This window comes from Pyrgilauda ruficollis, unplaced genomic scaffold (assembly GCF_017590135.1).
Source record: "Pyrgilauda ruficollis isolate IOZ18807 unplaced genomic scaffold, ASM1759013v1 scaffold6, whole genome shotgun sequence".
NCBI classification, from domain to species: Eukaryota; Metazoa; Chordata; class Aves; order Passeriformes; family Passeridae; genus Pyrgilauda; species Pyrgilauda ruficollis.
The window spans coordinates 526,777-670,955 of NW_024527710.1; the positions used below are offsets into that span (position 1 = coordinate 526,777).

General features: G+C 39.6%; 6 protein-coding genes across 27 annotated transcripts in view; 3 read left to right on the top strand and 3 right to left on the bottom strand.

Annotated features, from left to right (window-relative positions):
- Positions 1–9,067: 9,067 nt before the first annotated feature.
- S1PR1 (sphingosine-1-phosphate receptor 1) lies at positions 9,068–13,468 on the bottom strand. The gene is made up of 2 exons (XM_041483340.1): positions 13,312–13,468; positions 9,068–11,877 (listed from the first exon to the last, which is right to left on the bottom strand). Exon 2 carries the CDS (start codon positions 11,743–11,745, stop codon positions 10,606–10,608), a length of 1,140 nt encoding a protein of 379 aa, XP_041339274.1. The 5' UTR covers positions 11,746–11,877; positions 13,312–13,468; the 3' UTR covers positions 9,068–10,605.
- A 4,188-nt stretch (positions 13,469–17,656) lies between these two features.
- Positions 17,657–63,943, bottom strand: LOC121362197 (uncharacterized oxidoreductase ZK1290.5-like). The gene is made up of 8 exons (XM_041483526.1): positions 63,852–63,943; positions 50,610–50,858; positions 43,401–43,502; positions 30,858–30,949; positions 25,638–25,820; positions 25,043–25,102; positions 22,790–22,891; positions 17,657–17,930 (listed from the first exon to the last, which is right to left on the bottom strand). Exons 1-7 carry the CDS (start codon positions 63,934–63,936, stop codon positions 22,796–22,798), a joined length of 867 nt encoding a protein of 288 aa, XP_041339460.1. The 5' UTR covers positions 63,937–63,943; the 3' UTR covers positions 17,657–17,930; positions 22,790–22,795.
- A 254-nt stretch (positions 63,944–64,197) lies between these two features.
- On the top strand, positions 64,198–83,565 carry DPH5 (diphthamide biosynthesis 5). The gene is made up of 7 exons (XM_041483525.1): positions 64,198–64,332; positions 67,381–67,505; positions 70,762–70,870; positions 80,192–80,312; positions 81,223–81,262; positions 82,331–82,434; positions 83,318–83,565. The coding sequence occupies exons 1-7, from the start codon at positions 64,198–64,200 to the stop codon at positions 83,539–83,541; spliced, it is 858 nt and encodes a 285-aa protein (XP_041339459.1). The 3' UTR covers positions 83,542–83,565.
- A 4,724-nt stretch (positions 83,566–88,289) lies between these two features.
- On the bottom strand, positions 88,290–111,375 carry SLC30A7 (solute carrier family 30 member 7). 4 transcript variants are annotated; one of them, XM_041483504.1, is made up of 11 exons: positions 111,216–111,375; positions 110,947–111,048; positions 106,758–106,866; positions 105,255–105,342; positions 103,475–103,601; positions 102,354–102,503; positions 100,766–100,816; positions 98,773–98,908; positions 91,194–91,284; positions 90,090–90,239; positions 88,290–89,315 (listed from the first exon to the last, which is right to left on the bottom strand). In XM_041483504.1, the coding sequence occupies exons 1-11, from the start codon at positions 111,268–111,270 to the stop codon at positions 89,268–89,270; spliced, it is 1,107 nt and encodes a 368-aa protein (XP_041339438.1). In that variant the 5' UTR covers positions 111,271–111,375; the 3' UTR covers positions 88,290–89,267. The 4 variants fall into 4 exon arrangements, with proteins under 4 accessions (XP_041339438.1, XP_041339437.1, XP_041339440.1 ...); XM_041483503.1 differs by having other exon boundaries at positions 106,758–106,871; positions 111,216–111,295; XM_041483506.1 differs by lacking the exons at positions 110,947–111,048; positions 111,216–111,375 and adding an exon at positions 110,326–110,902 and having other exon boundaries at positions 106,758–106,871.
- A 36-nt stretch (positions 111,376–111,411) lies between these two features.
- EXTL2 (exostosin like glycosyltransferase 2) lies at positions 111,412–120,467 on the top strand. Of its 17 annotated transcripts, XR_005956463.1 has the most exons (7): positions 111,412–112,086; positions 113,491–113,559; positions 115,109–115,192; positions 115,505–115,932; positions 116,477–116,577; positions 117,257–117,327; positions 117,925–117,987. XR_005956463.1 is itself a non-coding variant. In XM_041483509.1 (6 exons), the coding sequence occupies exons 3-6, from the start codon at positions 115,128–115,130 to the stop codon at positions 118,414–118,416; spliced, it is 1,056 nt and encodes a 351-aa protein (XP_041339443.1). In that variant the 5' UTR covers positions 111,423–112,086; positions 113,488–113,559; positions 115,109–115,127; the 3' UTR covers positions 118,417–120,467. The 17 variants fall into 17 exon arrangements, 16 of the variants coding, with proteins under 16 accessions (XP_041339443.1, XP_041339442.1, XP_041339441.1 ...); XM_041483509.1 differs by lacking the exon at positions 116,477–116,577 and having other exon boundaries at positions 111,423–112,086; positions 113,488–113,559; positions 117,925–120,467; XM_041483508.1 differs by lacking the exon at positions 116,477–116,577 and having other exon boundaries at positions 111,423–112,086; positions 115,069–115,192; positions 117,925–120,467.
- Positions 120,468–123,089: 2,622 nt separating this feature from the next.
- CDC14A (cell division cycle 14A) overlaps positions 123,090–144,179 on the top strand; it is a 52,504-nt gene continuing 31,414 nt past the window's right edge. For all 3 annotated transcript variants that reach the window (XM_041483044.1, XM_041483045.1, XM_041483046.1), the window contains exons 1-5: positions 123,090–123,589; positions 124,049–124,139; positions 134,659–134,734; positions 141,647–141,739; positions 144,027–144,106. In XM_041483044.1, the coding sequence (XP_041338978.1) occupies positions 123,484–123,589; positions 124,049–124,139; positions 134,659–134,734; positions 141,647–141,739; positions 144,027–144,106 (446 nt within the window). In that variant the 5' untranslated portion in view covers positions 123,090–123,483. The remainder of the gene's footprint in view (positions 123,590–124,048; positions 124,140–134,658; positions 134,735–141,646; positions 141,740–144,026; positions 144,107–144,179) is intronic.

Below are 144,179 nucleotides of genomic sequence, written 5' to 3' on the forward strand. Positions count from 1 at the left end.
GACGTGTCTGCACTTGACATACCTTCCATGTGAAAGGTAAATTAAATTCAAACACAAACCTCCAGAAACATGTAGCTACAAATGGAAAGAAGAAGGGCAGCCTGTTCTTCTGGTCTTCTTTTGCTTTTCATCTAACTTACTCTTCAAACATCACCTTTGCAAGCTAATAAATTCACCAGATACTGCAGCAGCATTTTAGAGATTCCTGGGACCAAGGCAGACAAAAGTCCAAGCCTCTTTCCTAAATCACTCTCCAGATCAAGCTCGTTTAACCGAAATGCAAAGACACACACAGCCACTCAGAACGAGGAGTCAAAGGCAAATGACAGTGTTTACACTCTCCTCTCATATATCATCAGCGACAGAAACTGCTGTACCTCAACCACAACTAGTCAAACAGGCCAGACATTTCTTTGTAATGGACACAGCAGTAAAACACAGTCTGTGTGAGAGTGGCTGCACCCCTGAGTATCATCCTGACAGCATGGGAATTCTGCTCATGAGCCCCTTATGAATTATGTTTGTGACCATCTCTGTTAGACCAAAATTTCATTTAATTTGCAGGACTTATTTATCCTCCATGACCTCCTCTTTTTTCTAAAATTCCAAGTCTAACAGCAGGGCTAATGGCAGAGAAAAAACAACCCCTAGAGGTAGTCAATTTACATAGTATTTCCAGGCCAGCATGCCATCAGCCAAAGAGGCTCACAATCAGAACCAAAGATAGCTCAACAGCCAGCCACACTAGAAGAGAACTGAGCAGAAACCTCGGACATGTTTGCTTCTCTCTTCATGTAAAACGTTCATTTTTTGACATCCTTTCCACACCTATAACTCAACAAAATGTAAGGATTACAGTGTTGCCTGAATGTGCAAGTTTTTCAAGCTTTAAAGGCCATAAAGACTCACAACGTCAAAGTCATAATTGTAATACTTCCAAAACCCTGGCACACATGGACCTGCTTGATGTACCCAAGCAATGCTCACAGGGGACAAGCTTTTTTCAGTTTCCTGACTCCGAACAGGAGGTCTCATGCATGCAATTATATCAGTGAAAATCCTACTTCTGATTTGTGGGAGCTCTTCCACTTTCAGTTTCATTAAATTATTGCCATATTCTGATCACAATGAGGAAACACAGTTAAGGCATTCCAGCTGATTGATGGAAGGAGGGGGAACTCATGCTGGTGAGTTCTGACTGCCATTATTTTGAAGTTAATATTGTTTCTTTCCTGACTCATTGTATTATAACAATGACATTCACTTAGAAGGGAAGGAGCAGTTTTATTATGTATTTCCCATAACAGAACGAGAGTAGAGGCCACACAAAAGGCTGAAGCTGCAAGAGGCACATATCAAAATGCCTTTAAATAAAGCTAAAAATCCTTTGCTATTTGTTCAACTTCGCTCTGAAGGCAAGTGTAGATCAGAGCCATATTAGCCTCATTTCATGCAGGGACACAGTCAAACAGGACAGAAAGCATGACCTCTAGGAATACTTACATTTTCTCCAGTGTACCTGCGTGACTCTGTGTTTGAAGGCCTTTCTATCCCTACAAATAAATGCTTTGATTAAAGGAACTAGTCCCAAGGAAACTTCTTCAAGAAAGAAGATCAAAACAATGGTTGTTTTATCAACAATCTGCATAAATGCACACAAGATCAACAAAGGTTAGTGTGAAGGTTGCTTGATAACCTGCGTGAGAAAGCTGGGTGCTCTCCCCGAGCAAGCATTAATTTGTATCATAATTCCCAAGGTGTCAGGCTGGGGTGGTACCAGCCTGTTCCGTGTCTTGTGTCTTCAGTAACCTGTTCCCAGAAGGCTGCCCACAGGTGGATTAGAGATAACACTCAGATAAGTTTGAAGGGCCGCAGTAAAGGCAAGACTGAAATAAACACTTTGTCTATGAACTGTGCCTCAGCTTTCGCACGTGTGCTCAATGAATTTTGTAATTAAACTCCAGCTACCACGACTTCATTACTCTGGGCTTTAATTTCAAACAGCAGCATCTACTCTGCCTGCACTTCAGCAGGGGCATTGTCTTGTAGCCACAAATACTTACACGACACACAAATACTTACACAAACACACCACTACTGCTGTAAATCTACACCGTTCCCATGCAAACACCACAGCCCCCATCGTAGTGTGAGGGGACAAATCAAGCTAGACCAGAGGTCTTCCTTCCTCTTGGGCACAACGCCCGAGAGACCCTTCCCTGCCTCACCCGGGCTCCCTGCGCTGGGCCCCAGCCCCAGCCGGGCCCGGCCCGCGGCTTTCCCGGCTGCCCCGCCGGGGGAGGGAGCAGCGCCCACGCTGAGCTGCACCCGAGCTGCCGGGCCGCGGCCTCCCGGGCACGGCCTCGACCCTGCCACCTCCCACAGCGGCTGAGCTGGGGCTGCTGCAGCCGAGTGAAAATAAAAATCGAGCTTTCAACAACCAGTCCTAGACCTGCAGTGCACTTAGGGGTGGGGGGTGGGGGAGAAAAATAAAAAGAAAAAGAGAAAAAAAATAAAAAGAGACGAGACTTCTGGTTGTTCTCGCCCTGGCCCAAAGCTGCCCCTCGCCGGCAGGAGAGGCGCCCGTGTCCGGGCCAGGGGCTGCCTCGCTGCGCCTGAGGCCCGGCCGCTCACCGCGCCTCAAAGGCTGCTCTGAAGGGGGTGATTTGGTGCTCTTGTGAAACACTCTGCAGTAAATAGACTTCTTTAAGTGCTTAAGCACCAAGGAAAACACAGTCTCTGTGAAAGCCTGGCCAGCTGTGCAGCTGCCCCTCTTGGCTTCTCACCTTTTGGGCTCGGGCTTAGCACCCGCTGCCCGCGCCGGGCCTGGCGGAGCCGGGCGGCGTTTCACGCTCCCTGAGAGCCGAGAGCCCGCGGGGGCTGCGAGGCGCGGGGGCTGCAGCTGCGGCAGCGCCCGCAGCCCGGCGCTGCATTCAACTCCTGCCAGCGCCTTTGAACTTTCCCCGTCACAGCACACGCTTTTTGTTCGTGCGCTTATCACCAAGAGAAAAGCTATTTTCAGTGCTTTTTCTGTCAGTTCGGGTTGGTTTGTGCTGCCGGCTCGGGGGTGGCTGCAGCTCTGCCGCCGTGGCTCGGGGCTCCCCGCGGCCGCGGCCCCAGACAGCGCCGGGAAGCGCCGGGAAGGGAAGGGAAGGGAAGCGCGGCGCAGGAAGCGCCGGGCCGGGCCGGCAGGAAAACCGTGGGGAGCGCAGGAACAGCACGCAGGAAAGGGGCCCGGGGCCGGGGCAGCGGGAGCCGTCTCGATGGCCTGGAAAAGGCTCGGAGAGGAAGGGAAGGTCGTGTTCACCTCCGAAGGTGCCCCTCGAGCCGCTGCTGGCCTTTCTGAGGGCTGGGAGCCGCCGTTCGGAGCTGGGGGCCCGCGGGCTGTGACTGCGGGTGCCGCAGGGAAGAGCCCGTGCTCGAGTGCAGGAGTCGAGCTTCTTAAAAGAAATAAAATAACAATAAAAACCAACCACGCTTAATTATATTCTGAAATACTAAGGTACTTTGAATCTTCAAACATCAAAATACTTTGAAAATACTCTGAAATACTTTACATGTTTTAACTGGTTCTGGTTTCTATAGACAGACTCTGCCTTTTGTCTGGAGCTTTAAAACGTTTTCTTTCTGTACCACCCAGCATACTTCCATAGCGTAGCTCCTGGGCTGAGTATTGTGTTTCCCCATTCTCGCCGATGTGGTGGGAAAAGGCTTTGCTCACTGAGCCTTTTATGTTAGTTCATCCTATTAAAGTGCCTTGCTTTGTTGTCCTCTGAACCCTCTTTAATGCCTCTGCATTTTTCAGCAAGTTTGGTGAAAAGAAAAACTTCACCCTGTATCACTAGAGTCCTGACTAGAGCCACATTCATGATGAACTATTTCAAGTTGAAAGATTCACTATTCCTTCACTATCACCTTAGTTGTGCAGAGAAGTTCTCTCCCTCACACCGACGTTATTTATTAGAAGAATAAAATTCAAATATTTTTGTTTGGGAAATGGACAGTGTCTGAGATGAAGGTTAATCTGGAAGATTTCCTCAAACAACATTTGCGATATGACATATAAAAACAGTAAGAGAGCTGATAAAATGCAAAATGTATTGAATTTCTGAGAACGGCAAGAAAAAAGTTGTTACACTTTTTGGAATAGAATGCTTTGAAGTACTGTCTCTGTGCCAGCATAGAGGATTTGTTCAAAAGGTGCATGGATCATATAATGCAGATGAGAGAGAAATACACACTAGCTGCAGGCAATTTCTTATCTTGTGCCTAAACCAGCAGCAGAAGTGGGAGTTGTGAAGGAAATAAAAAACACGTAGAAGTGCCTGTTGTTTGGGAAATGCCTCACATGGATTCTTTGTGCAACAGGCATCGAAGTGGTCACCAGATTAGCAGAAATCGTTAGACCATAGTTGTGTCTTGCCTGAGAGCAAGAAAGATAACAATGCAGACTGTGGTGAGTTGTTTTTCAGCACTTCATCAGAACGTGTTTTCCAGCTAACATCTTGATCCTTCTTCCAAACATGAGGATAGGGTTGCACATGTTGGTAGAATTTTATTTTCCTTCCACCTTAGAGTAACTGATACAGCAGCATCCAGCTCATCAAAGCACAAGGCAATACTGCAAGTAGCTGGGTAATAATCGACCTGGCAGACTCTCCCCCTTATTCAAAATGACACAGATACCAGCTCTTTGAATAGTACCACAAAATTCAAAGTATTCACTTGTAAACATCCCTGTGTGTTTATTACACATATCTCTGTGTGGGAGGGTTCATGAGACCTTGCCCAGAGTTGCTCAGGAAAGAATTACAGATCTAAGGATAGAGTTCACAAGTGAAAATTCTCAAAATCCTCAGCTTTGTGTCTGCATTACCACAGAGGATTCCTTCACTTCAAGTAGAAAATATCATGGTGTAGTCCAACTCCCTCCCCCAGCAATCCAAAATTATCCCTGAAACCTGTTCTCCCATATACTCTCAATCACAATCTTGTGCCAAATACAATTTTTTACATAATGAAAATTGTTATTTCACATGCTGTGTCACCATATAAATTTTCTATTTCTATTGCTTAAAGTAATTCACACCCTCACCTTCACATTATTCAGCCCTGGCTGCTCAGTATGGGCAAGAATCTGTCTGAGACAGTATTCCAGCAATTTACACCACTATCCTGCTAAATCAAGAAGTCTTGGCTTATGCCAAGTGTTCCTGTGTTTAAGAGAGCAAAACTACCTTTAGCAGACATCTCAGGTCAGGACCTGTAAATGTCAGCTGTCAGCTGTGGTTCACACCAGATTTTCCCCAGGTAGTGAAACAGTTTTCATCCATGATTTCACAAAGCCCAGCAGATAATTTTAGCCCAGTATTTATTTGGTGATTTCCCTCTAGCCTGCGTTTTCCAAATGTCCATTTGTTTTCAAAGCTGTGCATTTGGTATTTTAATCCCCCTTTTAGCTGAGTAGAGTGATTCTGAATAAACACTGCACTTGCTACAGACACATCTTAATATTTAAGGGGGTTTGGGTCACACACGTTTCTGACGGGCTGTTTTTATGTACCGTGCACCTAAAAATGGGTCTTCTCCAAGCAATCATTCACAAAAGCTCAAAATAAATATTGCCCTTTGTGTCAGGTTTCCATGATGCGGCTGTACCCCAGGCTCAGCGGAAGGTTCACAGAGGGTTGACAGAGCTTTGTGAGCTCTGCTTTATTAGGACTTTTCCGAGCCGGAGCATTCCTGGGTGTGGCTGATGGGATTTCCTGCCTTTTTGTCTTGTGGAGGTAGCACGGAAGCTCCAAGTGCAAGGAAACACTTCCCGCTCAGCTGCCGTGCGGGGTTGTTGGGCAGAGGAAGGGCTCGGGCAGCCCCGAGCGGGCTCGGGGAGCTCCCGTACAATGTCGCATTGTGTATGCACAATATCTGCTGCTGCTGCCGCTTTGACACAAGGTTTCAAACCGTGACACACAAGGATTGAGTCATCCTGCTGCCGCAGGGCACACGGTCCTTAACATTGTCATTCTCTTCAGTGGATCACCGAAGTCTACACTAATTATGTCCCAAACTTACAAAAAAACTCCAACCAAACGAAACCAACCAAACAAACAAACTAACAAAACCCCCCAACACACCCGAACAATCTTTTGGATAATACTGTAATTTATACTGGCTGCTTGGCTTCCAGATTTCTCTAAATTCTTATTTAATCAGAAAACTTGTACAAGTTACTGTGCCACATGCTCTTATAGCTCATGTGTGCAGAGTGGATTTAATTACTGTTAATTACCACGGGAAATCCTCTGCATTGAGTAACAGTTGAAGGGAGATTTCGTGACCCTATGCAATTCTTGCTGACTGTGTAAAATGAAATAAGGTTCTATCAGAATAAATCAGATGATAGCTACTAAGCAAACTCTTTCCATCTGTAAATAGAAAGAGACTGAATTAGAAAAGTGTGAAAGTAAATTATAGGAACTTAAATTAGGTGGATTTTGTTTAGGGTTTCTTTGTTTCTTAAATCTTGACACTTTTTTTTCTATTGATTTAATCTCATTTTCAAAAGAAAAAAAAACCAAACAACTAAACATATGGGGAATTATTGAAATACAAGAGAGGTTTTCTGGCAAACTTTAGAAGCCTGGGGAATTTCCAGCATTTCAGAGCTGAGCCGGTTACGTAGCTCTAGTTTATGTACCCACATTTTTGAATGCTTTGTCAGTTCGACCCTTTTTACAATATCTGATAATGCCTCATCCCATACAAAACGCAATCAGTATTGAGATCTTCTGGGCCAGATTAGGAATTAAGGAATGTTACAGTTGGGCAATCCCTGTAATTCTTAGGTGACCGGATAAAATAAGGATGGATAACAGTATTTTTACACATTTCTGTTCCCTGTTTTAGTCTTGGCAGCCTGTGGTGTACAGCAAGCCCAAGGTTAGTTCCTGCTGAGTGGTTCATGGGGCATTCCAGCTGCAGCTCCTCTCTTGCTCAATATGCACCCTGCTATACCTGGCTCTTACACAGGAATACCTGGGCAGGGAGTTACCAGGGAAGTAATAGACAGATTTTATGATAATTTTCTATCCCTGTTCTGTTCCTTGCACTGGAAGAACAGCTAGGAAAAAGAATAAACATCAAAGGACTAGGTTGCTCTGAATAATGCAGGCTATTCTATTTCACGTAGACGTTCAGTATAATACACCTTTTCAGTTCTCAGTTCATTTTCTCTGCCTGTTTGTCACATGGCCATCACCAGGACAAAGCTGCATGCCCTTTCCAGTCACACAGAAGGCAGCCCAGGGCTCAGAAGGGTGCTTTCTACACTGCAGCCTCAAAACTGTGTGGTACATCTGGCCTAATCTGCTAGTGTATGGGAATGCACGGCCATGGCTGAGGAGCTGCAGGAGAAAAAATGGCCTTTTCATTTTTTTCGCCTTACTGTTATTAATGCTATTATTTTATTACAGCTATTATTGCCTGTCTGAATCTTGTGTACTTGCATGTGGAGCGTCTATGGAGGAAGCAGATTTCAGTCACCAAGACCAGGACTGTAGGAAATGCTTCCCATGGCCCAGTGCCACACTCTAGGGTGTGCACATCTTTTACTGCGTGAATTACATTTACGTAGGGCTTTGAGTTCCCTCCCAGAACTGGGCTCCCATCACACAGTCACCTCCATAGCGGAAACTGTCATTTTCCACAAAGGCCCACGGTGCTTAGATGAGATAAGCAAGGGATACAGAAACACCAGCAAAGGGAAGGGAAATGACTCACCTGTGGGCTATCAGCTCCTAGTACAGAAATGGGGTGGTACTCATAAGGGGTTAGTGGCACTGTGCTGCAATGACACAGCTCAGCCCTTGTCACAGGATCTCAGATGTGTGGGACAAACAACCTTAATGCCTGTAAGGCTTCAGGAGCAGAAGGGTCCCAGTCTCTCAGATAAAAACACCCCTACAAATTGAGATGTCCCTGTGCATTGCCTCATCCCTGTACATTGCATTTATTTACTCATTGGTAGCACAAGGGTTTAACTTGAACTTCCATAGTTTTCACATTTTTGGTGCCCTGCACAGAAGTGACTTTATCCCTGGGACAAAGTAGTGCTGTCCCTCATGACTGTCAGCAGCCAGGGTAAACCATCCCTGCCCAAATGAAGGCCTGAGCCAAGAGACACTTTATCTTGTGCACAAATACAGATTTGACGCTTTTTTCAGCCCTGCTCAGGTCACTATTTAAAAGGCTAGGAAGTGAGCACACATGAAATCATTCCTTCCATACAGGCAGACAGATGGAGAGAAATTCCAGCCTGCTTCCACTCTTTTGTCTTCAGGGCATTTTTGGAATTTCCTTCAGGAAGTGAGGTTATGACCCAGAGCCTTCCTCGGTGAGTAGGCTCTCATTTCCCACAGTAAACCCTGCACTGCGATGACATACAGTACGAGAAGGTGAGGTTTATCTTCACTCTCCAACTGCATCCGGTATGGGCTCCATGGAACTTAAAAGTAATTCTGAGAGGGAACGGCCACGAGAAAGGAAATGGAAGTCAAACCTTTGGGAGAAGTAACGCAGTATCTGTTCCACTACACTGCCACACTCTTCGCTGGCAGACCCAGTGGAGCGCAGCGCTCGCCCAGCTGAGGCCATCAGCCTGTGTTTCATAAATTTCCTTGATGTTTGCAATAAGAGTTGAACTTATGAATTATACTGGTGATACAAGTGAATTACTTCACTTTTCTACTCTAGGCGGTCATGGTAAAACTAGCAATCATCTGGTTTTCCTTCTGTTGGTACTTCACTGGCTGTCAGAGAAGAATTGCTCTTGTAGAGGTTCTTCTAGTGGCATTTCAACTATACAGCACATGCTGACAAGAAAGTTATAGTTTAAAATTCATTTTGTATTTTACATGATCCTGTGACATTACACGTTATGTCCCCACAGAATGGACTTAATCCCAGCATGTACTAAAATCAAGGAATTCTTTCACTGACTTCTGTGGAAACCATACATGGCATGAAACCACCACAATAGTATAAAACTGCTAGTAATCTGATAATAGACTCATTTAAAAAATCAGTTTATTAATGTTTAGAAGTCAATAAAGCTATGTGCAAATTGAACAATAAAAGTCAGAAACATTTTAAATACTATTTTTTAAACCAGAAAAAAAAAAAAACCCCAACAGTTTAATTGCACTGGAAATTTTACTACAAAGGCAATACATTTTCTTTACAAAATACCGACTGGTAAGTCCTAGGAGTTGCTGATGACTGTAGATAAGTCAATTGCTCTCAGCTATCCCAGATATACCACATTTGTTATAGTAACACTCTAGGCGCATGAAGACTCCTGTATCTTATTTACATTGTACACATTCAACCCCATTAGCACAGGTTAGAAAAATAGAGAAGTAAAAATGATGCTGTAAAACAAATACATTCAATTTAACAACAGGTACTTCTTCCATGATAAAATACAGACATCTTTGCTGAAATTATAAACATTAATAAAATGTGCCAAAATGTATTGCATTTTGTTATGGAAGTGCATTTATCTATAGTCATTTCACTTCAACTTTCTTTTTATTTTTTCTGAAACCCAACGTACTCTTTCCTGATTTTCCAACTGGTCCTTACTTTTGGAAAGACTGTGAACCTGACACTGAAATACCCCTTCAGTTTTTAGCTCTTCTTACTTAGGCAAAAATCCCACTGTTGTCAATAGTATTTTTTACTATTTTGTAGCCTTTCAAGTCATCTTGAAGAGAAATGATATTTAGTTCTTCCTTGCATTTTTCATGATAATGCAGTTTATTTAATGCTATAGAATAAAAAGGCAATCAAAATATGGGGCGAAATGCCCCTCTGAGCTACTCCATTAAATCTGACGCGGCCAATGGAATTGTACAGGCGAAAGTAAGTGCAGAATCTAGCTCATGGTCTTCAAATGTAATACAGACTGACAGCAAAAATTCACAGCTATGATCTTGCTAAGTAAAACCCCAAGAGCTTTGGACTCTGCAAACAAAACCTTATGACTTAACTAAAAGCTCTGCAAAATTATGCCAATTATGGCTGTATGTGGTCTAAGTTATATTTGTGTGATCTCCTTCCATGTTATGTACTAAACAAACACACTTCTTACCAACGATACCAGAGCCACCACTAAATTCAGTACAGAAAGATCTTTGTGTCAGCGGTTTGCTGTGAAGAGAAAAAACTTCACATTCTTCTCACAGGGAAAAAAAAAAAAGATTCATTCTCCATTTCCCTCCTCCCCCTCTCTTTCTCTCACACACACCAGGCATCATTTCACCAAGGCATCAGTCTTTCAGAGTTACTAAGGAGATTTCAGGATATGAATGCGCCTGACAATCCTGAGCTGCCTCAGCGCAAAGACAAAACATGCTCCAGGGAAAAAGATTTTCAAGCCAGAACAGTGTGTCCCATTTCTTGAACTCCAGCCTCGCAAGTGCACCGTTTGCCTCATTAGAACTAATGCTACTTGCTCACTCAGCCCAACACTGCTGCTGTGAGCAGGAGGCGTCCCAGCTCCCTGATTTCAGAGGAAGACTCTGAAATACACCCCCATGGTTACTCCTAAGAAGATGAGGTAACATTGCCCGAAGACATGATGGTTTCAGGATGGTCACCGTCCTCCTTCTGTGGGTGTGAGGAGTTGTCAGACTTACTCCGGCTGAACTCCATTCCCCCAATGATTGGCCGTTTGAATTTGGTCCCAGAATCTGCTGGGGGACATGTGCAGCAGCACAAAATCTTGATGAAAGCCCTCCGCATCTCTTTGTTTGTCAAGGTGTAGATGATAGGGTTCGTGGCTGAATTGAGCACGGCCAGTACTAAGAAATACTCTGCTTTATAGAGGATTGGGCAGGCCTTCACTTTGCACCCCACATCCAGTAAAAGGAGGATGAACAGAGGAGCCCAGCAGGCAATGAAGACACTCAGGACTATGATCACTGTCTTGAGCAAGGCTAGTGACTTTTCTGAGCTCCTGGTAGCTTTGGTAATGTTTTTCCGAAATGTCAGCCTGCGGCTCCTAGTCCTCACCATGGAGTAGATCCTGCAGTAGAGGACCACAATAGATAACAAAAGGCCAGTGAAAACGGTTGTGCAAAAGAGAATATAGTGCTTGTGGTAGAGAGGCAGCATGGTGGAGCAGTTGGACAAGAGGTTCTTGCAGTTCCAGCCCATGATCGGGAGCCCCCCAAGGATGGCGGAGATGACCCAGCACGCACTGATCAGCAAGAAGGAGCGGAAGCTGTTGCTGCCATTGTGGAGTTTCATCTTCAGCATGGTGATGTATCTCTCAATGGCAATGGCCAGCAAGCTGAACACAGAAGCTGACAAGGCAACAAACATGCTGCCTTCTCTTACAAACCACTGGTTGGGGGTCAGGCTGTAGGTTTTGTGTCCAGATAGCAGGAGGTTGGCAGTGTAAGCCACACCAGCCAGCAAGTCTGAAAGAGCCAAGTTCCCAATGAAATAGTACATGGGTCTGTGAAACTTCTTGGTTTTCCAGATGGTAAGCAAGACAAAAATGTTCTCTAAGATTATAAAGCAGCAAATGATGATAAAAACCACCGACGTCACTTTAATTCCAGTGTCCACACTCTCATTTAGTTTTCCCGTGTAATTATAATGCTCTTTGATGACATAGTTGACATCGGTGTTGGTGGGGTTGCTGGTGACCTTCTGCGGAGCAGTGGTGCCGGAGTTCATGGTGCCGGGCTGGGGACTGCTCCCCCAGCGGCCACCGGATGGTGACGCCGACCGCAAACCCGGTGGCTGCCCCGCAACTCCTTGGCTCCACAGCCTGCCCGGCACTGCTGCACAGCCTCACAAACTGCAGCCCTGAGAACAAGAGGCACAAAACCCAGACTTAAAAGAAAGAAGACAAAAAGTGTAGCAAATACTAAAGGGTTTAAGATAATCTGCTGTTTTAACTGTGCATCAGAATTATAAATATATTCACACATGAATCACTTTCATTCAGCTGGTAAAACACATTTAAAAGGTGGCTAGGCATATTCAATAGGTAAAGCTAATAAGACAAAATAAGTTCTGTCATGCAGAACTGAACAAGTTGGAGTCAGCAAGGACTGTATTACTGGACTTCTTCCAGCACAAAAGATCTCAAAGCTCCCCAGCAGTAAGTTCTAGTCTTTTTTCTTCAGTGGGAAATACAACAGCAGAGATTAAAAAAGGGAAAGGACTCACTTGATTAGCTTTAACTCTAAATGTATGAAAGTCTGCACAGAAATTACTTGACAGGAGACCCGTATTCTCCTCCATTAATAAAGTCTGAATCCACTTTGGAAGGGGGTAGTTATGCAATTTACTGATGCCATCTCAAACAGTGGTAAATTCACTGATGTAAATATAAACAAGAGATCATCTCAAAGCTGTAAACAGGTAAGGGGTGCCCTTGCTAAATACAAGAATATGCTTTACAAAGCCCAAAGCAGTAAAAAGTTCAGAAAAACAAGAAAAACATGGAATTAAGCTACAGAGCAAGCCCATTCCATGGGTCTGAAACAAAGGGACACCCCCGCCCGCCGCCCCGGCCCTGCCCCGGCCCTGCCCCGTCCCGCCCGCCGGGGCGTGAGCAGCCGCGGGCGCTGCCGTGCCCGGCTGGCGCAGACCCCGCGGGGCTGCAGCGGGCGGCACAGGAAGGCGTGAGGCGAAGAACTCCCCCGCAAAAAAAAAAAAAAAAAACAAAAAAAACCCCTTGCATTTAAATAACTAGTATTGCAAGCTTTTGAAATTGGCATAATTAAGGAATACGCATATAGAGGAAACCCCCTTTCCTGTGCTGAGAACCCCAGAGCTGGACGTATAAAGGTTTTGTAGTGGACATTTAAAAAGAATTAAACACATAATATCATGCAAGGAAAGAAGAACAAGCAGATTTGCTAAATTACAGCCTAAGCAGGGCAAGGCAGTGGATTCGGCTCTCTGTACTATTCCCGGGCTCCAGTCCGCATCGCTCCCGGGCAAAAACTCCCATGGCTCCTGTCCCACACCGCCCGTGTCCCGCACGGCTCCGGAGCTCAGACGCGCACCGCTCCGGCTCCGCTTCGTTCTCTACCGAGCGTGGCTCCCGTCCCGCACCGCCTCCGCTGGACGCGGCACGCAGCCGGGCACCGGCGTCCAGGTAGCCTCCTCCCCACCCCTTCTGTTTTGTTTCGCGGCCCCGGGGGTCGCGGCGATCGGGGACCGCAGCGCTGGGACTTGAGGCGTCCCCGCGGTGCGGGCAGTGCGCGGCCGCGGCTCCCCGAGCCTTACCTCGCTCAAGCGCGGCGCGGAGCCCAGACCGGCCCCGCACATCTTGCGTGCCCGCGGAGCAACTCCGGTGGGCGGGCTGGGGGGCTCGTTGGTTTTAATGTTTCTGCAGCAGCTGCTCTCCACCCCGTTTCCGATTCCCTGTCTCCTCGTGCACGCCCAGCCCGGCCCAGCCGGCCCACCGCCGGCGGGACACCCCCGCCCGCCGCCCCGGCCCTGCCCCGGCCCTGCCCCGTCCCGCCCGCCGGGGCGTGAGCAGCCGCGGGCGCTGCCGTGCCCGGCTGGCGCAGACCCCGCGGGGCTGCAGCGGGCGGCACAGGAAGGCGTGAGGCGAAGAACTCCCCCGCGGGACCCCCTCGCCGTGCCGGCCGGGGACGCGGGGAGGGGACGCCGCGGCCGGGCTCCAGCCGTCCCTGACCTGGGAGCCGCCGCCTCCCGCCACCGGGCGCACCCGGCATTCCGGGGAAGGAGGTGCTGGCACGGCCCGGCCGGCTCCGAGCACGGCTCCTGCGCCTCGCGGGGTGCCGGGGGCAGCTTCCCGCCCGCCCGGCTTTCTTGCCCCCCGAGTAGGCACAGAAAGGCTATGGCCAAAGGCAGCTACCTCCGTTCTTCCTCTTAGAGGACAGTGTAAGTCATGTCTAAGGAAACACCTGGAAGAAGCTCTTCCATTTTCTCACTGCAGCCAAGGTGTGTTTTTGCCGTGGCAGGCCCGGTGGCTGTCACCCGCACTCAGGCTGCAGAGTGACTCACCAGCGGCTCCCCCCGGGGGGCAGCAGCCCGACAGGGCGAGGATGGTGCCAGGCTGCGCTCTGCGGGGCAGCAGCCAGAACGGGCCCATGGGGGACAAACTCAGTTCATGCTACTGTCAAACAGCACCAGGTGCTGGTGTTTCCACATGAAAAAAAAAACCAACCAAACAAACAAACAACAAACAAACAAAACCAAAACCCCAAACATCCCCCCCAAAAACTAAAAACCCCCAAAAAGTAACCTCTGCGTGTTCAGAGGATGCTGTAAAACAACTATGTTTCAAAGTATGAAGAAAAGTTTTTAATGCATTTTTTCAGAAACAAAGTGGGCAATGGCAACTACTTAACATTGTTACCACTGTATTATATTTTATATTCTTTTAAAAAGAAAAACCACATTTGGCATATGTGAAATGCCAGCTCTGGTGTATTCTACTGTTGCACTTACTGCAGAAATTTTCCTCTTCCTTCCTTGCTCTGCTCTTGTTAACTCCAAATTGAAATGTAAAAGAATATCACAATAGGCCAAAGCAAAATATATTGGGTCTTTCAGTTTAAAGCATTTTGCCTTTCAATTGGCTGTAGCAGTTGTTATGGGGAAGCAACTTACCCCTGAAAGACAGTACAAGTATTCTACCCTCAGGAAGAGGGTCTCTCTCTTATTTATGCTAATAGTCATGCTTCAGCTGCTCCACACCTCTCCCAGAATGACTCAGATAAATTACACTGGCAAACAGACATTTACTCTTCTACCACAAAGCTAGAAACTTGAAAAGATATTTAGCCTCCTGAGAGCCTGGAGGAAAAGGCAGCCGTTAAGTCACAACTGTCAGAAAAGGCACATGAGATAAATCATGCTTGAGGCTGACATATGTATCCCCTGCAACTGCCCAACATACCCCAGATATTTCAAGCTTTCCCCCTTATTTATCTAATATATAGAAAATACTAAATACAAGTGCATTCATCAGGCATTTTCTTCTAGAAAATAATTCTCACATAATTTTAAGCAAGAGGAACATATTAAAGGAGCATGCTTTAATTAAAGGATAGAATGATTCAGGGTTTCATTAGTCAGATGTGCAGGCTTTCATGTCCAGGCTATTGGTTACCAGCTGACAGGATACCAGCTCAGAGATGTGACATCCAACAAATTAATTGTCAGAGGCTGTGTAAAATCACAGAACCATAGAATGGTTTGGATTGGAATGGACTTTAAAGATCACGCATTTCCTATTCCATTACCATGGGCAGGGGCACCTCCCACTAGGCCAGGATGCTCAAAGCCCCATCCAACCTAGCCTTGAACACTTCCAGTGATGGGCACATTCATCCTTTATTTGGGCAACCTGTTCCAGGGCCTCACCACCCTCACAGCAAAGAAATTCTTATCAATATTGAAACTAAGCCCAGTCTCTTTCAGTTTGAAACCATTCTCTTGTCCTGACACTACATGCTCTTGTAAAAAGTCCCTTTCCAGCTTTCCTGTAGGGCCCCCTATATATACTTAAGCACCACAAGAAAGTAACCCCAGAGCCTTCTCTTCTCCAGACTGAACAAACCCAGCTCTCTCAGCCTTTCCTCATAAGAGGTGCTCCAGCCCTGTGATCATTATTTGCATCTTTCCTCCAGACCTGCTCTGATCATGTCTGGTCCATATCTTTCCTGTGCTGAGAACCCCAGAGCTGGACACAGCACTGCAGGTGGGGTCTGGCCAGAGCGGAGCAGGGGGACAGAATCCCCTCCCTTGACCTGCTGCCCACACTCCTTAAGGTGCAGCCCAGCATACAATTGTCTTTCTGGGCTGCAAGCTCACACTGCAGGGTCATGTCCAGCCTCTTATCCACCAGCACCCCCAAGTACTTCACCTCTGCCTCTCTCAGCCTGTAGTGATACAAGGAGTTGCCCCAACCCAGGTGCAGCACTGGGCAAAATATGCAGGTAATTTCAGTTCCATTCCAAAATGTGGGTACTTGTATCACAAAAAGCATCATTAAACTTAGATGACCACACACATTTACAGCCTTCTTGACATCTTGGCAGTGAGGAAACTGAAATATAGCTTCATTCTTCACAGGCAAATGGAGGCAGATCAGCTGGATTTGCACCGAAGGCTGTCTAAACCCTCAGAGAAGATAGGTTAACATAGTTCAACTGCGCAGGTTCTAACCTGCTTACAAGGGCTGAAAAAAAAAACCACAGGACTCAGGTTGGTTCAGCCAAGTCTCCCAAAACTGTAGTTGCTGGTGTTTAGCAAGGGGGTTTACACCAGGGTTATACTCCAGCCTCACCCTGAGAACAAGCCACCAACAGAATGAGAACTCTTTCTCAGTACCTCTCCAACTGCCTTGTCCATTGATAAGGAAGCTTGCACTTCTACTACAGAAATCCAGTGTATACATGGCTCCTTTGAGAACTTGATTCTGGAATTGCCTATGGTCAGAATAAGGAGAAAGAACAACACAATGTTATTCATGCATTTCAGAAATAACCAGAACGCAGGTCTCCGTCAAATGCCAGCAGGAAGGCTGCACACATCAGGACACCAAACTGACATATAACAGACACCTCACCTGGCTAAACTGGTTAAAAAAAAATGTTCTGCACCGTGTCTACTAGCATAAAGAGACAGACACATTTTTCACAGGGATCCTGATATGCTCTCAGGTAGTTTTCACGATGAGCAGAAACTCATATTCTATGGAATGTCATGAACAACAACAAACTAATACTGACTCTGTGTGACAGCCAAAGTTCTTGTGGAACTTCCAGTGAGAGCTTAGTGTGGTAGGGATTGCAGAAACCTGGCTAGTCACAGAGCAATTTCCTTGCAGGGAAATCCTTTGATCTTGTCAGAAAAGAAGCTCTAAGCTGGGGTCCACCCAATGCCTGCATTTCAAAAGACTGGTGGCCTCTGACACCACCAGACCCAACTCTCCCAGTGCAGCTGGACAACTCACAATTGCATCAGAGGAGTGTCTGAACACTATCCATCTTGAAAAGATAGTGACAATCCCTGCAAGAGAGACTAGCAAAGGATTTTTCTCCAACACGTCATTCTTCTGCACTTTTCCAAAGTTTTTGTCCATATAAGTAAAAACTACTTTTATTCATCCTGATGCAACTTAGGGAAGTCACAAAGGGAGCCATTCCTCTCTGAAGTGCTGGGTCATGACAGATCTGTGAAACAGTACCAGAGTGCAGGTTTGATCACCAAGAAAATATCAAGAATGGCCTGCAGAATCCCCCAAAATTCTCATGACTAGAAGAAATAAAAAAGTTGGATTCATTGTTTTGCTGCAATCCCTGAACAAATATTCCGTATTTTGAATCGTTTGTCAAGATTTACATGCATTGTAGCATCCTCTTATGTGCCTTCAAGTAATTGATACTTTTCAAAATCTGTAAGGAAAAAAATATGCCTAACTAATGTGTTCAAATGGGTTCAAATGACACCTTAAATGAAGTACATGCAGGCAGAAGAAAATAATAAAATTGTGAGACAAATCAACCCATACTGGGAGACTATACCAGAAAGTTCTAAGAGAGCAAAGAAGACACTGAAAGTATTTCTGTATCTGTAAGAAAGTTACAAAGAGTAAATTAAATTATTTTATTAATTTGTTAACATAAGAGTAACTACAAACCATTTATACTGATTCTTGAGTATACTGAGTACCTAAGAAAACAATTCAGATTTATTGTTCAGTTTAAAATTAATTAATGTTTCAGTTACATCACTTTTCCAGTTTAGAATAATCTGGTTTTAAATTATTCTTTCCACAGGGAATAGGTTCGATTAATTAATTTTCTGTTGATATTCACAGTGTTCCAAAATTCCGTATCTTCTTTCCTCAGATTAGAATCAAAAACCTGGTTTGGAGAGAAAAAAAAAAAAAAGTCACGAGAATATTGCAAAGATTAAAGAACACATATTTTTTCAGTATTAGTATTATATAACTTAGATGGTCTGGTTTTAAGTTACTGATATTGATAAATAATATTAATTAAATGGCCTTTGTTGTTTAAAAAGGCAGTTGTAAAAAGTTTACTATACTCATTTTTGTGAGAATCTGCACTTTATTTTTAGTTCACTAAGCTGAATATATTATTAGGAAAAGCTCAAGTCTGAAGGGAAAGAATTGAAGTAGTTGAGAAAGTGACATGCAATAGTTTGCATGGATATCATTGTACCCAAAAGTCTAACACACTTTAATATATGGAGCAATCATTAACAGGATGATAAAACTGCTAATATACTCTTGAACTTCCTACTAGTATTTCAGCTACAGAACGCTTCTCAAAGGGCAGTCAGTGGCTGGCCAGGCCGCTGTCAGGATGACACACACTCCACCTGGGCACAGAGAGCTCTGCTGCAGCCGGTCCCTGCCGGGCTCCTTGGAGCAGCCATCCACAGCTCCGGCCTCACCTACAGCGCCCTGCAGAGGGATACACGGTACAGCGCCGGGACACAGGCCAGGCACTCAACACCTTCTTTCCAGTGTGTACATATCTTACTGGAGGCTGCAAAAAGTTAAAAAACTAGGTACAGAAAAAGTCTCCCAACACAGCAACACAAAAAAATATCATAAGGTTGGCTCACCTGTTATTTTTACCCAATGCCCAATAGGGAGAGGTGAGCTTCAAAGCTTTGGGTGGGGTGTGGCAATGTGGAAAGAGTTAACTGCCTTGGATTCAATCAGTAGCAGCAAGAGCTACACCACCTTTACCCCCATTTTCAAACCAAGGGTTAACCACAGAGGTGTGAATATTATACAGTCGGTTTGGCCCGGTAGATTTGTGAACTTACCAGTATTACACATGCTACTCAGAAAATAATGCCTTGGAAGTCACGTTGGGGGGACAGGTGTGATAGGAACACTTCTGCAGCCTGATTTTAAAAAATTGCTGAATATTCAGTTTAAAATCCCATTTCCATTATTTTCCTATGAAACATTCTTAGGTGCCTTCATCTCCAGTCATATAAGAGATGAAAACCAGAAAACCAGAAAGAAGCAAGAAAAATAGGAGAGGGAGTTACTCAGAGTCAGGCAGGAAGCTACTTGGCTGCACAGAAAATGGCCTCACCCTTTCCACTGACTTTTAGTTTATATTTTTCTTTTCCTTATTTGTTTCAAGAGTTTCCTTCCATTAGGAGTCACAGAGCTCTTGCAAAGGCAGCTGACTGCATTTAGGTAGATAGCACTGATAAATTGCATCTTATTTTAAGTAATGGTTTATCTCAACTGAAAAGGAGTGTCCCAATCAGTCACTGCCATAAATGACATAATGATAGGGAAGAAAAAGTGCCTTCAGTTTTCTGGTGTATTCCCGGATCCTATTGGCAAGGTGATGGGTTACAAAGATTAAATGGATGCATTGATGCATCCTGAAAAGGGTCACTGTAGAAAGGTGAACACATTTTCTCTCTAGGGGAAGTTTGTTTTACAGAAATAAGAACAAGAGGAAGAATTTCAACCCTAGGGAAGAATATGCATATAATTCCAAGAACTCACTTGAGGGATAAATTCTGAGTTTAAAACAAAGCAAAATCTTAAAAAAATGAGCACCTCTAGGCTAACTAACCAAAGAATAAATAAAAAACATGGGTTTTTTATTTAAATAAATAAAAAAATGCTGGGTTTGTATGTCCAGCATTTCATACCCTTTTGGTCTTCTGTGTTCTGTGTCTCTTACCATAAATTACTCCTCCCTGCTATTCCTAAATCTCATTAGTGTTCACTTGTCAATTTCTTATTAGTTGTCTTCTTTGACCAGTGTTGGGAGTACTTTAGAAAGGTTCATTTAGAAGAGGTGATGTGGACTTACTCTTCAGCAGCCTTTGCTTAAGAAGAAAATTATTACTGCCAGAGTAATGCCAATGTAGTTGTACATAGGGGCATAAAATATGAATCCACCAAGTCTGTCTTTCCTTCTACAACCTCACTAAAAGCAAAAGAGGAGTTGCTCAATGATTCTAAATTAATAAACATGATGTAAAACTTGTGAATACCACAGTCAAAGGAAGAGGCTTCAGTGATCTATCCCAAGGCCACAGGAGATAACAGGGTTTCAGTCTCTTGGGCAATTATAGCTTCTAACAGAAAACAATGGCTATTAGTGAGGCATAATGTGCAAAACTGCTCATCACACCTGGGAGAAAGATAGCTTGGGTCAGCTGAGTCCCAGCACTTAAAATCTTGTGTCATCTCAAATTACACCTCACTTAGTACACAGCTAAATTAAACTCCTCTGTAGTTCTAAAGGCACTAATTGGCAGCAATGGAAATTCTAGGAAAGATTACAAAATAATAACGAAAAAACCCCACCAGAGAAAAAAGTCCTGAACCAACAACAATTCATCCTGAATGTAATCAGAAAAGTATCAGATTAAAACGGTAACTTGCCACAGCTACTCCTTAAGAAGAATGCTTTTTTAGTAATACTATTCCTGATAATTCCTTTCATTACTCACTGAACTGCTAGGATACCATGACCTAGCCTGAGAAAATGGTGGCTTGCCCTCTTCACAAATGCAGGTGCAGACACCAAAAACATTGTAAAATCTCTGACAAAAGGAGCACTGAAATATATTACTAACTCACAGCCATTCTCACACATTCTCCTATGGGGGGCATTGGCAAGAAAATCTGGTTTAATTCCAATTAGCTCAGAACAGGGAGGTGATCAGTCAGAATCAAGTGTAAAAACCCAAAAGTGTTCTAACAAGCATAGAGCTCTAGCCATGTAATCCTAAGTAACACTGTCCTGGTAACCCTGGAGCTAGAATTTGCTAGCCTACATAAAGATTTGGTTCCTTTGACACATCATTATGTTTGAAGCAGTATGTTGATGTGATGTCTGTTTCTTTAGAGAGAACTAGAGGTGAAACTCCAACCTGTGTTTTGTAAATTCTTAGAAAGTCATCACTGCCAAAAGCCGTATTTAGGAAATATCAGGCACATGACTCACTTCTAGTCCTTGTTTCACTAATTCAGATACACTGTGAAGGAAGGAGTCCCTCAACAGCACAGTTCAAATTTTTTTTCATACTGCTTCATTGTTCTTTTCAAAAGCAGTATTAGCTGAGAACCGCTGGTAGAAAGGTTTATTTCTGGACAATCTTTCCAACTTTCACTTAATCATTGCCACAGTTTTATGCAAAAGCTAAAAGAAATGCCTAAAAATTACATTAGTTTTATAAATGAGCCTTACTGTCTGGAACTACTGAACCCCTCATCACACAGCAGAGCCAGGTACAGAGCAGTTCTTTTGACACCTACAGTGGCATTCCCAGGTACTGGAGCCCCCCAGACTGCAGGCCATGCTTGAAACTAGAAAATAACCTTGCTCTGGAGAGTGTGTATATTTTTCAGAACACCACACTGTGCAGGTATTAGTGAGCAGCACTTCATAAAATACCTCGCTTTTCATGGAAATTATTCTAAAGGCAAATCTAGACAAATTTTTGTGGACAAGTTTACCAGAAAAAACTAGACAATACTTCTGAGGAGTTGTTATCTAAAAGGTAAATTTGTCTGGATTTTAGCCAAGCTGTATAGAAGCTCTACACTTTGAGGACAAACAATGCAGGCTAGAATATGTGATTGCTGTAAGCCACTTCTTGATAAAAAGCTAAGGAGCTTTGTTTCACAATATGACTAAAGCAGAACGGCACTGGGAAAACTGCCTCAGGAAGTCCACACACAATATAAATCATAATCAGATTTTCCATACCTTTCTAGACACAGGAACTCCTAAAATATCAAGCCAATGCGACTACAAGTTGAACACTAAGCCAATAGATTCTGCAGGCATATTTCTCAAAACAGATCTGTGAGCTACATTTATCCACATTCATCTCTCTATAGAGATACCTATTTTATAAGGAAATCTGACAAACTGTATAGTCTCTTAATGGGATTTCCTGAACAAACCCAAAATGAAATCTAAACTAATTCTCACAAAAAGCTACAAAAAACTCACTGCAATTTCCAATAAGTAATAACAAAGATGTCTTTTTGGCTCATGGAACTTTCTGCTCATCTCTCAGCCCTGGAAATAGTTTATTTGTACCTGGACTTGTCTGGAAAGATTTCTACTTTGGTTTATCTACAGGCTAGTAACTAATATACATAGAACTCTCTGAGTCAATGCCATACTAATGCTATGATATGCATAAAACTTTTTTGGTGATGCTCAGATATTGTGTATTAAAATGAGATTGTATTTTTGATGGAGATTTGCAATATATTCACAACATAAATACTGTTATGATAATGGCATTAATTTTTTTTTTAAATCTAGCCTTTTCTTCTTCATAAATTGTGTCTCTCTAACAAAGTACTTGAAAAATTATTTCATACCCAACACCTATATTGCACACTAACACTTTTATCCTATATTTTTCAGGGAGTATCTCCTCATTTGAATTAAACAGTCTGATCTGTTTAATATATAAAGGGTCCATGGTATAAATAGGAGTCTTTGCATGGACTTCAATGGACTGAGGAACAGCATTTGAGCTGGAAATCTAAAATCTCTTTGAGGGTTGTACAAAAGTGCTACCCTCAAAAATATCTTTTGTCTGTTGCCAATGTTAAGGATTTCAAATCAGTGATCATTATTAGCAGACATCACTATCTTGATTAGATTCTTACTGCAACCTTCTCTGAATTAAAATGACATGGTGTGACTCACTGATCCCCTAGAAAGCAAAGAAAAGCTCAAACCTTGATTCACACAATAAAACTTGGATCCCAGGAAACATGTCTCCCATCATGCATTCCATTCAGAATTTCAACATCATCTTCTGCTATTGTAAAATCAAACACCTGTGGGAATGCATATATAGTTAACATCATGAACACAGAGAGAATCAATAACCTCAGATATATTCTAGTATTTAACTGACCAAGATTCATTTAAACGTGAGGCCCAATTTTTATATATTTTTCCTTCGGAAAATTCTTACATTTTGTCATAGAAAAATACTCCATCAAGCTGACAGGCTCCATGCCATTGGGTCTTTTGCTCTTTAGTGACTCATGTTTATTTGCAGACTATGTTAAGATGGTTTTGTAGCACTCTGGCCTCAGGCAAGGATCCAAGACAGCACTCTCTATTGTCACTGCCAGAGGTAGGTATAGGAATATCCTGACAACCATCTCTTTGGAAGAATGAGATCAGTATTTCACTTACATCCCAATGTTCAGTTTAGAGTGTTACAGTTCTCTTTCTCAGAACTTTAATAGACAAAGAGAAATTTTAGAAAGTATCAGGATATTCACAAAGCTAACAAGCCAAAGGCTGTGTCTGTCTTTTCTATGACTCTGACAAAATTCTCACAAACCAGCTAAATACAGAAAAAGTGCTACAGTGCCTCAGTACTAACTCAAACTTGAAAGCAATCACCTGTCTTCAAACACAGGTTCTTAGAGCCACTGCCTTCTCCTGTGGCCATACCTGCAGTGTGAACGATGGTGTCAGTGCTTTCTTAGCAGGTGTCCTACTGAGACATTATCATCAGGAAGTTGCTTCTGTTCTCTTTGTCAGAGCTCCTCTGTGCTCAATAAAAAGATTCTGTGGAGCCTGAACTGTAGCCAAATGAGCTCCTCCCATCCTGCATTATCCAGCAACCACTGTTTTCTGGAATGATCCTTGTAGTCAAATCTCAGTGCTCTTTCAAGCCTTTTAAGCTTAAACCAGGGACCAGTCCCAGAACTAGAAACCCTGTGTATTATATACTGAGGGTTTAATGAGGACCAACTTGACCAGAAGTGGTAGAGACTCAGGCCAACACAGAAACACAAGGGAAAGAAAAAGAAGGGAGGTGTGATAAACAGTACTCAAGGACTGAGCCAGTTCTTTCCTCTCTCCATCTTAAGTGTTTTAAGTTTGGATTGTAACACATTCCCTGAGTTGTGTGAAACGAATTGGTGGTGCCATAGAGTAAACTCTGTAAAAAATGAAATTAATCTGGATTTCAAGTATTATTGAGAAAAATAAAAGTATAAGGAAGGATTTTCTAACTGGTTTTGTTCTCTGATCTGGTTCCCAATACAGTACCACAAGCAGATGTGCTTGTACCACAGAAGGCAGTGTGAATGTCAGAATAAACAGTTAAGGCAGGAGCTGTATAAACAAGCATTGCCACCAGCAGAAATTCTCATTACAGGTATACTGATTCACACCTCCACACACACACACAGAAGGATAGAAACAGCAGATGGAAGATTCCTGTCTCCTTGCAAAGTTTCTTCCAGATTTGCCACAGCAGTTCATACCCCTATGACATTTTTGGAAATAAGTTGTGCTTTTGCCTACCCTAAAGAAAGAACACTTTCAGATTAGAGAAATAGAGACACAAAACAAGTAATGAATTAAAACTATTTGGCATGAAAAGAAAATTTAAAAAAGGTACGGGGGAGGAATCATACTGCCAAATCTCATTAATTTCCACTTTTCTTTGTCCAGACTCTTCATGCTGGGACGTTTTCTGCACATTGAGTAGAAGGAGAAGGTAGGGGAAGAGTCAGGACAGGCAGGACTGTGATATCCTTGGAAGGTCTTTATGTTGGAGCTATCCCCAAGCAAGTTTTAAAGCTTTCATAAACTGTTATGCATAGCATCCAAACTCCTTCCATTTGACCTACGTGCCCATCACAAAAAGAATGTAACCATAACCAGATTAGGATTCTACAACCAGACAGACAATAACTAGAAATATTAATTACAAAAATCAACTACAAAAGGTCTTCTATGGATTTTGCTTTACACACAGTGATTAGCTCTCCAGGTCTTTTCTGATATTTGTGAGTTATAGTTTTTTTCATACATTGTGGTCATTTCATGGTACCATCATTTGCCAATTTTGACTGAGTTACCCCAGTAAAAAACTGGGAAGGAAAATGGGAAGGAAACCTAAAATATTAAAAACTCTTACTTGGATGTTAGCCAGGCTTGAGTGCACAACCAAATCTTACCTTGCAGTTTTCCTCTATCCGTTCTGCCTTTGTTGACTTTGGAATAGTGACAATCCCATTCTGAAAAGAATTATGCTTCTCATCAATAAAATTTGCAGATTTTAAGAAAATTATCTATTTTCAAGCCATTACAATAAATTCCTCACATCTTCTGAGGTTCTAATTTCATTTTCTGGGGGACACTGACATTTTTCCATGTAATTTGCAACTGCAGTTATATACACTGTGCGGATTTCTCACACACTACATGGCTTATATCAACTTAATACATTATTTCATTGCTTAGTACTTTATATTCAGTGACAGAAGTGGAATTATGAGCAATAATGCTTGTAACATTTACTCTGGAGTAATTTCTTAGTAGTGGTTCTTATTCTCTACAACCAGATTATTTATAATAATTAATATTTTAAATACTGGCATGATTTGTGTACTACATTCTAAATTTCCAGTACAGCCACCAGTTCACACAATATCAACATGCTGAAAGCAAAAATACCTTCTGTATAAATTTTGGTTTGATGCACAAACCCCAAACCATTTGCATTTTTTTTCCTGAGAAAGGAGACACATTTTTATTACCACCCTCCATTACCTGTATGCTCCAGCGTATGCAAATCTGTGCTGGAGTTCTGCCATACTTCTTTGCCAGCTGAATGACAGTGGGATGGGTGAGTGCTTCACCTTTGGCTAAAGGACAGTAGCCTTCAAAAACAATATCTCTGCTCCTACAATAATCAACCAGCTCCTGAGGTCTTTGGAAAGGGTGGTATTCAACCTTAGATCAACAGAAATAAACTTTTAGTAAAAACCCTGAAAATAAATTTAATAGAAAACATCAATGAAAATTAAAATAATTTCCCTCCTGTTTTAAAAATAGAACATGAGTGAGGTCATTGCTTCTGGGCAGTAGATGTAAGGTATTAGTTTTAGAAGATACATGAAGGGTATTAATCACATATTTTACCATTAATTGGCACAAAAGTTAACTGTATTCTATGTTTCCCTCAGAAACAAGGTGCAGTTGTCTGCCTGACTGCAGCTGGACTTTCACTACTGCTCTATTTTTAAGAAATATATACAAATGCACAGTGGAAGCCAGCATCAAGTCATTTTTACTGGTACTTTGAGACTACTTTCTCTTCCTCAAATCTATGTCCTTTCCTGCTTCTTTACTAATTATTCTTTCTAATGATCTTTGAGTTGCCCAGGCAAGGGGAGGGGGCTGAGCAGGGGCTGGATTTGCGAGCGACCAACCAGAACAATTTACTTCGGGTGAGGACATGACCTTGGAAGCAAAGCCTGTTGGCATGGATTGCACATGGCAAATCCTGTATTCTGTGTGGTGTCACCATCAGCTTGTGCAGGGAAGCAATCACACTGTGGAATTGATGTGAGAAGGAGATCCTTTGGAGGAAGGAAGATCACAAATGGCCAAGAACCAGTTAAAAAAGGAAAAGTAACAAGCTACAGAGACACAGTTGTTGGGAGCAAAAGGAAAAAAGTTTTTGGACAGTAATAATCTCAGAGGAGAGACATATTCTGGCACATAGCTAAAACCAGAGAAGAAACTCTGTGATGTTCCTTAATAACTTATTTAAATAAGTATTTCACAGTCTATTCATTGTAAGAAGCATACATTACTCTGCATTTAGATGAAAGTGGGTAGTATTTTCTTTAACAAAATACAAAATCATGTGATGCATTTTTGTGACTGGTCATCAGCATTGTTCCAGGGATTGAACTCTTACGCATTTTGAAGAAAAATACTCTTCTGAGCAATTACCTCAATACATGGAATCTGGAAAATTTCTTCTGCTACTAAGAGGACAAATGAATATTTCCTGTTTCTCATCTTTAGTACATGTTGTCTTTTCAGACAACAATAGTCAGGAACAATAGGCTGGCAGTCATTCAATATGAGCTAAGAAAAAACTGTGCCCCTGGAAGGCTGGGCTGAGTCAGCCTAAAGCTGCTATGATCTAAATTACTAGGTGGACTCGGGAACAAGGTTCAAGCAGCAGACATCCATGTCTTCAACCTTTGATGTTTCTTGACCTTTGAGTACCCTTTGTATTTCATGTTTGTATGTGTAAGAGCAGTGCTTAGGTCATACAGTTATTCACTTGTTTGCACCTGAGTTGGATACGAAATATTCTCATTGTATCTAAGCAAAACTACAAGGGGAGAAGTGAAAGAGCAAGCCAGGTGTATTACTGGATTATTAAAAGAGTAATAAGCAATTTTAGCAGATATTCTTTACAGTAAGTAGAGCAAAAATGTAGCTCAGAAAATATGAAATAAAAAATTATGTATTTAGGACCAAATGCTGAAACGTCTGCAGTACTTCATAGAAATCATGTGACTTATTCAGCATTTATTACTAATTAAACTGCAAGTAGAATTTGCCTGCTGGTCTAGTAAGACTCCAGGCATGTTGAGATATCACCTGCATGCTTCACAAGCAGAATACATAGCAACAACTACTTCCCACCTGAAAATATCATACTTTGTGCCTTTCACTGAATCCAGAGACTCCCAAATTTTGTGAACTGAATTTTTGCCATTTTGACACATGCAGTTTTGTGTCGGTAGAAGCATGTATTTTTCTTCTTAAATATATTACTAAAACAATCAAACACATCAAATAAAATAAGTATTTTTGAATTTATTTTTTTAAATAAAAACATTCTGGAAGGTTCTAGCAGCATCTGCAAGGCACTAGGATCCTGAGCTACAAGAGGCATAAGGTGAGTGGTCAACACATGCTTCCCCTCACAATAACAATTCTTGCTTCCCGTCTTGCCCCACCCTTGCTATTTTTGTCACCAGACATTTTGCAGGCGAGGCCTGTCTGTCACATGATGGCAGAGGAAGATCTTGATCTTTTCTGGCACCCTACCCTGATTGACTGGCATGTAAAAACTGGCATCTGTTTAATAGAACAGTTTGCAGTTCACATTACAGAACTTCACAGCTGCTACATGTCCAGCCACAGGGACCTCCAACTAAAGCACTGGATTTTTACAACAGTCAAAGCAAATGGGGAAGAGCTGAGCCTAATAACAACCCTGACACACAGCCCTAGAAAGTCATACCTCAGATGATGATGCACAGAGGCCTTATTTTTTCCACCCTGCTGTGGTCCTTTTCACGTGATAAAGTTTCTGCACATCTGGAATTCAGTAATTTTCTCAATGGGAATGCTGTCTTATAATTTTTTTCTCTTTATGAAACTGAAATACAAGCCTATAAGTATCTTCTATATAGAAGAACAGTTTAGGTGAGTTTATGTAAAAGGGGTTGTTTTCTAATGTCTCATATGCATTCCACCTTGTACAAATTTACACAATAGAGCTCAATATTAATGGCAGTAACAACAATGCAACCAAGTCTCTCTGAGGTCATTACATAGTAATTCACACTTCTCCAGGACTGGAAAAATATTGATGAACATTCCTACACGGAATTCACAGAGGAACAGCTTATACTTAGGTTCAGTGCATCACTTTAGTACATGAAACGTATATATTTATTAAGTACTTAGAAAATATATTTTTCCTGTAATGAGTGAAAGGGCAATGAGCCTTCAGAGAGACTTCAAAGATTTCTTTGAGCACAAATCCAAACTTCCTACTGCCAAGTCAATTACAAAACTCTGGCACACAAACCTGAACTTCTAGGTTTTAAGTTTCACTCTAGATGATGCTAGAATAAAGTACCATCATTTTACAGCGTTTACCAGTACTTTTAATAGCATACTGAAATTTTAAAAGGTGCTTGCTTATTAATAAATAACTTAGCAATACCATATTCTTGAAAAAACAGGTCTTGCCTGCTTCTTTAAAAGACATGACAATCCTGGATTTTCCCCAGGAATGGACAAGAAAGGCAGTATTTAAAACTTGGTTTGTAAAGCAGAAGTATTGCTTATTTCTTCTGCCTTCCTACTTTCTCCCCTTCACAGAAAAAAAAAAAAAACAACCAACTTTCAATTTTAACATAATAAGGGGACTGTTGTAATTGTAAGAACACCCTGAAGTCTAAAATGGAAGTATTTTTCCTCCACTTGTTTCTTCAATATTTAGACTTTGTATCTAATGACTATTTGCAAATGTTTTATATTTAGTAAGTCCATTGAAACTGTACACTATTTTATGCATAAATATAGTGAAAAAAACCCTGTATTATAAATTGTGGACAGTGACATAAGAACTCAGTACAGCGTTCTCATTTTGAATTTCGAAATTATTTATTTGATGGTACTTAAGTAATCTTACCATCAGACTCAGTAACTCTCCAACATGAAGCAAGAAACAGAATATATACTTTTTTGAGAATAAGCTGAAGTATGGTTTATAAAATTACTTTAACTCTAAAAAAATATAAATTAACGCTATAACAAAACTGCTTTAGGTGAAGCACTTGGCAATGGCATGGGTAATTCATTGTTGGTTTTTGCTTGCAATTCAGAACTGCTGTGTAGCATCTCAAAGAAATTACTAGCAGGGGCCTCTCCCACCCCTCAGTATCACCACCACCTTAACTTTTTGTCTCCTCTTTTTAGCCTCAGAAAAAGAGTTTTGTCAAATAGCCCCAAGAAACAGCTTGTCTCCATGAACACCACTGAAAAAGTAAGACTGGTAACATTTTGACACAGTGGGTAAGAGAAAATTTCAAAACAAAAATCACTATGTTTTCCTTGCAGTGATTTAGTAGAAAACTGAAAAGCTACTGTTATTTAACAGGCAATAACAATTCATGCCAAACTCTAGTAAGTCTTTTTAGATGTGTATTTCTTGAACCTTAGTATTCACCAGTTATTCAACAGTCATCAACCTGCCCACCTTAACATATATTTCAACGGTTTATTTTAAATAACTGGATTTAAATAACTTATATGGGTTTATGCTTATTTAACATTAATTAATTGCCCTGTTGTAACCTTTAGTATAGTGGACAGCCAAAATCAAAGTTGTTTGGTTCTGACGGTCACACTCCGAGCAACACTTTTATGGCTGTTAATGACATTAAAGCATAAACAGCTACCAGAAATCCTGACCACCTGTACAAAGGGGAAAAACATGTGCCTGCACTCCATCCATTCCAGTTCCCACATCCATGTCAGCATACATACACTATCTGGCAGGAGGTGGAAGGAATGGGGGCATGAACTTCCAGCACAGCTGTAGGCAGAAACCTGCAACAAGGGAACATTTGTCGAGTGTCCTGGCAGCCTGCCGGTACGTAGGTGGCCATCCCAGATCTGCCTAGGGCAGCAAAAAAATTCTGCCAGGGCTGTCACAGCACCTGCCTAAACCAGGAGTTGAGTGAATTTATGTGAACTAGGAAATGAGGGGGGAGCAAGGGAAGGGCACCCTTACATGGGTATGTAATTAACTGACTCTTTCAGTGTTGCTTACAGGAAGCACAAAAGTATTCGAAGGCAGGCTTTCCAAAAACTGCTTCACTCTGAAGAAGCGAAATGTTCTGTGATTCTTGAATTTTATTTCTAAACTGTTTTTTCACCAAAAACTGTCACAGGGACCATTTGTTCGTGTCTGTGTACCCAGACATAAAGAAGTAGCCTGGGAGAAACTGTGTGGGGGAAATATGAGGAAGGACTTCCCTACCCTTTGGGTCATCTTCCTGAATGGTTTTCAATACGCAAATACAAGAGAAAAAAGAAATTTTATGACTAAGGCAATAGTTTGGGTGTAGCCTTTCATGGATAGGAGTGGGGAAGAGGTTGCTAACTAAAAAAACCAAAGTAAAAACTCAAACCCAGACACTTTAAATACATGTATCCAATCACCTGATTAACATGCGGAGTAATCACACAGTCCTCCTTTAGTTGCTCAAGATGGCTGATAAGAAAATTGCTTACGCCAATTGATTTACACAAACCTAAAGAAAACAGAACAAGAAAAAGTTTTAGGACAATCCTAACTACTCGGATGGATGATTTGAAAAATATCACTTTTAAGAGACAAAATTATTTTTTTACATCATTTCTATAGAGCAAAATACCACAAAGGAACACAGAAAAATGCACTGAAATCTAGTTTGATAGTGTTATCTGAAAACATGGTTCTGTCACAGTCACATTAGGAAATCATTTTATAATCTAAATACACTGGAAACTCCCCAGTGTATAAAAACTCCAGGCTAAATTCTGGGAAAGGCTAATGTAGTATAAGCAAAGAACAATTGGACTCCACCAGAATGAAAAGAAGGAAATGGTGTTCCAAGCAGCTTGCCAAAACTAAAGGAAAGTGGAACATTTGCTGAAGACTAATAAGGTGTGAGCAATACAACCCAAGGACATGCAGCCCAAATGAACCATGTCACACTGCCTATTTTCTATTAGATCATTACAAGAGGTTACGTAAAACTCTGTGTAAAATCTTCAAGTTAATAAGCAGTGCCTGGCAAGAACCATGAAGGTTAAAAATGTAGCTAGATTTCTCAGCTCCTGTTGACAAGCAAATGAAGTCAAATGGGACCTAGGTGATATGAAGGCTATTTTTTAAACAAACCTCAAGTGCGCATGTGTGTGTGCAAATTAAGAGCTGACAGGCCAGAAATCAGATGTCTTCCTTCAAACCTCAGATATGATAAAAGCCAACTCCCAGTCCTGGCCTGCCACCACCCCTCAGCCCTGACCCATCTGGGATAGTTTGGTCCTTTTGCTTTGCTAAGCACAGGTGGCAAGGAAGGCAGGTGGGGCTAGGCTAGCAGGGGTCTCCTTAGGCTGTGCACTCTGTGGACCATGGCTCAGGCTAATTTCTTCAGTATTTGAACTTTGTCTGCATTGACTTGAGCTACATTTCAGTTTGTAATGCTGCAGATGCAAAGTCTGTCTCTGTGTGTGAACAAAGAAGTCTGATCACTGTTGTTAATCCAGTATTTATTTGAGCAGACCAATTGTATAAAATGCATAGACATGCCTGTATCTATATACAAAAAAAAAGAAATCATATTTTTCTAGTCCTCTGTGAAATTCTGTAAGTGAAGTTACAGCTTACTGCTAAATTGTATAAACAGATTGTTAGAGTTCTAAAAAAAAAAAATCAGCTTTCACATATTTTTGCAGCATAAGCTAAAGCATAAGCTGTAGCAAAAAAAACCTGCACACATTCAATCACTTCTCAATGTGCTTCTTTCGTGGAATACCAAAAGAAGAAAAAATATATTAACAACTAAAATTCCAGATGCCTTTCCCTTGCAGAAAATACCATTGTTCATGATGTATAACATAATTAGGTTAAAAACCAGCATTATAGTGATTTACATAATTTGTATGTAATCTGCCAGAAGGAGCAAAAGCTGAGCTTTTGACAAACAACCCTAGAGTGTCAACACTAATAAATCATTATGCCACAGCAGTCAGAAAAACACAGTTTTAACACAATGGTGAACCAAAATATTATACACTATTGTTGAAAGCTAAGGAGTTACAAAAACATGCCATTATTGCCCTTGAAGAATAAAGCTTTCATTTCAAGTTGAAATAAAACAAAATTAAGGCACAGACATGAAATAGTGCATTTCCACAAAAACCCTCCATTTTTTTCCCCTACAGTGTACTCGAAGATGTTTTGCTTCTAGCATATTTCTCACAGGAGACTTTGAAGTCTGTTCCATCATGTTATATTAACCATCAAGAAATTTCAGGTTATTTATGTTTTGCATTAAAAGTCGTCTGAGTCATTCCTACTAAAATGATTTCTAAAATCAGTATTATAGCATTCATGTGTTCAGAGCGATGTCCCACAGAAAGCTTAATTCAAAACTGCCAAGAAAGTAAACATTCTCCCAGAAAACAGAGAAATAATTAGAATTTCAATGGTTTTATAAAACCAGTATTTTCTTAAGGGAAATTTTTTTTAAGGGAATACACTTAAAATATTTCAGTTTCATTAAATACAGACACTTGCTTGGGTGAATTTAGAACCCTTCATTTAAAATCCACTGGTTTGGTGTTAGTTACAGTTCACTATATGACAGTTAAAGTGTTTTGACTTTTGCATTAAATTGCAATATAAAATACAAATAGTAATTAAACAATTGCTCAGTCTAACTGTATTAAAAAAATCTTATTTCAATGCATGATGGAAACATGAATTCAAAACACTGGAAAATAGAGCTTAAATTTGAACAATCAGTCAATGGATTCTGCTCAAGAGAATTGCTTCCATTTGCCTGATGGAAGATTAACACAGTTGCTCTGCATTGTCCAAATCTCAGAAAGACTTCCTTTAAGAAGAGGATTATACAGAATTATTTCCATATTTACATCTTCTGGATTAATTCAGAAGAATGAAGATTTAACAAAAGACGGATAAGAAACAGAAGGTCTGGTTAGCTCCTGGGCCTTATATGACAGATTGACACTTGTGACTATGTGACTATGTCTATCACACAAGATCCATGGAATTATATCAACAGTAGAAATAAAAAACATGCATATTGAGAAACTTGTGAAAAAATCGTCCTGACTCATTGCCTTGAAACAACCTGGGAGATGCAGGGGACACATTTCCTTATATTTCCTCTCTCATGGGGCACCAACAGAGGTAAGCTCCCCAGAGCTCCTGCCATGGGTCTCCTCAAAAACACCAGAATGCTCTGGAAAATGGGGGCAGGCTTTTTTTTTTTTTTTTTTTGCCTTTTTTCCCCCCCAATTTATTGCCTGTTTTGAATGCTTTAAAAATCTCATTTCAGACAATTCAGGCAAAATACACGTTGCTATAACTGTTGTGATTGCAGGTGGTTTTGAAGTCCATGCTTCTTTTTAACTTAACCATTTTAACTAGTCCTGAAGTTCAGGCTGCCTGAGGTAAAAGTTTGCAATATATTAGCTATAATGTCTCTAGAAAGTACTCTTAAAATATACATTTGTACTGTCTTATTTACAAACCTAGAGAGCTTTGACTCAGGGAGAGAAAGCACCCTCCTTATCTGCTTAAGTAAATGATTGGTCTGGCCCTTATGAAGCACATTTTGAGAAAGTGCCAGGTGCAATAAACAAAGAGTTTGTAATTCCCCATTAGCTCCCAAAGGCTCCTGTTATATCTTCTGAGGCTTTGTTCTATTCCTTGCGACTCTGACTTCACAGGCTCAAAGAAAAATGTAGGAACACTGGTTCCTTTATGCATGCTAAAAACTGACTGACCACAATGCTGGAACAGAAAATTTCATCCAGCTTTGAAAGCCTATCATGAAACTCTGCAAGACACATCAGAAAACATATGGGCAAAATAACAGTTGATTATAATGGGGAAAAAAGTAAGGATCTTTTTTATTCTCCACAAAAAAATCTTGGCCCCCACCACATTGGTAATTTCACCACACTGTATTTCTCCCAGCTACTGTGAAACACTATATCATGTTAATGGACTGGTTTGCAATATAGTTGAGTATTAAGCTTAAAGTATTTTGTATTGCAACTTAGAGAACGAGTGGGTATTTTTATCTTTACTCTGCATAATACCAAATTATACAAAGTTTGATGGGCACTGTTAGTCCTGCAACAGAAAAGCATAAATATACTGTCTTGGCACCACAACCCTGTTTTAGTACAATAGTGAGCCTTATCTTTCTCCAGCACTACCACAGACTTTTATCAAACTTCCAAATACCCTCTGGAATATTAAATGTACAAAGTTCAGATCAAAAAGATTTTGTAAATTATAAAACTGGATACCAGGTTTTTGGAGCCCATTTTCCTCCCCCTCCCTGCTGCTCTACATGAGTCAGAGCAAGGGAGAATTCCCACGTCAAGTGAACAGTGCCCATTCTGTTATATCTTCTATTCAGGCCACAGAATAAAAACACAAATGGATCTACTTTTCACAAGAGGTCAACTGCAGTCACTGTATCTTTATTAACAAGGTTGCACAGGTTGGAAAGGTCCACATTCTCTCTGATACGCACACTGGGTGTAAATTGCACTACTCATAGAAACCCTACAAGATTTCATTTCAGCATAACTTGTTAAATCAAAGCTGTAGGCTTAGTGTGCCCAACATGCAGACTAAAAGCCAAAGCCTTGATAAATAAAACAGACTACTCTTAGACAGAATCAATGAGGAATTAACTTCTAAATCTGTGAAATAACACGTGTTCCCACAGCACAGGCTAAAGCACACAGACACTAGAAGGCTACGTGCCCCTCTCTGAGACACACAGGAAGACTGTGGCAAAACTGCAAATACAGACATTGTACTTTCTCTTCCAAACTTTAATTTCTTTTTAGCCTATTCACTGCCACAGTACAGGTGTTTGTCTGCAATTCTGTGACCATCGCTCCTGCTACACGTGACGTGAACCGTGATAAACTATGAGGACAACAAGAGAACAGGCATGAGCAGAAGTCCAATTGTTAACTTCCTGACTGGAAACTCATTACACGCAGTCAGCTTCCACAACCCTTAAAGGGCTAACCAAACAGCATAATGCAGCATAGTACTGGCTTAATACACACTGTCTCTGACCCTGGTTGCTCATTCTAACTACTTCAATGCAATGTTATTTTAGTTATGTTGACATGTTTTTATCCTTACAGTTGACATTACAAACCAGACCAGATAAAAAAACCCAATCCCCTACATGGGACAAAATCAACCCCACCATACCTTATTCAATAATGCTACCAAACACTGTGACTTGAAAATGTGATCAAAATTATCAGCAACTCACCTATGTAATAGAATAGAATATGTACCCCTAAAAGTAGCACTTTGGAGGTATTACAGACAGCACATAGGTAAGATATATTAGAATATATATACATTCTAAATAGTTTGTTCCCCCTATAAATATGATGGCATGGTTTCCTGAACTGGAATACTTTTTGGACTTCTGTATCAGAGAGGATAATGATTCCCAAGTGGTATGAATAACAGCAACCTAATTGATGTTAATAAATCAATACTGATTTAAAATAGTTAAAAATCTAAGGCTTTGCTTCATCATATGCAAAATAGATAAATTATGCCTTTTCCACAATCATGTACATTATTTATTGAGAAAAAAAAAAGTTATTTTGCTCAAGGACTTTCCTTTGAAAGATATTTCAACATTGCCTTCTTTACAAGAATTCTTGTCCTCACGCTGGGACCTCTTGGCACATCTGTATGGGAACACAACTCTGAATATTTGCTTTAAATCTTTTTGCTTAGCTTGCTTATTTACAGTTGTGACAAAAAAGATTCACTTGCTAGCAGAAAAGGCATAAACCATACACTACAATAAGTCAAGAAACAAAAGTAATCTGAAGGTTTATTTTTACTCTTAGAATTACCCACTGACATTAAGAAAGAAAAATGAGCCAAACATGAGCACAGATATTAATGTAATTTTAGATTAATTCTCAATTTTCCATCTGCACCAAAAAAAATTTTCTATGGTAATTTCTTATTTTTAAATAAGATACTAAAATTATGAAGGTTTCTTTATGATCTTTAACATAAATATGTATAATATTTTTTTCCTGTGTCTTTATTGCTGTCTTATCTGATGAGAAGGGTGTGGTACAAAACCAAAATCCTCACCCCTCTGCAACCACCTCCCCATGAAAACTCATTTCTGAACTGTGCTTCTCACAATAACAACCCACAAGACATCCTCATGTAGCATACAGAATATCAACGTGAAAAAGAACTGTTTCTAGGCAAGTAAGTTGCTTATTAAAACATCAGTGCAACTTCTGAGCAGACATTCACATATAAATTCTACCACCATAAACACACTTGAGGCAAACATTTTGTGGAGCGGTAACACAACAGTTTGAATTTTCAGGTGTTCATCACACAGACTTAAATCAGAATATGTCACCTAGCAAAGGATGTGCTAGAAATTTGTACCATCTGCATAAAAGCTGTATTTGGTTCACTGAACCTTTTTCCCTCCTACTTTTAAGAACAGATAGAAAATGGAGGAAGAAAATATGACGACTGAACTGGTCTACACCCAGCAATGAAGATGGTAAGAATACTAAGGTTGACTAGATATCTCCTCTCACTTGGAATTTTAAAAAAAAACAACTTTTTTCCAAGAACAAAGTTACATGGCTAAACAATTTCTCTTACTTATGAGACTCTCTTCAAATCACAAATATAATCATAACAAAAACATATGTCAAGACACATCAAGGAATTTCTGATGCAAGGAAGAGTATTTCATGTCAGCAGAAGCTGCACTGCTACACATTAAAAACATAAGCAAACCATTTTAGTAAAATGGCAGTGAGTTCCAGTGGGATCTGAACAACAACCACCACAGTACTACTCTTGCCAACTTCAAGCAAAAGCCCTGGCTGGAAGCCCTCGTTCTTCCCAGCAGTTTTAGACAGAGGGACGAGTAATGATGCGCGTGTGTGTATGAAAAGCTTGCTGAGATGATGGGCTAGCCACAATGCCAAAATCAAGGTCATCAGAGACACTGCTTATGGAAAGGGTCACTTTGCTAGGAACAGCCCAATTACCAGGGAGCACATGCAGTGACTATTCCCCATGTCAGAGCAGTTTGCCATCCTGCTTTCATCTGCCAGCCGACAAATGCCTACACAGGAATGTTGCAGCTGTCAAGGGAATATATGACTCAATGTATGTATCTTGGAATGGATTCTGTAGGCAGTCTGGCTTCTGTTCTGAGGTACTGGAGAAGATAATTCCACAAAAGGACAATTTCGAGACCACAAAAATTTAAACCATAGCCTTGATATTACAAGCACTCTAGTTGATTTCAGCTGTTACAACAGAAATAACCAGTTATTATGCGCAAATGTCTCACGGACCAAGTTTTAGTATATTTTTCCTCCCTTTTACCTCAGCAGTGTTTATCCCATAACTATTTAAAGGAAAACACAAATGCAGGCTATTGAACAAAGGTCTGGAATTCTCTGCCTCTCAGCACTGCAGCACAGATAGAGTCTTCTCCACTCTGTGACCTGAGTCATCTGGCTCTGTGAAACAGCTCCAGTCAAACTGCAGCAGATTAACAAGTCAGAGAAGATAACAATAATAATAAAAAAAGAATTTAACAGCATTTAAATAAACTAATTATTAAAACTATGTTTTCCTGAGCGAGTAGAAGCCAGTTTAGCAACAAGATCTTTTCTGCTACAAATAGAGAGCTATCAGTTTGGTCTATCAGAAGTCACACAGGATTTTTAATGGCAGTTTTTAGTGCAGGTAAACACTATTCTAAATTTCATTCCAAATTCATTATTTTATATTTTTAGGTACCTACAAAAATTCTAAAACCAGTAAAGAAAATAATTCTCCTTTGCCCTTTGTTCTTAACTCTCAACATTAAGAAGTTGCAATAGCTTATCAACAGAAGCTCCTCAGGAGGTTGTTCATTAAAAAAAATTTCTGATCACTGGGGATGAATACCAAGACCAGGTGCAGAATTCTGATCCCCAAGCTACAAAGCTACTGTAAGAGTTGGCACAATTCCCTCTGGAAGCAAGGTCAAGCCTAAGTGCATGCAAATCCCAGGTCTGAAGACATGGAAGACACAGACTGCAAGAGAAAACAGAAATCTCTGAACTGAATTCTTCCTTCATCAGCACATGAAGGTCTCATGAATAAAGCAGTGTTGTAATTCACCACTATGAGAAGGAAGCATTCTAACACTTTCTGTATGATTTGGGGAAATGTAGATAAAATCTGTCTGATTCACAGTATGGAATGATACAACTGCCTTGGATATCACCATAAATATCTACCTACCTTTGCTGACCAGGACTCTATCACATTTTTCCCTGGAAAGATATTAATGAAAACCAGCAACTTTAATGACTTGGCTCTGTCTGTACAATAGGAATACTACAAAAACAAACTAAAAGTATAATCTTGCCTTTGTAGCAAGAGAAGATGGAGGGTGTGAATATACAAATTTCAGGTTAAAGAGGGAAAGATGCAAGTTGAACATTCAATGGGCTCTAAAAATTTACTGAAGGATTTAGCCAGGAGAAAAAGATAAGCATATTTAGCCAAAGACTCTCTAGCTCAAGGGCAAACAAGAAAGACACAGGACCATGTTCCTGATGCAATTCAGAGGGATTAAAACACCTGAAGAAGGTATAACTTCCAGGGTGTGTTATTTTAACACAGATAATTAATGTAGTATGTCATACTGTTACAGTAAAAGACAACAATGGCTTTAGAATCCCTAGGAGTATTTTTGGGCATGGTCTCATATCTCTCGTGGTACCCCTCAGGATTCTGGGAAATTGTTTTTAACCTGAAGTGTGATCTTGAGATAGCTGCTCAGTCACCTGAGGCAGTTGAACAGTGGATCCAAGCACAGGGAAGAGTGCTAAAACATGAAACCTTCTTTCAAGTGCTCCTGAGTCTCCAGCCTTGGGGCAGTAACCACATTCCCTTCAGCTCCCAAAGCACGTTGGATCCAAGCAGTGTAGTCCAAAACTTCAGTATGGTGAACAGTCAACTGGAGAGGGTAACCAGATCCCAAACAAACACGACTCAGATTCTCATTTTAAATCGTTCATAATTCCAGTTCACATCATATCAGGACAAAAGAGTCTTTCACAAAATGCTAACCTCAAATCCCCTTTGACGAAATACAAAAACAGTGGTAAACCAGAGAGGGTGATAGCAAAGGATCTCTCTCATCACTTGAAAGTACTACTTTCTATTTATGATGATATTCTGATGTTACAGCTCAACTCCAAACCTGCATTAGCAGTACATAAAAGAAGCATTACTAAGCAGCTACAGATTAAGAAACAGTAAACAAGGATGCCCACACATCTCAGTGAAAGCACATCTACCAATTCCACACCAAGTTCACTGGCACCTGCAGCCTTCAAATAGCAATAAACCTGCAACAATAAATCCTCTACAGCCAGAGGTACTTGGGAGTTTATGAAAATCAGACTCAGTATAGTATAAAGTTTTGTTTAATTCTTTATGAAAGACTTCTGCTTCCTAAAATATTTATTTTAATAATTCTGACAAATATTCAAATTTTTTTAAAATTTGTTACACAAAGTTTATATTATCTGAGGACATGGTCTTTTAAATTAGTGCACACTGACCTAGACTGGGCACAGACCCAGAAGCTCTGTCTCTCCTCAGGTAGCTGGGTGGGAAGACACTTGAGGCCAGAGCCTTGCAAGTCGTGTTACAGCAGCCCTGTGTCCCAGCAGCTCTGTGTGGGCTCTCAGATGAACCTGAATGAATCTTTGTAGACATAACTTAAAAAAAATCTCTCAGAGCTATGAATATAGATAGAGTTGGTATTTTGCTTGTGTCAACTTTTGACCAATGTGACCGATCTAAAAGTTAATATAGTATTAAAAAAAAATCTCCACTACAGACTTTTTCAGTCTGGAGTGCTAATAGTTTATTTACTCTCCTTCTAGTGTAATTGATAATAATAATACATAATTAATAATTTACATTACTTTAAAATACTGTTTCCTGTCCCAGGTAGGTGAAATTTTGCAGAATAAATACTAACCTGAATTTAAATTGAAGAATGAGATTTACAAATACCTGCATTCAAACTATCTGTGAATACAGAGAAATTATTAAAGAAATTCTTGGTAACTTCTGCTAGATCAAAGACTTAGGCCAATACTGACAACTTTTAACCATCTTGCATGACTCCTGCAGACAGTTCCACAACACCAATTTGTTTTTCACAGAGGACAGTTATATTGCCTCTCCACTTTCAGATGCTCTTCGGGATGGACACAGCTAGCTACTAAACCCACTACCAAATTGAACAATTTTAGTATTACCTTTGTGAATTGACTGCAGAAGTAAATTATTTGTTTAAAATGTCAACCTTTGAATGTGAAGCATTTTGTTTATAGTTTTTTTTCCAGAATAAACATTTAAAAAAAAAGTAGCAAAACTCCAAACACAAACCAATGACTACCTGGACTAATGTCAAGTTCAGAGAAGACAAAGAACTCCCTTGTTCATAGAACTTTTAAATTCTTCCCCTAATCAATGAAGATTTTATTCTTTTCCACCAGTTAGGATTTTGACCAAATCCTACATTCAATTTAAACCATGTTGCTCACGTAACACATACCAAGTCACAAAGATATGCAGCAAGTGTTTAATCTTCAGTGGAAAATCTAGTGGTTAACCATGCAAACAAATTATTTAACATTTTGCTCTGGAATCATTGCATTTCCAACTCCAGAGTGGTTAACATCTGTGTGTCATTTCAGGAACACATAGTTATGGTCAGGAGATCCAGAGTCTGTATCCCCTAAAGCAAAAGTGTGGAAGTTGAGGTTCTAAGGCACTTGACTCAACCAGGCCATTAAATTTTCCTTCCCCTGTAAATGATCTGAGGTAATTTAGGTAATTTCAACAACCAGAGCTGGAAAATTTTCCTCAGCTAAATGATTCATGAGTCTACAATGCTTAAATTCAGAAAAAGACTTAAAGTAGCAACATAGAAATTGAAAAAAAATTGAAGAAATGCAACCACAGGGAAAAAAAAATCTAGTATGAGCTGTCTTTGAAGAGGTATCATGCATAGGGACAAAGACAAAAAGCAATTTTCCCCTCTGTTTGTGAAATGAGCAATAGTATTTCCAGTGACTTGTAGCTATGATATTTTATAAAAAATCCTTTCCTAGGATTTTTCCCCTCCTGAGGAGCCAAGGGCCTCAGGAGAGAAATGTAAACAATAACTATCTGCTGCTGTGGAATGCAACAGGTGCATCTTCCATTGGTCCATGTGGATTGTTTTCCATTGATGACCAATCGCAGCCACCTGTACCAAGGCTGTGAGCAGTCACAAGATTTTGTTATGCATTCTATTCTATTCTTGTTCTTTGTAACCTTCTGATCTCTCTGTTCTCTGTTCTTTTAGTATAGTTTTAATGTAATATTTTAGTATAATATTTAACATAATAAATCAGCCTTCTGAAATGGAGTCAAGCCTTGTGTCTCCACACACAGAGTTCGTCACAACAGTGACTTTTATTAAAAGATCACTGAATTGCTCATAGTCTTTTCCATTAGGAAGATACAGACAAAGAAAGATCCTCTAAGACAGAAGAGATCATAAAGATGCATGTAAAAGCAGAATAAATCCCATAGGATAGGAATAATAATAGAATGTGGAAAATACAACCTGTTTGCAGCAAATTAGGATGGCATATCTAGGCACAAATGGCATGCAGTAACTTAAATACTCATCAGAAAAAACCTTCACAGTGGAAAAGGTGAAATGCATTGTGGAATGATCCATCTTTGGATGTAAGTGTTATTCATGTTTTGAAATACTATGTCAGTGAAGCACTTCTTTAAAAACTGAATATTGTAATGTCTTACATGGCAGAAAATAATTTTAGCAACTTCCCTTATGCTCTAATACAAAAAGAACAAAAGAGATATCAAAGATCATTTACTTCTGTGTTTGCAGAGGGCCAGCAAAAGTGAAAGAAGAATTGAAGTGTAAGAGGCTCTAGTAAAGCTGGTAGTGACAGACAGCCTGTAACTGCCTTTGTACAACTCCCCTGCTGCAATCACTGGTTCAGTAGCTCTGGGTCAGTGGATGGATTACGTTACCCAAGAAGTCTTCTCCCCTCCTGTGGAACTTCTCTGAAGCTGTACACAGTGTGGTCCACATGGCCCAAGAATGGCATGACAGGATCTTCTCTCACATAATTTCTAATAATTCTGCATACTTCAGGAGCAAAATTCTCCTCTTAAATCTACAGCCTAGTCTTCCTATAGCTATGATCATAAACTGAAGTTTGCTGTGCACTGAATATCAAAGTGAATTATCCAAACCTGAGTAGCTCCATTCTTTGAAAATTCTTTCCAAAAGTAAGTACCAAAGAATCTGCAGTTGAGTATTTGTTCCTCATCTAGACACTTTATTTTGTTAACTTTCAAAACACAAATGCAGTTATAAAATACTACAACATCAGATAAACTGGAAAATGGCATCATACAGTTATATATTAAAAAAAACTAAAGGAGACAAAACTTGGCATGATTTATACTTAAAAAGGAGGTTACTACAAAGACATTCTGTAGTGTTCAATGGTGTTCTGTGGTGGCATAGAGATTTCAATGAAGCAGTAGGTTTCCTCAAAAAAGTAAGCACACCATTATTAATCTCATGGACACAATCTGACAACATATTATGTACAAGCAGGACCAAATTGCTAATTGCAAATTGCAATTCTCAAAGACATTTTTGAAACTTGCACACCCAAATTCCACCGAAATATGAGCATGTAGTATGCTCAACTTAAGTTTTTGAACATCTCTCACTATGAGTTTCCCAATCCCAAAGCACACTGTAATCCCTTTTTCTAAGGTAGGCTTTATTATTAGATTACCTTTCTCATAGAGCTCTTCCATCGCTCTCCAGGTTTCAGCTCGGACCTCTTGATTACTTTTACCTGGAACTTGTGCATCAGGCCAGTGAATCAAATAAAGATCTAAAAAAGAAACAGAACCAGACTGCTTATTAAAGTGTCCAAAAATAAATAATCAAACCACATGAGACAGCATTTTCCCCCCAGTGGCCCCTAACACATTATCATGATAATAGTTCCAATCACTACTCAGTGACCATTAGTGGATGTATCCAGTTAGTTGTAATAAATGAATTCTATAACATCACATTAACAGCTAAGGGTAGCAGAACTTGCACATGTTCCACATGCTTGGGTCACTGTAATCAGAATTTCATGGTCACATACGCACTTAATAAACTTTCCACACATAACAAGCCCTATTTAAATCAAAAGGATTTTGGTCACTGGAATTATGAGTGGACTACTACTTACTAAGTGCTGCAAGTCTTCCATTTCACAGAAGATAAATATATTTGACAGTTCTGCAGATATTTTATACAACCTCAGCAGTGGGCCTGTCTTTTTCCTTTCAAAAGAATACTTCCACTTATGAATTTCTGTTGGAAACTACAGCACATTCTTTATGCAGATTTTTTGTCTAAATTTTCTTGTCTATGTTTCATGTCAGCCTTTGTGATTTTTTTAAAAGAAAATTTAAAAAATAATACTTTAAGGGAACAAAATTATGCTTTATTACTTTTTTTTGGAATATTAGCACAATTTCAAACACAATTAAGATTTACTGCTGATGAAATTTTCATAGAATCATAGAACCTTTTCCTAACATCCAACCTAAACCTTCCCTGACACTGCTCCATGCCATCTCTTGGGTCACCAGTCACCAGAGAGAAGGGACCAGAGCTGTCCCTCCACTGCCCCTCGTGAGGAGGCTCTTTGTGTGCTGTCTTCCTGCAAGACAAGACTGTGCTTCAATTGAAAAGGAAGCACTTCCAACATACATTGAGAAATGTACATGTACCGGACTCAGTTCCAAATCAGATTTAAATTTAAAAAATCACAGAGCTGTAACTCCTTTACAAGTTTGTAGACACTGCTAGACATTCTGAAGGAGAAATGTAGAGATACTTGGAAAACAATTGCATTTCTATTCAAATTCCAACTGCAGATTAAACAGGTAACTGCAGGTATCCCAGTCAAACAGGTTTTGGCCTTTGCTGCATATATTAGTCTGATGAAAAACAGGAAAAGAAAATAAATAGATGACTGAGATGTGTACCATTTTCTTTGTGCTTTGTAATATTCCATTTCTGGCAGTTCAAATAGAGTTAAGAAATAAAAAACTCTGACTTGTTTTCAATTAGAAGAGTGTTTTGTTCTTTGGATACATCAATCCGTTCATTTACAGCACTTTTGGTGAAAGTACAGATCCTCTGTTTTGGGAATCGTGATAAAAGGGGGAAAAATAAAATAAAAACCCTTTTATCACAATTTAAGGACTACAATAACAATTACTGTGTCAGTGGGGTGGTATATTAGCTTTCCCCCTCTAAAAATACAAATTCAACCTTGATTTAAGATGAAAATGTACCATGAAACTCCTTATAATACACCAGCTCCAATTTTGGTACATCATTGCAACAAGCAAATGCTTTACTTACCTTAAAAATCTAATCAGAACAGGACAGAATTATGTACAGTAAAATACATTAGAGATGTAGCAAGGAAAACATTCTTTTGGATGTGTCGCAAAATCCACAAGCTACATTTGCACTTCCTGGTATCAATATTCCATTTAAATACAATTTTAAACTCTTAGACTTTTTAAATACAATAGCTCAGACAAGCCAATAATAACTCATATATAATCATATGCAGCATCTGGTTTTGTATCACATTTAAGGAGAAAGTTGCTTGCTCTTTGCCCTTTTATCCATAAAATCCACTTGCAAATCCACATGCAGTCTTATTGATCACAAATCTATCAATAATTACTTCTCTACTAATTTCTTTGAAAAAAGAAGTTGTATTTCTTAAAAGTAAATACCAATACATGGTATTGGAATAAATATCAATTCTGTGACTATTAACTGAAAACTTGTATTGGGATATTGATTAAAGCATTTGGTTAGGTTACATGCAAAACTCAGGACTACTCACATTCTGTTGCCAATAAAATTTCCAATTATTTGTATTAGACATAAACCCAAAGGATTAGCATTAGGAATTGCTAATATCAAGTGTTCATTTTGATCCAAAATTATATATGCTACTGGGGCTACTTGCTGCACAGAGACTGACATGTTTGTATTTAAACTTTTTTTCTTATATAAAGCAAGTGTCATATGTAAGTAGGTGTAAGTTACTGGGATCTGATGCCTATCTCCCAGGAAAATGGAAGAATAACATATTTTTAATTGCTCCTTGCTATGTTCTCCAAACCAGACCAATAAGAACTGCTTAACTATGCAAAAAAAAGTCATTTAGCAAAAATAATCAAACTTCAGCAGAATTTCACCACCAGTCACTTCTCCAAAAGCCTGACTGTTCAGTTAGACACCACAGTTTGGAAATGCTCACAGAAACAGTTACATCATGGATTTCCACAGACACAGATGCATTGTACTGCTCAGGAAACTGAAACATTCTCCAAAAAAAGACTTTTAAGAGATATGATAACTGAAAGATCTCTGGCCTTGGACATCCAAAAAAATGCAACACATCCCCCTTCTCTGTAGTAGTGTCTGAGGCCTCTGATGCAAACAAGATTAGCTGTTGGTCCTTTATTTTAGAAAGGTTTTGTTACCAGATACACCATGGCCATATAATCCCATTATGTTTCCTTCAATTTAGGCTTTTTCATTGAAATAAAAATTACTACAAATTCCAAAATATTTGCATTTAGAGCTAGAAAGCATCTACTGGATCACCAAGCACGATCTTCCTGACTGCAAGAAGTGTTCATGAAATATGTGGGGCAGAGGTGCCTTATCTCACAGACAAAGAGTAGACTAGTCCTTCTGCCAGCCATGTGTGAAGCACCCGGGCACAGCCAGGACCTTACTTCTACTGCAGCTGTTAGAAAACCTTCCAGCACACCTGCAGGCCAATAACAACAACGAGCACCTCACAAACCGAGGCCTGTGATTTCATCTTTATTTGTACACACATTCACACCCTACACCCACACACACATTTTCTTTTACTTAAAATATTTTCCCTCCTGGCGTACTGTGAGAACACAAACACTCTCAAATTCCTTTTGGAGGCAAGAAATTACCTTTAAATCATTGATTGAAATAGCTTAAAGTTCTAGTAATCAAGAAATACATAACTTTATCTCTGGAGGTTTTTAAGTACAGACTACATTTTCATTGAGAACACAAGGTTATGCCTTGTAGCATGGGAAAGACTAATCAATATCTTGAGATGCCTTCCAACAATGTATTTTTTAAAAATAATATTAAATCAAAAATCCACCTTGATTGACAGTATCAGGACGCACTTGAGAAAGAAGGAAGAAAACCTCCAAACATTCACAATCTGTATCATATTTAACAGCTTTTTAAAACATCCTTTGCACACAGTCAGGTTGTAATGGTGCAGCAGTGAGCGGAGGCCTGAAGGTCATTAAATGTCAATGCACAGTGGTACAGGAAAACTAAAACTAACACTTGAGTTGCTTTCACACAGACACTTAAAATATAATGGTTATTGCTTCTTAGTGGTTGCAGCACCTACAATCAACACACTTCCTCTTAACTGAAAAGTACAGGGCCATTTTACACATTTAAAAGCCAACATTATGTTTTTGTAGAAATAAAAGTTCGCAATTCTATGCAAAATCCTGAATACAATATTTTTAAAAATGTTATATTTGACTAAAACCAACCTAGTATGAAAACAGTAGTATGAAAAACAGGCCAGGCCTTCTATTAAGCCTAAAAGCAGAAGTATATATTGCAATGTTTCCCAGCTGTCTTAATGCTGGGAATCATATTTCCTTGCTTTTCTCAACAGTCACCTAATATTGATATGATGTATTTTTCTTTCTCACTCGATCCTTTTTGTTTTGCTTTGTGTTTCCTTCTATTGAACAAGGATCAGTGTGAAACAACCTACAAAGTGTTTTGAAGCAGTACAGAGTCTGAATTATGATAATACACTAATTCCATGTGGTTCATCTATTACAGTGAAGCTGCTGATAGAGCATTTGTCCAGCTCCAGCTGGGGATTTGTGACAGGCCAGATTTGACTGAATGGGACAAACTCGGAACGGTCAAAAGGAAAATAAAATTGTTTATGAATTCGGTAACCCACAAATCAGCATTCAAGAAGTTACTTTAGAGGTTGGATCTAAATCCCTAGGAATGTATTCTGCTACTGCCAAACCTGTAAAATTTGCCGCCATTCCATATTGGTTTACTGTTACTGCTAGTTGAGGATCACATTTAGAAAATGCAAGGAGGAGAAGATCTGTTACAACCACTGCCCACAAATAATACAAATTTCCATCATGTCATGGATATATAATCTACCAGCTCAAAAAAAAAAAAAAAAAAATCCTGGAACGCTACTCTCCTAGTACCACTTGTCTGAAAAGTGTTCACTGAAAAGGCTTCATAACAAGTATTTTACACGGAGTATTTCACATTTTCTCTTAAAAAGCCATGACTGCTTTCAACAGCTCACATTCCATATGCTGATAATGCAAAGACTTATTAACTCCTGTTAGATTATTTCTCAGGTTTTTATTTCAGTCTTTATGGATGGACTGGGTAACTCCTAAGGACCCTCCAAAAAATTAACAGGAACAAAGACCTTAGCTGCACATTTAGCTGCCAGAGCTCCTCTAGCTTTTTCTTTTTGCACTTCTGAATTACTAACTTTCCCTCCGACATAAAGATCTAACGTCATATATATATTATTTAGTACCTTTCAGTTTTCTTTATAAACTATGTATCTTTATAGAACATGTGAACCCCCACATACTTGGTTAATACCATAGAATGAAATCAGGGAATTCTGATTTATTCTGATCACCATTGATTTAGGTCACCATGGCAGACTAAGTGGTTCAGGAACAGCTTTATGAGTTTTTGAGACATCTCCACATCATTGGAAGAAAGGTGAAAAAGGAGGGAAGATAGCTGAGAGCATTAAAGAACCAAAACAAAAATAGAAAAAATGAGGAAAAATGTATGGAGACTAGAATGGAGACTATTGTGCAGGCAGCTGTAACATTCCTAAATTGTAAACTTAGTAATAAGTGCACAAGAAGTCTCAGCTCTGAACACATGTGAGAAACAAGTTCTGTTTATGCCATTCCAAAGATTCACTCACATAGTGACAGCATTAGTACATTTCTTGCTCTCAGACATTTTCTTCTTCTTTTAGACCTTTCTGCTTAGCAGAAACTCAGTATTTGTGTGAGCACCTACTCTAATCTACTACCTGAGAGAAAAAGAACAACTTACAGTACTAGAAGGAATCACTGCAAATGACTTCTTGGAAGTGAGTCAAGTTTTCCTCTCATCAACATTCAGCACCAGTGCCAGAGCAAGCAGAAGAAAAAAAAAGGAAACAAAATATAACAAGCAGAAAACAGAGAGCAGGAATAATGTTATTTCTCAGTTTAAAGGAGAAAGTCAGGGCTTGAAACTCTGTTTATTAAAGTCTCATTGCAGCGACCTGCATTTGCACAGGACAAACAAAAGGCATTAAAGAACCAAAACAAAAATAGAAAAAATGAGGAAAAATGTATGGAGACTAGAATGGAGACTATTGTGCAGGCAGCTGTAACATTCCTAAATTGTAAACTTAGTAATAAGTGCACAAGAAGTCTCAGCTCTGAACACATGTGAGAAACAAGTTCTGTTTATGCCATTCCAAAGATTCACTCACATAGTGACAGCATTAGTACATTTCTTGCTCTCAGACATTTTCTTCTTCTTTTAGACCTTTCTGCTTAGCAGAAACTCAGTATTTGTGTGAGCACCTACTCTAATCTACTACCTGAGAGAAAAAGAACAACTTACAGTACTAGAAGGAATCACTGCAAATGACTTCTTGGAAGTGAGTCAAGTTTTCCTCTCATCAACATTCAGCACCAGTGCCAGAGCAAGCAGAAGAAAAAAAAAGGAAACAAAATATAACAAGCAGAAAACAGAGAGCAGGAATAATGTTATTTCTCAGTTTAAAGGAGAAAGTCAGGGCTTGAAACTCTGTTTATTATGTCTCATTGCAGTGACCTGCATTTGAACACAACAAACAAAAGAGAATTTTCATTCTTTTTGTATTATTCTGTACCTGTGGAGAAGTTAAGGGATGCATTTCCAGAATGAATGGAGCCAAAGATGTGCATTTAAGTATCTTGGTCTTTAACAGATACAGGTTTTTCCCAGTTCACCTTGTAAAACACTCAGGCAAAAAACGGCAGTGAATACAGCACACAGCTGCCATTAATATTATACATTATTAATTCACCAAAATTCACTTCCTCACTGAAGTCTGTTTATTGCTAAAATATGCAAATATCATGTTTATTTACAGGTGCCTCCACTCCTATGACCTGTTGCAAAGAACTAATTTGCATCATTATTGCAATTCTGCCTGTCTAGTATGGGAGTAACAACATCACATCTTTGACAAGTAGTTTATGATAAGGGCAAATTCACAAATGCAGTGTTAGTTAAGCTTTAATTTTAGTTTTCTAAATTCTTTTAACATTTCTAACATTTTCTGCAAAAAATATTCCATCAAACAGACCAAACCAAAGGCAGTATTCAAAATGTTAAGAAGTTAAAAGGCCTACAAGGTAATTTTTAGAAAGGACCCCCATTCCTTGAGAAAAAGAAAACAGATCACAGAAGAAACCAGGCATCTTTGTCACCTTGTTGCCAATATATTACTGTAAAGTTTATGAATCCTTGTTTTGTAGGTTTTGGGTGATTTTAGCAAAATATAAAAAACTGATGTAGTTTTTCCTCAAATAATTTAACAATTCTAAATATCTTTGCAAAACATTTGCAACAAGAAAAAGCTCCGTACTCGTAATTGTACACACGTGAACTTCCTAGAGAACAATCAGAACAAGAAACCTGCAAATAAAGGCAGACTTTGGTTTCTGTGACCCATCTATACTACACAATTTTTTTTTCAGAATTCATTCATCTTTGCAAATACTCCCACGGAAAGCACAACAAATGATGTATATGTAAAGATTCATACCAAGATATTCAACACCAAGTCTTTCACATGACTCCAAGCAGGCCTTTTTTGTGTTTTCATAGCCATAATCACTGTGCCACAGTTTGGTGGTTATCCAGAGGTCCTCTCGCTTCACACCACTGTCTCTGATGGCCCTTTGGAGGAGGGATTCACAGCCATACCTCTTTGCTGTGTCAATGTGACGAATGCCACATTTCTGCAGGGCATGGACCACTGCGGCATGGGAATAGCCACCCTGGTGGGAAGTACCTAAACACACAAAAGCAGAAGTGAATTGTCAGCAGTGAATTATGAGGGGCATATTTCATCCTTGTTTTCAATTTTTCCTTTTTTTTTTTAATATATATTATCACAAAAACTTATTTAATTTTCATTTCCTCATAGTAAAGAAATGGGAACTGACTGATCTTTAGGCTTGGAAAATACATGAAATAGGAGAAGTTGGTGCTGATCAGAAGCAACTCCATGAAAATCAAATATCAACAGCATTTAATGTAAAGAAGTGATTCAAGGTGCTAGGCTGAAAATCATCAAAGAGAAAACACATATTTTATGGGAAATTAGTATATGTTTCTTAATTTTCATACAGAAGCATAACATTTACAAATTAGAATATTTAAAAAAACCCAAAAACCTGAACAACTTTCAAAACCATCTCCTTCTCAAAAAGCATATCCTGAAACCTTTACTCTGTTGAACTCCTGGGGAGCTTGAAATCATTATTGCATTGTACAATCCCAGGCTGGGCCACAGTGCAGGTGCCAGTCACATAATGTCACATTCAGCAGTAACCAAAACAATGGAATCCTACAAAAGAGTTACAGAATGGGCATGCAGGGAGTTTCAGTAACAAAATCCTGTTACTGTCATTGTGCAGGGATTCACTGGATCTGTATTTTGCATGTCAGGGGGTCGGAAGAAGGAGGAGACTCAGCAGGAAAAGCAACCACCAGGAGGACTTCAGATAAAGAACTGGTTGAGAGCAAGGAGGATGATGTTTCTACTTACCCTTTCCTGTTAGTTACTTTTCCTGCCATGAGCCCCTCACCCATTCACCCTGACTCCGCACACTTCCCACAAACAGTATTTTCTACAGTTTGTTGGAGGAAATGCTCAGCCAGTTCCAGTCAGTTCCCAAAGTCACCTCCTTCCAAGCTGATGATTAGTTCTTAAAGGCCCTCGTGCTGCAAACAAGAGGCAGCACAAAACGGCTCCGTCACCAACTTGAGACACAGCCCCGCACAGTCCTGAACAGCAGCAGGGCTTCAGCCACTGCTCAATGGAAATAAACTAACAAAGGACTCCAGGTTAAAGAATTATTTAAAGTGAAATTTGTACCTGCTCTTACCCTTCTCTTTCCAGCCCAAACACTACCTGCACGTTATGGAAGTGCCCCTGCAAATGGCCCCCCAGGCTGGCAGGAGGAGGCCACCACTGAAAGCACCACAGGTGCTGCTCCGCAGAGCCCCCGGCCCAGCCGGCAGCAACGCCCAGAGGAGGCTGCAGGACGTTCTCACACGCTTTTAACAACCAGCAGCAATGAGGAGGGCTCAGAAAAGCCCGACTTGTATGGAAGGCAAACCAGGTTTTCCTAAATGCTTATCATTTGTGCTCGTTCCTGATCTTAGAAGGAAAGCCAGTGAGTCTTGTTCAACACTCAAAGTCATTTAAACGAAGATAAAATACAGCCTGATCTCCCACCCATACACATCAAGATCATGACATCCTGCTAAACACAAAAGGACAATTTCCACTTTACATTTGAGGCCAACAAAATGCAGAGTCAAGAATAAAACTCTTGACTTCATGGATTTTAAAGTGATGAAACTATAATACTACATTCCCACGATTTTGACATACATTCATAAATAATCTACTTTCCAAACATAAACAGAGTTTCTGATCTAAAAGACAAAACTTTAAATATTATTTTTCATAGCCACTAATTATGATTACTAATTGGCTTAATTTCTGAGCCAACTAGAAATAAATGTCTCTACAACTTCTTTTACATCAAAATAAGCTAAGTCAAGCTACATTCAGCTAAGTCAAGTTGGTTTTCAAAACAGCTATTTCAAAATCCTCATGAATCTTTAAGAATTTTAGATGACTGCAACGCTACTACATTATACTTATGGGCAAAGAATATATATGCAATTTTACAACATCGAAAACCTAAAGGAATTTTATTACAAAATTATATAACTAGCACAGAAAAATTACTATACTTCTTCACAACAATCCCTTCACTTTTAATATGCTGGTACTGGTGCAAAATAAATGAGGTTGTAACTATTGTGTCTGTTTCTGGCTGAATGGACATTTCTAAGCACAGAATGAATGGAGTTCATTTAGAGGTCTTGCAAATGGACTCAGACTCTTTTCATGCATAATGGATTTCAGTAAGAACATTTAGGACAAACAACTTTTTTTAAAAAAATCTTAACCCTTTAAGTTCAAGGGAGAGAGTGGTTAAGAAAGAAAAAACAGAATAATTTTGGTATTGTTCCCCATTCAGTGATAGCATGCACACTCATTACACAAGAAATAAAGACAGCAACATCAATCTGGAGGAAATTATCTCAATTTCTATGCCTAAAAATGAACTACAACAGTCCTGGTGCATTACACAGTAATCAAAAAGAAATCAACACTTAATATCACCACTATGCAAGCCAACTTAATCATGAACAATAGGTTGATAAGTTAATTATGCCACTAATATAACACTTCTAGACTTTAGAAACCAGTTTTCTTGTGTTTACACAAGTGATTAAAGAAGTTACAAGTCACAGATGCAGAAGGATAACAAAAGAGAAGGGACTGAACTTTCTAATTCTTTTTCCACTAGAAATTTAAACAATGCTATTTGAACACATTAACATTCTCACATGTTTGGGATTCCCCTTTGCTCACAGAGATGTAATTCACACTGTACATATATATTTAAAGACAGAACCCAATGATGCATTTAAAACTAATATGAACCTGCACCCTTTCCATCCCCTTCCAGTTTCTAAAATATTTAGTAATTTTTTTCCGTAGAATTTGCTGATAAGAAATAGGAGCTCCTTTCAAGAAACTGTGTCAAATATCAGCAAGTTTGGAAAAGCTTCCTATTTTTTAGCTAATATTTTAACTTCTTTCCTGGAAAATAGCACTGTTACCTCACTGACTGAACTAAGCCAAATTTGACAGATTGCAAGACATGTAAGACAATTACATTCCTACAGATTTTGTGAAAACCTGGTGGTTGTAAGGGACAAGGATACTGCAGTGAAAATACAGATAGGTCAGAGGACACAAATCCATGGAAAGTAGGCTTAACTGGTTACATTGTTATTTTGTCACAGTTGCTCATCACTTTCTTGGTACTCTGAAGAACACTGCCATCAAAACTGGAGTGAGAAAATGCTCTAACAACCCATAAAATGATACAAAGATTATTAGAAAGGCAGACTGCTGCTCACAATGTTACAGGGGAAAAAGCCCCAACATGCCAATCAGCAACACCACCCCAACTCCTCAAAACCAGAAAATCAGCAACATCTCCACCCCTGACCCCATCAAATATGTAAAACAAGTAACAAACCACCCGCTATCCCCCCTCCCAGATTTATGCACAATCTCAGCTCTCAGCCTCATTAAACTTTCTGTTCTCCCTCACAAAGCTGTACAGAGAGAGATCCAAAGCACCAACAGCTTTTCAAAACAGAACCAGGATCTGCTTTCTCTCCCTGCTTTCTCCCTCCCTTTGTGGCAAAGTGTCATGTTCTTTGTGAAATGTGAAACGATTGTTCATTTGAATATATAAAAATGACCAGTGATATGAATAACTTTGGCTACTTGGATTCAATGGAATAATATTAGGAAAGTTCCTGCTGGCAAAACCCCAGCCAGAATATTTAGAGATCACATCAGAGACAATGATCTTCTGAAATCAGTACTAAATTTAAAGAGTTGACAAAGAAAACATCTGTAAAAATACCATTCCTTGCTGATTTTTTTGTCTCCAAGTAATCACTTAAAAACTCTCAAAAGCAAAAGCTCAAACATTCTTTTCTCAATTTTTAGACTCATTGTGTATTTATGGTATTTTATACCATACCAGGCTTAAAATACCTGATTCTATTAGTTTTAGTTCTACTATTTCAATATTACATCAATATAACACATCTTATGAATATATTAATTTTTTAGTGTTCATACAGTTTGATTTCCTTAGGTAATTACCTTATGAGTAAATGTGATGCTAAAACATGAAATGGCCATACATAATGCAAAATGAACATATAACATGTTTCCAGGTTAATTGCTCATGCATTCACAAAAACACAGGCCTCTTCTATGGAAAGGCTCAAGGACAGACAATCCTTACTGTCTTATATCCTCCTTCTGATTCTGTATTCATATGATCCTCTGACAAGCTGACTCAGACTGTTAAATGGCAAAAAAAAAAAAAGAAAGTACAGTTTCAGAATTATTCATGAACCTGAATGATTCCTCAGAGAGGAAAACCCACTAAATTTCATGCAAGGGATGGAGCAAAATAAGTTCCCCCTTTAGCAGCAGCAGGTAAATAATTTGATTTAATAAATGCTTTTATTTAAATTATAAAAATAAAAGCACAGTTGTGTCCTAGCCAATCAACAAAAGATCAGAACAACCTTTTCCATGAACTTTTCTCCTGGAGACCTTTTTTCTATTATATTCCCCAACACCATCCCTACAGGTGCTCTCAGACAAGCCAGTAATGTCACAATAACTTTCTACTCTCACAGCACTAGAACCCAAGTAAACTTCCCTAGTAAACTATTTGGCATAGTTTTATCTTAACAGTGTCAGTTACTCTGAAAATCCTGTGCAGCATGTGATGACAAAATATTCATGGATCCTCTCCCTAGATTTCTAGAGTGTAGGGTTTCCTTCTGCAGCAGGTGAAACCAAAGTCAACCTTGCTATGAGTTACTGCACTCTACAATTTTCATGAGACAACTAGAGACTATTTCAAGGTAAGAGATCCAAATTTAATAACAATTACTTTTACAAAATAACTTGAATATTTTATTCAGAGTACAAGACTGGCACACAATGTGTATATAAAATAGGGCATAAAATACTCCTGAGGGAATGGAGCCTGTGGAGACAATGGGTTTCTGGAAAAACTGGTAGGACACCATCAACAATAACTGAAAGACACTGAGCAGACTCCCATTATACAATCAATGGTTTATAATTGGTCAGAACAGAAGCAGCACACAGGTTTATCTAAAACTCAGTCATTTAAGGCAAGTTTTTCTTGCCTCTGTAAAAGTTATTTGGATTATGAATGGTTTAAGTTTTTTAGTATGTAAGTTTTACTTTGCTAATGCTTCTCATTCTTTTGTTTGCTTGTTTGTCTGCTAAATATGATCCGTTGCTTAATGGGGGACTGTTTTTTCCCCTGTGCAAACTCAGAACACACTAACAGAATTCAGTAACATGAGCAAAAAAAGTAAGCAAGCATGATTTTAAACTCTGCAATTCTACTCAGGCAAGCCTACACAGGCAACAAGAAATAAAATGCAGGAATACAGCCTCGCCTCAAGGCAAGAGGGTAGGAGAGAGCCATTACATGTTTATTATGTATCCAGGGAAAGGGAAGCCAGAATTGCTGGTTTTCTCTCTTCCTGAGAGGAAGGAAGAAATGGCAATGAGCCATTGTTGACAGAAGCACTCTATTCCCTCCATCCCAAAGAGGCTCTGACTGTAGAGGATATTCAGATCATCTACTGTAAAATGACCACATTTCTGTTCACTGACCCACCATTTATCTCCTCAGAACCTTAGACAGAGAGTAGGTGCAAGAGTAATGTCCAAAAATGTGTCTCATGGCAATCCCAGGAAGTCTGCAAGTGGCATCTGGTATCAGTGGGATGCTATTGCTCTGATACAGCACCAATTCACTAATGGATTTCTGGCAGCAGAAATAACTATCACCCCAAAAATGCCAATTTTTCTTTCAGCAATAGTAAAGAGATTTCCACTGGAAAAGTGCCAGCTATTTACATTATTCATCTGCAGTAGTCAAATACTTTAATCAAGCAGAATCTATCAATAAAATCTGGAAACAGACCTGTACATTTGGAAGGCAATTATGAATGTGTAATTCATGTAGCAATTTCATAAGCAGAGCAGCAGCACACATTTATTTAAATGCCTTTACAGACAGACTGCCAAATCTTAAAGCCTTTCTTTCACTCCACACTTTCCCACCACCGTGAGAACTATTTCTCATTAACAGCCAAATTGGTTTCAGATGCTCTGCTATAAGATGTTACCTTAGAAACCATTTGGTAAAAGACTGTGGCTTCCTTCCATAGAAATCTCAAGCAGTGAAAAGGCAGATTTTCTGGCATAAATCAAATCCAATTTCTAGGGTTCACTAAACCTTTTCTCCTCAGAATAATGTTTTGTGACTAGATCTTAGCAGTTAATAGTGCACGAAGAATTGCTGGTGTGAACCAGTTTTAAATTATTTTCATTCTATTCCCTTCTTAACTCAATTGAAAATACTTTCAATACTTACCATACCTTGATAGAACATTTAACTTCATAACTCTAAGGATATTTACTGTGTGCAGCAAATAAACAGACTGAACAAAAATATTATTTTCCTTCCTTTTTAAAACATGTCCTTAGACTACTCTATCTGACAAGGATGACATAATTAATTAACATTAGACATTTGGAGATACTTTACAAATGAGACAAATACTACAAATGACACAAACCCGCGACAAATTTTTTCACCTTTATAAAATTTCCACAAAAAACAATGATAAAAAGAAAATAAAATATTAAGCCCGTATTCTGCACTTAATTAGAACATTATCAAAATAATTTCTGCTGTGAAAGGTTGACTTAAAAATAAATTATATAAATAATTTATGATAACGCATAGCCAACATCCAATTATGTAGAGGGACAGCAAATTTAAGATGTAGTTGAACGTGAGACCAATAAGTCAAAGCCACTTAAAATACTGTAAAGATAACATCATAGGAAAAATTATAAGGAGAACTGTGATTTGTAGTGACTCATAGCTTTACACAATGAAAAGCTATGTACAATAATTACCATTGTGACATCCTAATTCAAGCTGATGGGTAATTTCTGACATCATACCAGTGCTCTTTACTTGCAAAGTGCAATTGTGAGTGATGACAGATCCTCCCCCTGCACCAGCTCGCGACACTATGAGGGCTGAGACTCGCGTGTCCCACTGGTAACTAATTGTGTTCATCAGCTCCAAGGACAGCAACAACCCAGCTCCCCTTGGTGCAAACTAAACTGAACAACAAACAACACTTCTGATTAAATGCTTCTTTTCCCCCACATCATCTTAACAATTTAAAATGCATTTTCTGAAAGTTTCTGAGACAAATAACATTTCCTCTAGCCCCTCCTCTCACACTGCATATTCAGCCTTAGAACTTCACGCATTAGAATGCAAAGCACCTCCATTCAGGCACTAAGAATGACACACAGACCTTCAAGTTATGAAACTGCTGCAAAGCCACAGAGCTTTCCCCTTTCTCTCCCTCCTTCCCCTTTAACAAGGATTTTGTATCACTCTCTGTGCTGTACTTTGCATAAACATTAGAACTGAAGAGAGGTCAGGAATTAGTACCTCCCTTCTCATCTGGTAGCATGAGGAACTACTGCAATTCAGGTTACAGCAGCATGTGACATCACCATGCAATGCTGCCAAACCTATGCTAGCAAGCTCTGGCAAACAAAAAAGGTATGATGACTAAAATCTGCTGCATGAAGGTTGAAAGATAAAGCTTAGCTTTCTTTTTCCCCACCCCCTCACAAAGTTTGGTATATTTTTTTACACTAAAGAAACATGCTGAAATACAAAAATTATATATACTGGAGCTTGCTTCTCTCTTAGTTTCAAGCTGCTTAAAAATAATTTCTTCTTCTCTTGGGCAATTAGGCTTGTAACATTTAAAAGTCTTAATGACAAAGAAAAGTTAAAGGCATACACGTGAGGTGCCTCTGCTTACACTGGTAGAAGTTTTAAACAGTGGAAGAAATCTAAATTGATTTATTACTTAAAGTTAGTGAAGGCTATCTAAAATTCATCTGTATCACCAAAAAGAATCCAGTGTGAGAAAGGAAGCTATTTTTCTGCTATTAAATCACAGATCATATGCCACAATATAAGGTCAAATCCCCAGCAAACATATAAAAAGCTGACCTCACAGCTTGGTAGGTGTACAAGAGAGCAGAGACAAAGCAGCAACTCCCCTCAGAAAAAAAGGAGAATATTTCTGTACTGTGTAGCCTCTGATGTAAGTAAAAGTTGGCCCAGCATTTTGCCCCAGATGCATTTATTAGTACCCCTTATAACAACCCTTGTATAGTAGTCAGTCCTTTCTAAGGAGTAAAACAGCAGCAGGCTGGAAGGAGGTGAAGCTGGAAGAAAGCAAGGAAGGCAGGAGCTCACGAGGTTCAGCCAGGCTGGGAGAGGACACTGCTCTGTTCCACTGCCAGAGCACCCAGCTGCCTGGGATATGGCCACAGTCCTGACAGGAGAGAAGTTAAATATCTGGAGGCCCTCAAAGATCAAGTACAACTTCTCTAGGTCAGATCTACTGAAACAGTGGATGAATTGAGACAGAAAGATTTATAGAGGTGGCATTTTGTTCATCACAAGAGGCTTTTAAGGCAACTTGGTAACCATGGGTGAGAAGCAGAGCCTCAAGAGAATAAAAAAAAATGGTTGAGACATAAAAAAAGGGAAGAAATAAACAGCCAATTCTTATTACAGGGTAAGATTAATAGCAGGGAGTGCCATAGGTCTTGGTACGAGGACTACTGTTCCATGAATTTCCTTAAGAACCAAAGCCATGAAGAAACAGGAGCCACGAATTTTTTAAAAAAGGCAGCAACAGTAGTAAATGAAGAAAAGTGAAGGCTTGACTCTACTGCCACTGAATTGAAAAGCAAACCTCATTTTATTCCAGTCCAGTAGGACTGGGTCTTTTTTTGACCACAGCTAAATTTAAGATGAGAATAAGCAACTCTAGGATTTATAATTAAGAAGCAAGTAACTGGATTATTAATACATAATGGAATGTTCAAATACTTCCATTCAGCATTAAGATTTAAATTTATGTAGCATTTTGATGAAAACACCCCAACACAACCTGATGCAATGAAAGTGGAGCAATCTGATTCTGTGCTTTTTGCCAGGAGGTCTATTTGTTGTGAAAAGAACTGGGAACAATACAAGAAGTCCTGAGTGGTTGCAATGCAAATGATGCAATGTCTTAATGCAATCAGTAAAAATCAGTCAAAACCTACTTTTATGATTTATTTACTTAGACAAGGGTACAGCAGAGTATCAGGAATGTTATCTGTGAAAGACCCTGAAATGAGGACAGAGATATGTTAGTGGTTTCCCTTGAGTCTGGAAGGATTGTGTGTGTATTACTTTCCTGCAGGCTTTGGCTGTTTGAGCAGAAGCTGCTCAGAGCAGTACCTGACTGCTTTCCCAGCTACAGTAATGATGCTGGGCAGTCTTGAATGACCTTCTTTACAGAACATTATTACTACTGATAAAATACTCACTCTGCATGACCTCAGTAAGGCACAATTAGTATAAAGACTTTATTTTGTTTAGTAATTGTGTGTCTTGATGCCCCTTCCCAAACAAGTATGAAATTAACTTTATTCTTTAATAAGAGGGTATCATTAGAGACTTTTTTATCTCATCGAGTTGTTATTGACTCTAGCTGCCCCAAAGATTGCATAGAAAACAACATTGCACAAAAAGATTCTATGTATTTTTGGTATCACCAGCACACCTTTTCAAGAAATCACTGGCTATTTGACCAAGCCACCAGAATTTAATTATTATCATCCCTAAAAAAACCCCAAACAAAACAACAAACACAAATTAACTAAGAAAAACACACACAAAACCCTGTTCTAATGGGAATATAACTACCATATAAAGGGGATGAAGAGAGTTTCAATAGAAAGGACCAAAACAATCCTGAAGAGATGTCAACCATTCAGCACATGACCTTGACAAAAGTCCCAATATTTCAGTTACAGGAAAAAAAGCCCTTGTGCTACTGAATTATAATCAAATGCTACAGAGTGGCATTTTCAGTCCTCAGACTTAAAAAAAAGGAAGTGACAACTGTCTAAGTGAGAGCTTCCTACTGAACAGAAGTAAGCATGAACAGTTCAAATTGTACATTTTCCTTCCAAAACCTGACAACGATGATCCTGTGTATGCCATTTTGACAAGTGATAGTTTTTTGAGGATGATGCTTTAGGTAAGCACCAAGTATTCTGTAGTTAAGAAACTGTAAGAACATAATTTTCTGTCATCGTACAAAGTCTCACCAACAGATTCTCAGACACATGTAGCTCCTATGGAAAAGTGTGGCTACATCTGTAACTTCTAAACAGTGTCAGGTTTTATATCAGTTATTTGCCATGCAACTCTAAAACACTAATCTTATGAGCAAGATAGTGCATGTATCCTTTTTCTAATGCAATCTACAGCCACTGTGAGGTAATGTATTCTCTGGGGCACAGATTTACCCTTGAGACAAGTATTAGGGCCAAAATGCCAATTCATTTTAGACTTAAGCCCACTCCAGTAGAAAGCAGCCTTTGTAATGAACTTGACCATAAACACGCCTGACCCTCTGCACGTGAATAATGCTGGCTAACACAACAGTTAGCATTAAACCATATCAAACATAAAGTTACCAGCAGTTTTCACAGTAGTACAATAAACAAGGCACAGATTATTTTAACCTGTTAATTAAAACTTTAGCCATACAACATATTTCTAACATAAAGGTGAGCTGCCTTATAATTGCTTGGCGTCTCAGGCAAGTCAGCTTGTTTTACCATTGCCAGTAGACTGGTCTTCTTGCCAGACACGACACTAAGAATATGCATCTAAGTAGATAGGAAATTTTGGATGTACACAATTTGGCATGTTATTCCAAGTAACCATTCAGACTGAACCAAATTTTGCATACTTTTGCATACTGGCCTTCTCTGGTGCAAAAATTCGTCTTTCCCCCTAGAGATTTTAATAGAAATGGATCCTTCTCACCAAGAACAGTTTACACAAGAGTACAAAGCCCCAGAAAGTGAATGGCAACCTAACGAAGGACTTAACCTCCTTCCCCAGATCTTCCCTTTTGCATCAAACCTTGACCAACTTACTGAACTTCTATACAAATTACAAATAAGCTGTGGCACGGAAACCCATTAAAAAAGATGAAATCATACCGAAAAACCACCGTCACAAATACCTTTTGATAACTGAAGCTTGAATAGGAAGAAGAGATAACTTGGACAGAATGCTATTCCAGGGTGTGGTGGCACTCTCTTGAGTCACATGTTCTGGACAAGAAACACATTACCATTCTCCTAATTCAACTCTCAAATAATACAAAAGGGGTTTCATCACCTCAAAATAACTTGCAAAGCTATCTGAGCTGCCTTCCAGGTGGCACAACTGGACAGTTGAAACCATCTTTATGCATACTTAGCATATTTATCTCTCTGAAGCTTTTAGAAAGATTATCTAGCAACAGATGCAACATCTGCATCTATTAAAGTTGTCTTTGAGGCACCAGACAACCATTAGGTCTGCATGTTTAGAGGGATGAGAACTGACAAACAAATCTTAAATCCTGCAAAAAATGGCCTTGCAGAAAATGTGTTCTCATTTAAGACAGTTTACCTCTACTTCATATCCAAGTAAAATTTTTGCTCTGCAGATATTAGTTAATACAGTAAAACTGTAACAAAAATAAGCCATTAATGTGGAAAAGAGAAGTTATGTGAGAACAGCTACCATAAAGATCCCGTTGTGTTGGGCTGCATATTGTGGTATTTATAGCAGGACTACAAATGCAAGCGTTGCAAGTCTTCACCTTTTTTTTCCTCCCTTCTTTTCTTAAATTCTCAGCATTTTTCACCATATATCAAGGATTTCTTAAAATACTTGACTATTTTCCTATCTATTACACAATCCTCAAAGATCTGCAGACTGTATAAAGCAATATGTAAAGTGTTACTCTGGCAAGACAAGTAAGTGAAATCAAAGAACCAAATCCTGCCCAAGACAACACCACTACTCTAAGTCAAGAGAAGTTCCTTGAAAGTCAAGAGAAGCTCCTGGAAAGCCATACCTGGCAGAAGTTACTGGGCCAGAAAATTTCAAACTTGATTTTCTTGTATGCCACTATCCATTTCCTGTGGTATGAGTTCAGGCATAACGATAAACTACTCAGAACTTTCCAACACAGCAAAAGGACACGGAAGAACTATTGGGTGGAGAGTACAAAGGAGTCTTTCTGCATGTCTACTTTCTAGTCAGTTTATTCTACCCAAGAAATGTATTACAACCTCCAATACAAAAGGTGGTTCTGTAGACAGTCTGACGCACAGTTCAGCATATACTGAAACAATGGATATAAGACAATCAAGTCCATTCTCTAAAAAAACTATTTACGTTATTTTTTCCTTAATTTTATAAAAATATCTCCAAGAAAAGTAAATTGGCAGTAAGTGTTACAGGTTAAAATAATCAACCAAAAAACAGAAAAAGAAAAAGTTAGTAATTTTTGATCAACATAAGCCATTTTGCTTACTACATAGTGACTGTAAGAGATAGCTGCATCAAATATTCATCATTATCATCAACCACCATTCCCTTGTGCCTCACAGATGCTGAGATTCCCACCCAGGATCTCAGTTCAACAGGTGCGGTAAGGTTAATTCTATCATGAGAGTCTGCTCTAAAGAAAAGTCTGCTCGCACGTCTCCTAAGAAGACACACCCAAGCCACCAAGAGACCGCACATGGCCCCGGCTCGGGCGGGAGGGGAGCGGTGCTGCTGTGCTGCGAGCCCAGCGCTGCCCAGCAGCCTCAGCTGCTCGCTTTTGGCAGGAGCACGAAGCTTCACCCGGCAGCACCGGGGCTCTCGGAGGGACACCGGGGCTCTCGGAGGGACACCGGGGCTGGCCGGCTGAGCGCGGGCAGCTCGGCAGGAGGCTCCGCTCCGGGCTGTCCTGAGGCGAGTCCGCCTGCGGGACAAGGGCAGCGCCGAACCTGCCCAGCCGGCCAGGCCGGCCCTGGCGTGACCCCCGCCCTCTCACAACGCCTCTGGCAGGCAGGCGGGCTCTGGGCGGTCCTGCCGCCACTTACCGAGCCCCAGCACCGGGATGCTGTGGCCGCTGGCGACCCGCACCGCGGGAATACCGCCCGGACCGGGCCTGCCCGCCGCTGCCATAACCCAGCTGCGGCCGGGGACTACAACTCCCGGCGGCCCCTGCGCCCCAACGGCGCCGCGGGCAGCCGGGAGCCGGGCGAGAGGAGCCGGGAAACGGGGAGCTTGGAGCCGGGAAACGAGCGGCCGGGAAACGGGGAGCCGGGAGCCAGGCTGTCCCCGGACCTGGGGCCGGGTCCCGGCGAGCTGTGTGGCGTGCGGCGCCCCGGCTGAGCCCGCTTCCGTTTCCCTCGTGAGGCAGGTGGCGGCCGGGCGCTCCCGAGCATGCTGTACCTGGTGGGGCTGGGCCTGGGGGATGCCAAGGACATCACGGTGAAGGGGCTGGAGGCCGTGCGGCGCTGCCGCAGGGTGTACCTGGAGGCCTACACGTCCGTGCTCACCGTGGGCAAGGAAGCGCTGGTAGGTCCGGCCGCAGGGCCCGGGGCCTGTCGTGCCAGGGAGCCGCGGGCGTGCTGGGGCTGGGGGGGCCGTGGGAGAAATGAGCGGTGCCCGCTCTCGGGAGAACCATGTTCGTCACCTTCACATACCGCGTTTTCTAGGAGAAATTGTTTTGCTACCTTGCAAGAAGACTGCGGCAAAAATAAAATGTTCCTTCCTACAGCTGTTGGCACTAGTTTTCATCTCAAAACCTACCAATATGTGCAAAACTTGAGTTACTGGAGGACTTGGTTAGAAAGCGTCTAATCTGTCTAAAAACAAAAAACAAAAAAAAAAAAAAAAAGAAAAAAAACCAACCAAAAAAACCAAACCAAAAAAAAAAAAAAAAAAAAAAACCCCAAAAGTAACACAAAAAAAACGTAGAAAAACAGATGTTTTGCAACCCTGCACCTCTGTATCAGCCTGAGGTGTTATGGCATGCCTGCTGGGAATAGCAGTTTCATTGTGTCACATTTCCACGTGAGCCAAGCTGCCTCACCACGTGAGGATTCCCAGAACAGGCACACTTCAGTCAGAGATGGGCTGTTGGACAACATGGAGATAAAGTTTTGGTTAGTAAACACACCTCATGGAAGACAAGGGTAGTAAAATTGTGAAAATTGTAACTCTGAGGAGTTCATAGATGGTCACAGAAAGATGAAGTTTAATGCTGAAATAATACCAAAAAATAGCATAGCTGCCCACAGACCAGAGATCTTGCCTCTGCATAAGCTGGTGCTGTCTGGGCCTTGCTGCTATATGGCCGTAATGTACCTGTATGCAGAGCTGCAGATGCATAGAGCATGTGGGACCTATAGCTTGTAATCAGCATTACATGGTTTCCATATATCCATACCAAGGTAGGCTAGAATATTTGGAGCATCTCTGGTTTATCTGCCGTGTGAAGATGTGCTCTGTGGTTTATGTTTCTTTTCAGTACACTGAGGCAGTCTAAATTGTAGTCAGTCCATTCAAAACAAAATGTTCTTCTTTGTGGTTTTTTGATAGTTGGAAAACTGCTAAATGGAAAGGATTACTTGGAGATTTTTACTTTTCAAAATGAGCGTTTGCTATGAATAGAAAAATGAAGGGATTCCTATCCATCTGAAAATAAAACACTGAATAATAGGACAATGCTGACAGCTTTTGATCTGGTTATTTTGGGTTTTTTGTCCTATATGTCTTACTGTTTTAAGTCTTTTACAAACCTTGAAATGCCAAAGATGAGATAAAAAGATAAATAAAAACAAAGTAAAAATGTTGTCTTACCTAAAACACCTAAGAGGGAATATAGGAGTAAATAACCAAGTGTTTATAATACAGCCTGGATTCCATACAAGTGTCAATGCTGAATAGTTTATTTACTAATCTGAAGGTCATTCTCTCCTAAGCACCATGAAAAGTTAGAGGAAAACTCTCAAGAAGTCAAGAGCAGATGCTTGCAGAGACTTCCCAGAAATCCTTCTCTGTTGATGGTATTAAAATCAGGTCATAAAATTCAAATGACAAGACTTGCTTGTTTATTGGGATGGCCTAAAATGTATATTAAAAGTCATTTGATGTTGGCCATCCAAATTGGCCCTGAGTTTGGGGAAAGAACTGTTTGGACCCAGTGACCTCCCAGTGAGTCTACATTTTACTTTATATATATTCTCTACTTAGCACGCTTTGATTAGCATTGTGGAGCAGTCTCAAGGCATGCAAATAGATTCCGTTGGATGAAGCCAAAGTGAAAGATGTGTTCCTGGGGCTGCACCCAATCTGTTCTGGAGTGTGCATTTGCTCACAGTGTTGGGCCCAAGCCAGCCTGGTGCAGTGGCAGCCCACGGGAGGGATGTGTGGTGCTGTGGAGTGCTCTGCTCTACAGTCCAGCTGCCCTCCTGCTGATGTCTGTTTCACGAGGAAAAGATTTTATACAGTTAGGAAAACCTACTCAAAAATAGGCAGGAACTCCTAGTCAGGGAAGGGCATGTAGTCTGGTAACAGAGATCCCATACCTATTACTCTCACTATGGATTTTTTTATGGAAGCACCACTCTGCTTCTGTACAGGTCTTACAGTTCTCTTGTCAATTCACTGTTCTGTGTGGGCAAAGAAGTCACAGAAGTCAGAGGAAAACCTTTCTGGGTGATAACTGACTTCAGTGGCTTTATCTATTTATTAATATTCATAATACCACACAAATTTGCTTAGAACTTCTACTACTTAGAACAAAACCACCTTTCTTGGTCTTTGCCCAGGAAAAAAACTTTAATCATGTAAAGAGCATGTAAAACTCATTGTGACACAACATGGCAGATGTTTTCAGCATGATCAGAAAACATGTTCTAGAACTAACTGAAGTTTCATTTACATGTGTGAAGTTGAATCTGGAAATAAAGGCATTTAAAATGTACAAAGAGACACAATGATTACTGAGCTGCTGAAGAAAAATTAAGGACAGGATCAAATACGTGTTTACCTGTATACTTGGTAAAGTACTTCTTAAAGAGAACTCAAGACGAAGGATTAATATGAAGTCATTCCTTAGATGTGGTTAGCTAAAATGTACTAAGGAAAAATCTGAGAGAACAGGTTGTGGTGCAGCTAGTGTGGTATTTGTACCTGGTTTGGTGCCAGTATTGTAAGCAGCCTGAGAGCTAGGCTCAGGCTGGAAGAGGGGATGCCCTACAGCAGCAAGTTAAATTAATTCTGCCCGGAGTCCACCCAGGGACCCTCAGTGCAGGTGGGACTGAGCTGCTTTAGGTGCAGCTCCTCAACTGACACAAAAGGCATGGAACTCCAAGTCAGTATCAGGATAAAGTTCACATTCACTAATTTTTGTCAGCTCAGGAGCTGCTCTATGGAAAGGTCAGGTGTTCTTGCAAGCAGAAGTGAGGTTCTCCAAGACATGGGGCAGGCTGCTGGGGAGAATAATGAAGTTACCTATTCCAGTGTCCATTGGCTGTGCTCCTGAGTGAGCACCCAGAGACATACAAAAACATTCCTGAGTGTCTTATTTTAATGTTTATTATTAATTTCAATTTCTAGGAAGAGTTTTATGGAAAAGAATTGATTTTGGCTGACCGAGAAATGGTGGAACAAGAAGCAGATAGCCTTTTAAAAGAAGCTGATGTTTGTGATGTCGCATTTCTTGTGGTTGGTGATCCTTTTGGGTAAGACAGAGCAACATTTTAATTATAGCTTCATCACTCTTTTTTCAATAGGAAGAAGCCAACTGTGTAACTGTAGTTATTTTTGAGGGAACTGATTTTCAGAACAGAAACACTTTTTATGTCTGTATATTCATTATTGTATTAAAAGTATAGATACAGTTGTCTACACTTTATCTTGCTTTGCAGTTTCCTTGCCCAGATGTCCATTATAGATAGGAATGTGGACCCTCCAGGATGTATGAATTTTTCCTTCAGCAGATATTTATAATTTAATTCGTTATCATTTTATTCTCTGTGCTACCTTTTATAACGAATGCTTTGCCTCCTGATTTGTCTGCTAACAGAAGAAATTCTAGGTTATCACATAAATAAGAAATGTGCTATTTTGGGGAGAGAATTCTTTTAGTTGCTATTTACACTTACAAACTGCAGCTTTCATACTCAGTTGTTTTAGAATCAATCCAGATTATTGGTTGTATAATCTGCTTTAATATGTGCTAGTTTGTAAAATCACTTATATCATTATAAATGTCATGTCCTGTTGGTTTATTATGCCTTTTGTTTCCGCTTTTTTTCCTGCTGGAAAGTATAGGTTTTTTCTATGAACAGAAGGATCTCCTTCTGTCTCTTTGGTCAGGCATCATCAATCTGTAATGTCAAGCCATGCAGAAGAGCTTTTCATCTCCAGCTGGGGATGTAAGATTTATACCACAGTGTTAAGGGGCACAAGAAAAATGAAATCTGAGAACTTTATTTGTGAGGGAAAAAATGGAGTTTATGATAAAAGGAGCAATGTGCACATCTGTCAAAAGCTGATAATTTATGTAAATACAGGTTGAAGACAATTGGCAATAGACTATTATATTAAACTAATTATGGGCAGATGACCCTGTATTTCAGAAATATTGATTATACTTGCAGTCACATTTACATTCAAACTAGGATTTGTGCAGAGTGTAGAGCCATGTTACCTGTACCCTTGTGCTCTGATCCAGTGACTGATACAAGTACACAAGATGAAGAAAAAAAACTACATGGTTTGAAATGTAGCTGCTACTTGTAAGCAGTATTCTGATCTGCCTCAGTTATAATTAGTTTCAATGTCAAAATACTTCAGTTCTGGTTAACATACTACGTTATTGTTAAAAACTCCCCTTTTTGAATGAGTTGCTTCTCTCTAAATGTTTATGTTCTTAGCTCTCAGTATTGCAGCTAGAACTGCTCCTAGGCTCACAAAGAACCATAAGGATTTAGGGGCTTGTGAGGTTACTAGGACAGAGTACTCAATGTTTCTGTCCTAAGAGAGGCCAGAGCGGAGGACAGAAGCCACTTGCAGCTGATCACAGATTGTCAAGTATATTTGCAGGTGAGCAGAGTAACTGGCAGCCACAGAAGATGCCATGTGTTGGTGGTTAATGGTTAAAGTGATAAAGCAAACTGTGCCATGTCATCCTCACTGCAAGTTTTTATCTGTGTGTGGTTACACCCATGGATGGATGTGCTACAAGAACCTGACAACTTCAGTAGTACAATGGAAAGTCCAACACTCTAGGCTGGTGTTAACATTCATATTACTACCCATAAAACTTAACCTCTGTATCAGTGACAGAAAATACTGCTGTAGTTTTGGCTGTGGAGGGATGACTCCATGAGACTTTCCCTGGTATTAGCTGAGTGCCGATGAGGGCACTTCTGCCTTTAGCTACAGTCATTATAGACAGATCTACTGGGAGAAAAAAAATACTGGCTGGAGCAAATTTCAGTGAATAAAGCCAGCTGATCCCTTGGTCGGTATTAGCATAACCACAAAATCCTCCAGTGCTCCTTGTCCTTTGTATATGCAGGGAATAATAACACAAGGCTGTAAAACCAGTCTCCTCTTCTCTTAGAGCAAACATTCTTGAATCACCTTTGCTTCTGGAAGTCAGGAGCAATGTTAGCATAGTAACTAAAGTATTGGTTCAGATCATTTTACTGCCTTCTCCTAGGTCTGGGAGCCTGTTTGTATAAGGGTGTCAGATTTCCCAGATTCACGTTCCTCATTTTTTTTTTCTTCCACTGAAATTGATTTTTTAATAAAATATTGATCTTTACAGCCTTGCCAGCTGCTGTCACATTTGTGTTCCAGTCTAAAGCACCTGATCTGCTGATTGGGTGCTGGTCAGACACACAGCACCAAAATTATCAGGCTAGAACCAGGGGAATTCTGTTAGAGTAACTGAACAAGGCCAGGGTGAAAACAATTTTCCTAGTTCACTGTTCTGATGGCCATATGTTATTTCTTTCCTTCCTTGTTTGCAATGGCTACACAGAAATGTGTGGTCTCATCTTGGGAATGAAATGTCTAAGGTCATTGATCAGGTGAGATGAATTTAGGCAAGGGGTAGGTGCATTTTCATATTTCACATACATATAAGCATACATACAAGCAAAATACATATGTAAACATTGTTGCAGTTCAAAGATTTGCTTAATCTATATGTACTAACCATTTTAGAAAGGCTCTGATCTCAACTGCTTAACTGCAAACTAGTATTCTTGCAAGCTGTCAATCACTGCAATGCGTTTATTGAGCCTTAGACCTGGAGCTGAACTTAACTCTGTTTGAAGCTTCAATATTCTTAACTCTTTCAGAATAAGCTTTATCACTCAGATTTAGGCATTGTTAATTTGAGTAACCTGGATTAAACAGTAGAAAAATTGATTCAGTCTAAGGATGTGTTTTCTAAGTAAATGTGCAGTTCACCTCTGTCTGTTCAGAGTTCTTGTCTGAGTGTGGGGCTTTCCTGGCACACACTGGTGCTGATGGGAGAGGGCCTGGCTGTGCAGCCAGTAACGAAATCCTGGAGTTTTGTGGAAGTTTGTGTAAAACAGAGTTGGCCTTTACAGTTCAATGCATATTCAACAGACACCTGCAGAAGACAAAGGATACATGGAACTTCCCTTTTCAAATACTTGCCAAGGGTACTTTATAAAGTAACATTGTAATAGTGTTACAGTTCTAATGATGACAGAAAACTGCAAAGAGCTGTACCATACTGAGGATGCCTGGCATTTCAGCTGAGGAAGATGACATATGGAAGCCTTACTGGAGTGTTTATTTTCCTGTAACCACTAGGATATTGTTGCCATTTTTCCACCTCTGCATTGTCCTTGTTGTGAAGGATTTAATTTTATTTCAAAACAAACTATAGTGATAGTAACACTTGGTAACAGCATGTTTTCATTGTTTAATTCCTTCCTTTTCTTACCACAGGGCCACAACACACAGTGATTTAGTGCTACGTGCAGTAAAACTGGGGATTCCTTACAAGGTCATTCATAATGCTTCAATAATGAATGCAGTGGGCTGCAGTGGTTTACAGGTAATAGTTTTGGATATGCATATATGTTGTTTCCCAACTGCTAAGCTTAGAATTAGTGAGCTCTTCTACTGCTGTGGCAGTGCATGTTGCAATCCCAGCTTTGAAGATCTGTACCAACTGTACACATAATGTTAGAATTTGTTAATTCTTCCTTTTAGCATGCCACATGTCAGCAAAAGCCCTTTTTGATGAGCTCACATGAAAATGAATAGTAACACTTCTGTTCTTTTCTGTTTTCTAACTTCCTTCTGCCCCAGGAGCCTTTGGTATTTAAAGTTATTTTACAGATAAAGCTTTGCTTATGTTGGCTTCCTTCTACTACTGATGGTAAAATCAGGTATCAGGTAATACCTGATAAGTTTATTCTTAAATAGGGTTGTTATCATGTAGAGAACTATGCTGATCTTGTCATATAAGAAATACATGCACAAGCCTATATATATATATCTTCAACTCAGATCATAATTCCAAAGTCTTGAATAGGAGGCACTCTTTTTCTAATAAATTTGATCTGTCTCTACTTTCTGCCCATCTGATTAGGGAGGAGGGATTTGCATAGCCAAGGACTAGTAAAACAAATGATAGTTTTTGTGCATCTTGAATGGGTAAAGTAAAAAAGGTCTAGTGTTCCCCAGGAAAATACTTCCTTTTACGCAAGGTAATACGCGTAAAAAAGTAATACGCCTATTACTTTTACTGTATGAAAGATATTGTGGCAGTGTATAAATCATAACTAATCACATATAAATTAGATGAAGCTTCCCCCTCTTGTTTTCATTCAACTCTTTAACATAGAACCTGCCCTCTCAAGGTTCAGAATGGTTCCCTGTGCATGGGACCCCAAAACCAAGTTCCCACTTTACAAATGCCAAAAGCAAGCACAGGAGTGTAAATGTACTACAGACAAGTTGGGGGTTTAAACAATAACTTTCCATCACTGAAGAAGGAATTCCTTCCTAGCAGTACACAGAAGAACACAATTTATTTTAATTTCGGCAAACACCTGGTACATTCAAATTTCCACTGACTAACTCCAGTACTCCAAACTCCATTCAAATAGTAATGCTGGCCAACAGCAGGAAATCTGTGTCAATGAGTTTGGGTATTGTCTTTGGCTTTGATTAGAAATCTGAGCACCTTGTCTGACCTGGCTCTAGACCAATGCAGTGACACCTCTCCTGTTAGCTAATGCTAAAGGGAATGCTGCACAGCATTCACACTCTTTATAATTCTTCTTGTGAGCACCTTCTTAATGACACCTGCCTATTGCTGCAAGACTTGGGCAAAATTATGTTTCAGAAAGGAAATAGGCTTCTTGGTGTCTAAAATCTGCATGTATAGACATAGCAGACAGCAGCTGTTGCATGACTGCACTTACAGGGGTGGGTAAAACAAGACTTGTGGTTGGGGCTCACCCTTCCCCTTTTGCCTTGATGGTGGTGCAAAGTTTGCTTCTGCTGTCACACTGTTGACAAGTAGTTTCTACTACTTGCTCTCTTTTTTACTATTCTCTTACATTCTTACATAGGAAGGAAGATGCAAGGCCCAAAGAGATTTTTAAGTTTTCCGAAAGTTTGCTTCCCCCACAGTTCAGCCAGGCATAGGAAGGAGCAGTGTACAGCTTTTAGGTTAATTGAAAAAAAGACCAGAAACCTAACGTGACTATAAACAGTGCATAAGGTTATTCACATATGCAGAGTTTTGGAGATTAGATTGCTATTTCCTTATCCCTTGCTGAAGGGAGCAGACCATAAAGGAAATGTGATGTTATTCAGTCTGGCATTAGTCCCCTTTTCCATTCTGGCTTGGGAGGGACAGCCTTCTCCTAAGTCCACATTCCTGTTGTCATATAAGGCGTTTTAGGAAATAGTAATTGCATTACCAGGCAGAATATAACCAGTTGGATATTTAAGTCTTGATTGCTCCTTACTGGCATAAACAGCAAGTGAGGTGTATCTTACAAAAAAGCAGCCTTTGATTAACTAGAGTTGTGTTGGAAGTTTATAATTTCTTTCAAAACCTTTACATTCCATGGCTGTCTCCTGCTATCAATTTAATTTTGGAGTTATTGTGTCTCAAATTGTAAAGTTCCTGTCAAGTATAGGAGGGATTCCTCTTTTGCTTCACCACAGAAAAGGCTTTGCTTTTTTTCTTGTTTTAATCTGATTGTGATACAAACCCTCTCTTTCTTAGTAGAGAAAAACAGGAAACACCTTTATACGCCGTTCAGAGAGCCATGTGCATAGCGAGCTGTAACTGCTGATTAGGCCATCTGAAATGCAGCTACAGCACAGTCTGGTCACAAAAGAACATCTCTGGTCATCAGAGCAATGTTTCTGTGCAGCCAACAACATTCTGGTACTGTGCAGTTTTCCTGTACAGTGATTTATTGAAGTTGGTACAGCATCAGTGATGGTTTGTTACCTTCATTCCATAGTTGTAGATCTTGCCAAATAATGAAGAGGGGTTCATATCTATTTTCAAATCCTTTTTTTTAACTGTCCTCCTCATTTAACAGAATTAGTGAAGCTGTTTTGGAATACTGAAAAAAAGAGTGGGGTTTTAATTTTGAAAATTAAACTTCTTGGAAGCTCTCACAGTGTGATAAACTGTGCGGGGATAGTATAACTTAGCAAAGTGGTAGTCTGATTGGGCATAAGGCTCTGTGATGTGCTGTGCTTCTCTCTTTTACACTGTTTTTGCTGTACTTCACTGTAACAGATACTTTCTTTCCAAGGCTGAAGAAGCTGTTTTCCCTTAAAAACAAATGAATGGAAGAGAAGCCAAGAATTGTGCTCCTATGTCAGTGCCTCTTAGCATGTTCTCTGCAGGTTCACCTCCCTTGTATGGAGTCTGCCACATGGGTGTGTTTGTCACTCTGACTCCTGTTGTAGTGGGGAGCAACCACCAGTGAGGACAGTCAGGCACTTTGGTATCTGCTGACACTGCCAAGGAAGCACAGGCTGTACCTGTGCTCACTCTCAGTTTTTCAGAATAGGGCTGATTGCTAAGGCTTTTAGCACTAGAATAAAGAGGCAGGAAAATGAGGATCTCTAATTTCCGTATTTCTCCTTCATTTCTAATATGCATGACATCTGGGTTGGTTTGGGAAGGTCACTGGTCAGAGTGGTGCTCTCAGGACAGAATTCTCTCTGACCCAGTGCTGGTAATGTGTGCTTGAGGTAGAACTGCTGGTGGTCAAACACAGATTCTGCATCACGCTGACCTGTGGTGCGTGTGAAGGAATGATGCAACTTCAAATGGCTTGAGATCATGGCATTAACATAAAGAAAGAGGATTGAGAACTGAAGTGCAAAGCTGGAGGCGAGTCACAGGATGAGATAAAAGGCTAAAAGGAGATGCTCATTTCTCAATGGTGTTGCTCGTTTTGAAAGCATTTGGTTGGGTAGCTAGGAAAAAAACATGTTACAGCAAAGAGCTGCCTTTCTTTTGAGATGTACCCACTTTCCAGCTGAATAGCTTCAGAACAAACATCTGCATGTGCCCTTGTTTCTTTCAGTGACGCATCTCGGGTTTTTTGTTTGCAGTCCTCTTAATTCTTGTAAGACAATTACAGTTATAAAATAGAAAATAGCCTTTTTGCTAGCAGCTGGTCACTTACATGCAAAAGCAATGCTTACTGTGTTATTTTTGAGTTTTTGCTGAACAGGTGAGTACATTTCCAGTGTTCTTAAAGATAAAGAAGCTGAATGATGCTATCATTAATTTCTGTGCTCATAGTCAAATAGAAACCCTGTAGTAGCTGCAGGAGTGGAGCCTCTGAGTCCCACCCTCTCTGTGTGCACTAATCTTCAAAAACACTCTGCTCTAATAGGGGGGACTTTACACAAAATTACTGACTGTTAAACTGTTTTCCATCACTGATTGTTTTTTCAGTTACTAACAGCTTCTGAGCCTTTAAGAAGTTGGCATTTGTTTTTCAAGCCAATTAAAAGTTAAATCAGTGCTGTTCACACTATTTCATTACTCAAAATTGCTGTCCAACTTAGCGCCATTTGTCACCAGCAAACATGAACCAGAAACATCTATTTAATCAGGTTTGGGGTTTTTTTTATTTGAGATTTCTTCGTTTCATATTAGTAACCCAAGTCACCTTCAGGGCAGGAAGGAAACATTTCTTGATATTGGCAGAAAGAATCTTAGAAGGTTTTTAAAGATAAGGTGACATTACCTTGGGGGCAAATCCTCTCCTATGCAAGTTTGCTTTCTCAGTATTTTGATAGCTGAATTTTGTTCTGCTTGTGGAGTGGCTATTTCCTAAGCAGATCCAAGAGGCAGCCAAAGCAAAATGTGCTCATCCCTTCAACTGATTTTATGAATTTTGTCACAGCTGCCTTCTGAAGACTGCAATTATGTGGAGTGGGTTTTCATCAACCAAATGTGTTTTCTTCACAGTTCCTTTCTGTCTGGCATGTACTAAGGGGACTGGAAGTTTTTGTGACAGCTAGGACGATCTCTTAGCTTGCAGTACAAAAAGGAGTCAAAGCCACATATATGTGAATGGTAAAACATTTCAGTTTCATGTGGAGGTTCTCATGAGTGGCATTTGAAGTTGCTCAAGGTCTGTGGTACTAAATAAGGTAGTGTAAAGGGCTAGAGCTAGGTTTGTGGTTGTTTCATATGACCAATTCCAAGCAAAAACAAAGATTGAGTGATTCTTACTCCTCTTTGTTGATGATCACACTACTTCTTCAGCTGCTATCAAGCAACAAAATATAATACAAAGAACAGCAGGAGCCCTTTAATTTGATGTATGTGGTCTGGAGGGTTGTTAACAGGTTAGGGAGAATAAAGGGAAAAACCTGACTCAGGTTCCTTATCTTTGAGGATGAACATTGCATAGCATCATGTCAGAACCCCTATGACAAAGACAAAGAAAATATGTCTTAGCTTTTCTGGGTATGCCCATTGGGATCTGTCTGGAAGTAACCTGGGATAATGCAAGGCACTCTGCAGTCTCTAAATCCATTGAGGAATAGTCTTAGGAGAAAAAGCCTCTTAGTTCCTACCAGTGGGTTGTGATTAGGCTGAGAAGAGTCTGAATTTCCATAATTCACCTGTGCTGTGAGAACTGTCTGCAGTAACCTGTGACCAGAATATGGCTCTGTAGCATTTCACCACTATGGAGTCTCAGGTATTTGGTTGTGTATGGTGGCAGGTCTGAAGAATGCAGTAACTCTTTTTTTTGGGAAGTACCAGACATATGACTAGTTCTGAAGCTGTTTGAAATGTTAGGAAGGGAGATAGGTTCAGAAGTGGAAAATTGCTGTGTCACCATTGAAGCTGATACAGCAATAATTCTGGGAAAGATGCTGTAAAAATAGATGTCTGTGTTTTGAAATGTTTACTTCTTGGTTTCTCTGCAGCTGTTGGCCAACTGACCTTTATATTATTTTTCATCTTCTCTCCTGCTTGCTTTAGAACTTTTTGGAGGGGATGGTGGATCTTCCTTTTTTAATTTCCCTATTCAGTTTCAGCTTGTTCCGTCTTTTATGCCCTAAATTTTTGTGGTTATTGACCACACCACGATTTCAAGTGAGAACAATTGATCAGGACAGTTTCAAGTTATCTGATATCATTCAGACTGGTCTTTAACAAAGTAGCTCAGCAGCTGCATTGAAATTCCACTTGCACCTTCCAAGGTGAGATCATGGTACTTTTTCTCACAGTTCATTCTGGCCTCTTAATTTGCAATCAATTCTGCTTGTATAAAGAAGTAAAATAAGAAATAGCATTAATATAAAGGTTAAAATACTGACAGAAAAGAAGCACCAAAAGTTGTCAATCATTCTTTCATATCATGTGTGTAAATAAGATAGGAAGTTATATCTTGTTCTGAGGTGATGTAACCGTGAGTTGAAGAACAGCTTTCTGCAGTATTCTGTGAGGCAGAAAACTCTAGCAGCAGGGCATTGCCTCAGAATAGAGTGCTGGCTTCCTTTGCTGACCTGAGCTGTTGCATTGCAAAATTTCAGTGCACAGAGTTTTTCTTAAGCCAGTTAGTACTTGGGGGGGAGGGTGCAGAGAAAGGGCTATTTCCAAAGACAGAGGTCTTTCAAAATGTCCTTTTGAAACTTTTCTGTGATGTTTTTGAGCATTGAGGAGAAGGTAAGAGTTTGGTTTCCAAGCTGAAAACACGAAATATCTGTCCAACCATTTCACTGCACCCCTTTGAAATTCTGGCACTTTTGTGAATGAGCAGAATGCAGGCACTCTAACAAACCTGCTCATCAGTGTAAGTGTGATGCCTGAGATGTTTGGGCTTGTACAGACCACACATTGCCCACTCCTAAAACCCCACATGCTTCATGCAGAGCGCAGCACACACAAGTTGGCTGTGAAATTTCATTTGCTGTTGCCTCCCTTTAGAGCTGTGCCAGCCACTGTACAGCTGATCCCTGATCTCTGCAAATCCACACAGCTCATCATCTTATTGAACTCCTGAACAGTCTCAAAGCATGGCAGTAATCCGTGGCTGTGTTGTAACACTCCTTGGTTAACAAACATGTCAGACAGTTCTGTTTCAGTGAGAAGCATGATTCCTGGAATTTTGGGACCCTCTGCAGCCTCTTATGATTGGTGGAAAGAAAGCATTTTAATTTCAGTGGGTTTTGTCTTTAGTGGACCTGCTGTCTTCTGTAATTCTTGAATCCTTAGGATAGTAGTGCAATTTTTGGCATTTATTGCTCTCTCTGCTGCAAGGCTTTTCTTGAGAGTCAGATACTTCATGCACAAGTTCAAAAGGTGGAAATTAGAGCACAGCAGAGGAAACTAAATTGGGAACAAATGGAATTCTGCATGAAGTACAGGGAGAGCATTTAAAATATAAGATCTGATACAGTCATGCCCTTCTTAATGCAGGTTTGCCCTGGTGAAGAGCAGTTCCTATGTTTGCTTAAATGTCACACGTCTGCAGAGACCAATACTGGATGAGAAAGAAATATTGGTTTGTGTCAGTGGAAGTGTTTGTAAGGTAATTGGTTATAAGTATTCAAGCACAATAGAGGTATCCCACTTACTACTTCAGTTCCTCAGCATTCAGGCTGATGGTGTACCAGGGACTTTGCAAAGCAGTATTCCTCCCTCTGTAATTTAAAGTATGTGCACATTAATCCTAGGAAATCTGTTCTTCACAAGTTTAGTTAGTAGAGGGGTATAAACTGCAAAAGCATTTCTAGGAGGTTAATATAATATGTCCTACTCTATCTTATTGGTGTAGAAACTACTTCTGTACTTTCCAGATGCTGAGAAAAGAGGTGTATTTATTTTGAGACGAAGTACAGTTTTCTGTGGTATCAATTCTTCATGAAGGTGTTCTGAAGGTTTTTCTACTGAATAGACAGGCAATTTCTGACAAAAATATTTTACTCTTTTTTGACACCCAGGCTTCAGTATTAATGCAAAACCCAGTAAACAAATGACAGATTAGTGAATGATTGGCAGGGCTTTTATGAAAAAGGATAGCTTGCTTACCTTCTTGTTGGCAAAGAGGATGGAGAATCTTTGTAGTGAGTAATGGAAAAGAGAATTATAACAATCAGAATTAGCACTGTATGGTATAAAGTTGAATGTCCAACTCATTCTTAACATGTAGCAGAGTGGTTTAGGAGTTCTGATTCCCAACAAAATACCTCTTAGATAATAACATTTTTCCCATTTCTGCATATCCTTTCCTTTCCTAAAGGGCAGAGGTAAAAGTTTTTCTTCCTTGGTTTATCAAAATGCCAAAGGGCCAAGGTAAGATTTAAGGTTAATTGAGGCCACTTTCTGTCCTGAACAAGGACTGCTGCTTTAGGGACGTGGTTGCAGTGGTTTCAGGTGCTGATGGGGAGCACTTAGGTAGGTATCAGACTTTGCAGCACTTCTGGAAGACTGCAGGAATGCTACCAAGGAGATTAAAGGTATTTTGCTCCCAGATACTCTAACAGTGAAGGGGAGAAAGAGAAACTTCTTGTACTAATAGTTTTTCTACAGATTTAGTACAAAATGGGAATGAGTTCTAGATAGCCACATGAAAAATAGGCAAAGCATAGTTTGATTTTTCTTTTCATTTTCTAGAACACAGCCTTGAAATAGCTAACATCAGGAAAGTTACATCAGGAGCAACTTATTTGGTTCAACCTGTATTTACTTTACTGGAAGAACCTTTAGGTTGTGAAATGTACCCGGTATGTTCTTGTCCTTGTGCTAGAATGAAATACTTAAAAGAGGAAATGTTTTCAGTTACCTTACAGGAATCTTTGAATAAATTTTATCAGCATGAATAGTTAAAATTTGAGCTTTTGAAAATAAACATGTTTCTGCTGTCATTCAAGTTCTGCTCTACCAGCATAAAGGAGTTAAAGCCACAGCCTAATGCCACAATAACAGAAGTATGTATAGGGGAATCCCCACATGGCACAGGGCTGCCAGAGTTGCTTCTATACAGGGTGCTCTGCCAAAGCACACACAGTGCCTTTGTCTCCTTTTGTGGGCTTGGAAAGCAGCTTTTCCTTCCAGGACCACAGAGAAAGTGAGAAGGATAGTCCATGTGGCTGTTGTTTCTCTGGTGGGCTTAAGCAGACAGCATATTGGCAAAAATCCATCTGGGGTGGCCCCAGTCCAGAGCTAAACAGACCAAAACTGATGCATGGTATTCCCCTATTTCAGGGTAAAAACTATTTCCAAGCCAAATACTGCCTTAAGTTACATATGACTTTCACTTTGCATCACCAAAGATGACTGGCAGGACTATTGCTTCAAATGTCTTCACCAAGGTGAGGGACTTACAGTAATAAATGTGTTAAGGCTGAGAATAGAATCAGTGAGTATGCTTGACATTGAATCTGCTAGCAATATTCTTTCCATATGTGCATAAACCATGTTGTACCTCTCTGCTTCCTGCACAATCTGTCTTCAGATCTTCATATCCACTATCTCCTTAGACTGTAACTTCTTTTGCGTGCTAGAGCTTCCATCTGCAGCAAAATGCCATTTAAATCAGCAGAATCAAAACATTAAATTATAGCATTATTCCAAGCTGTCTAACCCTAACCAAAGTAAGAGATAAAAAACCCTTAGCCAAAGTAAGAAATAATAAATAATAATTTTGGCACCAATCTTACAAAGTTTTTGCCTTTAAAAGGATTTCAGAATTGAGTATCAATAGAAAGTAGAAATAGAAAGTTACTAATTCTGCCTTGGAAAGGTGAATCCAGTAAAAACTTTACAGGTAGTTCATTACATGGCCTTTAACATTATTGCATGCTCTTATTTTTTCTTATTGCTCATGTGTGTTATTGCATTTGCTCTGTTTTACAGTTGTACAATTTTGGAGAAACCGTTTCCATAGTGTTCTGGACAGATACATGGAAGCCAGAGAGCTTCTTTGACAAGATTGAGAAGAACAGGCAGAATGGAATGCACACCCTGTGCTTACTTGGTGAGCAGCAGCCACTCTCCTGCCTTTTAGTCTATATATTGAGTGTTTACCCAACTGAATAGATCACCAGATAAGCAAATGTGGCATTAAAAAGGTTAGTGCTGATAAACTTTTGAACTGAAAGTGACTTCATGGATGTAGAAGCAGTGTGGTAAACTGGACACTTACAGTCTTGGGGTTTTGCATTTTAACCCCTTTCATCTGAGTCACTTTGGTTTAGAAGTTGATTATGTAACAAGGAATACTTATTCAAGGTTCAAAAGGTATCCAGCTTTCTCTGTGACAGTTTTGGGGGAGGAGGGGTGTTTGAGTACAGGTAATCCAGCTGGATTCCTCTTGGAAAGATTATGGTCAATTTGTTTCATAAAATTGCAGCTGTGCAGAGTCTTACCTACCTGACCCCTTCTCTATTTCAGTTTTGCCCAAATCTTTTTATTTTCCCATAACAGAAGCTTGTTCTAAATTTTGATTGGGACAGGAAGGAAGTGCTAATGAAAGTCAGGTTCCTGCATGGCAGTGATGTAATCACTGTCGAGCAGTCAGACTGCTTTACATTCTGTGACATAATGTGCTCATAGTTGAAGAGTAGTCCCAATGAACTGGTGTGCTCAAATGTGCTAGTACTTAACTATCTTATGGTAAATATGCCTATTCGTATATTTACCAGGATTTTTATTTAGCTCTGAAATCTGTGAAATTTCCCTGTTGTTGGGTAAAATCACATGCATAAAGTCACAGGATTTTGACATTAACTAACAGATGAAACAGCACAGTGTGATCCATATTCTAATAGCTAAATATAATATTATAATATTAATAATAGCTAAAATGTTGTTAAAGCTTCACCTACATAGAAAACTAAGTGGGAAGTTTGTAGGAAAGCTGTGTTTTAATGTGTTTTGTTCTACAGATATTAAAGTGAAGGAGCAGTCTCTGGAGAATCTCATTAAGTGAGTCACCATTTTGATAATACATAGAAACACACACTGCCCCTACAAAGGTTTTTTTATACAAGGAACAAAGGTTCTTTACCCATAGTCTAATACTGAACTTACCTGCCTTCTCTCATGCTTCTTGGTGGCCACTGTCTTTTGTTTCTTACAAGAAGTGAAACTCTTTTGTTCCTTGCAATAGGGCCTGGCTTTTTTTACAGTAACTGAATGGAGTTGCAGCAGAACATGATCTTTTTTGTAACTGTTCCTGTGAGAAGCACTAAGTCAGAAAGGGATAGGCTTTCCTCTTGGTGAATGAAGTGTTATTTCTCTACTGTTCTGTCACCTCCTGAAACAGATTAATATCTTAAACAGTGTTCTAATTTCATTCTTTGTACACTGGTTGGTACAGTGCAAAGTGCAGAATACATAACACCCTTCTTAAAGAGTTAAATAAGCAATATACAGAAAATGCTCTTGTGCTCGTTTAACTGTATTCAAAAAGCTTTTGCCACATCTTACTCATCTCTGCAATCTGTATGTTTTCACAGTGGTGAATATAAATGGCTCCTCTGTACACATGCTGTAACTGGTCTAAATTAACATTTGTGAAGTCTCACAGTATCATTGAGGTTTGTTTATTCTGGAGTTTCAAAATAAAATCTGTTTGACTGAATCCACAGTTGGCAAAGAAAGCAGCATTTCATTTAAGGATATATTTCTAGTCTGTAATCATCTGTCTACAGGGCATTTAACAGAAAAACAGTTGTATGTCCTTGGATTTAAGTCTAATGCATCCTTCAAGAGTAGCTGCAAAAACCTGCATCTTGCTTCTAGCAGCTGAATTTGCTTTTAGGATCTAAATGATCTGGCAGCTGGAGCCCAGCTGTTTCACAGGTGTGGTGAGAGCACAACAGATTTCTGTATTCTCTAAAAATTTCACTCTTGTCTAAAAGACCCAGCATGAGAGCCTGGGCCTGTTTAAGTTCAACCTGCTGGTCTAGAGGTCTTAAAATAAGCTGTAAGATTGCTGGAGATAACAAAATGGGTTATATGTGAAATTTCTCTGCTTTTCCTTCCCTGCAGAGGAAGAAAGATTTATGAGCCACCACGTTACATGAGTGTGAATCAAGCTGCAGAACAGCTTCTTGCCATTATTCAAAACAGAAGGCTCCAGGGAGAAAACCCAGGTATGATTGGACTGCTTCTGTCTGCTACCACCCTCTCCAGTCAGACCTTTTGATGAGCCTCTGAACTCCCCTCCCCTGACTCCCAGAATTCTGCTCTGCAGTGGATTTGGGCTGCCTTAAATCCTAGTCATGAGATGGATTTAGCCAAGATTGAGCCCAGCACAGTTCAGTGAGCATCACTGAAGGTGCACTGGTGGCTCCTGGAGCTACAGTCAAAGCCTCAGTCTGGAAACCCTGCACTGTTTCTATCCATGTGGAACTATGAGCTCTTTGAGCCATTAGAGTTGCAGGAAGCAGAAGGATTCTGAGCATTTTAGATCAGTCAAGATCAGTCAAGCTGCAAAAAAATCTCAGCTGTTTTACTTAGACTGGTCACACCCTGCTCTGTGTGAACACTAGGAGGAATCTAGGTTAACCCAAAGATGCAAAGCTGTGATTTTCACCTTGAATTCTTAACACTAGTCAGGAGCAAACTGTGAAATGTTTATTGAGACCAAGGGTAAAAGCATAGCAGTTAATAAAGATGATGCAGTTGTGTCACAGATTTTTTTTCTAACAAATTCACCTAGGTCTACTCCTCATTTAAAAAGTTTATTCCTTCAATACTGTTAAAATGAAAATCCCTTAATTATATCCTTTACATAGAATGAATCAGAAGCAGCAGTTCCCTCAAAGTGAACACAATTCCTAAACGAATTCTTCCTTATCAACATCCTTAAGTTTTATTTTCTTTGAAGAGCAAGTTTCTTTCTAGGCCACTCCAATAATTTAATAATTGGAGGTTTAAGAAAGCAGTGTTAAGGTTTAAGCATTTTGAGTACTTTTTCCCCTTATGATAGGATCATTAGTTAATAAATTAAACATTTCATCTTCTTTCCTACAGAAATTACCGAAAACACAATTTGTGTTGGCCTTGCTCGTGTTGGTGCTCTGGATGAGAAGATTGCTTCAGGCACTCTACAGCAGATGTCCACTGTGGAATTGGGTGCTCCACTACATTCCTTAATTGTTACAGGCACTATGCATCCTCTGGAATTGGAAATGCTTAAACTGTTCTCTGTAGATAGTTCCACTTTTGAAAATAATGCATGTCAAAGGACTACTTAAATAAAAATGAGGCATTTACATTTTTATTCCATCTTCAATTGCATAACAGCATGAAATATTGCTGCGACTATTTAAGACTTGTCTAACTGTAGTTAGACTTTATATTGCTTCAGAGGACAACACTGCAGGAACACAGACCTGCTTTTACCTGAGGCTGCAAACTGCACCTGCTGGTATCAGACTCTACCCTGCAGACACTTCCAGAAACTTCTAAACCCTTGATTCAGATCACTGACATCCACACCAGTCTTGGGCTGCTGACTAGGATAAGAAGAGTACCAGGTATCTGTGTGGCATCACTTGCTGTAGTGCATTAACCAAATCTACTGCATGCATTGTTTAAGTGCATTAGATGTTAAATTGTGCAGAAACTTAGGAGTTCTCTTACCAACAGAAAACATTAGTGTGCAAAACCTGTTAGGTCTGTGTCCATCTTTGCCTTGGGAGAGTAAATACAGGCAGGTGAGAATGCTCTAAACCAAAGAAAACCAAGAACTTTCCCTTTGGACAGCTGGTGAAAGGGGGAGAAGCTGCACAGAATTTCTTAGTTCAGAAGACTGCAACTTAAAGTAGAACTGGATTTCTTCATATGTTAATGCTAGCATTTATGAAGGGCTAGACGCAACTTCAGCAACCACAATTAACCTCCAGCCAAGTCTCAGCAAACAGACTGCAAGAATTCTCTTTAAAATCAGTTTGTAGATGATGATGGTTGCTATTTCAACTATTCTTCACAGTATGGTGAAAACAAAGCAGACCTGTATGCATTATTCTTTTAAACTGAAGATTTATTGGAAAGAAATTTGATCCCATATCTTTTCAGCAATATAGGATATTTAACATTTTATATAGACTGTATTCAAGTAGAAAAGATTACATAAAAAATTTCTTAATATTGCACTTGGGACAAGCCGTGGCTAAGCTACTAACATTAGCATTCCAGAACAAAATCATACATCATCTTCAGAATTTTAGTGAGCTGCCTTGTGTTACCTGCCAGATCCCTTCACAGGTACTTTGACACACTTTGCTACTGAACTGAAGCTCACTGCTAAGAATATTTCCTGTAATGTAAAGGTAAAGGCAAGCAATATGCTGTATGCTACCAGGGATGATTTTGGCAATTGCTTCATTCACATTATTTCACACTTCAGCCAAGATACTGTAGTGATTCACTTAACTCTTGTACAAGATCCCAGCATACATGTGAGAGGCTCCAATGCACATGGGAAGTGAAATACCCAGCTCTTTTTACACATTATTTCAGCCAAATTACCACATAGGCAGGAACCTTTTGTGGCTCACTGAAACAGATAAGTAGGTTGAGCAGTATTTGCACACAGCAAGACTCAGTCTTCGCATGCCAGGCCCAGCATGGCTGGCATCGCTTCACATTATAGCAGAGTCTGGCCAAGGAAGTGCCCACAGGCATGGGCAGTGCAACAAAGCCTGAACGGGGGACAAATCCCAAAAGGAACCTCAGCAACCTCCAGATAAGGATTTTCACGGAAGTGTAAAGGAGGAATTAGCTACTGAGTCAGTATTGAGGATCAGAGAGATTATATAAAAAAAATCCTGCTTAAAGTAGTGGGATAATCAAGAATCATAGCAATCTAATGGCTGCTGGAGAAAACAGGACAGGGTTTAATTATTAACTAAAATTGTTGCTCTGAACTGGTATTTAAAGACTTTGTGTCATGAAGAAAGATAAGGGTTTGCATTTTATAAAAGCATGCAACTGAAAATCTGCACTGTGCAACTGCAGTCTGCACTGCGAAAGAAAAGCCATGGACTTTACAACTTGTTTGCATGCTATGTGCAGATGATGGAAAACTGCAGTTCAGCAGCAGATTCTCTCCTCTTGTATCTTGTTTACATTCCCAGAACAGGTTCACTTCAAACACTTCAAAAAAAGAGAAACCATTAATTTTCCTTCACCTTTAAACCCAGCTTTACATCTCTAAGAAAAAGTAAATTAAGAATGTTAAGTCACTAAGGTCCATTTTAGTAGTAGTAGCAGCTTCAATTTTTGTGTAAAAATAGTGTCAGCAGTTTTTACTAATGATGCAACTGAACTTTTGCTTTAGTAGGGATTATTACATAAAAAGCGAAGTCGTTTATTTACTTTTCATCTTAGCTTAGCAAATCACACGAGTAACTCTGCTCTCTGTAGGGCCCCCCCGATGAAAGGAGCCAGTCTATCCAGAGCTGTGTACTTACCAGATTAGCCTATAAAGGACCAGTCCTTACTGTGCATATTCATAAGAGAAGTTACTGTTATTTAGCCCAAAAAACACTGAGGCATTTTTATACAGACACTCTGTAACATTTGTTTTATCTTATTTTTTTGCAGGTGTGGTAAAAATCATGCAGTTTGCAGGCTTGGTCTTTGAACAATAGGGTTTTAAGTTACTGGTTTCAATCACTGAAAAAAATAACCCACAAAGACAGACCAGTAACCCCACAGTAAATATCAGCTACATGAAAACATGAGAAAACCACACTTTGAAAACTTGATTCCAAATTCAGAAGTGGATACCAGGAAGCTGAGTTTCAGCACATGATCTGTAGCCATTCACCCATCTCTGGATGCCAGTCATTCACACAAGTCTTTGTTTAAATCCTGCCTTGCATCTCCAATAAAGTGTCAATAGCAAAGTGTTACATAAGCAGCCAGTGTTAAGTAATCAGCAAAACACAAATAATGGTGCTTTGGCTCTCAGGGTAAGGAAAGTTGCGCTTTTGCTTTCAACTGCATGATTTGTACTCTTCTAAAACCTGAGCAAGTATCCCCTTAGGTGAAAAAAATATCAGATGTCCCTTGTTTACTGACGTACTACATGTGACTGCAGTTACTGACTGAACATGTCATACACTGTGTTTGTAGAATTTTGTGATGCTTACCCTTTTTCAGAAAGCCTAAAAAGGCTAGTCTGTTTTGAATCTGACTTCCCTACACTATCCCCAATTATATTTGACAAACAAATGATATATTTCTTACTGTAAATGTTTAAACATAATGAATTGCTATCTTGCTTGGCTAGAAAACTCAGAGTTGAACATATGCGTCCAACAATCAGCTAAATCATAATAAGCAGAAACAATTATCAAAAGTTATTAAAATTGTTGTGTAATTTTAACAGGCTTATAGGCTTTTTCACTCCATTTTCCATACTAAAAATTTCGTAAATGTGCATTTAAAAGAACACCATCACCACCATCAAACAAACAGCCACTCTGCCAGGTTCTCACTTGGAAACAAATAGTAGCAGTTGTCTTTTCATTAAGAAGCTAAAATAGAGGCCAAGCTCAGCAACTTGGGCAGCACTACAGCATTTCAACAAGTCCAGGAACAGTCAGTCCTGAAACGTGCTGGTGTAAAGATCACTTAAACCAAAGCTTACTCTTGGATCATGACACAATTGCAATGAATCTGTCTGGTGCTTGCCTATAAAGTGATATCAGTTGATCTTCTCCAGCCTCAAATAGCCGTAATAGTAACTCTTAAAAAATGAGGAAGTCCTGCTGGCAGCCAGCAAGCAGCAGTCTCTATGCATCACACTACAAAACAGCACCTCCACCCTATAATCACAAGCGGGTTTTCATCACCTTCTCTGAACATACATGCACAGAGTATCTTAAACTGCAGCACTCCAATCTGCTCAACAGATTCCTGCACCCCACCCTGTGCCGTGTAACTTCCATCTTGCAGTCAGGAACTCTGGGCCTGGCACTGCCAGGTGGGGCAGGGAGAGAGCCTGACAAAGTGCCAGGCAGGAGGCCAGGAAAGAGACGTGGGACATGCAGCCGGCTGGGAGGGCGCTCTGCGCCTGTGTTCCCAGGGAAAGCAAACAGCATCGGAAATGGCAATGGAAGGATCTGAAGACTGGAAGAGACAGCAAAGATTAAAACCAGTATTATAGGTGCCTTTGTACTGCCATTTTTTTTACACCCAGTTTCCAGTTCTAAGCACAAGAGTACACCCCAAGATCTGGACAAAAACAACATTCATGTTTCAATGTCTCAACTGGAAAATTCAGGAACCACCATCAAATTTGGCAAGTGTTGTTGTTTTCACATAAAAAGCAATCAGGTGTTAGATAGGAACAACAGAATGAATGCAAGAAACTCCCTATCTGTGATGGATTCAACAGTATCAGTGGCAAACAAACCATTTCTGCAAATCAATCTTCAATAATTTCATAGTGCCTAGCACTTACTACATGGACATTGTAAGCTTCTCAGGGCCTTGATTTTAGTATTACCTCTGACCAAAATAAACATAAAATCCATATCAATCAGTGGCAGCTAAGACTTCTCAGAAAAATGCCTGTATTGCTTTTTACTTCACCATGTTCTTCTGTTTGTAAAATGTCCTCTTAAAAAGTCTTCCATTACTAAGTGAACTACTACAGCACAGTGGAACTATCACAAACACAGCAAATTGCTTTTGAAAGTGACACTCAGATATCTGAGTAAAATGATTACAAATGCTAGAAAATACATGACAGAAGAATGTTTCTGGAAAAAAAAAAAAAACTAAACAAAAACAACAATCTAACAACCCTTACTGCACTGAGAATTTTCTCCCCAATGAAAACATACAAGGCTGCAGTAAAATTGTCAAAGATATAAGATTTGTCAGCCTAGGAAAAGCATAAGCTAAAACAGCATGAGAAGTGGCCCTTATTTCCATTTCGGGTGTAACTGCCAGAAACAACTATTTTCAATATTTGGAAAGGCAAAACTTGAACTTGAGGACTTTAATAAAAATTATAACAACCTATTAAAATCAAGGAGACTTAACCTTTCACAATTTCAAGAGTTAGTTTTTTTCCACGACAATTTGGAAAATAAAAAACTTCAAGCGTTGCTTCCATCACCAGCATCTACATTCAACTGCCCATTGTTTAAGTGACTGAACATGAGCAACATCATGTAATGTCTTATTCCTCTCAACAGTATGAAGAGACTAAGAATTGGAGTTAAATCTAATATTTGGACTAAAATAATTTTCACAATACGTGCAACAAAATACCAGCTTGTCTCAGAAGCAAGTCTCTTCAAAACAGCTTTGTCTTTTACATTTAGAATTTTTCTGTCTGGTAAGATGCAAGTATAATGGAAGTCTAACATCTACAGTTATGTAAGTACACACCCCCCCGCATACATCACTAGTAAATAATCAGACTGCATACAAGATTATTTGTAAAAGTAGTAAAACCCTTTGATGCTCCATATTTATGCTGGCAAATAGCTCTCCTGATATAAAAGGCACTTTGAAAACCCAATATGGTTTGGTTCATTAAGTTTGCAAAGTACAAACAATTGTACAAACATACAATTATATTGAAGCATGTCAACTGTTGTGACATTGTCTACAAAACAAGTTTCCAATTGCCGATAACACTGGTTTTATGGGAATGAGCAGTGGTTTCAGCAGCTTTACTGAAGACATGACAGGGTTTCCAGTACCACAACCTTATTAAGTAAAAAAACCCTCAAAAACTTACAAGTTTAGGGGCCCCAGAAAAAACAAGACCCAAAGTCCATAACATTCATTCAATATTTACTCCTTAGAAGCGAACTTCCTCTGTAGCCCGAGGGCAGAGATCTATTCAGTCAATTCCAGACGTGGTGGAGGCAGGCTCTGTCTCAAGAACTGTTGCTACACCAGTACAGTACTGAAGAAAACTTTGGTCCAACAGCACCATTCCAGAAACTGACTACATGGCTGCAACATCAATCTGTATGTAAAGCTGCCTTACTCCCGCCTGTGGAAAAGGGAAGGAGGGTTAAAACTGCTGTCAAGCCAAAGCAGTTTCCTGTCCTGAACATCAGCCCACAACAGTAAGTGACCTAGCAAAAAACCTAAACAACTTATTTTTCTGTAATTCATCTCCACATTTAGCACATCACTCAGAGAACACCAGGTGAGTAAGGAGTTCTTCCCCAAGTCAAGTGCACACACATAATGATGTATTAACATTAGCTTTGCTGCATTACCTCTTCTGATTCATCCTAAATAACTGCCACACGTGAAGCTGCACAAAAGCAATTTTTACTTTCTTTTGTGCCAGTTTAACTTCCTGAAAAGCAAGGTGCTTGAAGAACTGTCAGTTTAAAATGGAGCTAAGCACAAGAGCGTGACATGGGACTTGTTCAAACCAGTTCTACATTATGAACCTATCCAGAAAGCCACCACATGGGCAAGCTGCCAATGCAGCGAAAAGCCTGAGTAGGTCCAGTCTGTGGTGAGAAACTCTATCGGAAGAGAAGCCTCATCTGTTTTCTTAGTTGCTTATAGGTCAACATAGATCAACCCCATTTGATACATGCCATAAAGTGGCATGAAAAAGTAATGCAGAGAGGTACAGTAATTCCATCTACACAACTGAGTATTTTGAAATTGTTCTATGCAGCTGGAGCAGGGAAGCTTTTCAAAACAGATATCAAACTCAGAAATATTTAAACTTTCTTGATAAGAATTACAATGTCACATCAAGCAATTTACACTTTGAGATGTGATTTCCACTGACAAGACATACCTGAGTAAAAATATTGTGAGTCTGGCTTAGAATCCACCTCCCATCAGCATCAGGAGCTACTAGTAACTTCAAAGTCCCTATGTAAACATCAGTACAGAGGGTCCAGAAATGTGGATCGTGTAAACTGTAGACTCCTTGCAACTGCTGCACCTAAAAATAGAGGCAAATTTTAGAAAGTGTATTTCAGAAAATATTTTTCTGTACTATGGTTTTTTACAGTATTATAAAAGCCAATGCATTCTTTTACTTCAAGTTCACTGTGCATTTTGTCATCTTTCACCAAAATTTTTTATTACTATCTCAGTTATTGTAAGGAAGATGAAGACATATGGATTTGTGTCCATGTCATGATTTTCTGTATGTGTTGTGATTTTGTACCCTGCTGCATTTACATTCTACATATATTTTACTGAAACCAATTCTGAAAATAGAGGTGTTCATGAGAGAAATTCAGTTACTGGATTTGAGATGGCATGCAGTTAAAACTGCCCTTTTTGCAAATGTGCGAATTCTGCCACGAAACAATTTGTGAGATTCTAACTTTAACAGAAATATATTCATATATTATTTACAATTTTGTGAGGGCTTAGATGTGTCCTGCCAATCCCTTTGTTTTTTCCTCTTTCCACTTTCAGCAAACCCTCCATGAGATGATTATAACCTGTAACTCCCAAGGAAAGGCAGCACTCATTCAAGTGCTTTATATTAACTTTGCAAAGGCACTTCATGGCATACTAATAGAAAAGTTAAGTAGGAGAATAGGTCAAATCCAGAGTAATTTTGTATTCTTATAAATACACTTCCAATGTTATGTATAAGCATGAAGTACTTTGGGAGGAATAGCTTCAGGATCTATTTTTCTAAACTAACATAGGAAATTTTTAAAACACAAACTGAGGTGAAGCTACATGCAATTTAGGACTCTGGGAAACAATTAAACTGGTACCTCCATTTGTGTATTCTAGGGTACCTTTGACTGGCAAAACATCATAAAATCATTCCTTTTACTGGAAAAACATCATAAAATATCCTCATACACACAGCTGAGACTCAGTCAAGTCAGCAGCTTGATCAGTCAGAGCAAAAACAGCTTAAAGAGCTCACCCTCTGGTAGCACTGAGGCAGGGCATTTTCCAGGGAAGGAGGAGTTCGCTGCATCAAAATCCCAATGGACTCTTTTAGAAGTGGAACAATACTAGAAAGAAAAAAAGGAAATTAGCTGTTATTACATTTTCAAAAGGTGCAAGGAACAACCTAAGATTCCTTAATGCTGAGAAATTTTTCTCTAGTTCTTCCGTCAGAAGCTGAGAAAGCCACCGTGAAAACCCAGTATAGAAAATAAAAGGATTGACAAAATTGCTATGATGTCCTATCAAAGGCAAGATTATTTCTCCCCCATGGTTTCCAGAATCAACTGGTGGTCAGTCACAAAAGATTAATGGTTTAATCACGGGACTGGAGATGAAATCTCTTGGTATCTTGGAAGTTATACAACAAAGCAGCGGTATAGCTCAAAACCAACTTCAGTGGCAAATCATTCACAAGCAACCATAAAAATACTCAACTGAAATTGGGTTTGCTTTTGTGTTTGGTTTAAGGCATATTTTTCTTATGAACTAAGATAATAATGGGGTAATCATAAAACAAAATTAGTGTGGAACAGACCAGCTACAACAGTTATTTTGTCAGAAACAGACAACTTGGCATATTCTTGAAGTGAACTAAGTGTAGGGTCTCATCCAAGCTCAAGGGTTAAACATTTGGAAGCAATTAGAGGTTCCCTCCTGGCCAAATGGTCTTGTTTAATCAGCAAACTAAGAAGACATTTAATACCCTTTTTTATTATTATTACTTTTTGTTTTTTAATAAAACCAGGAGAGCAGTAAGCCTATACCCTGAAGCTACCACTAACAGGTCATACTCTTACTAAGTATTCAGCATGATGATATTTTTTGTTTAGGAGTAGTGCATCATGTCTGGTTCAGTCGAGCATTCTAAAATTTTCAAGTGGATGACAAATATCTATAGCCCAACAGTAAAGCTGAAATAGCAATTTAATTTCAAGAACATGCAAGTCACCTAACATTCTGGACTGAAAGTGATTATATATTGCAGAAACTGCAAGCTTCATTTCAGAGTTCAGCACTGGCATCACAGCTGCAGTACATGGAGTTATGGGATTAAAAGCACACCTGAAACATTTGTAAGAGATTAACTGGACCAGTTGTTAAAGGACACTGCAGAACCTTTGATTATAATCTCATGAAGTGATGTGGAATGCATGGCACAGAGCAGCTGTGTATTTGCAGATGTGAACAGATGACCTAATAATTTTTTTAAAAGTTTCCATTTGAACATGGGGCAGTGCTGGCTGATGGACTGCTCAGCTCACTCCCTGGCTACACCTTGGCCAGGGTGGGAGGGAGCGAGAGGCTGCGTGACTCTTGTCTAATGAACCCCTGGAAAAAACACCACCCTAAAATTGAGCCTTCTTGCAGACACAATGGTTGTTCCAGCCAAATTCACTGCCTGGTACCCTCCAGCACATGGCCTCCCACGTTTGCACTGCCACCAAGGCATCGGCTCAGAAATAGGAAGAAGCAATTAGGGGCAAGCAGGAGCTGCCTAAACTAGACCTGTCACCAAGACAAACATTTAGCAATGCAATAACTGTCAATCTGTCTAAAGAAAGCTTAATTGGAGTGTCACATTCTACAGTGGATTACAGAAGTTTAGGGAAAAAGGGTTCTCTTATTAATGGACCCATCTCACTAAATAATGTCCATGTCACAAGCATTACATCAAAGGGAGCTGGAGCTGCCAACACACTCCACTGATGAATTGATTTCAGTTTAACTTCCTATTTAAAATGCAGGTTTGTTTCTTAAAAAAAAAAAACAAACCTTGAAATACACAAGTTCAGGATGCAAAGTGAATGCAAGAATTTTGAACACTATTCCATTCCCATAAATTTAACAAGGCCTGTCTAGCATATGCACCCAAAGGTTTCAAAAACCATACAGGCTGCATTTTTTTTCCCAGGGAAACAACTAAAGGAATAGAGAATGTAGTAGTCTGCCTTTTAATTGAAACATACCACTAAGAGTGAGAATAGCCATGAAAGAAAGCTAACAAAAATGTCTAATTTGTACAACTTATTTACACTAATAACACTGATGTACCTTATCAGATGGAAGAGAAATTAATTGTAAAGTAGATTTGAAGAGATGGGCTATGAAACGAGAATATCTTAAAAGTCCAAAGAATAGAGGTAAATCAGGATGTGGCTTGATACTGTTGGTGAAAGTTGAAGCATATCCCAGGTCACACCTTCTTCCTGTATCTTAAGAGCCAGTGTTGAGATACAAAGTTTATCTTTTGCAAGGCTGAAAAGCCAAAAGCCAGCTGCAGTGATGTGACAGGCCCTCACAAAAGCTGCTCAGAGCACAGGCAGCCATGGATGCCCCTCTGCATCCAAAGGGATATACTAGCTCACATGGTACCTTTGTAAGCCCAACTAACAGACAACAAACAACAGAATCCAGTTTTACGATGCCTGATGTTTTCCATTGTTTCATGCATACTACTGAAGTACAAAACCTTTAATTTAAAAACCAAAACTCCACAGAGTATGCTCTTTTTCAAACATTAAGTAAAACCAGTATTACCTCATCACTAGCAGGCCCTAGAAATATCAGTTCCACTTCATGTGACTGAAGAAAGCATAAGGGAAGATGACAAAACCAAGCTGGCTGAAAATACAGTTAGAGATTTTGACCAAGCTTTCTCTTTTCTTTGGCTTAGTCATTAGTGAAAAAAAAAAAAAGTGGCCGCCTGCACAGCAACTATTGCACTGGTGCTTCCCCCCTTGCTTGTTTTAATTTAAAAGACTATTGAGGAAAACAAATAATGCTGAATTCTCATCAACTGGAAAGCTTCTCATGCATTAGCAGTCACTAAGCTCTGCTATTAAAGTAGACACAATTCCATTGCTTTCTGATTACCAAGCCTTAAAGTAAAATATCACACTCTTTTACAAGACAAATAAATAAAATTTGAAAGAGGAACTAACCCATAGCAAGATTTGGATAAAAACATATCCTCTACAAAAGCCAGAAAAGCAAAGGCAGCTATTGTTACAGCACATCACATCTACACATGCACTGGTGCACAAGTGAAAGGTGCTCAAACAAATCAAAATGAACTAACTACTGACATAAATCTGATAAATCCAGCCTGCCACTACTACACCTGGATTGATTAAAAATTAAGAGTGAAAGCATCAAACTCTTATTTAACCTGAATCACATTCAGATAACTCATGCCCATTCCAGTGCCATCCTGTTTATGCCACTGTTTCTGTAGGCACAGCCAGCAAGACCCCAGCATTGTCAGGACCTTGGACTGCAAAGCTGAAAATAATTCCAGTGAAAGAACCCTTCAGACACACATGGACCTCAGAGTGCAGCAGGAAATTCATTCAGGGCTCTCAGCAGTAAGAAAATAGGGGGTATTTGTGACAGGTCGTGTGGAAGGTAAGCAAACATTGCTGTAGTACCTACAATGTAGTACCTTGACTCTCAAGCAAGGCTGGCAGGTACCATTACCCTGTAAATAAAGGTAGTGCTTGACATTTAGCAATAATGGCTTAAAATAACACCAACAACAAACACGCTAGTTTGGAGGAGTTTTGCTATAGAAAATTCCTTCTGAATCTTAAGGAATGAAGCACTTAATTTAAAAAAGTAATTTTTTTAATACTGCTATGCCCCAAACATGAAAGGCTTCAAATGATACTGGCACACCCTCTCCCAAAGCTCTTTCATATTATATCATGTTCAAGCAGCTCAAGATTTTATGCAAAAAATTATGTAACCCATGGAAACAACTTCACTAAATGACTGAAGTAAATTGCCTCATTTCTTTGACCACTTAATATACAGTCTGCATGCTCTGTGCAATCTAGTATCAGATTGAGTCTACTGTGCCTTTCTAGAAACATGTGGGTCTAATAGTGGTTTAGGACAAACTTGATTTATACCAGAGTTGTGGCTTTTGTGTGGCGACTAGTTTCACATAGCTGACTAAAATACTAAAATTGCTTCAACATTTCAGAATAAGGCTTAGAATACTAATGTTAAAAGCTAAATGAGTAATGTTAAAAACTAATGAGTATTAAAAACAGTTCAGAGACTTGGGAAATTGTTTATTGATTCAAGGCACATATAATTATGCAGACAACACTTTGGAAAAAACTTAAACAGTGTCAGTCTAAACTACAATGAAATATTTAAGCTTTTGTTAAAAAAATTAAAATGCTGGTAAAACAGACTTCTCTATTTTAAGCATGTCCCATTTATGCTTTACTTGCATGAGATAGTACAGAGTAATCGAAGAAAGAGTCATCAGATATTAGTGGTTGCATCCAGGAAAATTCAGATCCCACACAGGATTTTCACTGTGCAGTCAGAATGTTCTGTGCTAACACATGAGGAGTTAGGCAGAGAATGTCATCCTAGAGCACCCTTAGCAAAGGATCACAGGAGCAACACAGCAACTGTGTCAGCAGCTGACAATTTGCACTAATTAGAGATGTTGTCTGCAAGAAGGCTCAACCATTTGATTTAAAAGCACTGCCTGACTTCTCTGAAGAAGCATTGCTTAACCCCTCTGCACATACACAAGGCAAAACAGGTTATCAAGTGGAGTCTGTACAGCTTTACCCTGCACCAGTGAGATTTTCAGTCATCTTATGCAGGTATTTTTATGATTTCTTCAGCAAGTGTGGCCATCATTTCAGAAACCTGAACAGAGAAGACTCACTAATAGCAGCAGGCAAGGCTTGAATAAACCAGAGAGAGCTGCCCAGCACTGAAGCAAGCAAACCCTCAATATAAAACCCATGAACAGTTATTTCACATAGACACAAGCAATCCTGGATTAAGAGCAATGATCTTCCTCTGCATTCTCATGCAATAGCTTTGATATTCTACTGGTTCACAAGACATAGTTCCACAAAAGGCCAACAAGGATTTCTGCTCTGCCTTTATTCCTTCCTTGTATACAAAAGTATACAAAGGATACAGATTAAAAAATGAAAACAAAACCTAAAGAGAACCAAACTAAAAAAAACCCACAGCAACAAAACACCCTAACAAAACAACAGAGAAACAGAAGTCCTGGACCTAACCTACCCCCTACTCATACCCTGCAGACTCTCTAAGTCAGACCATTAAGCAGTAACTTGGAGGATACAGTTCCAATTAGGGCAAAGTCTCTAAAAACTTTTGAATGACTTTCAAAAACTTCCAGACTGGCTGTTGCATCTCTGGCTCAAAACTATGCTTCTTTTATTACAGCCACAAAGATCCTGATTACAGAACAGATACTGATTTTTAAACACACATGAATGGGGTCTGCTTGTTGGGGCACACACTCACTCTTACTCCACTCTACCTTATCAAAGTTGGTTTAACAGTAAAAGGGACACAAACAAAATCTGTTTAAAATGAATATTTGTCAAAGACAATTATCTAATCTGAAGCCAAATTTACCCCAAAAATTACTTAAGGTTTCAAATGGGCACACAGAAATTGACAGCAGCTCCTGTACTATAAATTGAACATCCCAGTCCTTCCCACCTCAAACCCACAAGTATCCCATGAGGAGACAGACAATTAAAAAACCCCAAACAAATAAACCTCAATACCCTAATATCCCTCCCCCAACTAGACACACCTCTAGCCATTAGCAATTTCAAGTATTTTTGCAATGTTATTCCCCTCAAATTTTGAATTTCACAGAACTTCAGTAGTTTTTTCCCTCTGTGTTAGATTTAGATGACTTTAAAAGATTAACTAAAAGACTATTACATATCCCAGCAAGAATCACCTGGGCTCCCATATTACTGTTACAGAAGACCACCTTGTGGGAAAATCTGAAAATCCTTTTGCACTAACTCTTAAAGGACACTTCAAACACAGCATTGTGAAGAATAAGGCAAAATTAACAGTGCTTTTATGTCCAGAGGTGTAAATGAAGATTACTAAAATCAAACACCACAGAAAGGGACTCAAGTTCTCAACCGCCATCTGAAACTGCCAGTAATGTTTATGATCCTAAAGTGCATTTCAAGCAAAACCATCAATAGTTCAGTCTGTTGGGCTGTTTAGAAGACAAATAAAATACCAACACAAAACCAGCCAACCCTGCAATTAATGCTGGCTCCACTGATGTGCCAGGATGTGTCAGATGGCAAGAAATGCAGGCTCGCTTCTATCAACTATGATGCAGTGACTGCACTGATAGCAAAATCATTCTACTGATCATTTATAACACTGTGGACCCACAAAATAATGTTATAGGCTGAAGTGTGGCCTAAGATCAAAAGACACATCAAACAGTGAACTTTTCCAGCATTTTCAGCATAACACATGGGTCTCAAATGTTCCTTCTATCTGTGCTAGAAAACCTATAAACAGCATTATTATGACACCTCTATTATGGAATTCAGTGTAATTTTAACTACTGTAAGAACAGAAAAAAAAAATTGAATTGTCATTCATGGGATATCTTCTTCTGTACACAAAGCTGGACCCTTAAAATACAAAGTGTATGGAAACCTTTTACTCAGCTATTATCTGTACCTCAGCAATAGTTTCTTCCCCCTTGGAAACTTGCACATTTTCTTTCCCATTTTTTGAGATTTCAGTACTAGAAGTAGTTTGTAATAATTTGTCATTTATGAAATTACAGAATGTTGAAGTCAAAATCTCTGAAGTTCAAATTAAAGTGTTGATTTAATAGTGATTTCTAGCACAAACATTTCTGTGGGCGTTGTGTCTGAAGCCTGCTGCCCTACTTTGACGAGCAGGGAGATTCACATCAATAATCCTGTGAATGCTGCCATGCACAAGCCATAAACAAGCCATACATGGTATGAGCAGAAGTAGCTGCAGTTCATCAGATGACACTCACCACTGCTGAACAGACAAAGATATTGAGTTATTAGGTTGTAACTGGAGTTGTGGCACACTGCCCTATGGCACCATTGAAACTGCTGCCAAAAAAGTCTCGTAACATCACTCAATGAAATATTTGCTTGACCAGTCTAATCCAAGTAGCTTCACATTCACAGTGATCTTGGCAAGAAACAACTGTGAAATCCAGAAGTACGTGAAGCATTTCCATCAGATCTTAAAAGGAATAAAGGTATCTCAGAGTGCAAATGCAAAGTAAAAGACAGTTCTTGTTGATATAAGAAAACAAAATCAAAACCTAGCAGCCTTGATTTATGAAGGAAAAGGGCACATCCTGTGCCAGCAGTTGCCCTGAAACCATTCTGCTCCATTTACTGGAGTACATTGGTTTATATAAGCATGTACTAAATACAGAGATGAAGCTTTCTACAGTTTGAACCTGAAAGACATTTTTGTAGTACTATGCAAAGAAGGACAAAACGCAGATTTAAGAAGGAAAGTTGTAGCTGTAGAAAAAGGAAAAGATAGTTCATGTAAGAGCTCACCAGAATGACTGTACAGAACAGAGGTAACACACCACTCTTGGAAGAAAAGCAAATGTTGGAAGTCATTAGCATAACAAAAGCCTTTTTTCTTCTGAGCTGCAATTTCTGCTGTAACTAACATCAAAAATCCTACCAAATAGCAGTGACAGCAACACTTACCTTACACCTATAAGTAGTGCTATCAGCATTGAACAAATAGGATCTGCTATCATTAGACCATAGTTCTGCATCAGTATAGCAGATATGATTACACCAATACTTCCCAGTGTGTCTGCCACAATGTGCAGAAATACACCTGTAAGAGATCAAGTGACACCATTACAACTTGCTGTTCTTAAAGCTAATGGAGCATTTCAGAGATGTTGTACAAAAAGAAGTCTCAAGAACTACATAATATGATCTATACTTTTTAAATTTGTGGTCAGTTTTGGGTCAAACAAATATTTTGAGGTATTTGTAGAATATGTGCCATCTGAAGAATTTACATTTTGTTATGCACTTAGCAGTATTGGGCATTTTATAGCAAGGCTATTAACTTGAACAGTGATTAACAGCTGCAGCCAGACTTGCTTCATCCAATGTTCACCCTTATTATAGTATGGAAACTCATATTTCCTGATGCCTGCAGCAGTGAGGTCTGTAGAAGATGTATAGAGTGTTAACAGAAACAGCTCTGCAAAGCTTCGACATGTGCTAATTGACAACACCTTCTAGAGTTATTTGGCAAAGAAATCCAAGACAAATAGTTTTTAGAATTAAACAATACATGAGAAGCCTTACTCTTATTCTGAAGAATAACACTTCCTTCAAGTACAAAGAAACACATACTAGTCAAAGTTTAGCCTTTGGAGCTCTCTGCTGGCAGTGACTGGAAGTCATTCAGAAACAGCTTTTTGAAAGCAATTCTCCAAACAGGTAATCCCCTCTTCTAAAAACAACACACCACTATAAACCAGCTCTTTAGGGATTTCTCCAAGTGTGCATTTGTACTGGGTCTGGCTGGGACAGAGCTGCGTTTCTCCACAGCAGCCTGCATCAGGGCCTTCTGTTTCTCATGACCCCACAGCAGGAAGGCTGGGGTGAGCAAGATGCTGGGAGGGCACACAGCCAGGCCAGCTGATCCAGATGGACCAGAGGGGCATTTCATACCATCCAACACCATGCTCCCCAATAACACTAGTGTTGTCTTTCTGCTGCTCAGACTTCCCTAGGCACTGATCTGCTGGTGGGATGTGATTGCTTGTGAGTGATTGTCTTGACAGTGACTGCCTTCACAGTAAACTTGGTCAGGTTTTTCCTTCAATATTGAAAAATTAAAATAAAATCAGGTCTTTTAAATATACTTCAATTAAAATGAGTCTTTCACAAAAAGACTGACTTTCAAATGTCTTCAACTGAAGTACTGAGTATACATATACACAATACAGTGTACTGTAAATTTTGGAAGAACTTGTAAATGCTCCTTCTCAAGGATTACAAACAAGCCAGAACATCATCCAATAAGAGAAAACCCTACATACATTTGGGTATGCCAAATAATTACTACCTCCTACATCTAATAATTGTTTCCCCTTAACTTCTGAACATTTAAAAAAAGCAAAATAAAACCAACAAACAGCCAACCAAAGCTCAAAACCAACATCTAAATTATCCATAACTAATGCTCAGGAGATCAGGGACTCCAATACTACTTCAAGAAATTTAGAAGCATTACCATCTGCTCTAAACCAACTCTAAGAGCTTGATGAAATGCAAGTTTTGAGCTCAGGTACTCTTTATATCAATCTGCATCTTCATGTTACAGAACATATATTGCAATTAGGCTCCTTAGGTTTCTGCTTTTAACCACTCTTTCCTAGTTTTTCATTGATTTTTCAGCATTGATAACAGAAGCTGAATCCCAGCTTTTGGGATGTCTCTTTTAAACTGTGTTGACAGTGCATTACATTTAGACTTATGTGAATGTCTCAACACCTAGTCCTGCACAGGATACAGCAGAGCTGTTTACAGGGAGAATGGAACTTCATTAAAAAGCTCCTTTAAGAAAAACGTGGCATTTATCCACAGGAACCCTCTAAAACAGAGGTGTGACAGACCCAGGCAGGCAGACTGTGATAAAACAAATAAAGCATCATACTTATTCTCATCGTACCTTGTAAAATCTGTTTGCTGGATCCAGCCATTACTTCAAGGGAATGGTCATCTGTGAAGGCAATTATTGACACATTAACCTAGACAAAAGCTCTCTCTATTGGCCCTTCTGTTACACTCTTCCTTTCAGAAATGTCTTGGACAGACAGGCTGCTCCCAATGACCAGCTTTTACTCAAGCTATTGTTTTTTAACGCAGCAATTAAGTCTTAAATCCATTTTTTAAAATAAAAAATCCCTTTATGCAATAGATTTCTACATAGGTGTATATATAAATCATCTACATTTGTTCTTAATTAAAACAAATGGAGAAGTAAGACCTTGCTAGTACATAGCAAAATAAGACCCCTCAAGAAAACAAGCCATGAATAGAAATGAGAAGAGTAGGTTCAAATAAATTTGCTAACCAGAAATACTTCACTTAAGCAAGCATTTAAACTCAATGTAAAAAAACAAGGATAAGACTTGGATCTCTCATCCAAGCAGATTAATGCCTCTGTAGCATTAATCTGAAAGATATTTTAAGAAAAACTTGTTAAATGATAATAAAAGGCTTCTAGTGAAGATACACAATAATTTACACAACAGCTGATTTGAATATCAAACTGCTCTAGACAGATAGCTACATTCACTGCCAGGGTGGGGGCCCGGAAGGCAAGTTAGAGGCAGAAGCAGGGATCTCCTGCTTTCCAACCAAATTCCAGGAGATCTACTGGAAGACAAATGCCAATTTTCTAAGAATAGCAAGGAAGAGACAAGCAAATATTTTTATACTCTTTGTCACCTCCTGTCTGCCAGTTCCCACACTATTCCCTGCTCTGAATGCGCACATTTTGAGTCACATCAGATCTCAGCTTATGGCTTAGGCAGGAAGGACTGACAACCCTGCATTACCACGAGGCTTTCATTTGCATTGTTTCAAATAGGTGCTACCTACACATCCTCTTTTCCCATAGTGAAGGCTTGACCATATTTGACATGAATGTCTCTTCTCAGATTGTTTGCCTTCATGGAAAAGATTTCAGCATACCTAACACAACAAGCATCTTTTCCATAACCACCTTAAAACAGATTACAACTATACAAAATGGGAAAAGTCTTATTTGAGGTCACAAACCAAGTACAACTATCAATCCATAAGTAGCCAAAGTTCACTGGTTAATTTTTTCTAATATCTTGAGCTGTAAAATTATGGAGAACAAATGTACAAATGGAGAACAGTAGCAAAACAGCTCAACTTTGTCAAGTGATTTTAATGAAAAAATTGAAACAAGGCACCTGATAACTAATTTCACTATATTGCAATAGCATACAGCTGTTCCAGCTTTTGCCAACACACAACATTACAGTGCACACTCAAAAACCAGAGGTAAAGCAAAATCTTTAAAAACTAACATTGAAATTACTGCAAGTGAAACACAAAATGAGTCACAAAACATGATGGTGGCAGAGCACACTAGACTTTTAATGAAGCTCCTTCCATGTATGATCACAACAAGCTGACAACACACTCCTTTTATTTTTCAGTACGTTATTAACTGCAGATTTACATTGAGTCAGGATGGTCTATGATATCAACTCAGTACTTACCATGACAATAATCCTGACCATGAGAGTGTCCATGGCCGTGACCATGAGTGTGTCCATGGGAATGTTTATGTTCATGGCTGTGTCCATGATCTTTGTGACTGTGCCCATGGCTGAGACCACCGTTAAACAGGGAATGACTGTGCTCATGCCCTATAAACAAATAACACCATCAGAGTGAATTTATGAATACATAAAGGATGAGTAAAAGTACACTTATATTTGTTTCTCAGCTACTCAAAACCTATTCATCTTTTAGGTAATCTTAAGGGATGGCTTTAAATAAGAAACTTAACACAAAGTGTTTGTCATCTGTGGCTCTGCTGTGAAGACATATTTTATATATCTATATATAGATATAGCTAGATAGATACCTAAAATATACTAGGTTTGAGAACCTAGTATACATTCCCACTTTTGAGACTTCTTGTGCTAGTCTTCTAGTACAATTTGAAAAATGTACACTTCATTAGATAAAAGAACATCAAAAATATTGTTTTAAGAAAGCAGAAATTGACTGTCATTTGCAGATTAAAAATTCAAGCTTATATTGCTGCTTGAAGACCAAAGACTATGTTCCCCCACCAGTCTATGTAAGTTTATATGTTAAGCTCAAAGAGAGGCCCACAGGCTTTGCAAAAAAAAACCCAGAGAGTTTACCATGTGTATTTAGGCAAATAAATTCTGCATTTCAACTCAATGGGCACTAAGCTGAGAAACATCTGAGGCAGAATCATCTCATGCTTAAAATTTGGTTCAAATTGGTTTCTAAATTTGGTTTCTAAATTTTCCAGTCAGTACCTTGCTTAAGCCCACCTTAAATTTGTCCAAAAAGATGCTCTGCAAATCTCTTTCAATAAGTGCAGGAGAGTGCATTAACTCCAGAAAGCAGTTTCTGGACTCCTAGGTATTTCAGTTAATGGATATTAACATGAGAAGTACAACAGTGGCATAACAGGGCTGGTAATAAAACACCAAAGTCAACATAGCAATAGGTCACATACACACTTGGCTAGGGTTGTCATTAACAAGACATCAAATGTAATTCTGGAGTTCTCACTGGGGCATAAGGCCCTGGAACACTGGCTGCCAAGAAAGGAAACAGTACTGAAGTTACATCCTACCAGAGCTGTGGGAATGCCCATGACCTCCATGCTGAAAAACAAATATTCCTATCAGATTTACAATGAATCCCAGTATAGAAACAGGAAGAAGTCTCTCATGATGCACATCGGGAGGCTCAAGAGCTCTCTAAAAAAAAAAAATAAAATGAAACAAACCAAAAAGCAAATGTAGAGTTTTACAATCCCTTTACATTATTAAAAGGCACCACAAAACTACTTAGATACAGGAGCATTCTCATACATAACATATATATAGACATAATTAAAAATTACTCAGGACTTCCAGTTTTTGGGACGATACACAGACCAACTCTCAGTGTCTGAAAATAAAGTTCTATTATTAAAGCCGTGAAAGTACAGTAGAATATTCTGAGAGTCTAGCTCAGTTTTATCATAAGATTTGGCTATGCTGTGGGATGTGGCTCAACCCCATCTGAAAACATTTAGGTTTGTTGCAGTATGTAGATTGCTTAAGTCACCTATAAGGCTTCTAAGAGTCTAGAATGCCATTTCTTCCTTTCTTCTTAGAGAGATGAGGCAATGAGGGAAATGAAATGAAGACTCAGAACAAATTACGACATTTTTTCAAAATTCTCAAATCTAGATTGATTTTCTCCAATTCTTTTTTATCCTACTTCCTCTGGAATTTCTTTCTCAATGAGACACTATAGACCTAATAACATTTGCTTCTGAAGCTAAGTGTTGAGGAGTGTAAATTACTACTGACAGAGAAGAAAAACATTCACTATCTCTCCACAAGGATCAAAGGCATAGGCAGTGAACAGCAAGACAATAGAACATTTAGCACAGTAAAATTTTGAAGTAACTGAGAGAAAATTACCATCACAAGCAAAGAGACTATTAGCATGGGAGCTCAGATCAGCAGGAAGAGAATGATGTCTCAGTATTACCCTTGACTCTGTCACAGTTTTTAATTTTTCTAGTAAGTTTTGCTCCTGTTTCTAGATTTGAAGTTTTCCCAGCCTTTTAGGCAATTTCAGCCCAGTTTTAACTGGTTTTGAAGTATTTGCAAGCCTATGAATGTAGAAAAAACTCTTCCCAATTCTCTGTTAATAAAAGAAAAACTCAATAGACTTACTCTGAACTAGGACTCTAAACAAATTTATAGTGTATTTCCCGTTAAAAAGTATAAGCATTAATTCAAGCTGATTAGAAATAGTTATCAGCTTTACTCTTAATCCTTGATGTTGCCCTTAATGTCTAAATTACAATCTTGAAATTATTACATGAACCATCACGTAAAAAAAATGCAAGAAGAAAACCCTTGTAAATGTTTAAGCTATTACTAATTGCCATTTATACCAGACTTCGAGATTTGGAGAACAGTGTTCTTTCTTTAACAAGCTAGTTCAACTTCTCAGCATGTTACTTATGAGTAACTTCTCTGCTCTTAATGACTAGTTTGGGCCTTTCTTTCTTGGCCTCATTTGTTCTTTAACAATGAGAAGTGAAGATCTTTCTAAGACATCCTTAACTGGCTTTAAAAAAAGGACAGGCTCCATCTCACAGAATCTTTACACATAAACAAAATACACTGTTTAAGAAGCTAGTACAGATAAACTGAAAAAGCTGGATTGCTGTCATTCAACAGCAATTTCAGATGGCCCTATTCTCTGTTCAAATCATGGATTTCTAATCAATTATGAGCATAATTTAAATTTTCAATTAATTAATCTCAATAATTTATTCCTATTAAAAGCAGAAATGTTTATCCATATTAATTATAGACTGTAATAGTGTAATTGATTTCATAACATACCTCAACACCTTCAGAAAAAATGAAGAATGCTGTAAAGATGAGGAATAAGCCATTTACGAAACCAGCAAGTACTTCTGCTCGAACATAACTGCAAGAAACAAAAAAAATGTAATAGCAGATATTACCACTTTCATTTAAATGCTGAAAATTAGAACTTAAGGGACTGGAGTGCAATCTTCGAGTTCTCAAACAGTTATATTACACCAAATTTGCTAAATGAAAGATGGCGTATAAATTATGGATGAATATATAAAACTGACCACATTGTACTTTGACAGAAACTGCTAGATCCAGATCAGCCATTCTCTGATCTAGATGAAAGAAATCTTTCAGTGTGTCAAAATCTTTCCATTTAAGATTATGTCTACTCAAAATGTTATGGTATAAATGTAATTTGGAAGCCACAAACTAAGATAAGCACATGAAACCTAATCAAAGTTTTCTCATGTTAAGTTATATTCAATGTCAAACAGACATGTATTAATGTGCTTCCCCTCTAGAAGGTGGATTTTCAGCATGTTTTAAGTAGAAATTAATTATTTCAAACATCAAATTTTGACAATAACAAACGGCCAGGTTAGAATAATAAGTAATTTCAATGTGCCAAACATCAGACTTTAATAAAGTGTGGCTGTTCTCTGATAAATGGAACACCAGCTGTTTAAATGCTCAGCAGTAATTAATACAGAACGTGCTTTCACTGCAATTAGTTCATGGTACGATTCTCTCTAAATTGATTTCTATGCACACTGGAGCTTCCACCTAAATTAAACTGTGCTTCAAGTTTCAAACTATATGATTCACACTTAAGCAAGGCAGCTGAAGCTAAATGCTGACAGGTCAATAATGCTATGGGGAATGCCCCTGTTACAACTCATTTGCTGTTAATCAGTATTACCAATTGATAATATGGTACCACCAGTACTGTTTTACAGGGCACAGCTACCATGGTCAGTGGAACCAAGTGCCTGTCAGGCCAGCTGCAGCAGATAAATCCACCAAGGGCAGTCTGGGATGACACACCTCAGCCCTGAGGATGGCAGTCACAGCTCCCGAATCCTGCTGCTTCATGGCTTATAATCTCCAATGCAGCATCACTGAGACCTGGCTCCTTTCAGTTGTAACTTTCTGTTCCAAAGGAGGAGTGGGACACCAGCAGTCTGGGAATCCCTGTAATGCTCCTCACTGCACCATGAGGACAAACCCAGGATGTGGTTGCCTGCTCTTCATGGGTGTCATCAATACACAGCAATGCAGGGCAACTTTCTGACCTCTTGTTTCCACTAGTATGATCAGAGAGATCTTGGAAGTGATAAACCTCCTCCCCAAAAGCAATGCCTTCATATTTCTATTAACTTAGGTGTTTACATAGCTCACCTTAACAAAACCCTCACTTTCAACATAGTTTTTCCATGTTCAGCAAAAAGCTTTTGTTTGTAAGTGAAAAATAACTGCCTAAGCATTTACTATAATACATTAAGGTAACAGCCTGAAGTTTCTTACCCATATGAGAAAGCATCATTTGACCTCCATTTTGAAATAACTGAAGCTGCTAATCCAGCCAATAGAGCAGTACAGTCAAAAAACATATGAAAAGAATCTGATATCAGACCTAAACTGAAAGAGAACAGGAGAAAAGGGTTATGTTCCACATGCTACATGTTGAGTATGAAATAAACCCCGCAGACATTAATCTTTTACACACTAGCAGAATACACTGTGTTTCTAACCTTCAGGCATGGTTTTGCTAGCACAGAGGAGAAATCCACGCTTCATCACCAACACAAATATGATGCCAAAAGTGCTTTGGTCAGCTTTGGAGAAGACACTTTGGAAAAGTGCTTGGCAAAAAAATCTTCCTAGCGTATGATTTTGGTGATAGTGAAAAGTGGTTTCCACAGACACAAACCAATATCCCTGGAGTAGATGTACCCACAGCCACATCTCTCATCAACATAATTCAACTTTAAATCTTTGCCTTAGCAGTGGCAAGGCAGTGACTGGGAGATACACACCTCTCAGATCTAGAGGCTGAAGGAATTGGAGGCTGAGACCACATCTTAAATCTTATTTCGAAGACCAGCGCACAACTGTTTGTCAATCTTGATTGAGAAACACAGTTAAAGTGAACCAGCATGCTAAGAGGTTCAAAGCTACTTAAATTAGTTCATGAGTTAGCCAGTCAGTAGAACTTGTATCAGTTTGTAGGCTATAGGTAAACTGGGGTTAACACCACACACAAGTGCTGCCAAAGTTTATCAAATTACTCATGAACAGGTTCTGTAAGTCTGCAGGGAATTGTGTGCATTGAAACAAAAAAACAATGCTTCATATTTTAAAAGACATTTGATAGAGAGGTACTGTTGAGCAATTGTTAATCAACAGTCCCAAAAGTTCCATTTTCCCAGTACTCTGGTTATCCAAGAATAATTACATGTACAACTCAGTCCGTGAAAACTGAAGCACAAGAAGCAATTACTGGTTTAACAAGTTCTAGCGGATAGACACATATTCACATTGAAGTCAAATACAAAGTTTCATTAGCCAAAGTTCCAACCACTTCACATAACCAAACTATTTCAGCCTTACTGAAAACAATTAAAAGATTAATCTTAAGTGTTTCAGATTGAACACTCAACAGGGGAAGAAGTGGGTTTGAAGGAGAGGAAAGACCAAGTGTCTTGCTCTATATATTTATATATATACTTTATGGACATATATACTTTAACATACAGAGTTATACATACACACAACTATAAAATTTAAGGCAGAGGGATGATGGTATGGTATATTGTCCTCAGGTGCTGTAGCCACCAAAGCAGGAGAGATAAAGCTGTTCTGAACAAACTTCAAAACAAGACCCATACGCTGGATGCCTATGAAGCAGCAAAATGGAATTTGCCATTGAATTCTTCAAGGGTTTTGGCAACATCTTCCTCCTCCCCAAAATCAGGCAACGTATTTATGGAAACAGCTCATTTTAGATTTGGTTCTGAGCAGTTAGGAAGATCCAGTGAGGAAAAAACCCACCACAAAGCACATCAAGTACTCAGGTAGAAGGTAATTAGTGACAGTAACCCTAAGTTGTACTGATTGTGAAATGGAAGGAACAAGCATTGCTAAGCAGAGAGAGCTACTGCTTTCTGAGGGGATTGTGCTTTGGTGGTTTTTTGTTCCTTTTTTTTTTTTTTTAATAGAACCTTCTGGGAAAGAGAATTGTATAAGGACTGCTACTCTAACAAAATCCCATACAAGTTCTAGAACCAGAAATGATGCAGCAAGTTACCATGGCACTGTGCTCACACATGCAAATCTCACTAAGGCGAGACTTACCTTAAGTGCAACACCAATACAGCTGTGCTGCTTTCAAGACCTAAGCTAACAATTCCAGGTGGCCAGAGGCACGTGGATTTATCAGCAGGGTCAGCAGACTGCATTTGCAATGCAATTCACCTCATAGCATAACCATGCTCTGTATCATAGGTACAGCTACAAGACATTGAGCTGCACAAATGGCAGAAAGCCTGGTAAGAGACCAATCTCATTTCATCTGAGACTTTTTTGAAGTGACCTGTAAAGTAACAAGACCTTAGAAAAAATGGGTGCAAAGCGATCAAGCGATTCAGTCAACAACCAATACAGTGAACCAGCAGCAACATGGGATGCATGCAAGAACTCCTGTAGAACCAAACACATCATCCAGAATATAAACTAGTAGAAACCCTGTACTCCAACAGTGTCTAAATAAAGACACTTCCACAGCTGACTTAGTTTAACATCAAATTAAACAAATGTGCACATGTAGCAAATTTCAACCTTAAACAAGCAAACAAGCTCTCAGCCAGCAAACTCGTGACCAGTGACAGAACTCCAGGAAACGGCATGAAGCTGAGTAGGGGAGGGTTAGACTAGGCATTAGGAAAAGGTGTTTCAGCCACAGGGTGGCTGAGCACTGCAACAGGCTCCCCAGGGAAGTAGTCAAATCACCAAGCCTGACAGAGCTCAAGAAGCATTTGGACAACACTCTTTGCTGAGTTCAGAAAACAATCTATTTGGCAAAAAGAAGCTCAGGAGAATTTCTCATGTGAGGAGCAATGGAACTGCGTCTTCAAAATGACAAATTGATTCTCCCTATAGGGCTCCTTGTTTGCTTGTTACATGTTCACTTTTCCAAGGCATGACCTGTCTGCTTTGACTGCAGACATTCCTCATCATATTCTCTGCTACCCCTCTCTACTAAAGAGGTACTTGATAAGACCCTGTTTTGCTCTAGGCCAAAATCTAGACTTAGAGATACCCTAAACTAGTGACTGAAATATAAACAAAAGGTTCAATTAATGGCTATGCAGTAAATCCTAATTCTTAATCTCAAGAATGAACAAAAATAAGTGTCTTCTGAATTCCAGTATGCCATATTCTTCAGTGACAAAGTGTTGTGAGTGTCATTAAAGTTTCTCAGTTTAGTTATCTCATATACAGGACTTTTTAAGGTCACACTACAAAAAAAAAAAATTGTTATGTTTAAAAGACAGACATCAGAACAAAGTCACATGAACACAAAGCTCTTTATATCAGAACACCTAAGAAAAATATTTACATCTGCTGAGTTATTAGAAAAAAAAATCCATACTCAAATAGACAGACTATGCATTTAATAACCCTCAAACAACTGCAAAGTGAATGAACATAAAAGCCAAAACCAAACACATTCAAAATGGTCTATCTACCAAGATAGCATGCAGTGCTGTCATGGGCACAGACTATCTGGTGCCACAGTAACAACTACTGTAATCAAAGTTGAGGATTTTATAGTGTCATTTGAGAGATTCAGAACAACACTGCAAATATTAGGATGCAACCATTTCCAAATCCACACCACTGCATTCGCTCAGGACTCTTAAGAGTTCCAGTAATTTATGTCCATATTACAGCTTTTGGTAAGGAGGATTTAAATGACATTTCCACGCCAGTTCACTCTGAACTGAACTATTAACACAGACTGAAATATCATCATAAAACAACTATTCTATTGCAAATGACAGAAATACTAGCACCACTGCCTGTTCTTTACCTTTATACTGTACACCAGTACTGAAGTTATTCTGCATTTATTTTGCTACATATTTTTCAGTAGCAGTTTACTCAAGTCTCTTTTTTTTCACTCTTGTGAATTTTTGTGCTATGTAAAGTACCACTCAGCTACACAAGGATGTGTCAAATCCTGTTTCTCCCTCGAGACAAGGATGTTTTAGGCAGCGATATCCAGATATCAACCTACGGATGAAGCCACACTCCCCAGTAGAGAATCTCTGTGGCAAGCAGCAGCTACAGCCCCCGAGTCCCGTAAATCGGGCCAAGGCCAAGCTTCCTCCTCAGCAAAGCACCGAGCATAACAGCCATTCCAAACAGCATGCCTCCGCAACGCGCCGAGTCGCGCCCCCCGGCCGGAGCGCCTCCGCCGCATCGCCGGGACCCGGCAGAGGGGACGGTGGCGCCGGGTGCTGCCCACGAGAGCGGTCCCGGTCGGGGGAAGCTCTCCAGGGGTCCCCAAGGCTCTGCCAAGCGGCCCTTCCGAACAGCGGGCCAGGAGGCCCGGCCCCGCCGAGAGGAGACGTGGCACTGGCCGGGCGGGACGCGCCGCTTCCTGCGCGCTGCAGACGCGCTCGCCCCGCCGCGCCCCCGCCCCGGTTACCTGTTACTCCAGATGCCGTAGAGCAGCTCCACGAAGGCGAAGGAGAGGTTGAGACAGAGGAAGGAGAAGAGGTTGCGGGAAGTCTTGTCCGCCAGGATAGACCTGAGCACGGAGCACACCGCGGGTCACCGGCCGCCGGTACAGCGCCAGGAGGCCGGAGCCACTAGCCCGGCGGCCCGGGCGCCTCGGCACCAACCAGCAGAGCCCCTCCATGGGAGCTCGGCCGCGGCGCCGGCAGCGCCCGGCCTGGCCTGCCCTGGGCTACTCACCTGAACCAGCCCGACACCTTCCTGAGCAGATTAAGCCTGGGCGGCTTGTACTCATCGTCTTTGATGGAGAGGGGCAGCATCTTTCCGGCGGCGGAGCCGCGGCGCGCCGGGCCGGCAGGACGGGCAGGCGGGGCGGGAGCGCTGCCCGGCCGGCCCACACGCCGCTTCCGGCCGCCACCGCGCGTGCGCCGCCGGGCACAGGGGCTGAGGGGGCGCGCCGGGGGCCGGGCCGGGGCTGCGCCGCCCGCTAATGAAACACAGCACGCCCCAAACGTGAACTCTTCCCCGTCCCGTGCCAGACGCTCGCTCGCGTCCCGCTTGCGATGCCGGCTGCTCCCGGTGCAGCTGTTGTGGCAGCGCTCGGCACGGGGCGGGGGCGGCGGAGCAGCGCGCTCGGTGTGTGACAGCCAGAGCCGCCGGATCGCTCCGCCCGCCGCAGGACCCTGGACTACAACCCGGAGCCTGCCGGGAGGAAGCGCAGGGACGCACCGCAGGAAGCGGGCACGGCGGCGCCGCTGTAGCGCTGCCGCGGTCCCGCACGGCCGCCCCTGAGTCACCGGAGCGGCTTGTGCGGGGCCGAGCGGCGGGGCTGGGCCGGTACCTCCTCCGGCCTGCTCTGCCGTGCTGCCCGTGACCCCTGGGAAGCACAGCCCGGCCGGAGGAAGCGGCGAGAGCGGCGCCTGCGGAACGTGAGCGGAGCTGTGGGCGAGGGGCGACGAGCGGGGCGTGCGGTGCGGGCGGTGCTGCCGCTGCCTATCGCTGCCTCTTAACAGCGCCCCAGCTACTACGGGAGCTGTTAAGAGGTGCTGCCCGCCAAGGGAGGGGACCCCCTTCGAGAACTCTTTTTCTTGGAACGAGGATTAAAATACTGGTCGTTGATGTTCTTTTCCATTTTATTTTCGTCAATTTTGTGTTCTCTGCAGTATTGTATGATTTTTTTAAAAGACGTCCATGTGGCATTGAAATTTCATAACTTAATTGGCAAAACTTACCTGCATTTGCTTGTTGGAAAGTGCCGTGATGCTAATTTTACAACGCTAAATAGACGTTTATTTTGAGAATAGATAGTAATATCATCATTGACTATCACTACACCTATTGTAAGCACTAGAAGGTATGGTAAGCAAAGTCTCATAAACAGCAAATAGTATTTATATTTTCATTTTAAGTATGCTTTTAAAGTTTAATTAATACAATAGCACTGGTAAGTGTTACAACTAGGTTGCAAGCTGCTGAAAGAGGATCTGAGGTTCACTTCTCCAAAAGCACATTTGATGGGAATATAGTTGACCTCATAAATGCTGTGTTGTCACTGCTGCTAATAATTTTTAGAAGTCAGGCACGATTGTTTGTTCCCTATAAAATGAAGCAAGCAGAACAAGCAGTTAGCTTCTGGAAATAGTTTTAGTGGCCTCTTGTCACAAAGTAACTGTAAGATTTGATCTCAGATTTGGGGAGACCTGTATATGAGGGCATATTCAGATTGGTATACACACAGATAACAAATCTGTAGTTTTAAGAAGCAAATTTATATAGCCCAAACAAATTACTCTTATGGAATTTCACGGAGTTTCAATTATTCAACAAATTCTTGTGCTCTTAGCTTCACAGTACCATTCTCAAATCAAAATGAATGACTCTTTGGTTGTTTGGCAAGTTTTAAAGGAACAAAGATCTCTCCCAACAACCTAGGAGCACAGCTTTCCTATACTGCTGTCCTGAGTCCTGTATATCCTTCTTTTATGTGCTTGCACTCCTATTTTCCAAGCTGCCAAACCTCATGGGGAGATCAAAATGCTGTGTCTTAAACCTGTGATACAACTGATAATCTTAGTGAGAGTGTGAAGGGGATGACCCAGAAAATAAAATATTATTGGGATAAAATTTTATTTGCCTGACTGTGGTAGCCAAATATATATTTTAGTGGTGCCTGGTGAGCAAAGGAACACTGGTCAGGTTCTGAAGACCTACCTGTATCTCCATAGCTGAACTTAGGGATGGAAGACACAGACATTGCACTGACACAAAGCAGCAATTTTACATGCAGAGAAACAGACTGTTCTTTTCTTTTTAAACATCTGGTGTAATGACTTCTTTCAGGAGTGTTCATTGGAAGGCAGAGATAATTCCTGAGCATTAGGAAAAGGAATGGGATAATTGCCATGAATGCATGTATCAGTCAATAACTGGAGGACCTTTTACTTGTAAATGAATGCTGGGTAGCATGTGGATAACTGTTGATCTCCAGTTATAGAGTCCCTTTAATTTCCAGCAGATTCAAAGATCACAAACACCTGCCCTGTAAAAAGAAGCCAGAAAAACAATCCTACGTGGCAACAATGAGGTAAGTTGTGAGGCGTTTTAGACTAAAATAATTTACATTCATATTCTGAAGCGTGTTATTTGCACTTTGGAGAGAAATTGTTCAACATTCTGTGGAAAAAATCCCCACAGATACTCTTCTCAAAAATTCTACTTGTTTGGCTGTCGTGGATCACTGAGTTTGATTAGAATTCCCTGCTGAAAACCTAGAAATTACTCACAGAGTAACATGAATAATATGCATACATGAGTAATGGTATTAAAATAATATGTATAGATGAGTTAGTAGCAAGTTTAGAATGTTTATCTTCTCTTCAGTTTGCACTAATCTTGCAAGTAAAAAAGGAGAAAAGGAAAACTGTATGAAGTGCAACAAAGACAAGTGCCAAACTCTGCACCTAGAATGGGGCAACCCTGGATGTACAGACAGACTCGGGAAGGAGAGGCTGCAGAGCAGTGCCATGAACGCGCCCTGGGGGTCCTGGTCAGCGGCGAGTTGAACACGAGCCAGCAGTGCCCTGGCAGCCAGGAGGACATCCTGGCCCAGGCACAGCATCACAGCTGGGCAGGGGAGGGGATTGTCCCGCTGTGTGCTGATGCAGCCTCACCTCAGGGTTGTTCTGTGCAGGTTATAATACAGTATTAAGAAGGACATAAAGCTGTTAGAGAGTGCCCAAAGAAGAGCTATAAAGATAGTGAAGGGCCTTGAGGGGAAACCATCTGAGGAGTGGCTGAGGTCACTTGGTCTGTTAAGGCTGGAGAAGAAGGATCTGTGAGGTCTCACAGCTGTCTACAGCTTCCTAACTAGGGGAAGTGGAGGGGCAAAGCACTGATCTCTTGCCTCTGGTGACCAGTGACAAGACTCAAGGGAATGGCATGAAGATGTGGCAGGGGGTTTAGGCTGGGTATTAGGACATATCTAACTCTATTAGCCAGAGGGTAGTTGGGCACTGGAACAGGCTCCTCAGGGAAATCATCAAAGCACCAAGCTGTGATGTGTTTGGACAATGCTTTCAGGCACATGGTGGAATTTGGGGCCTTTCCTGTGCAGAGCCAGGAGTTGGACTTCAATGATCCTCATGAGTCCTTTCCAACTGAGGAGATCCTATCACTGTGTGTAGAACATTTGAGGGGCTATCTTTTAAAAGCTGCTTTTTAAGAGCTGTTTAGTTCCAAGATCATGAGGATCCAGAAACCTCTGCCTTTAACTAAATCTACACTCACAGTTAGCTGGCAGGTAGCACCTAGCATCTGACATTGCCTATTTCTCACAAGTTCTAGATGTATCAGTTCAGCTGTTGCTGAGATTGTTGCATCCCTGCATTACTTCATTTGGCATGTTTCTTTTGCTCCACCTGTGTGTTGTAACCTTAGTGTGATCAGCATTGCATTTTCTGCACTAATTACCATTATCAAGCAGATATACAAACTATTGACAAAATATCCAGCAAATCCGTTATAAAAATTGTTCCTTCTTTGTGGTGCTTGAGCAACAGAAAAAGTGAACATTTTATTTCCTCCTTCCTGCCAGAGCTTTTGAGAAGGAACCTTCTCTCCTTTTTGCTTCCCAGTTAAGGTAGAGCTCCTGCAATGCTGAAAACACTGAATTTCAGTACAAATTTGCTTTCTACTTTCAACTGGATAGACTTGGTGAGGTATGTAAATGTTCAATCAAAAATGTAGTAGTGAGAAAATAGGAAACAGTGAACATTCTAAAGACCAACTCTAGATTTATTTCACAAAACAATGAAATCCAAAGTTAACCAAAAAGACTGAAAAGCAAGTAAACACAGAAACTGGGTACAAGAAACACCTGTCTTGATAGTTGAAAGTAATTTGCCAAAGTGCTAAAGTTCTCCTTATTTACTTACTTAAATGAAAACGTACTTAATATTTTGGGAGTTTTGATTAAGAGAGAAAACTGTACATGGGTTTAATGACAACCTTTCCTGTTACTTGTTTCAAAGGTGTTTTCACTTCTGTAAGCTTCCAGGAAGAGTTATGGGAATCCGCCTACTGCGCTTCACCTCTGTGGTGATCATCGTCTTGCTTCTTGTGGCAGGTGCTTTAACAGCTTTGCTTCCCACTATCAAAGATGACAAATTGCCCAACTCGAGAAGGGAACCAAAAACCCAGACTCAGTCTGCCCTGGATTCATTTACTCTTATTATGCAGACATACAATAGAACTGACTTACTGCTAAAGCTTTTAAATCATTATCAAGCAATCCCACACCTACATAAAGTAATTGTTGTGTGGAACAACATTGGTGAGAAGACACCAGAGGAAATGTGGAATTCCTTGGGGCCTCATCCTGTCCCTGTTGTCTTTAAAGTTCAAACTGTAAATCGGATGAGAAACAGACTACAGAATTTCCCTGACCTGGAAACAAAAGGTAATCAGCAGTTCATATCACTATTACTAATATTATTTTCATGCTTGAAATCTGAATGCTAAAAGAGAGATGGTTGGGTTATACTGTGTAATAAATCAATGGATCTTTTGGACCACTTCATAGAGTGTGGGTAGTATAGAGGAGCCCTGTGTTATGGTATCAAGTGCACACCACCACCAGGCTGTCAGTGAAGAGTAAAGGAAAGAAAAGAGGAATGTCAAATGCATTTCAAGGTCTTTTGCAACAGTTCTCCATTTCCTTTATCAGGCAGACATAGGCAGTTCAGCTGCCCTTCCTTCTGTACCATAAACTGAAATTCAAAATGCATGTTGTTTGTTGAGTGTCTGCACTAATCTGGACTTAAGTCATCTGGTAGAGATTTGATTTAGTCCATTCTTCTTAAGACTAAGTTCTCAAGCATGTTCTGCTCTTCTGAGAAACTTCCCTCCCCAGCTGTCTGGCTTTCTATCTCAAATTACGCACTCTTTTATTTAAGAGTACTTTCCCCAGTCTCCTGGGTATTCATATAAATATTCTTCCTAAGCTCTTTCTAGGACGTGTACAACAATAAATCCTGTTTGTTTCAAGTGGAAAAACCCCCCATATGTTGCATTACAGACCTGACCTTACTCATGATTAGTAAAGGTAATTGTATTTATTGCCCCCTTCCTATCATGCCTGCTAGTCCAAACACATGATTTCTAGGAAGACACTGGAAACTTCAAATTCCCAAGTGTTTTTCTTACTGTAGTAAGATCTGTGCTAGATGTAAACTTTAAAAATTTTAATGAATTTGCAGTTCAGATCTAAGAATATCCTTCCTTTTCCACTTCCTGGTAGTCTTTTGTCTAAAACTTAAGGCAAAGAGTCTTCCTTCTGTAGTTAATAATACTGAATGTTGCCTGGGCAATTTAACTTGCTTATGTAGTATAGTAGTGTATGTGCTAAAAAAAAGTATCTAACTCTATTCTAGTTGTATCTTTACACAAGATGAGCAGAATTTTAAGTTGCTTTGCCAAACACTCCCAAGTTTTCTAACACATGCTTCTCCAGCTATACTACAGATGATCAAAGGTTGCTGAGTTTTGTAACAGCCTGGCAAATAATCTAAAACTTAGGTTTGCTTCCAATTACCACAAAGCTGTAACCTTGCTTTAGCTTTGAAATCTAATTATGTTTTATCAATCTACTTTCAAGAAATTGCAATTCAGCTTAATAGTTGTAGAAATTTTACATTTCATTTGTCAAATATTGTGCTGCATACTGTGCTCATGTATTTAATCTTTTCATCAATTAAAGTTTTTCTCTTATTTTCCTCCTTCAGCTGTTTTAATGATGGATGATGACACACTAGTCAGTGCTCATGACCTTGCTTTTGCCTTTTCCGTTTGGCAGGTAATCTTTTGCATCTTAGAAGGAAGTATTTGTGAGCTGCACTTGAGATTAATAGTTTTAGTTAGAGCAATACTGTATCACACTGTTTTACCATTGGTTTTCTAGCTTTAAATTTTAGATTTAAATTTAGATTTTAGGGAGTTTGAAGCATTGAATAGTAGAAATAGCAAAATTGTTCTTTAGTAGTATCTGTATCTGTTATCTGTAACTTTAAAATTTTAACTCTTACGTTACAAAACCATAAAGTTGCTAACTGCTTAATTTATTTAAATGTGTAGTAGTCTTGTGTGTTTTGTTTTGCAAAACACAAGAAATTATCTGTAAAGTTATTTTCAGTGCCAAATACCCAGCTGCCAGTTGTGGGTAGATGTTTTGTTGGCAGTATGTGATATGGAATGAGGCAGACTGTCAGTTTTGTGAAACTGTATTTAATTGCAACATTTATGCAGATCAAAGGACCACATGCCAACAATTTCATTCTTTCCTGGCAATAATGTTGTCCTCCTTTCATTTAAAAAGTGCATAATCTCTCTTATGAACACACTTAAGTGAACCCCACACTGTGAAATATGTGTTGAATTTCTTTTTTTCTTTCAGCAATTTCCAGAGCATATAGTGGGATTTGTTCCTAGAAAGCACATTTCTACTCCTTCAGGCGTATACAGTTATGGCAGCTTTGAACTGCAAAACCCTGGATTTGGGAATGGAGATCAGTATTCTATGGTGCTTATTGGTGCAGCATTTTTTCACAGTGGGTATTTAGAAGACTTTCAACAGCAGCCAGAAGCAGTTTACGCCTTAATAGATGAAACTCAAAACTGTGATGATATTGCCATGAATTTTCTGGTAGCCAAACATACTGGAAAGCCTTCAGGAGTGTTTGTGAAGCCTGTTGACATAAGAAATTTAGAAAAAGACACTAACAGTGGCTATTCTGGAATGTGGCACCGAGCAGAGCATTTGTTACAGAGATCCTACTGTGTAAATAAACTCGTTAATATTTATGATGGCATGCCCTTAAAATATTCTAATATCATGATTTCTCAGTTTGGTTTTCCTAATTATGCCAATCACAAAAATAAAATGTAAGCCAACAAATTTAAGGTGTTAAATGTTAAACAGTACTCAGTGAATTGTACTGAGTTCAAGGAGAGAAGAAGGTGTAATTACTGCATCTTGACCATCCTTCTTTGTAGCCTCTGATTTTGTCTCCACTAAGCTTTTTATGTATTTTCTTTCATTTCTAACTAATTCACAAAGGTAAGTTTTGAGAAAACTTAAAGAATATATAATAATGCTTAGCTGTGATAAAATCATCCTCTTTCCTTAAAACCTGAAAAGCTACTCTAATTAATTAGGTCAGTTCTTCAGAAACATGCAGACAAGAATGCATTCCTATTCTTCAGAGCTTAACATTTGGATTTTTTCCCCCTGAATATACATATCCAGTGAAATAAGGTCTAGGCATATTTGTGACAGTTATATTTTGAGATGCTTCCTTGCCTTCCCACTCCTCACCTGCTCCTACCCAGTTTCCAGTGAAGCTGTAGAAGAGCTACAGTGAACTGCTGGCCAGGCTTCTGGCCTCTGTACAAAACCCTCTTGAAGTTTGTATATAAGCTACTTGGTGTTCTGAGATGTTCTTGAAGCTGCTATGAAAGCCAGAAAAGTACCTCACCTTAATCTCAGATAGTACTTAAACCATTGCCTACAATATCTACTCCTGCTCGGTTAATGGAAAATTATCTGATGTGGCTTTTTTTTTTTCTATTATTGATTTGCCTGGAGTTGCTGAAACACTGCAAGCAGCTGAAGGGTAAATCCTAGAGGCTGGAAATATAAGAAACATGAATACATGAAATATGAAACTTATATAAGCAGCCAGAAGAAGAGGATGGAATATTACTTATTAATATTCTCTTTAGTACTTAGTTTTATTTTGATATTTTGCATATATGTTGTTACAAATATGCACCCAGGAAAATCCTCAATTAGTTAAAAATGTCTTATTTACAGTTCCTAGTAAGAGCAGGGTGTTCAACATTTATTACACTGTACATTTTGTAATTTTACACGTCTACTGGTTTTTTAGCTTCTCTTTCAATGAGTATTTACTTTTTAGTTCCTTTTTTCCTCTGTTTTGCTGGCTATGACAACAGAGTTGAAATGTACAATAAATGGGTAAAGCATTCTGAAAAAAAAGTATTTTAAGGTACAGTGGTGTTTGACAGGGATGGACTATTATCAGTCTCTGAATTCCCTGACATTATTTATAGCAAGAAACAGAGCTGCTGTTAATGGCTTTTGTTGGATTGGGACTCTGTAATTCTGGAAACCTTCTATTGACATAGACAGGGCAAACCTTTTCCAATGAAGCTGCACAAGGACAAGGGTTGGGCTTTTTTTTTTTTTTTTTTTGGGGTGTGGAGTGACACACAGTGGTTTTCCTGGGTCACAGAATCAGATTTGGCATCCAAAGCAGATTTAGTTTCATCTGCATCAGCTTTTAATTGATTCTTAGAATCAGTTCAAAGGTAGCTGTGGGCAGCCAGTCACAGCTAATACCTAGTACACAAATAGCATCTGCACAAATGGTATATAATTCTGTCATTTTTTGTAAGAAGTTAGCTGAACAAAGAGTGAAAAATATGACAAGTTCTTTACAGCAGGGTGTGAGTCTTTGGGGGGAATGAAGCACTCTTTTGCCTTGTTCTACCAGTATTAAAGGATTTGATTTTTGTTCAGTGAAGTCTTCCCAGTACTTTTGTAAGATTTAAAGGGCAGAATCTTAACATGGCAATGTAAAGTCTGCTTAATTTTGTTGTAATAGTGAAAAGCAGTTTTTAATTATTGTGCTGTAGTGCTAAGTAGTATACAGGTCTATGATCTTTCCAGAAATGCAAATTTCTATGATTTCTGTGCAGTATCAACTAGAGTTGTGAAGACTCACAGTTGTTGTTAACCTTATTTCTGAAATGTGAAATGAACTGTCAATTCAGCCAAACCTTAGTATTGGGCTCTTTGTTGGAGTGAAGAAGTTGTTTTGTCTTCTGAATCAGTGAAAGAATTAACAGAACAAGCTTTTAATGATACTGTTAAATTTAATTTGCACCATTGTAAAATAAAATACAGAAAGCAGACTTGTGATGTGTTTATTTTCAGATTATTGACCAAAATTTTTAGTGTTAAGATGTCTAAAGTAAGCTCACAGTTTGAATACTCATGAGAAGCACCAAGATTTCTTTTTTTTTTAAAAATGTGTACTTGTTGGCACATATATTCATTTGATTTAGGTAAGGCCTACTTATGAAGGAAGTAAAAAAAGGCATAAAATAACCAACAGCCTTAATCATTTTAGTCTTAGCAAAGAAAATACAAAGATAAGACTTAAGTTCCAGCCATAATTCATTGTAGTTTGGAACCAAAAGGGGCTGTTTGCTTATTTTTTAAAAGTGGATTTTTTTATCCCTTTGTAGTTATAAAAATGTCTTATGATTCTTTACTGAAAATACATTACCAAAAATTGTATTTTAAACGAAATAATATGTATGTGATTATTTCTGTGAGAGATTATCTATGTAATTTGGTAATATTTTGGAGTCTACACAGAATCATCACAACCTCTGAATGTTCTTATGAAATTACAGTTAATGCAACACAGGATTTTAAACATGGTATCTAAAATATATATTTTAAAAATCTGTGATTAAAAAAATTAAGATATAGCGCTAAAATGCACAAAAAATTGCTTCTTTACAAAATAATGCCACAAGATGTCACTGCAGCCTTGATATTTGATCTCAAAACGAGTACACAGTATTAATTAGAATAACTTAAGTTGTATTAGTTTAAAATATTCTTAAAGTTAGCGTTTTACAAAGTGAAAATCATTAAATAATCATACTAATAGCTATGACACACTACTGGAATTGGAAAAACATAGAGGTTATTTTGCACATATTTTTACAGGGAAGAAAATGAATGTTAGTTTATTTCTGATGCTTACAAAGGCTGCAGCTAATTGCCACAAATGAGAACTCTTCTACAATGAAAACTGTGTTTTTAACTTTGCAGAAGACATATAAGCAGTATATCAGAATTTGACAGCTGGGCTTCAGTGTCTAGTAATATTTGCCTCCTAGATTCACCAGTCTAGCTGGATGGGTTTACATATCTTAGGCTTTATCACAAGCTCTGTTTCTACAGGTTCTAGATACTGGATTCTAGGCTGCAGATTGTTCCATCTTTCCCAAGAGTGTTGCTAAAGCTATTTTAAGTATGCTCATTCAAACTGCCCTTAAGCAGAGTGCAGCACTGACTTAGAAATGTGTTACATTGAACTGTAGTGAAAGTCTGAGTAAAAAAGGGCATTAAAAAGCCTGTAGTTCTGGACAATATACCTTAATACCCTCTCTCTTACACAGGATATAGTACCCCTCAGAGAATTGCTTGTAAATAAAAACAAACTAGTGAAATACTTGGTTTTGTTAAGGGTTACACAGTAGTGAAAGTTGTAAAGAACAGTTTAAAGAAAGGTAAACACTGATTTCCATGAAAAGGAACAACCCTCTAACAACCTTTATTTAATTTGCTGCTACATAAGACTGCAGTCTCATTCTTGTGAACATCTTGTATGGAATACTACTTTCTACTGAAAAGGAGGTTTTCTCAGGTTTCAGAATCAGGCACAAACAGGGTCATATTTAGCACATTAGTTTTGGAGCTTTTCCAAAAACGTTGAAAAAAAGCAGTGTAAGAATGCAAGTACAAAGCATTAGAATCAACACAAAAATTAAGCAAATACAAAACAGCTGCAGTGTCTTTTGTAGTGTTTCCCCTTATTTGTAAAGCTTTAAAGATTATCCAGTGCTTATGACACCAGATTAAAAACTGAAGAGTCAGAAGTGTTTCACGCTCATGTTTAGCCTCATTAGCAGACACAGCAGGATTAATTGTACGAACAGTACAGTACAGTAGGTTACAGTAGGTTATTTATAGTGCTAGGGAAAGCTGGTGATACAAATGTGAACCTCAGGGCTGCGTATGGCTTTGTACTACAACATCTTTTAAAAGTGTTTCAAGAGTGGATTTTTTTTTTTTTTTTTTTTTTTTTCAGGGGAAGAGTGACTTTTTTAACCCCCTTGTTTTTCTCTCCTCAAGGAACCTCTCCGTTGCAACCTTTGCTTTAGTTGTAAAACTGAGACGGACAGTCTGCCCTGTTTGGCACTTACCAGTTCTTTCTAAAGGGGAGAGGCGGAAGAACGCGCCCAGAGCTCGAACCAGCGCGTTAGGAGAGCTCCGCGCCTCAGGCGTGCCCGGCTCCTCCCGGCGCTCGCAAGCGGCTCCCGGCCCCTCCAGCCCCGCGCCCGAGGGCGGCCGGCACCGCCCGGGCGGGAAACGGCGACCGCGGGGGGCCTAGGGCGGGGCGCTCCCCAGGGCGCCGCCAGCTCATTGGCTGCAGGTTGACCTCTGATTGGTCAACCGACCTGTCTGTCACGACAAAGGGTGTCCCAGGTAACGCAATGGGCGCTCCGCCGGCTCCCCCGCGCCTGAGGCGACCCCGCCGCTCCGCCTGCCCCCGTCCGGAGCCCACCCGCGCTGCTGAGGTAGCGCTGCGGCTCAGCCCCGTTCCGAGCTGTATGCGACACCCGCCCGGTGCTCGTGGGGCGCTCTGCCACGGGCCGCCCCCGGGCGGGGAAAAGCAGCCCCAGCGCAGCGGGGCGCGGCGGCGCTGCCCGGGCAGGCGGGGCGGAGGGCGGGGCTGTGCCGGGCTCAGGGCCGCTGCCTGCCGGAGTAGAGGCGCTGCCGGGCCGGGCAGCGGGGGGAGCGCGGGGGCCGGTCACTCGCGGCGTCAGCCCTGGGCCGGGCGACACAAAGACTCTGTAACGCGGTTGCCAGAGCGCCGCCGGTCGCCTGGTAACCGCCCGCTGCCGCTTTATCCGGGGGCGTCTCCTGACTGGGGGCGGGGTGGAGCTGGAGTCTCTGCGGGCGCTTGCCCGTCGTGTCCCGGGGCTCTTCTCGGCTCCGCTCCCGCTCCTATGCGGGCTGCGGCCGCTGCCCTCGCAGCACCCTGGGCCCTGGCGGGCGGCCCCTCCGGGCAGCGGGTCGCGTCCCAGCGAGCGCGCCCCGGCCCCGCCGGCGCTGCCCCGGAGCGCCATGAGCTCGGAGCCGCCCCGCGCCTCGCTACTCCGGGCCCTCTTTAAGATGGAGCCGGCGGCGGCCGCCTCCGAAGTGCTGGGGGGAGCCTCGGAGTTCGTGAAAGGTGAGAGCGGGGCGGGAGCCGCCCCATCCCCTGCTCGCGGGGTCCCGGAGCCTCCCCCAGCGGGGAAACTCGCTGGCTTCTCTACCGCCCTTCCCCGGCTTTGCTGCCTGCCCGGCTCGGCCCCGGCCCCTGTGCCCGGCAGGTTTCGCGGGCTGCCCGCCCCGGCTGCCGCGGGCACCCGGCGCTGCTCTCCCCGCGCTCCCGGGCCGGGCGCGGGGCCGGCACCTGTTGCTGCGCGCTGCTCGCAGGGTCGGAGCCGCTGCCGAGCGGCTCCCGGCAGCGCGGGGGGCCCGGCAGGGGCAGGGCCCGCGGGCGGAGCGCTCCGGGCGCTCCCGCCGCCGCTCACGCAGCAGAAAAAGGAGCGGCGGAGCCTCTTCCGCCCCGCGGTGACAGGCGTGCCCCGAGGCGGCGGCCGGCTGCCTTCGCTGTCCGACACTGTGCCTCTAATCTGTCTTTCAGATCGTTTGTACTTCGCTACTTTACGAACTAAACCGAAAAGTACCGTAAATACCCACTACTTCTGTACCGATGAGGAATTGGTCTATGAAAAGTAAGTGTTGCGGTTTGCATATTCAAAGTGATCACCTGAGAGTCTCCCCAACACACTTTGGTATATTCTGTAGAATATTTTTGTCCCCTTGGGTTACTTGCACAGAATATGACTATGAAGTTACTCCAAGTGTATTTATTTATTCGCTGAAACTAGTTTTAACAAGGTGACACTTAAAAAAAGACCCATACAAAACAACTGCAAGGCCGGTTAAATGGCTTAAATCGTGGTTGAGCTCAAAGTCTGAGCTGAGCCTTGGAAGATTTGCTTAAAACATGGAGGTCTATTTGGACTAATCACACTTTATTGAATGGTGTCTTAAATAGAAGACTTATTTGGCACGAATAGATAAACAGTAGTTTGTTTTATATTTCCTGTATTTTCCTGTATAGAGAGTATGAAGTTTACAGAATCCTAAGAATGCAATGTTTAGATGTGCTCTTGAAGAGCATCTGTAACTTCTTTTATAACTCTGGTTTTAGTACAGGGTTTTGAGATAGCACTTCTTGATGGCTTTTGTGTCTTTAGAACAGCAGAAAAAATATTTTCTGTGAAGTAAAAGGTTCATGTTCGTAATACACTGACTTCACACAGAAGATAAAAAATAAAACTGATTATAGTTGTGAATACTATTTAAGGACATAAAAAACATCAAACAAATAAAGCAATTACTCTGTGCTGTGGCTAAAAAGTTGGTGCTTTGGACTGCATCTCAAGACCAACTGTTTCCTGTGTGATGATATATCCCTACCTGCCTGACATGGAGTTTGCTGTAGCAGAAGCGAAACAAAAAGTGTGTTCCTATTTTAAGCATAACTTGCTTTCCAAATGACTTAAAGCAATTGTGAACATCAACCATTCTTCCCTCCTTTCTCCCGCAGCCAGTGCTGCTTCTGTGAAGATGTAAACCAATATTCCTTGGTTTTTAGCTTCCTTTTTTTGCACAGCTTATAGTTTCAGGGTATCTTTTCTAGATGTTTTATCTTAAGCTGTGTCTTCTACTGGAGTTCCCAATGGTTCATTCTGAAAGTTGACTTTTGTAATGGGGTGCTTGGGTTGGGAGTAAGTTCTTTAATGATCATTAAGGAATTTTGATTGGAAGGGACCTTTGAAGTATCCTAAGGGAGGGTTGACCTAATATTGAAAGCAGAACTCCACTGGGGAAGGTTCTGAGCAATTTGTGTGGTATGAAAGTGCTACACTTGCTTTAAGAAAGGAAACTTGTATCTCTTCCAGATTTCAATATTATGTTTATTTCTTAATGTGCTTTTAGGAAGTGTGAAGGGCTCTTGTGTGGCATTTGGTCTTGTGGGTAGGAAAGGGGAACAGTTTTTTACTGTTAGTTACAGGTGGCTCTACTAACCAAGGCCTGTAACTGAGTGAGGTATTTGTGTAAGGACGGTGACATGTTTAAAAAAAAAAAAAAAAAAAGTACTGAAAAATTTGAAAGGGTCTGGGGGAGAAAGTAATTTTCTTTAAAATGTAGAGGAAATTCTGTAGGTATATTCCTTAACCCAGTGTTAGCTACCTATGAAGGTGTAACCTGATACCAGATATAATTACTGGGTAAAGGAAGGAAGCAAAATTTCCTTTATCTTCTAGGACACAACTAAAGACTTTGAACACGTAACTCCTGGTGTATGTTCTGAATTGATGGCTCATAATCTGTTTGGCCCATTTTAAAGTTGTTGTCCTGTATCTGATACCATAAAGATATTCTCCCTTTTATGCTCATAAAATGCTGAAATGTGATATGAAAATAAGTGACAGTTACCAGGTGGTACCAAGGAATTGTGTAATAACCTTTTAAATGTCATTGCTAAACTTTCCCCTGGTATTTGTATTGCAGCACCCATCCCTATCAGTGTCTGCAATGTTTGGTAATGCCTGATTTTTTTTTTTTTTTTTCCCTCTCATATCTAAGGTGATTTATATGGTCTCAGGGAAGTAAAAGCAAGTGTCAGTAGAGTTACCATGTTATGTATATTTTAAATATCTTTCTGAATTTGGAAAGCTATAGGTAAGTTGAGGAATAGAATGCAAGGGTCAGTTCTTGGGGAAGTGCTATTTTTACTGTAGCTTCCCTTATGCTCATAAACAAGCTTGACATCAGCCAGTCCCTTGTGTTTCCCAGGCTGCACACAAAGTGGGGGGCCTGACAGGACTTGTCTGCAAGTAGTAGTGGAGTGTAACTTTACTACAACAGATCAGATGGTCTCCTCACTTCCTTAAAAATGCAGTCTTCTTTCAGAGAAAGTGATTAGAAGTATTTGTTACCTGATAGCAAAGTAAATATTTGGAAGTGAGTTTTGAAATGCTGTAGGTCAGAACAGTGGTTTGCAGAATCTTCATGGAAATGGCCTCCTTGGGTGGTTCTTGTGGTCAGAATTCCACAGCCACTTATCCTTTTCAATCAAATCACTTGTTCAGGGAGTTCTCAGGAGGGGGATAAGAGATGTCTGCTCAGGCATGAAATCCTCAGCACCTGTGAGGTGTGTAAATAATTGCATTAATAAAATTGTTTATTGATTTAACTTTGCTTAGATGCATCATTGTAATGACAAGACAAAGATACTTCATTGTACTTGGAAGTAAACTTTTCTTTTGGCTCTTTTTCTGTGTAAATTGCTTTTCTTTGGACACTTATTCTGTTAGCTTGTTACAGAATTTTATTTGGCCGACTTTACAGAGGTGTCAGTTTGCTTCACTGAAGCATTATCTGATCTGAAAACCTCATGAATATGTAGGTTTGGAGTTGCCTGATTACAGAGAGCCTGTTACTGGATCACATAGTACTTAAAAACTCATTATCTTGCTTCCCTTCCCCCCGCCCCCCCCACTCTTGAAGAGACATAAGGAAGTAATTTTTGTATTAATACTATACCCCATTAATTAAACAAAAGAGCTGTAGTGCTAGATCTGATGGTTTGGGAAGTTTGGGGTTGACTTGCTCCTGTACCTTGTCACATGATTTATCACTAAATTATACACAACGTGGGGTTATGTAATCTTGAGCACTTTAGACTTCAGTTCTTATTGAAGTTTTCAACTGTTCTAATGACTTCATAATACTGTCTAACTTAAACATTCACACTAAAAAGATAATAAAGATGTTCTTAAAACCATTTAAGCCTATCTTAAATTGCTAGCAGACTAGAAACTTGCTACTAGAACTGTCACTATTTTAGTTAAATGTGCTGCAATTTAACCTTGAACCTATTATGCCAGAGAAATTACATACAAATGTCTCAGTTAGGAGAACGAGAAACCTGAATGGAATGATACAATTCTGAAATCTCTTCTTTGATGGTTTTGTTTCTGTAAGATTTTCTCAGAGTCTTTCTGAAACTTTGAGGTTTTTCCTGAGAAAGTCTGCACTACTTCTTGTAAGGGAACACAGTCTTTCAGTATAGTGTAGTACAGGTAACTATTGCTTCAGAAAAATGGAGTTAAAAAGAAACAATCCATCTTGATGAAGATTGTCATTTGGCAAATAGACAAACCTTGCCTTGGCAAGACCTCAGTTAATGAGTTAGGCACTAGTAAGAAGCTTTTTATTCTCTAAGAATAGCATCTTTCACGTTTCACCTTCCAGTAAACAGATCTGGGTTGAGAATACTACACTTGACTGGTTAACTTGGCTTTCACATAGTTTTATCAAAGCAGTTTCATCAAACTTTTAATGTCCTTTTTATTTCCGAGTAGTTTTCTCAAACAAAGTCAGAATTTAAATACTGTGAAACAGGAATCTCATCCTGATGATTTATAACGACCTTCACAAATCATAATGGTTTTATTCAGTCATTTGTTCTGACTTTGGATCTCTTGTATAAACAGCTTTTGCAGATCTGATCTCTGACATGGTGTAAGCAGCAATAGAAGTAGTAAATATGATAGTCTCTGTAAATCATGCTTTACACTGAAACATTCTTACAGGCTATGGTATGTTACTTGCCCATTTCACAGCAGTCTTCATGAGAGCTACTTCAGTTGTGTAGCAGTAGAGCAAGACTCTCAAGTGCTCAGCTACAACAATTTTAAATGAGTATCGTTTCTTCTACTGCATGTGTATTTGTAAAGAAACAGTTTGTCTTGCCTGTGGCAAGAGTAAGGATTAGCCTGTCTCGTTTGGCTGTGGTTAAGTGCTGCTTTTCTGTGGCTCTCCAGTAACAGTACTGCATAGGAAACCTGGACTTCTCGATCTCTCTGTGGCTTAAATCATTGGAAAGGAAAAAGAAAACTTAAACTTAGCCTTGTTACAATAATCAGAGCTGTCACATCACACAAAAAGCTGTTCACATCAGTAATTTTGAAAACTTGACCTTGACTATTGGATGACCAAGACAACTTAGTAAGATTGAGTCCAAAATTAAAGCAAGGAAATTCCCCAGCTTAATTTTATACATTACTTTACCATATCTGTATCTGTCTTTGCTTTTTCATAAGTACAGGATAAAAGCATTTGCCAGTAGTACTGAGGAGATTTTTCTTTTGTTTGTAGTAAGAGGGTACCAGAATAAAACAGCTGCTTTCTAAGCTCCAGTTTTGAGTTGGATGGGGATGTAGTTTGTCTAGGAAATCCCTTATGTGCATCTTGGCCTCTGTCAAGATGATGTTTTTCCAAAGGGACTAGGTTTCTGATGTGACCTGAAGGTTCTATAGGGAAACTTTTTATGGGAGAACCTCTTCATTGTTAATTTTTTTTTATATGAAGGAGCACTGGATTAAAAAGCCATGTATCTGGAATAATTATTTTAATTATCTATTACTTAGATCTGTGAGTTGTTGAATTTTGAAGAATCAGGATCTTGATGAGGATTTGGAACTTCCAAGATGAAATGGACTTAATACCTGGGGGGGTTTGCATAATCCAGGGCCTCTGCCCTATTCCTACCTTCAGCTGTTTCCAGCGTTATATTTGCTGTGTCATCCTTGGTCTGTTCAGAGGCATGCAATCCCTAAGCAGCATTAAGCATTAGGAATTTTGTCTCAGCCCAATTAAGGAAGCTCCTAACAATTCACGTGTTACTGGTATCAGTGGACGAGAGGATGAAAACAGTGCTCACCTTTTTTCATGTGCTTGAGAAGTGGGGAGGAGAAACACACTTCAGGAAACTGGAGTTGAAGAAACAAGCCTGAATAGGTAAGATTTCCCAAGCAGTAGTTAGGTTGTAATGAATGTGCAGACTAATCCTCTCTCATCCAGAGAGTCTTTTGCATGTGAGAAGTGTTCAGCTTATCATTTGAAGGAAGCAGCTGAATAGTCAGGTGGCCACTTCTGCAGCACCTGGGCTGCAGAAGCTGTTAAATATAATATAGCTAAATAAAGTTAATATAGCTGTTAAATAGCCAAGCCCAGAACAGATGCAGCAGGGCCCTTGGAGGGTCATAAACCTGAATGTTCCTGCCAAGGAAAGAGGGAGGGAGGAGCAAGGGAAGAATGAATCACGATAAGAGAAACAGTCTCATTGCTTAATTTTAATAGAAGCTGGACATTTGTAAAATGCTGAAAAATTAGCCAAGTTTTGCAGTTAGGGAGCTGTATTTTTATTTCACCAGGTTCTTGGGTTTTATCTTTTGACTTAAGTAATTGCAAGCTTAGGGGGCTCCTGTTTTGGCATGAAAGTGGCTTTATATAATTGCAAGTCTTCAAGAAGGCAAACTTCATACTAATGAGTATACTTCTACTTTGTGCTCCAGTTCTGGGATCTGTACTCCAGAAAATCATTGCGGTTATTAAACGGTGCCTCTGTTTTCAAGTTACTAAACCTATGACTGAACAAGGTGGCAAACAAGAAACATCATGCCCTGATGGGAAGTGAGTGGTAGTATAAAACTACTGCTCTGTAGGGAAAAAGTATCAGGCATCTGGAGTAAAGCATAACTAACACATTTTAGTTTTGAAAGATGATATCCTGGCCTCATAGATTGATGGTGGTTAATATGGACCTTAACAAATTAGGGAGATGGACAATCACCAACTGTATGAAATTCAGCAAGGGCAGGTGCCAGATTCTGCACCTGGAATGGGACAACTCTGCATGTAGGGGCAGACTGGGGAATGAGAGGCCAGAGGGCAGCACCACAGAGAGGGACCTCAGCACACTCTGATTCTGTGGAGGTTATCAATTCAGTTAAAAGTCTGCTGGGCTATAATATTCCTTCAGTGAATGGCACGATCTAATCATTCAGGATAGGAAATCTGTTTATCATTTTTCTCCAGCACAAGGGTCAGAGATATTCAAATGCTTAGTAAAAAGTATTTTTACTAAATGGTGTTTGCTTTTCAGAAGGTTTAGGTTTGAACTGACTCGTGGCACCTTCATGTGGCGTCGCATGGAACTGCAGTTGGAAACTACTTCATACTAAAGGGATGTGGCCTGCATTTCCTTCACCATTAAATTCCCTGGAAGCATTTACAGTAACTGTTTGAGTGACAGATAGAGCAATGGGCTGGCCTTTCTAGGGGGATGACCATTCCTATGATACAGTACAGCAAATGCCTCAGATATAATACTGGAACAAATTACAGGTAGGAAGAAATGGTTCTAGGAGTTTAGTCTAAGGAGAAAACAGATACTAGAAACTTATGCTACTGCTTCCAGGTGGCATCATGGTAGTATTTTTCAAGTAGAGTATTTAAATGTTCAGCTAGTATATTCTGGGGTTTGGCTACTTGGTTTGAGGAGCGTTAGGAAAGCAAGTCCCCGTGGGATGAGGGGGGAGAATAACTTAAGGTATCATTTAGGTACTTGATTAAAACAAAATATAATTAAATGTAATAAATACCATACCTGCCTTCTGCTCCTCTGGTTTCCACCTCTGTTGTAAATAACTGTCTCTCTTAACTAGCTTAAGCTTCTGAGGTGCTCCAGTTACTCTTACTGTTTTTCAGTGCTTTGTTAAAACATCTAGATGTAAAAGAGATGGAAGTAAAATAATATTGGATGAATTGGTTATCAGTGACTATTTGCCTTTTCTTATGTTGATCTTCAGTTTTTGCCAAATGAAATTCTTTATTCGGCTGGTGACTTGGTGTGTCATTTCATCCCCATTCTCTATACCCTGCCCATTTCCCATGTTCCACTTACATTTACTTAAAATTCTGGTCTTGAGATGAAAATCCTTTGGGTGAAGCAGGATCAAGTGTCACCAATTCAAGTATAAAAATGGCCTTTTGTGGAAAAAGTAATGAGGGTGCATAGGATTAAACCCTTCTACTTAAACATGTCAGAAACTGTATTTAGGTCTAGGGATGTAAATTGAAGAAAGATTTTGTAGATCAGAGTTCATTGACTGCAGTACAGAGCCTTGTATCATCTTCCAAAGAACTCTTTTGATTTGAAGATTTGTAAAGCAATTATTTAACTTAGCCCCATCAAAGAAAGGATAATTAACTTATTCCAGTTTAGAGGTATAGAATGGAGAAAGTTTAAATAATACATGTAACATAACCTATCTGCCTTGCATTTCAACCACAATGTTTCATCAGTAACTTAGCCCCATCAAAGAAAGGATAATTAACTTATTCCAATTTAGAGGTATAGAATGGAGAAAGGTTGTGTTACATGTATTATTTAAACTATCTGCCTTGCATTTCAACCACAAAGGCAATAGCTGGTTTATAGTGCCTCTATGGTAGTAGGGAAATAACTTGGGAATTGACAGTGGTTTTGTACATGGGTAATGCTGATGCAGCAGGGACTGAAAGTGCCATTCCTTCGATTGTGTTTGTATTCTTCGAAATATTTTGTTTCTGCAGCATAGACAAACAGGGATAGTACCTGAGTCTTAAACACAGATGCTTCTACTCCCTACTCCACTGTGTTAAGAGAAGCACAGGATTCTTAATGATAATCAGTGATGGAGAAATAGTCAAAGATTGTGACATCTTTAACTTGGGGGCTGAGAGAAGCTGAATGGCTTCATTTTGTAGAAAGACAATTACTTCCTAGACAGACTCAAGTGTATTTTATCCTTATACCCACCAAAATAGAAATTTGTCTTGTGGATAAATTTGTAAATTGATTTTTTACATGTACTTTTCCTACACTGCTGTTCAAATTTAATCATGTGGAAAAGTGAAGTGGATGTATTACTTCATACTGAAGTACTTCTAGCAAATGAATTGTAATAAATCATATCATAAAGCATGGCTGTACTTCTTCAGTTCTTTAGATGAACTATGTATTCAGATATATTCATAATATATAATTCAGATATGTTCATATAATATAATAGATGTATTCAGTTATAGCTTTCAGATACGTTGCTCTCAAAATTTTTTAAAGTATTCTGTATTATAGTAACTATCCCATTCCATGTTTTTCCACAATACCTTAAAAATATTTTTTTCCAAAATAATTTTCATATCATAAGTTTTGCTCTTCAATCTTATATTTAAGTGAAAGAATGCTCTAAAGTTGGTGGAGTAAGATGGGGTGGGGGTGTTTGATTCATGTGTTAGTGCAGCTGTATGGGAGATGTTAGGGAGCCTTCTATATGACTTTCCTAGTAGCTACATTCACACCAGTGTTATTAGAGCTCCAGTTTTGTCTTCTTGTTTGACTTAACTCATACTTGCCCTTAGAACGTTTTTATTTCATCTCTATGAAAAACTGTATGGAGGGTCTTGCTTTATAAACAGCTATTGACCATATTTGACAGACTTATCTTAGAAAAGATGAATTCTGAAGTTAAACCCTGCTTTCCTAGGGCTGCAGTTTTCTCTTTAGTTAACTAAAGTTAACTTCTGTCCTACCTAAAAATTAAGTTCTGGTAGTTGGACACCTTGGTCTTTTTCCCAGCTAATTAGCTTCTGTAATTACATCATAATGTTTTGTGCTGAACTGATTCTTAACCAACGCTTGTGTTGTTACTTGATATTGTGAAGTAGCTGACACTGAAATAGCACTGGTGTGGCAGGAAGGCTCCTCATATTCGAGTGAGCAAGCTAATATGATTGTTTCTTTTTGCTCTGGTCTTGGCTTTGTTGTTTGAGAGAATGTGGGGAGGAGGAGATCAATGATGTCACAAGCACTAAAAAGATGAAGCACTCCTGATTTGTTTTTGTCTGTGCAGAATGGGTGAAGCAGAAGGCACCTCCAGATATGTAATGCACCACGGGCTCAAAGCAAGGCTGACAGGAGCAAGTTGTTCAGATCCTTGTACAATTTGGTTGTGACTTTACAGCCTCTCTGTGCAATTGCTTCCCAGTGTTTGATTGCCCTCAAGGTGGAAGTTTTCTTTTTATGTACAACTGAAATCTAATTTGTTTTCCTGAAAAATAAACCCTTTGCTGGGGGGAGAAAGCTTGATAGGTGCTGCCATCTATTCTGCCATGTGGTTTCAGTACCTTTTTACTCCTTCAAAGACTGTAAGTCCAGAACAGCTTTTTGCTCTCTGATTCCCCAAATAAAATGTATTCTATTTGGGGATGACTGATGACTTGTTTTGTTTTTTAGTAGGCAAGAAGCTTTCTGTCCCTTTTATCAAAAAGGCTTAAGGTAGATCAAATTAAAGCAGTTTAAGTAGTAGTCTGATCTCACTGTAAATCATAATGTGTGCTTCAACAAATTTGCATAGACCATGAAGATTTTTATACACAGCAGGAGAATTACTGGAGGAAGTCTGCAGGTTAAGTTTTGCACAATTCATGGAGAGGGTGCTCTAGAAAAGGTTGCTGTAAGTTGCTTGCATGAAGGTTGCTGTTACTTGTATAGGTGCTTGTTTAGAGGGTTTGCTAGGAAGAGCACTGGGAATCACTACAAGGAGCTCGTGTTGTGCAATAATTTTCCTGTACAAATTACTTCTACTAGCTCTTTCCTTAAGGCCAGAGATTGTTGTTCAAAGGTAACACAGTTTAAAAATGTAGAAGAGAGAAACAAGAACAATGAGAAGTTGATATTTAGAACATGAAATAGATAATAAATTGGAAGAACAGCCTAGAGGCAAGAGGATTTGGGGGACAAAAAGATGTAAAGTATGTATGTAATACCTAATCTCTGGAATAGTAAAAAAAGGTATATAAAGAAATGAGCTAAAACTTCAGACAGAGATCAAGACTAGATGTTATTAAATAAATTTTATCACCCACAAGAAATTCTGTTTAGCTTATTCTTGTTAGTAGGTAATGATATATTCTCATTTTAAGCACTTGTAGAATCTTTAGGATGACATCAGCATGGTTTAAATGTATATCATGTCTTCAAGTCTTCTTTCTGTGGTTTTGCCCAAAACCAGACTGGATATCATGGGATGAAGAAAAAAATTCTGTAGTTAGTGTGTGTATATAATGGGAAAAGTAGTTACTGGACTATCTTAAACTGAAGCTACAAATAAGTTTAAATTAATTGTTACTATTGTCCTTTTAAATTAACCAATAAAGGATTTATCTGTTATTCCATGTGTATTGGCTACGCAGTATCCTTGATTTCCAGTTTTGTTTATCAACAACATGTGTATTGAAATTTGCTTAGCTCTTTTGTATAAATAACACTGTTTTATGTTTTTTTTCCAGTTTCTATGGAGATTTTGGACCTCTAAATTTGGCAATGTTATACAGATACTGCTGTAAACTAAATAAGAAATTAAAGGTAAGCTTAGTTTAAAAACAATGTTCCTATGTTTTTGTATTTTCAAATTTTGTTCTGAGTTTTTTTCCCTCTGAAGAGTGAAAGAAAATAATATGCCCCCATTTCAGCTTAGGTGGTGAAACAGGTGACTGAAGGCTGTGTTCATCTTTTTTTGCATAACCTTAACACTTTGAAGACAATAGTAACAAAAACTCCTGGTTGTGTCACCACAAATTAGGAGTTGCAACTAATGAAGTGTATATGCTGGTCTGAATAACTGAAAAATCAGATACTCAAGGAACAAAACATGGGTCCTGAAATCCCACTGTTTAAAGTAAGTCTCAGTGGAAAAGGGCTAGGGGCAGAAAAACAGAAGGCCTTGGGACTGTGAGAGCACTGCTTGGCAACAGATAAGACATGGGTGTGCTATCAACACAGTTTTGATGACAAATCTAAATCACAGCATCACACTGGCTGCTGTGCCTAAATCCCAGCTCCATCTCAGCCAGTCTTGTGAGCATATGTACAGCTGCAGACTTCACTTTCTCCAATACCTGTGAAGAAGTGATTTGCAGCTTGTATAGAAAATCTGTGAACTGCAAGAAATGAAACAGATTTTTTAATTCCAAAATGCTGATTAATATAACTTGTGGGCAGATAATGAGGAGACCTTTCACTAAATATTACAGATTTAAAATATTTTATCATATAAAATATTAGACCTGTTACTGACAGAAGGGGGAAAATGGGGCAACAGATGTGATTGCTTTGGCCACTGTTAAGAGGGTCCCTTTATTGAAAATGGCATTATTTTCAGAGGCACAAATGAAACCTTTAGTTAAGTTCATTCATGCTACCTGCTGCTTTCAGGGGTATGCTGAATTCCATGAATTCTTAAGTGGAGGTTCTGCAAATTAAAGGGCGTGTAGAGTTGCTGCAGATTTCTGGAAAAAAAAAGGAAGTGCTTCTAGTGAAAATTTACATTGCTTCTTACTTTAAAAATATGCTTACAAAAAGTTAATCTCTACTGTTTGTAATTTTGAATGCCTGTGCTTGTATTGGGGAAATGTTGGATTTGCCATTTGATAACATCAGGCTCCTTATAAATACATTATCATCCTATTTTGCCGTGCTACTACCCCATTCAAACACATGACTGTCATGGTTTGAGGCTCCCAAAAAACTCACTTCCTTCTTAACCTATGACAATGACCAATGGTTCTTACTCAGTAGGAATCTGTTTTTTCACCTTAATTCTCCTGTTTGTGACCTTATATTTGTGTTATTAAAAACTGGAGTGTGCTTGCTCCGTGAAGCAGTTACCCTAGAGGAGAACCAGTAATCAACCTCCTATTCTAACTTCACTGTGCCTATGGGAACTAGAGAGATCATTTCTATCTTTTCCAGATTCGGATTGTGATTGTGGTCAGTTTGGGACCTTAATACAGTCTCATATATTACTGTATGCCTTCAGTCTTGAACCTAGGTACCAGGAGTTTCACCCAGAAAATAAGTATGCAACTAATAAATATCTCAGGGGTTTTTTTAATGGTTCAGTATTAAACAGGAATGTGTCTGCAGTCTTTATTTTTGTTCTAAGACCATCATCTTGCTCACTGAATGAGGCAAGTGAATCATCAGAAGTGTCTTGTAAGGTGATGGAGATTGGATGTTATGATGGGAAAAAAACCAAAGGAGCTAAATTAACTCTTTTAGTGGGAACTATTAACCCTGATAGTTGCAGGGTTATTTTAGCAAACTGCAATGCCAATTTTAATGTAACTTTTCTAGGTTTTGAGAAGAGTGAATGTACGTGCACTGCAGGGTGAAGGGTACAGGTGGCCAGGACCAGAACAGAGAGGTCTCCACTGGGAGGAAGTGTAGTTTGTTGCCTCTGGCTTGCCAGAGGCTAATTCCAAATAGGTTAAATTAAACTCCTAGTGCCTAGGAGAGAAGGGTAACCTGAGAGTGTAACCACTTGAAAGTAATACCTGGAACCAAACAGCTAAAGCTAGGAGTACTGCCAGAGTGGTATAAAACTTACATATGAATGGATTCCAGTCTGGCTGATTGGCACTACCCCTGGGGCAGGCTGGTACTGCTAATGTAAGCTTTGCTCTGCTAGCAGTTAAAATCTGTGCCGCACTCTCCTAATTTAGATGCCATGTGCAGTGGGTAAGTAGGCTTGTAAGACAGACCCAGGGCTGAAGCCTGCCTCTGCATGTGTATTTACATGCCCCAGAGGAGTGCATCTGCTAGGGACTGTAGGCCTAGCTACAGTGACTGCTCAGCTTCCCCAGGCAAGAATTAGTCACCGTTTGTACACCTCATCTTCTTCTGTCTGTCCTTCACACGTGTCCTCAAGAGGAGTTCTGGAGCCTGCACTACAGTGTTCACAAGTTTGTGACCTGTGACTTACCTGCCCTACAGCAGCAAAAGTATGGTAATTCTCATGTGGCACCAGGTGATATTTAAGCAACCTGGGATGAGTGTTTCAGAGATGGGAAGTGCAGATTAAACTAAGGACAGAGATAGGGCCCTGTTGGGAAGCTGCTGCTTGCACACCCTTGCCTTAAGGGTGCCCTGTGACCAGCTGCAGGAGTTGTTTGATCATAGGAGTAAAAGAGTCTGCAGATTGTCATGGGGTGGTTGCTATTGCCATACTGCAGCACTTTTGGGACCCTGAAACAATCACAGTGCTTAAGCCCAGATGATATGGTGTGCTTGGTTGGATAAGCACTTAGTGTACTTTACTTAAGAATAGTCTTTCAAGTATGGCACAAAAAGAAGTTATTTGTAACCGTGCGGGGTTTGGTGTGGATACGGTGTCTCAAATTTAAGACTTAGGCTTCTTTAATTTTAAAACTTCTATGGATAGGAACAGGAGAAATGAAAGTAGAGATCTCATTGAAACTAGAAAGCTCCACAAGCTTCCCTTTCAAATTTTTCAGCTATATCTCTTTCTGTTTTGGGAGAGAAGTTTGACATGAGGCAGTATTCTGCTTTCCCCTCTCCTTTTGCTGTGGACTGGTGAGGAAGGAGGATATTGGTTTGAAATGTGCTAGTGGCAGATCAACATTTGAAAGTAAACTGTTGTAACTTTATGCTGACTAATTTTTTTTTAAACAGTAAATACCTCTGTTCTGAAGAGGTAAAGAATTTATTCAGATATCCATTTGCTGAGAAAATTTGAGGCAAAGTCTTGGCTGTGCCTTAAAGGAAAACTTTTTGACCTTGTTGTATTTGTAATTTTTCAACTGTTGATTGCTGTAAAGATGATTTTCACTATCCAATAGTCAGCAGCAAGGAAGAACTTGTCTGTGCTGTTTTCCTACTTGGTATTTGAATTCTGTTCAGGGCAGAAAACATTTGACTAAGGAACTGGGCTTCATTTATGAATGAAATTTTTTTCTTGTTTTTTAGTCTGATTTCACAAAAACTGCTTTTAAAAAACTGTTGTGTTTTATCTGTGCATAGCCTTACCCATTCTCAATAAATTAAGGAGCAGAAGTAATCAGGGAGTGTTGCTGATATAAATGATACAATATTGAAGATCAAAGGCGGGAGAGGAAAGGTACTGGCAGGCTTATAAATTATGGGGTTAACTTTTGCATGGTAGCTGTATTGCTGCTGAATCATAGAGGGATTTGGCTTATTTTTTTGTTTTACTATAAATAAACTGCTAGGCATAGAACTATAGTAATTGCAAAGCATCTCATTTAGGACAGCCTAGATTTTGAGGCAGGGTTGTAGGCACGTGTTTAAATGAATTGATTTGTATTAAGTTTGCCAATCTTGTACTCTTGTCTATTCACAAGTACATGTTACCTATATGTACACCTGCATATATATAAAAGTAGAATTTAGAGTAGATCAAAGCTTATTACTAAATTACTTATATTGAAGTAATTTCTTGCTTGAGCAGTGCAACTGCATTAACCTTATCCATTATATAAAATACTGTCAAATGATATGTTGATTTTACACAGCTGTCTGGTAATTGTCCACCACAACTCTTTCTAATCCTGTCATCAATTCTCTGCAAGTAAATCTCTCTTGAGATCTACAGAGAACTTTTGAAAAAGAAAAAATGTAATCCTACAGTGAAAGTAAATAATTTGTAACCCTCTCATACACCTTATGAATTAGTTTTATTACTTAAAGTAAAAACCACTACACTTGCTGTATAACTACTGCTTTTAATTCACAAGATTCTTTCAGTTTGTTCCTCTGGGATGTATCTTGACAGACACTATTCGTTATACTGTTAAAATTTATCTTTTAATGATGTGTGAAACTGATAAAATTTTCTCACTGGTAAAGAATATTTTTAGTGCTTCATAGTGTGTGCACCTTAGTTTTGTTGTGGAAAAAAAAAGATTATTGGCAACTATGTTATCTGCAGCTATAGTTATTCCCTACATACCTGTATTGAAAAAGTCCTTCTTGGAGCATTCCTGGTTCTTCAGAGTTGTGCAGTGCCTCAGGGAACTAAAGCCCTGCTCCATTCAGGTGGAGCTCTGGAGCTGTAAAAACTATAACCTCCCAGAACTGTTGTGAAAGCTTATCATTGAACCTGGCCAGAGGAGTAGATGTAGCTTACTAAATATGGTCAGAAAATCAGTATTTTTTCTTTAAATAGATCGTATAGCTTAGTTTTGAGGAAAGTGCACTGAATTGGCAAATTGCACGTCAGTGTTAACAGATGCATTGCATTAACACATCAGCAAACACCTACTGTAAAACTTACTTTTCTGTAACTAGTGTGCAAATAAAAGCAGTTATTTGTTTTGTAGGCTTCTGAAAACTTAAATTGTGCCGCTTGCTATGCTATAAGGCATTAATGTCAGTTTTCAATTTTGTGTTATATCATTAGTCAGGATTCAAAACACATTGAAATATTTCATATAACAAGGACTAAACCCCCTTGCATTTTGAAAATGTTGCAATAAAACTGATCCATTGTTTTCATATAAATATTCTGGAAACTTCAGGTTATGGCTACTTTGGATACAGAAGTGTCTCAAAATTGGAATGACTTGATATACCCATATGATTAAAAAATCCATTCTATAAAATAAAACAATACTACATGGAACTTACTTCTCACTAGCTAGCTGTGCAGTTTAAAATAGTGTTTTAGGTGAACTGTAAACTGCTGCAAAGAACTTTGCTTTAAAATAAGTAGTAGTCAATAAGTTATAATTGAAGTTCTGTCACTGTTGCATAACTACTGTAATCTTATCCCACCTACACATCATGGGTGGAATTGCAGTTAGAGAACACTAAAATTAAAAAATTGAGGAGGGGGAAGAAGGGAGGAATCTTAAAGAACTGGGACTCATTTTGTCAAGTTTTAATAAAAATTGAATGCTTCACTAATTAAGTAATGACTTGTGCTTTGTGTGTTTGCATATACACTGAGAGATGTTGCTGTTGGCCTTTAAGATCCAACCTCTTCCAATCAACAGCAAGCAGCAATTTCAGGAATTGCAGAACTATTTACACTCACTTTCATTAGCTCTTGCTCCTTCCACCTCTGGAAGTTGTGGCTTGTAAGAGCAGACTGGAAGGTACAGTTAGCACTGTGAGTAAAGGTGCTGTTTCTGTGGGGGTGGGAGTAACAAACTCACTGTGGTACCTGCACTTCTCCTGAGTTATCAGATATTTGATTTTTTTGGAAAATTTGATTCTGTTGTTAAAACTGTTCTAAAATTTGCAATAAGTTTTGAAGCCTCGACATGGACAGGTCTCTGGAAGTGAAGTACAGTTGGCACTACGAATGAAACCCTATTCTGCAGCAGTTACCTCATCTCCCTTCCCAAGTGTCAGCAGTGTCAAGACTTAAAAACCTGCAGTTGGGTAACAGCAACACTGGTATTAGGGCATTTTACAGAGCATGCAACCTTTAAAAATAGAAAAAAGCTTCAAATAATTAGAAACAGAATCTATTATATCTGTTGATGACTTCCTCAAAACTGTAGGAGTGCTGTAAAAATCGGTCTGGAAAAACGTACAGGGGTGTAGCAGAGTATAATAGAAGTGTGGCAATTCAGGAAGTTTTAAAAATTACTAATTTAATGCAGTAAATTGTTCGCCATTTTTAAGTGACAATATTGTCTCTCTGTGGCTTTAAACAGTTTTGCTGCAGGTTGTCATTATTCTTTTCTGTTGCTTGTTGATTTTGTTTTCAATTGGAGGTTTGTCCACAGGATTCTGACACAGGCTTCTTTTCTTCATAAAGAAATAGAATTGTGAGTGCTACTAGTTTTGTCTTCGCCTAGCCTTTCCTTCAGGATTTTCTCTTATACAGTCTTTTTTTTTTGTTTTACCTTTTTAAGTAAATTCTTGCTGTTAAAGGTTTCTAAATATGTCTGTCACCCCATTTTAAAATAGTATAGATGGAAGTGTTTAACTTATAAAATGGCTGTAAGGTTGATTGCTTGAGTTTTTATTCTGTCTTCTCCTTGGAATTATGTGCTAAATAGGTTTAACATACAGGATGACGTTTTAGTTTGAAAATTTCAATGTCTTTAATCAGTGTTCATAAGCAAGTGTTTCAAATATTTAAACTTGGGGGGGGGGCAGGAAATCCAGATTTTTATATTGAAGATTTTGGTTCAGCTCCACTTTATAGCATGTTTTTGTAGAGCTAACCAAGAGATCTGCCACTTTATAGCATGTTTTTGTAGAGCTAACCAAGAGATCTGCCAGAAACAGTGGCTATTTCCCTGCCCTCTTGTTTATCTGTGGTATAAGAAGATTTTTCAGAGGATCAGTACTTTTTTCTCCTTTAATTTTAAGATTCTCTTGATAAGAATTTTCTCTAACATGTTTTGCAGTTTTGGAGAAGTGATTTTGCTCACGTATTCTTAAAGCATATTCTTTTCTTAGTAAATATGCTGTTTTGTTTGTTTATTCTCTTTTAAATAGTATTTCAGTCTCTCAAGAAAGAAGATTGTGTACTACACCAGCTTTGACCAGCGGAAGCGAGCGAACGCAGCGTTTTTAATAGGTTCATATGCTGTAAGTATTTTTGATCACATGGATACTTCAACCTTCCTGAAGAGACTTCCATATGTAAAATGGCTTCTCAAGGGGTACTCCTTTAGGGAGGTGGGCAGATGGTCATTTCATTTGTCTCTAAGCTGTCTTTGAAAACTCTGTATGTGTTTTAGAGAAACGCTCATCATCCCTTAACTCCATTTATTTTACTACATAGGGAATGGCTTTGGCAGATGCCCTGCATGTTTTTCCATAGGGTACCATTTTCTTGAATGTTGAAAATCCAAACTGCTTACCTCTAATTGACCATGTTAGGATGAATTGCTTCTCATGTCAGTAGTGAGATTCAGACTGGGAAGGAAAAAGATTTTCCTACAGCCTTCTTAAAGTTACTACACCAAAAGCATAGTGATTATTGAATTTATTTATTTTTTAATTTAATTTTCATAGCCTACCCAGAATAATAGACAGTGTGCCACAGCTCTACTGGTGTTTGAAAGTTAATTGAGGAGGTTTGGTTTATTAGTCCTGGTTCCTGTTCCTTTTCCTGATTGGTAGCAGATGGACTGGACATATTTCTTTCTCATGATTCCTCCAAGTGCATATTTTGGTAGTAATATCTTTTATTAGATTTCTGTAATGCCAGTGAGAGAGAAAAGCTGTTAGGTTCTTAAATTTGCAGTTTTTATGCAGCAAATGATCAGGTAATAATAAAGTACTATGTATGTCCAGCTATTTGCTTGCAGGAGTGTTTTATCCTAATTAATAAATTTAAACTAGACATCTCAGCCCTACCTGAAACATGAAGGATTTGTTTGCTGGTAATCTAGCAGCTCTAGAGGGGATCTTTTCTGTATACTTCTGATTTGTAAATGGCAGGTGCAGGTGGGAAAAACAAAAATCCAAACTGCATTTGAAGTACTGTGGATAAGTATTAAGGTGGACTTGGAAAATACTGATTTCCTTTTTGTTCTGTAAGCTTTTTAGGAAATATGTAATCAGTTTTCTTGACAGCGGGTATGTGGGGCCAGTATTGCTACATGTCTTGTGCCTGTGTAATGGCCTAACTGTGGGGACTTTGAACCACATCATGACTCAGAAGGAGGAGAACATAAAAGGGAAAATATCAGAGGAAAAACAATGATCGATATTTATTGAATCTGGGTTTTACAAGTAGCAGTGCCACATGGTTAGAGTTACAGTAGTGACAGTGGGGAAAGGGAAGAAAACCTTGTCCCTTGTAAAAGAACTGCTCTAAGAGAATAGTTAATATCTATAAAGTAATTTTTAAAGCTTTTTTACATTGCTTTTTACGTATCAAAAAAAGCTTCAGCTTATCCAAACTATTCACATTGGGGTTTTTGTGTTGTTAGGGTGTTTTTTTATTTGTGTATGTTGCAGAAGGAAAGCACTCTGAAGATTCATCATATTAGATTAAAAATGAAGCTAAGTTTTGGTTGCTGACTTTTCATTGATACGGATGAGTCAGAAAATGTCGCCCTGATTTTTCTTAATGGAATTCACTGCTTTTTAGGTGCTGAAGACATACTGTAATGTTTTCCTCTTCATTTCATTATCCTTCCTCCTTCAGTTATTGCATTGCTCTTGACATCTGAGATACTTTTGATTTTTTTAGGAACTATGGATTTCAGGAGCTTTTGATTTTTCAGGAGTGTTCAGTGTTTCTTTCCCTCTCCTCTTTCCTTTTTCTGTTTCCTCCTGGTGTCTTTGTTATGAGCCTTTATGAGCTGTGTGGACAGACAATGACCAGCGTTATGCTCAGAATGTCATGTGTGAATGCCTTTGAGCAGACACAGCTTTGAAGGGCCAGAACTTCTGTCAAATAAAACCTGCAGTATTGGGAGAACGTGGTGCAAATTTGCTTCATGCCCCTAATTCCTTGATAAGATGAAAACACATCTTTTTCCAGAAGTTTTCTGAACTACCCTCTAAGGATCTTTTGTCTATAAGCAAGACTTTAAGCTTTCAATGTAAGCTATTTTACAGTAATTCATGCAACATTGAAGTCTCTCACTTGAAGCAGTATGTGACTTTTTTTTCCAATTTTCTTCTTTTAAAGTATGGGATTGACAAAAACAAAGTTTTTGTTGACTTCTGTTGATAGCTGAAACTTTTCTTTGTGTAGGCATGTCTTTCCTGATCTGTGTATGTCACAGGAATTGGTCATGAAGAAGTATAACATGCATTCTTACAAGTTCAGTGTGCTGGAGGAAGTTCCTGTTGGCTTCAAGACTTGTCAGGCTCAGCGCTGATTTATTTTTTTTCCTTCTTCCCCCATCCCTTTTAGGTTATATACTTGAAGAAAACACCAGAAGAAGCTTACAGGACGCTTTTATCTGGATCTAATCCACCATATCTTCCATTTAGGTATGTGAACACAAGAAATGAGGCTACTTCTCTGTTTTGAAATTTGCTAAAAATTTTGGGGTTTAGATTGCCT

Excerpts from the sequence above, each read along its gene's own strand:
- LOC121362197 (XM_041483526.1), bottom strand. The coding sequence starts at position 63,936 with ATGGCAGCGGCGGGCAGGCCCGGTCCGGGCGGTATTCCCGCGGTGCGG. Across the intron at positions 50,859-63,851 it reads CATCCCGGTGCTGGGGCTCG|GTACTTCCCACCAGGGTGGC; the intron begins GTAAGTGGCGGC and ends TTGTGTGTTTAG. Across the intron at positions 30,950-43,400 it reads GGAAGAGCTCTATGAGAAAG|GTTTGTGTAAATCAATTGGC; the intron begins GTAATCTAATAA and ends TGTTTTCTTTAG.
- DPH5 (XM_041483525.1), top strand. The coding sequence starts at position 64,198 with ATGCTGTACCTGGTGGGGCTGGGCCTGGGGGATGCCAAGGACATCACG. Across the intron at positions 64,333-67,380 it reads CCGTGGGCAAGGAAGCGCTG|GAAGAGTTTTATGGAAAAGA; the intron begins GTAGGTCCGGCC and ends TTCAATTTCTAG. Across the intron at positions 82,435-83,317 it reads GCTCCAGGGAGAAAACCCAG|AAATTACCGAAAACACAATT; the intron begins GTATGATTGGAC and ends TCTTTCCTACAG.
- S1PR1 (XM_041483340.1), bottom strand. The coding sequence starts at position 11,745 with ATGAACTCCGGCACCACTGCTCCGCAGAAGGTCACCAGCAACCCCACC.
- SLC30A7 (XM_041483503.1), bottom strand. The coding sequence starts at position 111,295 with ATGCTGCCCCTCTCCATCAAAGACGATGAGTACAAGCCGCCCAGGCTT. Across the intron at positions 106,872-110,946 it reads TACGGCATCTGGAGTAACAG|TTTAGGTCTGATATCAGATT; the intron begins GTAACCGGGGCG and ends GTTCTCTTTCAG. Across the intron at positions 91,285-98,772 it reads GCACTACTTATAGGTGTAAG|TATTGTTCCACTTCTAAAAG; the intron begins GTAAGTGTTGCT and ends TTTTCTTTCTAG.
- EXTL2 (XM_041483509.1), top strand. The coding sequence starts at position 115,128 with ATGCTGAAAACACTGAATTTCAGTACAAATTTGCTTTCTACTTTCAAC. Across the intron at positions 115,193-115,504 it reads AACTGGATAGACTTGGTGAG|GTGTTTTCACTTCTGTAAGC; the intron begins GTATGTAAATGT and ends CTTGTTTCAAAG. Across the intron at positions 115,933-117,256 it reads CCCTGACCTGGAAACAAAAG|CTGTTTTAATGATGGATGAT; the intron begins GTAATCAGCAGT and ends TTCCTCCTTCAG.